Below are 144179 nucleotides of genomic sequence, written 5' to 3'. Positions count from 1 at the left end.
GAAAGCTAAGGCTAGATCACAACACATTGACCAGCACAACCTCCTAAACAGGAGAAGAAAATATAAACAGATTCTCAGACCTGGTGAAAATCTCAGATTTTCACTAATCTGGAATTTCAGCCACATGCCTACTTTGAGTGGGCACAACTTGCACACATGGATTCCAAAACATGAATTGAAACCAACATGTGGTAGAGGGGTTCACCCTCTACTACCACAACCAAGAAACAATCACAAAGACTCACCACAACTCATGGAACCAAGCTCTAAACATAGAAGAAAATGAAAATATGTCATCACCAGAAAATGTTCCAATGGCAAAACTAAGTTCACCAATGGATTCCTTGGGAGATTCTACCACAAGATCATATATAATATGTATGCACTTGCTTGGAACAAGTGATCACAAACTAGGAAGGAAAAACAACATAGATTCCTATATAGTGAATAGTGCAACATTTCATGTGCATTCACTAGATCAACTCCTACATGGATGCTTGTTCATGTGCACAACACCAATGGTTACATGAGGGTTTTGACCCCATGTATGTGTGTCATAACACATCAACATCACAAGCACCTCTACCAAGCTATCCACACAAGCAAAACACCATGCCCTCTCACATATGGTCATGTGAAGGTGTATAGTTTGCTTGCAAAGGTGGAATGCTTCTCACACACACATCTACTCCACAATGCACATAATTTGCAAGAACTACACACCCACACACACTAGCAAGATCACATGAGCCACTTATCACTTAAGCCACATACACACATATCATCACATCACTTGCACGATCACTAGTGTGCACACACACACACACAACCAAAGATCTTGCCTCTATGTATGCATAGCAGGAGAAGAAATCAAAATGGTCCACTTTTATGCCTATGAGTTAGGCACAAATATGGTACGATAAGCAAAAGAAATAGAAATAAAAGAAATTACAAAAATATAACACGGGCACGTGGGATTCGCGGTCCTTTCCAATTTAGGGAACGAGGCCCCAAAATGTAAAGAAGCGCATCTAAGCGTTTCGCAAGCACGGTAACATAGCACATACATAATAATAGAACGACAAATAGGGAAACATCTGTCATCTCATAGAATATATCAGAGTTTACATCACACATTTATTCCAACAAGGTAGTTCCGCTACGGACCACATAACATGAGAAAAGGCTATTCTACCCTGCATGCTTGCCACGATCACGACTACGCCTCACTCTTCTCGATAGTTCACGTACAAGGGGTCATTCTCCTCATCGTACTGCCACGCCAGCTGCGTGCCATCGGGATCACCTGTGTCGGGCGTACTTGTACCTGTTGGGGTGTTGAAGTAATCTGTGAGCCACGGGGACTCAACAATCTATGACCTCGGTGCCAGAACTAGTCAAGTTATTAGGTAAGGAAGGTTCTGTGTATAGGTTGCAGCATCCTGAGCATTTATGGTGGCTAACTTACGTAGAACAAGTTATTGGTGGTGGTCTATTCTAGCGGTCGATGATTAGCTGATCAGATCCCAGAACCCACTGTAATCACCACAGAGCCAGCTCCACCCTGCTACAACCAGTCGAACCCTGGATCCCCTGTATCAACAACACACAAGGCACAACTCTGCTACTGCCCATGAGCTCGACAGAGAAGAGATGGCTAATCATCTAACTGTTATGCTGCTGCAAGGATACAGTGCAACAATAAAAGCAAAAGGGGGTTGTTTTCGGTAGGAATCGAACCCTGGATCTCACCACACACTCAACCAAGCATCAACCACTGTGCTATGCCACGACTATTGACAAGGAAGGGAACAAAAACAATGTAACCTACAGCTAGTGCCTGCTCTGCTTTGCTCGACAGAGAGCATGGCGATAGGGAAGGTCACCGTGCTGCTCTGCTGATGTTGCTACACCATGAGGGAATCGCCCCTTCTGCTACTGCACATCTGCAACCCACGCTAGCCTACTGCTGCCCTGCTACTGCCAAGCACACTCCACATCCAACGCAACACACATAACCAGGCAGCTACCGCTACTGCTCGGGACAGGGAACCACGGCGAGCTATACCACGGCGATCCGGCCGATCTAAGGAGAAGAAGGAAGGGGGAACGGTTCCTCACCTTGGGGAAGGAAGGAGAGGACCCCATAGAGGAAGAGGCGGCGGAGAGGAAGCAGGCGGCGATGGAGAAGCTCCGTGATGCAGAACCGAACACGGTGAAGGGGGCTTCGGGTCCGCGGCGGAGACGACGTCCCTGCCGTCGGTGAGGAGGCACCTCGACCTCACCGAGGGCAAAAATGGAGCATGGGGGAGTCCCGCATGCTCCTGGACATGGCCGCGGCACCGGAGGGCGACGAGAGGACGGCGATCGACGGCGGAGGCTTCCGTGGACTAACTACAGAGCTTACCAGAGGGGGGAGGAAGAAGAAGAAAGAAGGGTGGCGGCACACTGGAGGAGGAGAGGGAAACCTAGGAGGGAGGAGGAGGTTCCTGTGGCTTTATAGCGCCTCGGGGGAGGAGCTTAACCACGGGATCAGGCTATGGAGGATCGGGAGGAGGAGCTTGCGTCGTACAGCTGACGTCGCTCGAGGAGGAAGGAGGGACGCGGGACTCGGCTTCCGCTGCGCTATAGAGGAGGAGTGATGGACCTCTCTGGTGGGAGGAAGCCCACCAGAGCGTTACTTAAAAGGAAAAGGCCATTGCTAGCCATTACCTATTAACTAAAACACAAGGAAAAGAAAAGGCCACAGAGAAAACCAAAGAAGATAAAAACAAAAGGAAAATGACTCTGGGCCTGATAAATAGTAAGCTAATTAAATAAAATACTAAAAGGATTTTTGGGGCATATAAAATAAATACAAAATAGCCCTATTAGTTGTTGTTTTGTGTTTATTGTGCACCTATAGGCAACAAGACAAAACACCAAACCTAGCACCCAATTATTTCCAAAACAATTCCTAAACCCTCAACATTTTAAATTCAGGTTAGGGACAAGTTGAAATTGCACTTGTGGAATAAAAAGAGAGAGAGGGTTTTGCAAATAACTAGAGGGGGTTTGAAAATAATGCCAAGCACCACACTCCACTACTTCACACCACATCATCACATGTGCATCAACACATGAAATCACAAGTTTCCACACTAAGACATGGCAAGGTATAGATGCAAGCACAATAAGGCATGGTAAGAATGGTATGACATGGATGCATGCATGCAAAAGAAGAAATACAAGGTGACACATGAATTCATACATGCATAGATAGCTCTCATGACAATGTCAAGGTGGTCCCACATGGAAGGTTACAAAAAGGGAGAACTTTACACTTGGGGCACTATAGTGAGGATAATATGGTGGCCTTAGTGGCATCTTGGAGAGCATTGTGCCTACACACCGCTCCAATGGAGACGTACTTCCCCTCCAAGGGAAGGAACTTCGGTAACACATCCTCGTCTCCAACGGTTCCACTTGTGGTTATTTCTAACCTTTATTTTGTGCGAAGTTATTTGTTGTTATTATTGTTGGTAGCATGATATAGGTTGCTCATCGAAGTGCATATCTAGTCAACCTATTTGTTGTTAATCCTTAGTATTTTTTTAGAAAATGTTAAAATTTAGGGGTTGCCTATTCACCCCCCCCCCCTCTAGTCAACCATATCGATCCTTTCAAGAATAACCAGAACTTGGTTCTTAGGGTGACTCGAATGGAACAAAACATTAAGGTATAAGGCTCAGCCTTCCACCCATCGTCTTGTGCACTACCATCTCATGAATCACTCCAACCTCGGTTTGCCTAAGATACTCATCATAGGCCAAAGACACGAATCGTCTCTTCATCTCATGCCCTTTCGGGGGAAAGGATATGGTAGTAGCTCGAAATCCAGCTCCACTTCACCGACACGGCTCTACTCTCAGGCGTAATGACACCACCCGGCCTCGACAACAATGTGTAGCCCTTCACTCTTATGTCCATCCTATGGCACATATGGGATGCCATGAATGCTACGGCATTCAAGAACATCTATACCCACCCATCTCCTTAAAGCTTATTTTAACATACTTACATTTATGTCACATTGCTTATCTAAGCCATGTGATAAGGGAGGCATCTTCTTGTGGATGTTGTTCTTTCCCTCATGTTGCGGCGTACCTATGTAATTGTGTGATGTACTCTTGGCTTTCCGCCTTTTGAGAAATATATTTAGGTGGGGAACTCCCCCTCCCTCCCCCACCCCGTGGTGATTCTCAAAAAAGCATGGCATAAGACGGACTCTGCACAACCCTGTGAATGACACTAAGCAAGTCTTAAGTAAGCGGTAACATAGTCATCACAAGGTTTGCTAGGAGGTGGAGGTCTTGGTTGTATATGGGCGACAAGTTAGGTTTAAATATTTGGATGGTAACGAGGCATACAATAGCATTGAGGATATTAACAAGAAAAACTAATAATAGTATCAAAGTAATGATCATTCTTGCATGATTCCTTGAAGTATAGCCGATTGTATCCACGTATTCCGCTTTGTTTCCATACTCTAGCGATAATAACCAAAACGGAAAGAAGCAATGATACGGTGAACAGACACTCATGGTTGTTGCACAAACATAAGCCACCATGACATGACATTGGCGGGAAACAATTAACTATAAGTTAAGTGTAGCTCGATATGCAACTACTTCACGTATAAACGGAACTCGACATTTAAAGAAAGGTTGCCATGTTTATACATGTGTATCTTGTCATAGTTTGTCATGCTTAGGGTTATGCTGAGTTATGACATGTCTACTTGATGTTACTTAGGGTATAACACATGCTAACCTTCCTTTGATACATTTATGTTGGTATGCTTAGAGAGAGTATCATATATAACAATCCCTTTGTTCCATAATATAGTGCATGTAGATTTTTTGAAATGCCAAACTTTGACCAAGTTTATAGAGAAAACTATTTATATGTACAATAATAATAAAATATGAAACTACTTCTTATAATGAATCTAATGATACATGCTTCACATTCTAGATGTACATGTTTTTCTCTAAAAACTTTGTCAAAGTTTGTGAGATTTGACTTTCCAAAAATGTTATATGCACTACATTACCGTATGAAGGGAGTGTGTAGTAAAGGCAATGGTCGAAGGCTATGCTTAGAGCATCGGTGATCTGTTCCACTCAAGACCCACTAGAACCCGACTTCTTGTTATCTTGATCCTAGATTGAGCACGCTAACCACTCACGGGTGGTTTAATGGGGTCGACCTCCAGAAGAATTCCATTCCAAGAAGTCAAATAACAAGAAAAAGAAACGAGGTCAAGATCCGTTGTTACCAGTACCGATGAAATGGAGAAAGTGTCCTCCGGGAACGCAATCTAAAACATTAGTTGGTGTAGCCAAAGAAGAGGATATCCCCTTTTTTGACCCATTGGTCTTCAGACCACACCCATAAGAGTTGGTGCACGTGAAAGAATAGCTTATGGGGCTAGAGTCAAAGGAGCTTTCATAGACATAGAGGCCGCCCGTAAGATATGTTTTCGGATACCGCCATACAATTACAACCTATCTTTGCTTAATGGATACAAAATATCCATGCTACTGCGCCTGGCGTAACAGCTCCTGGTGCAACAACAAGTACTAGCATAAGTGGGGAGGCGGCGAGTTAGTAGCAGTAGGTGGCAAAGTGGCGTTGTTACCTATTCCATTAGGAACCGCGGATTTTTTAGTCCATCATATTCATGCATTTACCATACCGTGTGGTTGAAGCAGAGTGCCATTTTGAAGTGGATAGGGCATTATCTCTATTCGTAGCACCATTGTGTATTGCTCTCACTAGGAAAGGGGTTAAATTTTAAACGCAATCCGGCAGAGAAAATAAACTTAAGTAACCACCAGTTGAAACTGAGCGAGGATGCCTCTCCTAATGGAAGTTACGGGCTCAAACAATACCTAATGGTAGGCAACTTTGCTACCCGAGCATCTCTTTCTTATTAAGAACAACACTACCACAGACCTATCCATGAGTCACTTAGTTTGGGCTTTCCATTTGGCATACACATCGTTGCATGAATCATATTGGTCAATGGTAAGAATGAGATGTTGTTATTCTTGTTTCACTTGGTAAGGTTATCACTCAAAGCTTCCATACACAAAGGAATTGTGGAGTATCCAAAGGTTATCCTACATGGCTCTACCCTGCCTGGACCATCTCGCAATGGTTGGGTCTGACTTGGAGCTATGAATGGACTATCGATTCAAGTACAACTCAATTGGGTGACTCCCTAGACTTGTTTGCAGCGTAAGGGAAGTTGTCGTGTTGATCAGTATACACTACTTGAAGTGTGCTATTTGCGGGCCTTTAAGAGACGATCGAGCATGAAAGCGTAACTTCGTGCACCCATGCCCTAAATCCATTTGAATAGTCACGTCTGCGGTTCTAGGTAACTTGATGATGGTTTACTTAATCATAGGACAACTTCAACTTATAATTAATAAAAATTGCTTACCACATAGGTACCTTGTGTATTCTTCTTCGTGGGTGATGTGTAGGGGTATGCAAGGTTGTATTTTGGTTGCGGTTAGGTTAGGTGGTGTCGGTGAATACTCACAACATATGCCATAGGTAGGCTAAAGTCGGTGAGAACCGAAGGGACAACGGTGGATGTTGGGAACGAGGTTGGTACACGCATGGGACGCAAATGTACCCAGGTTCAGGGCTCTCCGTGGAGATAATACCCCTAATCCTGCCGGAGTGTTTGATGTATACGAACAGAGTACAATGTTGCTCCTGGAGCTGTGTTGTGAGGAGGAAGAGGGGAGCAGCCGGCTCGTCTCTACCTCTTTCTCCGTGGTTGGTGAGTGTGTTGTGCTGTATGACTGGTGAATGATCGCCCCCCCCTCCATGGAGGGCGACCGGGGGGTTTTATAGACGAACCCGCCGGCCTACAATATGGATAAAGGGTACAACTGTGGGACCCGGCTGGTAGCCTCGCCGGCTGGCCAGGGGCCGACAAGACTCTTGTCTTGTCGCTTCGGGGGCCCGCCGGCTGCATGGTCTCGATTGTCCGTGGGACCCGCTGGTTGGCCAATGAGGCTCTCGCGTAAGGTTGACGCCGAGCACGCGTTGTACGTCAAGCGTCGCCCCGCGAGATTCGTCATGGGCAGGTAGTACGTCTGCCTCCACTGTTCCCCACGCCGAGTGCAGTAATGGAGTGGGAGTGTGACGGTCCGACACTATGCTAGGTGATGGATTAGAGCCGGGGAAGGTCAGCGGCGTGGCCGCCGACGCTCGTACCTGCCAGACACCCCGATCCAATACCTTTGCTGACGCGTAGCTACCTTTAATCGTGAGGTCTTATCCTGACCTACGATCTGATGTGACTTGTGCTCTTTGGCCGGCTAGCCTGCTTGGCTAGCCGACTTATGTGCAGCCGCCTCCTCCCTAGCCTAGCTGGCGGGGCCCGGCCGGCTCGAAAGAGGAGACCGCCTCGGCTCTAGCCGGCAGGGGTTGCCTTGCCGGCCAGAGGGATGGCCGCCTTGTCCTCTAGCCGGTAGGTGCTGCCTAGCCGGCCGGAAGACTTGGGCCTTGGGAATCTATATACGTTCATGTCCATTGGGCCGGAAATGAAGGAACAGGCTTGATGAGCCTACCCCGGGGTTATCCCCCCGAGAGTAGTCCCCGAAGCTGGCGAGGCCTGCCGCCTGCAGGTGGGCGGCCTCACCGGCTTGTCGATTGGTCTTGATATTTTGGCCGCTGCTCGCGATGAAGGACACCGGCTCCGAAACCGGTTGGCTTCGAAGTGACACTTCGGTCTCGTCGCAACTTGCTCGGAGAACGCCACGTGCCAGGCCCCGCCTGGCGTAATGATGGTGATTACTGGTGACGGGACCGGGACTGAGCCCTGGGTCCCGCCACAACGCCCCCTCGGCCTCTATGCGGGGGATCTTCTACGGATTTACCCCGCGACGGTTGGGCTTAGGGAAGCGTTACCGCCCGCAATACACGGGATTAATGGGGCCCGGCGCGCACCGGATCCCCTCCCCACGACGCTTCGTGGGGGTTTAAATGGGATGCGGGGGTTCCGAGGAGGCCATTTGCCCCCCTTCTTGCCCCGCATCCGCGCTCTCTTCCTCCCTGCGCTTAGAGAGAAGGAGCTCGCACCCTTCGTCTTCATCACCGCGAAATCGCCAACCCCTTCGGGTTCTCGTCACCCACACCCATGGTCGGCGGTTCTTCTTCGAAGAAGTCCTCGTCGCAGAAGGCGTCCTCGCAGGGAGCCTGGTTGGGCAGCGACGTCGACGAGGGGCACATCGAGGCGCTTCGTCACCACCGACTGCTGCCCCCGGCCTCCCAAGTGTTGGTGCGCCTCCCTGGCGCCGAGACCGCTCTCGCACCCGCCGCGGGAGAGGTCGTGGTCTTCGTTGAGCATTTCTACCGGGGCTTCGGGCTCCCGGCTAGCTCTTTCTTCTCCGAATGGCTCCACTTCTTTGGCCTGCAGCCGCATCACTTGGCGCCGAACGCCATTCTGCAGCTAGCGGCCTTCGTGGTCCTGTGCGAGGGCTTCGTGGGGATCGAGCCCCGCGTCGATCTGTGGTGCAGCCTGTTCTTTTTTAAACAGCAATCCATCGCCATGGAGAAATCCGAGGTGGAGAAGCTCACGGGGCCGCGCCCAATGACGACGTGCGGGGCCGCGTTGGTGCATCATCGCTCGAAGTCTGGCTTCCCCCAGATGCCTCTACAAGAATCCATCAAGCATTGGCATAAGGGTTTCTTCTACGTGAAGAGCGCCGACCCAACCCACGACGCCCTCAACATGCCCCCATTCGACATCACCCCACCGACGCGGCGGAACTGGGATGCGAAGACCCCCAAGCCGATTCCTGAGGTGGCACTTATCTGTGCCCACCTCGACATTTTGGAGAAGAGCGGCCTCCTCGGCCGTGACCTTCTCACCACCATGGCGGTCCGCCGGATCGTGCCCCTGTAGAGGCGGCCGCATCTGGTCTGCCAAATGAGCGGCCGGCATGATCCATGCCGGCTATCCACCATGAGGTTCACCCCCGGCGCTGTAGCGCGAAGGGTGAACCTGATCTCCATCGCATGCATGGATGAGAGCGGGGAATGGACGTGGGGGATGTCCCCGTTCAGCAGGGCTCATCCGCCTCCGATGGTAGGTGGCTTCTTTCTTCTTTGTTGTTTGCCTTGAAGCCGGTTGTGTTGCTGAGTCGTTGGTTGAATCCTTTTCCGTAGCTGTTCGAGAACCTGCATGGGTCCCTCCGTCCGCCCGCTCCCCATGTGGAGGTGTCCGATGCCTCCGAGATTGAGGACGAGGGCGTGATGGAATCCCGCTCGGACTCCTCCGCCGGCTCGGAGAATCCCCTCGAGTTGGAAGGGACAGAGCCGTCTGGTGAGTACACAAGGCCCACCGTTGCAGACTGGATGGACGACGACGAGATAGCCTCATTATGTTCTGGTGCAGCCTTCGAGGAAGACTCTGATGAGGTGGAGGAGGTCACCAGCCCGCCACTGACGCGCGGCAGGCGTCAAAGGGGCGGAGCGACCCTGACGAGGCAGCCGGGAAGAAGGGCAAGGGTGCCACAACTTCCCGGCCGGCTTCTAAGCGGCCGGCGCCGGGTCCTCCAGCCGGGCAGCGAGCAGGCGGCATTAAGAGACGCCGCGGTGCTGGCCAGAGGCAGGTCCCTGTGGTAGCGGGGTAAGATTTCCTCCTCTCTTTTTTCGTCCATCTTGTGATGAGCTTTGTTCCTTAGGAGTTTTTCTTGACAGGGAGGCGGAGGATGTGGATGAAGACACCGCCTCCGCAGCCGAGCGGGCTGGCTGGACAGCAGCCGATGCTGCCCAGAGGGAGCTTGAGACAGAGTCCAAGCGCCGGTGGGACACGGCTGCGGGGAAGGCCGTTGTGGGCCAACCTCGCCCCAGCCGGGTCGAGAAGCCGGTGGAGAAGCGTGCGAAGGCTAGACAGGACCCCTCCACACATGCTCGTGCGGAGGAGCCAGCTAGAGAGACCGCCTCCAGGCCGACCCCAAGGGCTGAGGGGGCCCAGCCATCAGGGCCGGAAGCCTCGGCGCGGGTGGACCTGGAAAAGGTCCCTGACTCTCCTAGGGCCGAGGCGGCACCCGAAGCGCCGGAGTTGGACCTGGTTGCGCCGGACACCGCCCCTGACGCCCAAGGGGCGACCATGGATACGCCGGACGCGGCCCATCTACCTCCCGCGGAGGAGGTAGCGTCAGCCGGGATGGCGCCCGAGCCGGCTGCTGAGCCGGCACCAGGAGCCGGTGCCATCGCCATCCCCCAGCATGGCCCTGTTGCGCCAGGAGCTGAGGACCGGGCTGGGGGCCGGCCCATGAGGTCATGGCGGGCGGCAAACCTGGCCCGCCTGCGACTGCCCGCTGGCACCGTGCTTTCCAGCGTACCGAAGCTGGTGACGTTGTTTGCCAGCAGCCGGTCCAAGGTGGAGAAGTCGGCCTGCGTGGTGTGCGGTGACATGGAGCGCCTCGAGGCCCGCACCCAGGTAGGTGTTTCCTTCTTGGCTTTTTGAACTTTTTTCTCTTCCTCTTGCGCTGGTGGGGGCGCGACAGCGCACCCACTGGGTGTAGCCCCCGAGAATTGGGTCGGTCGATTGTCGGCCGGTCTGAATCTCTTGGGGGCCCTTTTCCTTGTATGGTTTCTTCAGTGGGGGCGCGCTAGCGCACCCACTGGGTGTAGCCCCCGAGAATCGGGCTGGTTAACTCTTAACCAGGCCGAATCTTCATCCTGTTTCTTTTTTCTTTTTTCTTTTTGGCGGGAGCTTTATGACACTACCTCTGGCTAGAGCGTGGAGGAGATCGGGGTCGGCCTTCGGGCCCGCCTGCGCGCCCTGGGCGAGTCTGTGGCTCAGCTCCAGGTTGCAGGCTCGTCGATGGTGGCGGCCTTGTGGCCGGACGGCGTGGAGCCGGCGTCCATGAGTCGGCTCGCCCGCTGGCTTGCAGCAGGCGGAGAATGCCTGGATGCCTGGCGCGCCTCTGCTGCGCGGGCTGGGGCTTACATGGCCCTACGCTTGGCCAAGTCCTGGTATCGGAACCTGAACTTGGGCAAGCTTGCCGCCCAGCGTGATGGCTCGGAGGCGGAGCTGCAAGGCATGGAGGAGGCGCTTCATGTGAGGGCTAGCGCCGTCGCCGAGTACGCAGCCTGGGACGACTTCATTTTGGAGCGGGGTGAAGATGGCGGTGTGATCGCTGAAGATCTGCACGGCCTTCAGCCCTATGCCTCTGCCGGCAGCTCTGCCGAGGCGGCCCAGGCTATGGAATCTGCTGCCGCCTCCAGCGGTGCGGCGTATGCCGACTCCGGTGTGGACGGAGCCGGGAGCCCTCGCGAGGGAGACGACGCAACCGCCTCGGGAGCAGCCGGAGATGGTGATGCTACCACATCAGGAGCAGCGGTCGGGGAGACCGATGAGGCCGTAGCCCCGTAGCCGGTGTCCTCTTGTGTTTTGTTCTACCCCCGGAGGGATGTAATGAACGTGGGCCATGGGCCAATGCTTTTGTGAATGTATATATTCAGCATTATATTCGTATGGCCAAGTGTGTTGTCTTATGATCTTGTCTTTTGATTCCCGGTTGACTCCTTTTTCGAAGCCATCAAGACTTAAAGAACAAGACATAAGACAATCAGAGGCCGACTTGAATGAGATCGTATATATGATCGAGCCAGCCCGAGCCGGTGACCCTTTGTAGCCGAACTTTGCATGTATCCAACCTGACCTGGCGTCACCTCGCAAACCAGGCGGCCGGAGCCAGCCCGCAGGCTTGTACGAGGTGACCAGGGATCAGCCGGTTACACTATGTGTTCATTTACAATAGGGAAGGCGTCCGAGCGGCTAGCGAGCTCCTGAGCTTATTAAATCCAGCAAGCGGCGTAGCCTCCGAGCTTGATAAAGCCAGCAAGAGGTGTACGTTGTGTAGCCCCCGAGCTTATTGAAGCCAGTCAGAGGGCGTACAATGAGTGAAAACTCTCAATAAAAAGAAACATGAAGCATGCTCTTTTTATTGCATTTGTTGTTGTTCCCTAAAGAGGGAGAAAGATACATGTGCATGCTCTTTCCTTTGCTTGATTCTTGCCTTTTAGCAATAGAACGGGCGAAGCAACGCCACGTTCCATGGACGTTCCGTTTCTTGGCCGGAGTCGTCCCTCTTGCGCTTCCTTGGCTTTTGGGCGTCAATCAGGTAGTAAGCGTTGTTGTGCAATGTCCTACTGATGATGAAGGGTCCCTCTCATGGGGATGAGAGCTTGTGCTGGCCGGTAGTGCGCTGGATTCTTCTGAGAACCAAGTCTCCCTCCCTGAAAGAGAGAGGCTTGATCTTTTTGCTGTGATAGTATCTCAGCTTTTGTTGGTAGATGGCCGTCCAGCTCAAGGCCAAGTCCCTTGCTTCTTCGAGGAGATCCACACAGTCTTCTCTTGCCTCCTTCGCTTCTGTTTCTGTGTACAGGGTGACCCGAGGCGAGTCGAACTCGATATCCGTGGGAATAATAGCCTCGGACCCATATACCAGAAAGAATGGAGTGAAGCCGGTCGACCGGTTGGGCGTGGTGCGGAGGCTCCATAGCACAGCCGGTAGTTCTTCAATCCAGTAGCCGGCTGATCTGACCAGTGGTCCCACCAGCCTTGGCTTGATGCCGGCAAGAATCAGGCCGTTGGCCCTCTCTGCTTGGCCGTTAGACTGAGGTGTGCCACTGAAGCCAAGTCGAGCCGGATGCCTACCTTGGAACAGTAGAGTGCTAGAGCGCCCTTGGCGAAGTTGGTGCCATTGTCGGTGATGATGTTGTGGGGAACGCCATATCGAACAGAGATGTCTGTGATGAACCTGGCAGCGGTGGGGCCGTCAAGCTTTTTGATAGGTCTGACTTCGATCCACTTGGTGAACTTGTCGACGGCCACCAAAAGATGTGTCATCCCTCCGCGAGCCGTCTTGAAGGGCCCTACCATGTCCAGTCCCCAGACGGCGAACGACCATGATAGGGGAATGGTTTTGAGGGCCGAAGGCGGCATGTGCTCTGTGTGCTGAAGCGCTGGCAACCTTCGCACTTGTCAACCAGATCCACGGCCTCCTCGAGGGTCGTGGGCCAGTAGAATCCATGACGGAATGCTTTGGCCACCAGGGTTCTGGAGGCGGCGTGATGCCCACACTCCCCCTGGTGGATGTCTCTGAGGATCTCCTGCCCCTTTTCTGATTCGACACAGCGTTGGAACACGTCGGTCGCGCTGCGTCGTACCAGTTCGCGATTGATGATGGCGTAGGCGGCGGACCTGCGCTCTGTCTCACATCCGCCTCGTTCTGAGGAAGTTCGCCGCGAAGAAGGAAGGCCAGGATAGTTTGAGCCCATGATGGAGCTGACACAAAGGTTGCCTCCGCTACGTCTTGACTGTTGGGGGCTTCGGCAGCCCCCGAGCTTGATGGTGTCTCTGGTGCTTCCAGAGCAGCCGGCTCACCGTCTATTTCCATGACGTTCACCCACTGGCAGGATTCGAGTCCAGGCAGAGCCGAGGTTGTTGTCGTAGCCGGCGCCGCCATTGGAGTCGGTGGGACTAATAGAGCCGGCATAGGAACCGCAGCCAGCGTAGTTGGTGGAGCCGACGGTGCTTGCATCGTGGATTCAGTCGGTGCCGCTTTTGGAGTCGGCGCAGTCAGCGCAGTCGGCGTGGGGTCCGCAGCCGGTGTAACTGACGGGGTCGACGGCGCTTGCACCGTAGAGTCGGCCGGCACAAAGATCGATGCCAACTCGGGAGACGGCTTGATAGACGGCTTATGGAGTTGCTCGAGAGAGACGCCGGCTGGAATGGCCTGTCTCGTGGAGCCAATCTTCGCCAGTGTATCGGCCGCCTCATTTTCTTCCCTGGGAAAGTGATGAAACTCACAGCCCTCAAAAGGACAGCTGAGCTGTTGGATGAGGAAGCGGTAACTCACCATGTTGGCGTCCCTGGCGTCCCATTCGCCAAATACCTGCTGCAGCACTAAGTCCGAATAGCCGAAGCATATGAGCCGCCGGATGCCGATCTCCTTGGCAAGCCGGAGGCCATGAGCCAGTGCTTCGTATTCGGCGACGTTGTTGGAGGCGGCGAAATGGATCTGAAGAGTGTACTTGAGCTGGTCCCCTTTCGGGGACGTCAAGATGATGCCGGCTCCCAGTCCTGTCGGCATCTTCGAGCCGTCGAAGTGCATTCTCCAATGCGTGGAGTCTGGAGGCGGTGGCTCAAACTGGGTCTCGGCCCAGTCGACTAAGAAGTCGGCCACCACCTGAGATTTGATGGCGGTGCGAGGCTCGTACCGAATATCATGGTCCGCCATGGCGATGGACCATTTGGCAATCCTGCCCGTGGCATCACGGTTGCCCATGATCTCTGAAAGTGGAGCACTGCTCACCACAGTGATGGCATGCTCTTAGAAGTATTGCTTCAATTTCTTTGCAGCAAGGTAAACACCATAACACATTTTTTGATAATGTGGATAGTTCTGCTTAGAGGCGGACAAGACCTCGCTAAGGTAATAGACAGGGCGCTGCACTGGCAGGGCCTTGCCTTCCTCTTTACGCTAAACTACCAACACTACGCTAACCACGCGAGTGGTCACCGCGATGTATACGAGTATGGGTTCCCTTTCAGATGGTGTTGCCAAGATCGGCAGGCTCGAGATTACCCGCTTGAGGTCGCGGAAGGCTTCGTCCGCCTGGTCGTTCCACTCGAACTTCGTTGTCTTCTTCATGAGCTGGTAGAGTGGAAGAGCCTTCTCGCCAAGCCGGCTGACGAACCGGCTAAGGGACGCCAAGCAGCCGGCGAACTTCTGGACGTCGAGGATTCGAGTCGGCCGCACCATCCGCTCGATGGTGCCGATCTTCTCGGGGTTCGCCTCGATGCCGCGGGCGGACACGAAGAACCCCAAGAGATTACCGCCTGGAACCCCGAAGACGCACTTCTCAGGGTTGAGCCGGATCTTGTATTCACGCAGATTGGCGAACGTCTCCCGCGGGTCGTCGAGGAGGCTGAAGTGCTGCTTCGTCTTGACGACGATGTCATCCACATAGACGTGGATGTTTCTGCCAATCTGCGGCAATAGGCACTGCTGCATGTAGAGTTGGAATGTCGCACCTGCGTTCTTCAGACCGAACGTCATGGTGGTGTAGCAGTAGGCCCCGAAAGGCGTGATGAAGGAGGTCTTCAGGCGATCAGCTGGGTCCAGCTTGATTTGATGGTAGCCTGAATAAGCATCCAGAAACGACAGCAGTTCGCAGCCTGCAGTAGAGTCGATCACTTGATCTATCCTAGGCAACGCGAAAGGGTCTTTCGGACAGGCCTTATTCAGGCTAGTGTAGTCAATACATATTCGCCATGTGTTGTTCTTCTTCAGCACTAGGACTGGGTTAGCCAGCCAGTCCGGGTGGAAAACCTCCATGATGAAGCCGGCGGCAAGGAGCCGGGTGATTTCTTCTCCGATCGTGCGCCGCTTCCCCTCGGCAAAGCGGCCCAGGGGTTGTTTCACCGGCTTCGCATCCGGTCGCACGTGAAGTTTGTGCTCGGCGTACTTCCTCGGAACACCCGGCATGTCCTTGGGGGACCATGCAAAGATGTCCCGATTCTCATGGAGGAAGTCGACGAGCTCGCCTTCCTATTTGGGGCTGAGGCCAGCCCCGATGGTGACGCACTGCTTCGGGTTGGCAGGGTCGAGTGGGACCTGCCTGGTCTCCTTTGCCGGCTTGAAAGAGCCCTCGCCGGCCGATTGGGACGGAGGAGAAGGAATCGCCGGCTGCTCGGTAGCCTGGGCTACGATCTGGTCAATCTGCCGCTTCTCCTCAGCAATCACCAAGGCGTCGGCTATCTTGGGCACACTTGAGTGACTTCTTGTAGTCGCCAACAACAGTGATGATGCCTTTGGAACCCGACATCTTCATCTTCAGGTAGGCGTAATGCGGAATAGCCATAAACTTGGCCAGAGCCGGTCTTCCCAGCAGCGCGTGATACGGGCTACCGAGATCCACTACCTCGAACCATATGGACTCTCGGCGGAAGTGGGCTTTGTCGCCGAAGAGGACGTCCAGCTGAATCTTGCCGATGGGCGAGCAGGACTGCCCAGGCACGATGCCATGGAAGACAGTACTGGTCGGTAGGACATCCATCTCCTTGAGTCTGAGCTTGAGGAGAGTGTCGAGGTAGAGGATGTTGATGTTGCTGCCGCCGTCGACCAGCACCCGGGAGAATCGGCAGGTGAGCCTCATGGACACGAAGGTGGGGTCGAGGACGAGTGTGTATGATCCCGGGTTGGGCATCACCGCAGGATGGTCCACCCGGCCCCATGTGATTGGTTTGTCAGACCAATGCATGTACTAGGGAACCGGGGGGACAGTGGCGTTTACCTCGCGCCGCCTCTGGCGCAGGCTATGCTTGTCGTCGCCTTCGCTGGTGAAGACGATGAACGCTCCGTCTTGGTGAGGGTAGTCGTCCTGGTGGTGGCCGTCGTCGCGAGGCGGCGGCGGCGGAGCCGGAGCGTGGTTGGGAGCCGGTGCACGAGGGGCCGCCTGCGTACCCGGAGGAACCGGCAGGCCATCTCCTTGCGACAGCCGGCGCGCGAAGCTGCACTGTCGAAGGGTGTGGGACGACGGCTGCGCCCCAGAATGTATCTTGCAGGGGCGTCGAGCAGCTGCTCGAAGGACTGCTTGGGCAGCCAGTTGGTGTTACTCCTGTTGGGGCGCTTTCGTGGAGGGCCGGCTTGAGAAGCCGATGCTTTGCCCTCCACGCTGGCCACCAACTTGATGTTGGAGCGGGGATCCATCTGATCCGCCTTGCGCTTGTGGTTGTTCTGGCCGCCTCGATTGTCCCCAGCCGGCTTGGGAGTAGCCGGCGTAGGCACAACCTTGTCCGAGGCGGTCACCTTGACGCGCATCGCTGAGTCGGTCGTGGCGTATTTGTCCGCCTTGGCCATGAGCACCGCCAGAGAGGTGGGCTCGGTGCACATGAGCTTGTGCTTGAGAAGGGTGCCGTCTCGGCAACCGTCGATGAAGTACTGGATGGCTTGTACCTCATGCACCCCCTCGCAGGAATTATGGAGCTCAGTCCACCAGGTGACGTAGTCGCGAAGGGGTTCGTCGGCCTTCTGGATGCACATGGCCAGCTCGCGGGGCCGGCCAGGGCGCTTGTAAGTACCAGTGAAGTTGCGGACAAACGCCTCCTCGAAGTCCACCCAGGATTTGACACTGCCGGCCGGGAGGCTGTTAAGCCAAGTAGGGCCGAGCGGGTCAACATGAGTGGCACGTAGCGGACTGCTACGCGCTTGTTGCCCCTCGCAATGCCGACGGCCGTGGTATAGTCAATCATCCAGTCCTCTGGCTTGGCCGTGCCATTATATTTTGGCGTGTCCCGAGGTAGGGTGAAACCTCGGGGGAACGGCTCCCCTCGGATCCGGGGGCCGAAGCATGCCGGACCGACAGGTCCGTCTTTCTCTAGGAGGGCTGACTGGGCCAGGACGATGAGACGCCGGCGGGCGTCCCGCTCATCCTGGGTGGCGTGAGCGCCATCCCTGGTGGCGAGAGGGGAGGCGCCTCGTGAGCCAGAGACGTGAGTTCTTCGCGGGGGAAGAATCTCACACTCCGAATCGCCCTCGTCGCCTCCGCGACGCAAGCCCGAAGTGTGCTCGCTCTGGTGCTGAGAGCCCCGGTCTTGGCTTCCCTCGCCCCTCCGACCGGAAGGGCGATGCGAGGAAGATCCTTCTGCATGATGCTGACCGCTAGGGTTGCGGCGTGCCCCTAAGTTGGGTCCCGGGGACTCCGATTGAGCCTGACTGGGGTCAAGCCGAGCGTGTTGCTGGTTGGCGGCGTCAAGGAGGTCCTTGACCCGCTTCTCCTGGAAAGCGCGCTCCTCGCCTTCCAGGCATGCCATCTCCTCCATGGCTGCCTGCGTCGCTCGCATGTTGGCCGCAGGAGTCTCATAGGTGGGTAGATCGCCGCCTAGGACCTCGGCGATGAACCGGCCGCGGCTGCGGACCGATCCAAGCCGGCTAGGGGCCTCGGAAATCGGAGTAAGGCCGTATGTGGAGTTATACTCGCGCTGCGTAACCTTCAACCGACGTTTCGCCGAAGCTACAACGATGCCCTCCTCCAGGATACGCTTGCGAGCCTCCTCCAGCGAGGCCCGAGCGTCAGCAGGGTTTGCGGAAGCGGTGACGGGTGTCTTCAGGCCGGCGATAGCGTCCCAAAGAGTATCGGCGGCGGCAGCGGCGGGCTCGCCAGCGCCTGCTGAGGCCTTGCCGGGAGCCGTGCTGGTGCTGGCGCGGATAACCATCACTTCCACGGTGTTGGAGACGGCAGCAACGTGGTATGGGGTGAAGAACCCCACCGAAGGAGGAGGGCCATCGAAGATGAGGACGTTGCTGGGATATACGTCGTGGGCGGGCATCTCAGCAATAGAGAGCCTGCTGAAGCTGGCGCAGAGCGCCTCAACGTCGAAGTCCTCGCCGAAGTAGCGCGGGTCGTCGTTGAGACGAAGGTCGCTGAAGAGAACGTTGAGGTTCTCCATAGCAGCGACAACGACGCTAGGGAGCGCCTCGTCATCAGAATCTTCGTCCGAATCCGCATGGCGGACGGGGACGTCGGTCATCATGGGTGTTGCCTCGCCGAAAGCGGGCTCCACGGGCATGCAAACTGATCTGGACGCGATGCATCCGGTGGTGTAGGTGCGGGGCCCCGCCCAATGCGTAAAGCCGACCGATGCCGCGATCGGCCCCACGGTGGGCGCCAAATGTCGGTGAATACTCACAACATATGCCATAGGTAGGCTAAAGTCGATGAGAACCGAAGGGACAATGGTGGACACTAGGAACGAGGTTGGTACACACATGGGACGCACAATGTACCCAGGTTCAGGGCTCTCCATGGAGATAATACCCCTAATCCTGCCGGAGAGTTTGATGTATACGAACAGAGTACAATGTTGCTCCTGGAGCTGTGTTGGGAGGAGAAAGAGGGGAGCAACCGGCTCGTCTCTACCTCTCTCTGTGTGGTTGGTGAGTGTACTGTGCTGTATGACTGGTGAATGATCGCTCCCCCTGCATGGAGGGCGACCGGGGGGTTTTATAGACGAACCCGCCGGCCTACAATATGGATAAAGGGTACAAGTGTGGGACCCAGCTGGTAGCCTCGCCGGCTGGCCAGGGGCCCACAAGAGTCTTGTCTTGTCGCTTGGGGGCCCGCCGGCTGCATGGTCTCGATTGTCCGTGGGACCCGCTGGCTGGCCAATGAGGCTCTCGCGTAAGGTTGACGCCGAGCACGCGCTGTATGTCAAGCGTCGCCCCACGAGATTCGTCATGGGCAGGTAGTACGGCCGCCTCCACTATTCCTCACGCCGGGTGCAGTAATGGAGTGGGAGTGTGACGGTCCGACACTATGCTAGGTGATGGATCGGAGCCGAGGTAGGTCAGCGGCGTGGCCGCCGACGCTCGTACCTGCCGGACGCCCCGATCCAGTACCTTTGCTGACGCGTAGCTACCTTTAATCGAGAGGTCTTATCCTGACCTACGATCTGATGTGACTTGTGCTCTTCGGCCGGCTAGCCTGCTTGGCTAGCCGGCTTATGTGCAGCCGCCTCCTCCCTAGCCCGGCTGGCAAGGCCAGGCCGGCTCGGAAGAGGAGGCCGCCTCGGCTCTAGCCGGCAAGGGTTGCCTGGCCGGCCAGAGGGATGGCCGCCTTGTCCTCTATCCGGTAGGGGCTGCTTAGCCGGCCAGAAGACTTGGGCCTTGAGAATCTGTATACGTTCATGTCCATTGGGCCGGAAATGAAGGAACAGACTTGATAAGCCTACCCCGGGGTTATCCCCCCGACAGGTGGATAGATCACATGGCTCCTCATATGCTCTCTTAACATGTATGCGCACTATTTCCTTATCTCTGGTTGTTATCAAATTGGTAGAACCTAAAATTGATGAAAGACTTGATAGATGAAGACTAAAATTTGCTAAATCAACTGCTCCTCCAGAATGGCTCGTAATACCATTTAAGGGTGAATAGACCATCCACTTAGTATCGCTACCCACACGCAGCTGCATGGTGAGCACAAAGCACACTATTATTTCTTCCTCTCAAAGGAAGGAAAAGGCGATCCTAGTGTCAGTCATAGAAAGTTCCTCTGTCACGGTCCTTCGGTGGCTCCCCATCGTCGACAACCTCGGACGTTGGTGGTCAGGGGGTCGCCAGATCCACAAGTGTGGATAGTTTTAGGCCAAAGTAGCTTATTTTTAGGTTGTTCATCATCTTGACTTCGACGGAGACGATGGCGGCACTGAATAGAGTCTCTTCAAGTCCTACTCCAACAAGGCGATCGATCCTATGGTTGCAGATGGATTCTAAATCCAGTCTGTTCAAGCAAGAATGGAGCGGCGTCAGCATCCTTGTGTTGGACCTATGTCCTCGGGCTCCATCATTGCGATGGCGTTTGCTTCGACATCGGGGCGGAGCTTGGGACGTAGTCCGAGAGTGGATGCAGATTGTGGTCTGCATCAGCGGCATCTAGAACATGGTGGATCATGTGTTGGGTTCGTGATACGTGGCTGTCGGGTGTGGTTTCCTCCTCCGGTGACTTAGTCATGTGTGGATGCTAGATTTAGAGTTCGATGGCGCGTCCGAAGTATTGCACGTGTCTGATTTGTTCAATGGTTATAGTTTCACATTTGGTGAGCCACCATGAAGGTGCGTAAAGCTGCATATCAGCGATGGAGCCGCGTCAAGATCGAGTGTGGAGGTGATCCATTTTTTTTGTTTGTGATTGTTGTGATGGTGTCACGGGCAGGTGACGGACGTTTCTGTCAAGGTGAGAGGTTTCATCGTTGCAATTTTACTCCTTGGTTGTTGTTCCTTTTTACAAAGACAAGCATTCTGGTATTTTTTTTTAATTTTACTATGATTCATGTGATATAAATAAGACACTTATTACCATGAATGAAAATAGTGTCGCTGTCCACTTCTACTAAGGTTGAGCTTAATAGGAACGAGAGACTTGATGGCAACAGCCAGAATTATATATTATTTAATCATGAAAATGCCATGTTAAGTGCTCCTATCAGAATCGTGTGAGCCTGGAGTCCTCATTTTATAAATTGTGTAAGGAGATAATCTCAAAGTCAGTTTATGATAAACATCCAACAAAAAACAGTCTAAAAAAGGATTTCCCAAATATATTTTAGATAATTCTAGCAATTGCCAATAAATTGAGGCTTTTTATTAACTTGATGGTAAGAAATCCCGGGATCAAGAAATTGATTTCATATTGTTTCCTTTTCAGAATAATTTTTTTTCTCGGTGATTTACTTATTTGTCACTCTTTGGCTATGAAACCAACATCTTCAAATTCCTGCTCTGAGAGCTCATGAATTGGTGACAATTCTTTGAGCTCGTATGTCGCGTGGAAGCAGTTTGCAGTCTTGAGGAGTAAAACGGTGAAGGATACAAATATCTCCAAGAAATGTAATCGACGGTTATTGCAAAAAAGCAACACCACGATATGTTATCATAAGATCCGAATATTTTGAAATCAACACTTCTCTTTTGGACAAAGACTTCTATACAGACTTCTTTTGGATTACTTGTTAAATTTGACTCGTTGAAGTCCGTTGTATATTTGCCGGACTGCTGAGGAATTTTGTTGTGCTACCCAACCGATGCAGCCACAGTGTTATATGTTGTCATGTGTATGTTGTGTTTGATTTACATCCTTCCACAACAACAACTACTCCCTCCGTTTCAAAATATAAGACATTTTAGGAATTTCACTAAAAGACTGCATACGAAGCAAAATGAGTGAATCTATACTCTAAAATATGTCTATGTACATCCATATGTACTTTATAGTGCAATCTCTAAAATGTCTTATATTTAGGAACGGAGAGAGTATATGGGACTAAACTCAAAAAAAACTTCACGAGCAATCCCCCCCCAACACACACACACACTTTTTATTTTTGTAGATACCCTACATCAATCACTATGGGTCCACTGCATCATTCTGCGGCAAGGAGTCCCTCGGGACGCAGTCTGGTCGTCCGATTGGGCCAGCCCATTTTTCCTGTTTCTTTTTTTGTTTTCTCCGTATTTCCTTTCTTTTTCATTCTTGGGTTTGTTTTTCCTTTCTTTTTCCTTGTTTCATTTTTTTATGAAAAAGAACAAATGTTGAATTTCCCATCATTTTTTAAAACATGAACATCTTTTCAAAACAGAAAACAAATTCGAAAGAGCGAACAAATTTTCAAACCATGATTTTTTTTTTGAAATCTTGAGAACAACTTTTAAAACCAAGAAAAAATTGAAAAATTGTGAACAAATTCGGAAACGAGAACAATTTTTTAAAGCACGAACATTTTTTCAATCTTGACAACAGGATTTTGAGACCGAGAACAATTTTGAAAAATCCCGACTAAATTTGAAAGCGCTAACAATTTTTTTAAAGTACGGACATTTTTTGAATGTTGAGAACAAATTTTGAAACCGAGAACAGTTTTGAAAAATCCTGAACATATTAGAAAGCGAGAACAATTTTTTAAAGCACAAACATTTTTTGAATCTTGAGAACAAAATTTAAAAACGGAGAACAATTTTGGAAAACCCTGAAGAATTTTTTAAAGCACGGACATTTATTTGAATCTTGAAAACAAAATTTAGAAACAAAGAACAATTTTGAAAAACCCCGAACAAATTTGATAGTGTACAAATCTTTAAAGCACTAACATTTTTTGAATCTTAAAAACAAATTTTGAAACCGAGAACAATTTCGAAATATCCCAAACAAATTTGAAAGTGCGAACAAATTTTTAAATCTTGAGAACAATTTTGAAAAATCCTGAACAAATTTGGAAGCGCGATCAATTTTTTAAAGCACGAACATTTTTGGAATCTTCAAAACAAAATTTTGAAACGTAGAACAATTTTGAAAAACCCCAAACAAATTTGGAACCGAAAACAATTTTTTAAAGCACGACCATTTTTTGAATCTTAAGAACATATTTCAAAACTAAAAAACAAATTTAAATCTTAAGAACAAATTTTGAAACTGAGAAAAATTAATTGAAAATACAGAACATTTGATTAAATCCAGAACATTTTTTGAAAATACTGAACATTTTTTGGAAATCCAAAAACATTTTTTGAAAAAGAAATAAAAAAGAAAAAAGGGTTAGGGAACCTTCTAGAAGTTTTTCAAAAGCGGAAAAAACCAGCTGAAACCTTCCCAAAATCAGGGTGCTGCAACCCGCTAAATGGACTAGCCATTTAAAATTGCTCCTCCCCCAATAGAGCGGCGAACAAGATATTCTACAATTTATTTCCAGACAATTCAGCTCTTATACACTATTTATTAGGCAATCCCGGATCCACCTCGGCTCTTATACCACTATTAGGATTGAAGAGGATTGAGGTGGAATTTAACTTACAGGGGATTTAAGGCCTGTTTGGGACTGCTTTGCTCCATCAAAATCAGCTTCGCTTCATTAAATCCACTTTAGAGCAGTTTCATATAAGAGTTGCAACCATTTCAAGAGAATGTTTGGCTCTCATTTAGCTCCATCTTCACGAATGAAAAATTAGGTGAAAAAGGATCTATTTGATTAGATGAGAGGTAAGAAATGAAGGGGTATCCACTTACTGGTGGCAGTGGTGGGTAATTTTCTTCCAACTCCAACTTTTATAATTTTATGAAGCACCTCCTAGAGAGCTTCATAAAAAACAAGGAGTTGGACCCCAAATTCTAGTTTTTTTGCGGAGCGGTATATCGTGGAGCTATCCCGTTTGGCTTACGTTTTTTTAGAGCGGAGCTGAATTTTCTGAAACAAAGCAGTCCCAAACAGGCCCTTAATCCTCCCCAATCCACTCAAATCCCCTTCAAATCTGTTGCAACCGAACAAGGCCTTAGGCAATCCCGGATCCACCTCGGCTCTTATACCACTATTAGGTAATCCCGGATAAGTTATTCAGTATTTTCAACCCACATGCGCAATGGGCCCGCTGTAAGAGCATCTCGTCCCATCAACCCCGCTGTAAGAGCATCTCGTCCCATCAACTGGATGCGGGACGAAACTCAAGAAATTTCACCGACATGGGTTCAAAGTAAAATAACATTGCGCATAAGATATAGACTGCATTCATATTTACTCTTTCGTCCCTGGATTGAAATGGACGAATGGCCAGTGATCAAAAGAAGGATCCTTGTATTTGGCAACTAACCCCTCTTTGCATTGCTCTCTGGTGGAAAACGAACAAATAACACACTTTAAGCCGTGGAACCCGAGCCACATTTACAACATCACTAAACCTCAAGGAATAAGTGAATTATGTACATCTGTTTATACATTAAGTCAGCTCTTCTAAATCACTTTCCTTCCTGTGTTGAACTGAAGGTTTCGCGCTAGGAGCGTTGTGCTCTATATAGTCATCCAAAGCTTCCTCGTCATCGTCTGAAGATAGAAGCGATGACCCCATCCATGTTCTGAAACCATCGTTTACACGCCTCTGCGCCTCCGGGGCCACTTCAATTGTGGTCTCGATCATCTCAAGGCCCACAATATGGGTAGCATAATCGCCCTCCGCTGCCGCTTTCCTTCTCAAGAAGAAGGTTGTACCACCATAAAGGATAACTAAACCCCATGCTGCAATTTCGTAGCACCAGAAGAGAGGAATCGAACAACTACTTCCAAGTGCCAGAAGTGTTGAACCAAAGACTATTGCCATGAGACCAAATATGAGGGAGAAAACTGCATTCACTATAGCCAGGCAACGCATACCGCCTGCAGTTCAAAGTTGATATTAATTGCCTATCATAAGTATGGTTATGTGTGCGTAATACTCCCTCTGTTCCTAAATACAAGTCTTTTTAGAGATTTCCCTAGGGGACTATATACAGAGAAAAATGAATGAGTCTACACTTTAAAATATGTCTATATACATCCGTATGTAGTCTCCTAGTGAAACCTCTAAAAAGATTAATACTATTTAGGAGAGGAGAAAGTATGTCCTACACAAACTGATGAGAACTAATACTACCAAGCTACATTAGAAAAAGTGTAAAGCACAGCCAGTAATCCATCAGCTATATGAAATTATGTCAATTTATAACTGATGTGGTGATAAGTCGATATCTTAGAGCAGAACAAATCTGTAACATGATCATGGCCATCGAATGATACAAAAGATTCAAGAGACAGTCATCGAAAACATATGGCCATCAGATGATACAAAAGATTCAAGAGACAAGTCATCGAAAACAGTTGGCTCCCCATTTTATCACCCATTCTTACGACATGCCATTGCAATTGTTAGAGTTATAATACAAGTCATGTACCCTTTTGTATTTATCCCAATATATAAGGGGTTTTCCTAAATATAGCCCATCACCTGTACATGTATATATATCGGCCTATGGCCTCATGAGAATACAAGTTGCTTTCCTAACATGGTATTAGAGCTAGGTTAACTTTTGCACGCCGCAACTCGTGCTGTTGATCCGCTCCACGCCGCCGTTCTCCTGGCTCGTTCCCGTCAGGCAGCGGCTCCTCCTCGTCACCTCGTTCCACCGCCTGCCTCCTTCTCCCGACGTCTCCCACCGCTGCTGGTTCCCGTGGGATAGAAGCGCTGCAGGCCCTGCTCGTTTCCGTGAGACACCAGCGCTGCAGGCCCAGCTCCAGATCGGATCCCGTCGCTCAGCTTTTCCTGTTCCTGACCGTGAGCTGAGACACCAGCGCTGCAGGCCCAGCTCCAGATCGGATCCCGTCGCTCAGCTTTTCCTGTTCCTGCTCCTGTTCCTGACCGTGAGCTGCTCCTGTTCCTGCTCGCCTACCAGATCGGATCCCGTCGCCCAGCTCCAGATCGACTGCATCGCCGGCTTCCAGTGACGAGGCCGAACCAGGGTCCTGATTTCGTCGCCCCTGCTGCTGATTTCGCCAGATCCAGCGCTGCTCTCGTCCTCCCGTTGCAGCGCCCGCCAGCCGCCGCCCTGATCTCGTTTTGCTCTCGATTGGATCCGGCTCTCTGGTTCTAAAAAAAAAAATTAATAATAATGTCTGCTTCATCCGGATATGTTGTTGTTCCTCGTTGTCCGGTGATCTTTGATGGCACTAACTACACCAAGTTCATTGGCTTCATGCGCATTCACAAGCGTGGCATCCGCCTATGGGGTTTTCTTTCCGGCGAGGTCTGTTGTCCGCCATTTCCGGTTCCTCCCGTGGCTCCCACTCCGCCGATCCCACCGGCTCTTCCTGCGGATGCTTCTCAGGCCGCAAAGGATGCGACTCAGCTTGCTGATGAGGCCGCTGTGAGTGCTTATGATGAGAAGGTCTTGGCTTATGAGGAGGCTCTTCAGGTGTATCGTGATGCTCTGTCCGTTTACACCCAGTGGCTTGATGATGATGCTCGTGCTGCCGCTGTTCTCACTGCTAGTGTTCTGCCTCAGTTTGCTTCTGAGTTTCTGGGTCTTCCTACTGTATTTGAGATGTGGACCCGCCTTCGTCAGCGCTATGAGCCCTCTGGTGATGCCTTATACCTCTCTGTGGTCCGTCAGGAGCATGCTCTTCATCAGGGTGACTCTACTGTTGATGACTTCTATGCACAGAGTTCTGCTATCTGGCGCCAGCTTGATTCTCTCCACAGTGCTGGTTGTCGTACTTGCCCCTGTTGCCAGGCTGTTCAGGCCGACTTGGAGTTTCATCGCGTCTACGAGTTCCTGTCTCGGCTCCGTAAGGAGTTTGAGCCCCGGCGTGCTCAGTTGTTTGCTCGTGGCCGTATTTCTCTCATGGAGACGCTTTCTGAGATTCGTGCTGAGGAGACTCGCTTACGTGGTGCTGGTTTGCTGGAGGTTCCCTCGGTGCTCGCTGCTCGGACTTTTTCTACGCCATCTGCTGCATCGACCCCTTCTCGCTCGAGTGCTCCGCCGCTCCTGCCCACTCCTTCTGGCGGCTCAGGTCGCCCCCGTCCACATTGTAACTACTGCAACAATGATGGTCACATTGAGCCCCACTGCTACACGAAGAAGAAACACTTGCGCAAGGCGCGGTCATCATCTACAGCGACTTCGTCACCTACCTCGACAGCTTCAGCCATCGCTTTCACTGAGCAGGATATTCTGAGACTTAAGCGTCTGCTCGCTGCTTCAGGTTCTTCCTCAACGGGTACTGCTGGTTCTGTGACTGAGGCTTCCCGCACTGAGCAACCACCTTCTACACAGTCAGGTACATCCCCATGGGTTCTGGACTCTGGAGCTTCCTTTCATATGACTTCTAATTCTTCCACTCTGTCCTCTCTTCGTTCGCTTGATTCTCCTGTTCATGTCCTCACCGCTGATGGTACTCCCCTTCCTGTCGTTAGTAGAGGCACTCTTACCACTCCTTCTTATTCTGTTCCCGATGTTGCTCATGTTCCTCGACTTACCATGAATTTGTTTTCCGCTGGTCAACTTGCTGATTCTGGTTGTCGTGTCATCCTTGATCTTGACTCTTGTTCTGTCCAGGACCGTCGCACGCACACTCTGGTTGGGGCTGGTCCTCGCCGCCGTGATTCTGAGGGTCTTTGGGAGTTGGACTGGCTTCATGTTCCTTCCGCTGCCCATTCTATCGCCAGTTCTTCCGCTTTGGTCGCCTCGGCTACTGGTTCTTTCCAGCAGTGGCATCATCGACTTGGTCATCTGTGTGGTTCTCGTTTGTCGTCGTTAGTTCGTCGAGGTCTTCTGGGGTCTGTCTCAGGAGATGCCTCCTTAGAGTGTCAAGGTTGTCGTCTTGGCAAGCAGATTCAGTTACCATATCCACATAGTGAGTCAGTGTCTAAGCGTCCTTTTGATTTAGTCCATTCCAATGTATGGGGTCCGGCTCCCTTCGCTTCGAAAGGGGGTCATAAATACTATATTATTTTCATCGATGACTTCTCTCGTTACACATGGCTTTATTTCATGACTTCTCGTAGTGAGGTGTTGTCCATTTATAAGCGTTTTGCTGCCATGGTTCATACTCAGTTCTCTTCTCCCATTCGTGTGATTCGTGCTGACTCCGCTGGCGAGTATATCTCTAAGATGTTGCGTGGTGTTCTTGCTGAGCAAGGGACTCTCTCTCAATTCTCTTGTCCTGGTGCTCATGCTCAGAATGACGTGGCTGAGCGCAAGCATCGTCATCTTCTTGAGACGGCTCGTGCATTGATGATTGCTGCCTCTCTCCCGCCTCATTTTTGGGCTGAGGCCGTCTCCACCTCCACCTATCTCATCAATTTCCTGCCTTCCGCTGCTCTACAGGGTGGTGTTTCCTTCGAGCGTCTTTTTGATCGGTCTCCCGATTATTCGACGCTTCGCTTGTTTGGTTGTGTTTGCTATGTTCTTCTTGCCCCCCGCGAACGCACCAAACTGACCGCTCAGTCTGTTGAATCAAGCTCCTCATGATCTTGTGGAATCTCTGCCTTTACAAAGCAATGGAAGTGATGTTCACTGAGAGTGAACAATCTCTGAGACTTTCCATTGGCAGAGTAACTGTTGCAAACTAATTGCAAAATCCAGTAGGTGCAAATCCAGAGATATAGATTTTCTCCACATATAACTGTGTTAGTTAATAGCACTTTTAAGCAGAGAAGGATAACTATGTTAATGTAACTCACCTCCCGGCTGGAATGACACCGCAATTGTGATGATACCAAAGATAAACACCCAGAAAAGGTGACGCAATTCAGCCCGATAAGTCTATGCAATGATGTTTATAAAGTACTGTAATTTCTAAGATGGTGGGGGGCAGTTTGAAGCTAATCTTGCCGATCAGTCTGACACAGATCTGACACAGGTGATCACCCCCACACAGATAACATTCATGCCAGGGCAACCGATTATAGATAACGTCCTGGTGGCCTACAAGAGCTAGCACACCATTAAGAATAAGAGGGAAGGGAAAGGATTGTGTGCTTTGAAACTGCATAAGCACAAAGCCTATGATTGAGTTAAGTAAACATTCTTAAAGGAGATAATGCTGAAATTGGAATTCCATGAGAATTGGGTCAATCTTGTGATGCATTTCGTCTCAACAATGGAGTACTGTGATCGTTTCAATTATGAGGAGACCACGAGTTTTCAACCTACAGGGTACTGACGCAGGGAGATCCCTTGTCGTCCTACCCTCTTCCTGCTATGCACAGAGCAGGATGGATTTTGAATCCCTCTCCTGCGACCCGCCTGGCAACGCGGCCGCTCAGGCCGGTGCGTCTGCCCCGCAGGCGGCACTCTCCTCGCCGGCGCCCCTTCCGGCTGTTGTGCCTGCCCCGACGACGGCTGTCCTCGGCCCCCTCACCCCTCCACCATCGCCCTCGACGCCGTTGGCATTGCGGTGGGCGGGACGTGGCGGAGGACGATGACCGCGCCGCCGGGCACCCTGTGGTTCATCGGGAGCCGCCGGCCCGTGTGGCGATGACCTGCGTGGAGAGCGCCCCCATCCCCCCGGCGGAGCGGCTCTCTCACGGTCACGCCGGCACACCGCGGCCCCCTGCAAACCCGCGGCGCACAAAGACTCGGCTTTGGGCCCCCTGACCGCTCGCCGCCGCCACGCCTCGACGTGGGGCGTCGCTGGGTGGTCGGGCCGTGGTGTTGCGTGGGTCTCGTGGCGCTCGTCGGCCTCCGTCGGCGCCGGCGGTCGGCAGGTTCTCCCTCCCCCTGGCCGGATCCCCTCCCCGTCCCCTGCTCGCATCTCCGACGGCCGCTCCCCGTTCTGGCCGTTCATTGTGGCGTTTGGAACGTCTACGCTCTGCTACACTCCTCGGTTGCAGGCCCGCCCGCGCGCCCCTCCGCGCTCCCCCCCGCCGGCGCTTGCGCCTGACGCGGCAGGGGCCGGGGCTAGGGAGGAAACCCTCGTTGGGCCTCCCACGGCCTGCGGATTGGGCCGCAGCCCAACGGGCCGGCTGGGCGGCTTGGGCCCTAAGGCTGACGAAGCGCTGGCCGCCCTTCATGGGCCGGTTAGATTGCCCCTTTGTGGGCCGCCGCTTCGCCAGATATGGCCCCCTCCCGGGTTCCCTCAACCCCCACCGCTCCTTCCCCTCCCACAGACTGGTGCCCTAACTGCGTCTGCCCCTGCCGTCCCGCCGCTGCCGCCACACCTCGCCCCCCCTCCGACGGCCACTAGGCCCGCGATGCCCGCGAGAATGGGGTGATGATGGGGACCGCCAGAAGCGGCGGCTCGACGTCCGTCGGGACGCCCGCCCATCTCCTGATGTTGTCCGCCGCGAGGATGACCTATGCCGACAGCTCTCCTCCAGAAACCGCCGCTCGCCCCCCCCCCCCCGACCGCCGCTCCCCCTGCGGAGTCTTGGCACAGTTCCCACCGGTGGTCGCGCTCCCCAACCCAGCGGCGGGACCGGAGCCGCCGCTCGGCACGCTCTGGCCGGTCCCAGCCGCGCGCGCAGCTGCTGCAACAAGAAGCGCAGGCTCCCCCCCCCCCTCCCCGCCGCTACCAGCCACCGCGCAGTGAACCTAGTCCCCCCCCCCCCCCCCCCCGCCCACACACACGACAATGGGGAGGCTATGGGACGCCCGGGGGCAAAGAAGAAGAAGAAGCACGGGCAGGGTGGCAGCATCAGCCCAGCTCCCCCTCTGGCCTCGGCCAACCCACCGGCATCCTCCGCCACTGCGACTGCGGCCGATGTCGACGCCCATGTCCGGTGCTTCAACTGTGGCATCATCGGTCACTCGCAGATCGCCTGCAGCAACCCCCCGTGCTGCTATGCGTGCAAAGACCCAAGCCATCCTGCCATTCTTTGCCCAGACTGACTTGTGACCGAGCAGCTCATGATGTATGGTCATGGCATTGAGGGTTTGGGCTTCTTCCACATCGAGGTGCCCGACCTCCCGCCTCCCACCCCCTCGCTCCTCGCGGTGGTAACCGTATGTGAAGATGGGGTGGCCACTCCCTCGATGATGGAGGCTGAGCTCAACCACCTCTACCGCTGCCAGTGGGACTGACAGGTGACGCCAACCGCTGGCAACGTGTTCACGGTCCTCTTCCCCGACGCGGCAAGCTTGGGCTAGGTACTCGCAGTGGTGCCATCACGCTTGCGCTCAACAAGCTCGTGGTGGACATCTCTGAGCCGGTTCACGGCCCAATGCCGGTGGTTGTGCTGGACTCGGCATGGATCTTGATTGGCGGCCTTCCCGACATCGCCCGCTCTGAACGGGTGATCCAGAACATGTCCGAGATTCTCGTCAAGGTGGTGGTCGTGGACGAGCTCTCGCTCCGTAAGGAGGGGGAGGTTCGGGTCAAGGTGAAATCCCTCGACACCTCCAAGCTCCAGGCCCAGGTTCGCGTCTCCTTGCGGCCACCGGCACCGGTTGGGGACCTCTCGGGTCAACTCCCCCCAGCCCGGCCTCTCCGTCCTGCTCGGCGACGACCAGTGATACTTCAGCGTCGGCCTTCAGGTGCTTCCGCCGTTGTCGCCTCACTCTCCGGCCACGATCCTGCCTGCGGACTCCCCCACGCTTGGGGTTCCGGACTACGTCCCGCCACCACCACTCCCACCTACGGCGGGTGTGGAGCCTGATGTCGCCGCGCCGACATCTCCGCCTCCGCTCGCTGATGACGAAGAGCCACCCTCGATGGGACAGGCGCGGTCAGCCTCCCCTGCCACTCTTCCGACCTCGCTTGCGCGGGCGGCCGGGACTTCAGTGTTGGATCTCTTCGGCAGGGCAGCGACCTCACAATGCTGCACTGCCCTCCCGGCCTCGCTCGGGGCTTCGACGCCTACCTCCCGTGCGCCTGGGCCTGCGGTCAAGGCGGCGGTGCTTACCACCCCGGTGGCTTCCCACCCTCTGCCGCCGCGCACTGTGGCCTACTCCAGGAGGAGCCACGCGACCTCAACCCCGGTGACGTCTTCGCGCAGCAGTGCTCGGCTCGAGGCGGCACACCCCGACAGGAGCCCTGCTCTGCCCATCCTGGAGCGGGTCGAGCTTCGGGCAGCTGCACGCAACATGGAGTCAGGTACTCCTGTCATTTCCGCCTCTCCTGCTACATGCTTGTTCTCAGCTCTCGAATCGATTCCGCTCGGCCGCCTGGCTAAAATCGCAACTGATTCTGCGATAGTGTTCCTGGGTGAAGTCGCCCCGGCCCTTTTCCAAATCGAGGCGATCCGTGCCAGAGAAATTCTTGACGGCCGGCTAGCTGAAGCTCGTGCTCGCGTGCAGCCCCGGGTGGAGCGGACCACCAACTCTCCCCTTGCCGACGCGGTCTCTCGCAACCCGGACGCGCCGGTCGAGGCTCGGGGCCGCACCCGCTCCCGCATCGCTATCCTGTGCACCCAGAGCGCTTCTCGGGTCCTGGGGTCAAGCAGTCCCCCGATGGGTCTGTGATGCGAACGCTCTTTTGGAACATCCGTAGCTTCGGTCAGGACGGCCGCCGCCGCCAACTGATCGTCTACATGTGTGAAGAACAGATTGACATAGTTGCCATACAGGCGACAATGCGAACTGAGTTCTCGCTCTCGGAGCTCGAACCCCTGAGCTCCCATCTGTTTGCTTTGCACTGGCTCCCATCTAGTGGGACCACTGGCCACTCGGGCGGCATCCTTCTCGCTGTGAAGGATGCCACCTTTGAGATAGGTAGTATGAACCGCGGAGAGTTCTATGTTAGCATGGAACTCTTTGAGCGGGCTCGAAACTTCAAGTGGAAAGTGATCGTCGTCTACGGTCCGGCTGACCATCGCCGCTCGGCGGCCTTCCTCACAGAGTTAAAGAGGAAAGAGGATGCGACTCAGCTTCCGATGGTCGTTGGGGGCGACTTTAACCTCATTCGTTCGGAGGCAGATAAAAGCAATAACTTGGTCAACTTTCCGAGGATGCAGTTGTTCAACGACTGCATCGCGGACCTAGGCCTTTGAGAGCTGGATAGGGTGGGGGCCAGGTTTACCTGGACCAACCGCCAGGCCGATCCAACCCGCTCCGTCCTCGACCGGGTCCTCGTCTCCCTAGAGTGGGAGCTTCGCTGCCCCCTTGCTTCGCTTAAAGCGATTACTCGGATTGGGTCGTATCATGTCCCTCTCCTCCTCTCTTCCGATGACGATCGTCCGCCGCATCCACCCCGGTTCCAGTTCGAGATATTCTGGCTAAACCAGAATGGGTTTGCTGAGACGGTGGGCGATAAATGGAGGGAGGCTCGACTTACCCCCTTTCGCCACCCCTCCACCGTAGATGCCTGGCAGTTCTACGCCAAGCGTTCGCGCCAATTCATGAAGGGATGGGGTGCGAACCTTGGGCGGGATCTCCGATGCGGAAGCAGACTCTCCTCTCCTCCATCCAGCTTCTTGACCTTTGGGCTGATGCCTTGGGACTGTCTGCCGACGAATGGCTCTTGCGCTACGATCTTGAAGACCAGTTGTCCGTTATTTACTCGAACGAGGAGGCGTACTGGTGGATGCGAGGCACCCAAAAGTGGGTCCTCAAGGGTGACGCCAATACGGCCTACTTCCACGCCATCGCTAACGCCGGAACTCCATTCCTTGGCTTTGGGATGGGGACCCTGCTGCAGCAGCCGACGGACATCCACGCTCACGTAGATGGCTTTTATAAAGCCTTGTTTTCCCCTAGCTCTCGACATCTGGCCGGCCGATCGATGCGTTACTGCGAAGGAGAACCTGGCCCTGACGGCCCGTTCTCGGAGGAGGAGGTCTGGTTGCCATCAAGGGCATGAACCCGACATCCGCTCCGGGCCCCGATGGCCTGCCGATGAAGTTCTTCCAGTCCTTCTGGCACACCATTAAACCGGAGATCATGGCCATATTCGACGAGTTCTTTGTCGCATCGATCGACCTCGCGCGCCTCAACTTCGGGATTATCACGCTAATCCCTAAAGTTCCGGGTGTTGCTGAGATCAGCCAACTCCGACCGATCACAGTGATCAACATCATCTTCCGCATCCTCGCTAAGGGGTACGCCAATAGGGTGACCCTCCTCGCTGATAGGATCACTCACCCTGATCAATCGGCCTTCATCCGCGGCCGATTCATCCTAGATGGGGTGCTCGTCCTCCATGAGACCATTCACGAGGTCCGCTCCAGGAACATCAAGGCAGTCTTCCTAAAGCTGGACTTTCATAAGGCGTATGACACTGTGAGCTGGGACTTCCTTCGAGAAGTCCTTCGCAAGGGATTCGATGACCGATGGGTGACGAGGGTGATGCAAGTCGTACGGCAGTTAACATCAATGGCGAGATCAGCCCCTACTTCCCCACCCAGTGTGGAGTTCGTCAAGGTGATCCTTCTTCCCCATTCTTGTTCAACATGGTGGTCGGTGCGCTAGCCTCCATCCTCGACAAGGCCAAGGAGGCTGGCCACTTACGCGGCATCGTCCCACACTTAGTGGGTGATCTTGGCGTATCTCTTCTGCAGTATGCGGACAACACGATCGTCATGGTTGAGGGCTCGGACGACGACATCTCGAACCTGAAACTCCTACTCCTCCGGGGCTACCCTCCTGATGCGGCTCAAAGCATCGCCGACCGTCTTAACTGTCAGCTGGGATCCTTCCCCACGGCCTACCTGGGGATCCCCATTAGTGACTCCCGCCTCTCGGTGGCGGAGCTGTATCCTACGGTCGCCAAGCTGCAGTACTGTATTGAACCGTGGCAAGGTCAATGGCTCTCGAAGGCTGCCAGGACGGTCCTCATCAACTCCTCCCTATCCAGCTTGCTGCTCTTCCTGATGAGCTTTTACAGCTTGCCTGAGACCCTCCACCATGAGATCGCCACGGTCCAGGCGCGTTTCTTCTAGGCCGGTGACGGAGATAAGCAGAAGTACCACATGGTTCAGTGGTCGAAGATATGCAAACCGCGCGACCAGGGTGGCTTGGGGATCATGTCTTCCGAACGTATGAATATTGCCCTGCTCACTCGTTGGCTATGACGGATTGCAAGTGGCGAGGGGGGCCTTTGGCTCCGCATAATTGAGAATAAGTACCTGTGCGGCCAACCTCTGGCCTTTTGCCAGTGGTGCCAGCGGTCTGGGGGGTCCCAGTTCTGGCAGTCCCTCATCCAGCTGCTTCCGATGCTCCGTATTGGGACCTCTATCGAGGTTGGCTCTGGCGCATCCACCCTGTTCTGGTTCGACCGCTGGGCCGGCGAGTCTCCCTTTGTTGCCCGCTTCCCGACCCTATTCTCTATAGCGGTCGTGCCCCGGATCTCGGTGGAGGAGGCCCTCATCGACCTCGGGCGCCTCGCCGTTAGACGGCCTTTCGAGCCGATGGACACGCTCGCCTGGCAGGACCTCCAGGACTCCATCACCCTCCATGCCCCGGACTTGGATCGGCCCGACGATCGCATCTCCTGGCGATTAGAGCCATCGGGATGCTTCTCTACGAAATCCCTTTACCGGGCCATTGCGCCATCCCAGGGCATCGAGCCTTTCGTGGCCCTATGGGAGATTAGGCTTCCCTTGAAGATCCGGATATTCCTCTGGCAGTGGCTGCGTGGACGCCTTCCCTCTGGTGTTGAGGTCCTTAAACGGAACGGACCAGGGGATGGTATTTGTCCGCTTTGTGCGACGGAAGAGGACTCTAATCACATCTTCTTCTCTTGCGTGTCCGCGCAATTCATATGGAGTTGTTTCCGCGAAGTGGTCGATGGCACCTGGTGCCACACAAACTTTCCTGACCTGCTCGCCGAACTTCAGGCTACCCCCCTGCTGTCTGCCACATTAGGTGGTTGACGATGGGTGTCCTAGCCTGGACGTTGTGGACTGTCCGCAATAAGCTTGTTATTCAACGCGTTCCTCTTCGTCGTGCTACTGACGCAGTGTTCAGATTGTGTGGATATCTACAACTCTGGCGGCCGCTTAGCCGCTCGCGGGACCGAGACGCCATCAACTCCTTCATCTTCCGTCTTCGTGCGATGGCTCTCCGCTTGGCGTCGCCGCTCCCTCCGCCACCTCCGGAGCCGGATTAGAGGACCTCTGTTTTTTGCCGCGCCGCCATGTTGTTTCTATTTTATTTGGGCTTGTTGTGTTGTGCCCACAGCGTAACCTTGGTACCTTGTGTTGTAGTGCTACCTTCAGTGCGGCATGTGGGTGTGTGTTGTGTTGACTATTGTCGGATGATGTGGCTCGGTGCTTTGCTTTATCTATAAAGCAGGGCGAAAGCCTTTTTCAGTGTGCACAAAGCACAGAGGGATTGACTGTGTTATTATCCATGAAGAAGAAAATGGGAATTTGCATGATGTTAGGGTATGTCAGAATGCTCGGGCTATCAGAAATCTCTTGTTTGCGGATGATTCCACAATTCTTATGAAAGCGCATACCAGAATTCGGAGTGTTCAAAATCGGGTGAGCATTGAAAAATCCAGTGTGTTTATCTTCAGCCCCAATACTGAAGTGGTGTTAAGGGGCAGATTTGTAGAACCCTGAACATTACGACCGAGGCACTTAATGACAGATATTTGTGGTTGCCAGCTACAGTGGGCAAGGACAGAACTGACTGCCTTCAGTACCTAGTTGATCTGAGTGAATCAGAGAATTATCGAGTGGAATGAGAGATTTTTATGGGCTGGAGAGAAAGAAGCCCTTCTCAAGTCAGTTGCACAGGGTTCTCAAACAAAATCTTACGCTTCCAGCCCCATGTCGATGCCGATCCTCGCGCCTGCCGCCACCTCCCTCCACAAACTACCCTCTCCTCGTTCCACTCCACCCTCCCCAAGGCCCAGCTCTCTCTGCCCCCCCCCCCCCCCCGCAAGTCCTTTGACTTTGCCACAATGCTGCTTGGATCAGCAGACAAAGACTTGGTGCTTTCTAGCCCGGAGTCGGTTAACTCTAGCAGGCGTCGTACGGCCGAGGTGTATGACCCCAAAAGGAAGCAGGTCGTCGCAGATCAAGGTGCTCTATCTTTCAAGGCTACCGTCGATTGTGGTACACCAAATCCCATCCTCTCAAACAGCTCATCGAAAGAGGATGATGGATAGAAGGCAGGAATAGCGGGGTCGTCGCTCTTCCAAAGAGCCCCCCCCCCCCCCACACACACACACCAACCCACGACTTGATTATGGACCGACACACATGACGCGTGGGAAGGAGGCCAGCAGCGCACATCACTCAGACAAGCGGCAGCCGAACCAGCGGCACTCACACGAGCAACAGCCACACAGCCAGGCGTTGACCTGCAGGCAGAGCAGCGGACCGAGTGAGCATGAGCTGGCCGACCTGAAGGGTGGCCTGGTCCAGTGGGAGACCTCCAGCATGAGACCTGGACATGTGCAGCCGCTCCTAGCCTGGTCAAGCGGGAGCTGAAGCAGCACAAGGTTGTGGAGGAGCAACTCCACCTTGCTGCTACAATGTGTACAACACAAGTGTTAAAGGAACTACTTCAACGTGTTGCGCTAGATATCGCTCTAGAGGCGAGTGTAGGCCAATATGGCAGTAAGAGTTCAATCCAAAACTCCTAGAGCACAAGATCTATTCCAAGATCTTAGATAAGAACACGAAGTTTTATTATAGGTAGTGGGGGTACATAGTCTAGTCACAAACTAGGGGTGATGACCTCTATTTATAGGGCTTTGGGAAGCCTTCACATACTTCTACTTATGGCTAGAACACTATAGAAAACATTACTTAAGATTCACCATTCTACTCAGAGCTACTCACAACTAGAGGACTCTAGAAAACAGTAGGTACGGTAGAAGAGAAAAAAGGAATACTACACTAGTGTGGAAGCATCTAGAAGTAACCAAACAAATCTAACATATGATTATTATTATTTTCATCTAGTGTTCCTCATCATTCTCCCCTTGTTGTTTGGAACTCGCCCTCGAGTTATCTTCATAGAGTGCTTGTTTTGGATGGTAGAGAGTCAAGCCCGCAACATTGTAAGTGTTGAATATACCCATGTCGCTTGGAAGATCTATCACATAAGCATTATCATTTATCTTCCTCGCGAGATAGAAGGGCCCGTGCCTTCGCTGCCTAAGCTTCCCTTTAACACCTAAAGGCAGCCTCTCTTTTCGGAGATAGACCATCACCTTATCATCAACTTGGAATGATTTTGTCCTCCTTTTGCAGTCAGCAAGCTGTTTATACTTCTGATTTTGTACTTCCAAAACACCACGAATTTCTTCAAATAACTCGGTGTACTTATCAGCAAAGGACAATGCTGATTTTGAGTTTCCCCTTGATGGTAGCTTCACCAGGGCCACCACATGTGTTGGAACTTTAGTGTAGACAATTGAAAAAGGACTCCTTCCTGTGAATCTATGCTTGGAGTTATTGTAGAACTCTGCAAGAGATAAAGTCAAAACCCATTGTCCCTTTCTTTCTCCACAGATGCACCGGATCAGATTACCCAAAAAATTGTTCACCACTTCAGTTTGTCCATCTGTTTGTGCATGGGCAATGCTAGAAAATTTCAATTCGGTGTTGAATTGCTTCCACAAAATGCAGCAAGAAACTTGCTATCACGGTCTGAGACGATGGACCTTCGAACTCCATGAAGTCTGACCACTTCTCGAAAGAATAGGTCTGCCACATGATGAGCATCCATCGTCTTGCGGCATGGGATGAAATGAGCCATCTTAGAGAATCTATCCACGACCACAAACACGGCATCACTCCCTCGTCTTGTTCTTGGCAAACCCAAGACGAAGCCCATAGAGATGTCCTCCCATGGAGCAACAGGAACAGGCAAAGGCATGTATAACCCTGTGTTCTGCACTTGGCCTTTGCAGGTTTGACATATAGGGCATCGCTGAACAAACTTTCCAGCATCTCTCTTTAGTTGTGGCCAAAAGTAGCGAGCTTCCAGGTTAGCGATAGTCTTGCCTCGTCCAACATGGCCACTAAGATCACTTGAATGGAGTTCTCTAATTAGTTTGTCACCCAAGGAACACCTTGGGATGCACAAACAATCATTTTCTAAGAGATAGCCATCCTGCACCAAATAGTCATCACCTAATGGCTGGTCCTTGAGGTGTTTTACCCAAACATGGCCAAAGTCTTCATCATCCTCATACAACTCCCTTATTTGATCCATACCTGGAAGTTCAGCCTCAAAAGAAGTCAAGAGGCATGCACGACGACTCAAAGCATCGGCCACTCGGTTAGTTGTTCCAGATTTATGCACGATGAGATAGTTAAATCTCTCAAGATATGCTGCCCATCTTGCTAGCATGCAATCAATATGCTTTTGATTTCTAAAATGTTTCAAGGATTGATGGTCACTATAAACAATGAACTCTTTAGGCAGCAAATAGACTTCCGAGTCTTCAAGGCTCTGAAAACGGCATACAATTCTTGCTGATAGGTACTCTATTTCTATCTAGCTTCGCTTAACTTCTCACTAAAGAAAGCAATGGGCTTCCTTTCTTGAGATAGAACAGCTCCAATGCCTACTCTACTTGCATCACATTCCAACTCAAAAATCTTGTTGAAATCAGGTATAACCAAGACAGGAGCTTGCGAGAGCTTTTGCTTGATCTCATTGAAACTAGCTTCACAAATCACCTATAGAAAGTTGCAAGGCCATGAAAACTTCTTATCTCAGAAATGGTCTTTGAAGTTGGCCATTGACGGATTGCTTCAACCTTAGAATCATCAACACGAATACCGTCACATGTTATGATGAATCCTAGGAAAAGGAGTTCTGTTTGCACGAAAACACATTTCTTCAAGTTGACGTAGAGCTCATTTCCCCTTAGTACTTCTAGCACCTTCCGAATGTGGTCAAAGTGTTCATCCTCATCCTTGCTATAGACCAAGATGTCATCGAAATAGACCACAACAAAGTGGGATAAGAAGGGCCAAAGGACTTTATTCATTAAGTGCATGAAGGTACTTGGTGCATTTGACAGTCCAAATGGCATGACTAGCCATTCAAACAACCCTTCCTTTGTCTTGAAGGCTGTTTTCCATTCATCCCCGAGTCTAATACGGATTTGATGATATCTGCTTCTTAAAACTAGCTTTATGAACACTCTTGCTCCACTAAGCTGATCCAACATATCATCCAGACGAAGAATAGGCAATCTATACCTTACAGTGATCTTGTTAACGGCTCTACTGTCCGTACACATGCGTCAAGATCCATCTTTCTTTGGCGCCAGCAGGGCTGGTACAGCACAGGGGCAAATACTTTCTCGAATGTGCCCCTTTTGCAGCAATTCCTCCACTTTCTCCTTCAATATTTCATGCTCTTTTGGGCTCATTCGATAGTGTGGGAGATTAGGAAGACTTGCTCCCGGAATTAAGTCAATTCTATGTTGAATTCCTCTCATCGGTGGCAGGCCTTGTGGCTCTCCAAGTATGTTATGAAATTCTGCTAATAAGCCACATACCTTTGCTGAAATTTCAACAGCCGGGTGCTCTTCTCCTTTCACAATAAGTAAAACATAAATCTGACTCCTTCAAGTCTTCCATAAACTCATTAGAGGTGTGGGAAATAGTTAACATACTTTTCCCCTCCGCCTTAGAGATATTACCATCAGTTTTATTTGGTAGAATAATGATCTTTCTCTTGTTCCAAATGAAAGAGTAAGAATTTTCCTTGCCCTTGTGTGTAGTGTCCACATCAAATTGCCAAAGTCTCCCAATAAGAACATGGCTGACGTCCATATCAACTACATCACACAACACATTTGAGCGATAATGCTTGCCCAAAGAAAGTGGCAAGTTGCATTGTTTGGTGATCCTCATATTCACTCCTTTCTTGATCCATCCAATAGTGTAGGGATTTAAATGATCATGGGTTTCAAGTTTTAAATGGTTCACCAACTTCTGGGATAAAATTCTCACAACCGCAACTATCAATCACTAATTTGCACATCTTGCCATTCATCGTGCATTTTCTCTCGAGTATTTCCTTCCGTTGTGTGCCATCAGGTTGTGGTGTGGAACATAGGAGACGCTGAATCACACATACCACCTCTTCACCTTCTTCTTAACAAACCTCTTGTCCCTCTACATCTTCAGATTCGTATTCCTTCTCGTTGTCTTCACCATCATGGATAGTTGTGTTAACAAATTTCCTTAGTGGCCAACCGCTGGATATGTGCCCCTCTTCACCACATTTATAGCATTTTGGACCTTCATTGGACTTAGCCTTGCCTTTTGTTTGCTTCTGGATGGATCGTTTTGCCTTTGGAGGAGCGGTCTTTTCTTCCACTCTATTAGGCTGACTCCTAGACAAGCCTTCGGTATGGGGATATGGAGCCTTAGTTGTCTTTCTCGTCCTTACAAACCTCTCGGCCTTCAAGGCTAGAGCTTGTGCTTGATCAATGGACCAGATTTGTTGCATCATAAATCGATCTTGAATAGCATCATTGAGACCATTGATGTACCTTGCAATTTGTTGATCCACCTCACTTGTAGCCTTAGAAAGGCCTCAGTGTAATCCGAAACAGTCCTATTCCCTTGAGCACAATTTTGAAATTGGATAAACAAGATCTGGTTATAATCAGCGGGTAGAAATCTCCCTTTCAAAAGACTTTTCATTTGCCGCCAAGTTCTAACACGAGGTTCTCCTCTCAGCCTGCGTTCTTCTTGAACGTGATGCCACCATGCACCGGCTCCTCCTTTCAGCTTGTACGCGACCAAAGGAACTCTACGATCTTCCGGAACCTCCATGACCTCAAAGAAAATCTCCACTTCATATAACCAATCAAGATACCCTTCAATATCGACATTTCCATGAAAAGTTGGGATCTCAGCTTTCACCTTGTATGTATCCCTTGCATATGTAGAGTTGGGTACTCTCCGATATACATAGAGATCAGGTTCTTCAAGGGCATCATCATATTCTTCACCTTCAGAAGCTTCAATATAAATTGGCCTTCTTGAAGTACGTTGAACACCACGTTGTTGTGGCGGTCTTGTTCCAAGATTACCTCTCCTTCTTTCTTGAACATCTTCAGATGAATCTCCCTCATTGGCAGGAGGGGGGATACCCTTTCTTATCATCTCAACCAGCTGGTCAAACCTCCGATTAAGATCTTCACGCAGCTCTTTGATTTGTTCTTCTGCAGCATCCATCCTCTTCTCCAATTGCTCCATTGCTTACCGCAGCTTGCTCTCAAAGAGAACATCAAGAACTTGTATGGATCAACGGGGCTGTGGTACCACCTAAAGCAGCACAAGGCTGTGGAGGAGCAACTCCAGCTTGCTGCTACAATGTGTACAGCACAAGTGTTGAAGGAACTACTTCAACGTGTTGCGCTAGATATCGCTCTAGAGGCGAGTGTAGGCCAATATGGCAGCAAGAGTTCAATCCAGAACTCCTAGAGCACAAGATCTACTCCCAAGATCTTAGATAAGAACACTAAGTTCTATTATAGGTAGTGAGGGTACACAGTCTAGTCACAAACTAGAGGTGAGGACCTCTATTTATAGGGCTTTGGGAAGCCTTCACATACTTCTACTTATGGCTAGAACACTCTAGAAAACATTACTTAAGATTCACCATTCTACTCATAGCTACTCACAACTAAAGGACTAGAAAACAGTGGGTAAGGTAGAAAAGAAAAGGAAATACTACAATAGTGTGGAAGCATCTAGAAGCAACCAAACAAATCTGACATATGATTATTATTTTTTCATCTAGTGTTCCTCATCAGGAGCATTGACCAGTCGGGGCGACACAAACACATGGAGCCAGCACGACTGGATCTAGACGGGTGGAACACTGGGAGCAGCATTCAGTGGCAACGGGTAGTGGCCAGCGAGCAGGTTGTCAAGCTGGAGTAGAGGCGGCCGGATCAGGTCCTGGCAGCCTTTGGGCAGCTGAGGGCAGAATCGGGCAGCTGGGGCGAGGATCCAGCAAAGTGAGGCGACGCAGCCCGATCTACGAGCACGAGTGTCCTGGGGAGCGAATCAGGTTGGGAGCCTGGAGTGAAGCAGATTGAGGCGGGCAACCTGTCACTGCACTGGATCTAGATTGAGAGACTACTGGGTTGCGGATGTATGGGCATTGTCGTGGGGCAGCAACATCCATCACGTGTGTGGGTAGAAAGAGAAAAAGCAAAAGAACCATGGCTATGCAAGATGGGATTTCAACACGAGTTGTGTGTGCGAAAAAAGAAAAAAAACCTAGGGCTCTAATACCATGTTATGGAGTAATATTGCAAGGCCTAAAGGGCATATATATTACACAAGACTTCGGGTACAAGAAAAGTGAACATAGCCTAATACAACTCCTTAAACTAATACTAATACTCCTTGACAATTTTCACTTGCTATTTTAGCAACTGGACTCAACAAGCTCATGCTACCAGCTGGCCACTACTAAACAGATGTGCCATCAGCCTTGTGGGCATCCCAAATCACGCTTGGAACTAGGGAAATGCTGCAGAAATCTTATCGACATCATGCTGGACTGAATCCGTCACCAATGCTAACTTGGCTGCCTTCAAGGTTATAATCCATATGGTGTAACGAAATTCAAACATGACTGTATGGTGGAGCCAGAGGTAGATGATCTTGGACAAGTCTCGGATCCAGTGGTTCCGGCGATGTATGCCAGGAAGGTCATCGTTCACAGAGGATTGGTACATTGATGCCCAGGTCTAGTGAAAAATGAGCAAGGGTCTTCGCATTTGACTCTACGGGTGCGAAGGGTAAGGAAGCTAGTCGAATCTAGAAGGATCCGTGTAAGTAGCTGAAACGTAGGATCCCTAGCGTGTAAGTTACAGGAGTTAATGGATGCAGCAGTAAGGAGAGGTGTTGATATCCTATTCGTTCAAGAAACCAAATGGAAGGGACAAAAGGCAAAGGAAGTAGAGAATACCGGCTTCAAGTTGTGATACACGGGAACAACTTGAAACAGAAATGGAGTAGGCATCTTGATCAACAAGAGCCTCAAGTATGGAGTGGTAGACGTCAGTAGGCAAGGGAACCGGATTATCCTGGTCAAGCTGGGGACTTCGTTTTCAATGTTACCAGCCCATATGCCCCGCAAGTAGGCCACAATCAGAGCACTAAGAGGGATTTCTAGGATAGCCTGGAGGAAATGGTTAGGAGTGTACCTATTGGCGAGAAGCTCTTCATAAGAAGAGACCTCAATGGCCATGTGGGTACATCTAACACAGGTTTTGAAGGGACACATGGGGCCGTTGGACATGGCAGCATGAATCAAGGAGAGGATGTATTAAGCTTCGCTTTAGCTTATGACATGATCGTAGCTAACACCCTTTTTAGAAAGTGAGAATCCCATCTAATAACTTTTAGTAGTGGACAACGCTCTAACCAGATTGATTTCATCCTCTCAGAAGAGAAGACATGCGTGTTTGCCTAGATTGTAAGGTGGTAGTGGACAATGCTCTAACCAGATTGATTTCATCCTCTCTGAAGAGAAGACAGGCGTGCTTGCCTAGATTGTAAGGTGGTATCTGAAGAGAGTGGTGTCCCTCAACATAAGCTTGTGGTGGTTGACTTTTGTTTTCGAATTCATGTCCAACAGGGTAAGCACGCCAAAGTCACTAGAACGAAGTGGTGGAAGGTCCAGGGGGAGGCAGCTCAGGCTTTCAAGGAGAGGGTTATTAAGAAGGGCCCATGAGAGGAAGGAGGTGATGCAAACAATATGCCGATGAAGATAGCGACTTGCATTCGGAGGGCAGCTACATCGGAGCTTGGGTTGACCAGGGGTAGAAGAAGCGAAGCTAAATGTACCTGATGGTGGAACAATGATGTCGAGAAGGCTATTAAGGAGAAGAAAGAATGTTTCAAACGCCTACACCTGGATAGGAGTCAGACACCTACACCTTGATAGAAGTGCAGACAACATAGAGAAGTATAAGGTAGCAAAGAAGACTGCAAATCGAGTTGTAAGTGAAGCAATAGGTCAGGCGTATGAGGACCTCTACCAACGTTTAAACATGAAGGAAGACGAAAGGGGCATCTATAAGATGCCCAAGATCTAAGAGAGGAAGATGAGGGATGCCAACCAAATCAAATGCATCAAATCAACTTCTGGTGAAGGATGAGGAGATCAAGCATAGATGGCGAGGAGTATTTTGACAAGTTGTTCAATGGAGAGAATGAGAGCTCTACCATTAATTTGGACGACTCCTTCGACGATGCAAACAAACGTTTTGTGTGTCCAATCTAGGAGCCCAAGGTTAAGGAGGCAAGGCAATGGGCCCTGATTGTATACCCATTAAGGTGTGGAAAGGCCTTGGAGGCATAGCGATAGTACGTCAACTAAACTTTTCAACCTCATTTTTCGGTCAAAAACAAGATGCCCGAAGAATGGAAGCGGGGTATATTAGTACCAATCTTCAAGAGTAAGTGTTCAAAGTTCTACTAATTACTATGAAATTAAATTGATGAGACATACAATGAAGCTATGGAAGAGAGCCATTAAGCACCGCTTAAGAAGAATGACAAGTGTGACCAAAAATCTGTTTGGTTTCATGCCGACCATGTAAGCCATTTTCTTGGTATGACAACTTATGGAGAGATAAAGCAAGCAAAAGGACTTGCATATGGTATTCATTGACTTGGAGAAGGCCTACGATAAGATACCACAGAATGTCATGTGGTGGGCCTTGGAGAAACACGAAATGCCAACAAAGTACATTACCCTCATCAAGGACGTGTACGATAGTGTTGTGTCAAGTGTTCGAACTGATGGCAACATTGATGACTTCCCAATTAAAATTGGACTACACCAAGAGTTAGCTTTGTGCCCCTATCTTTTTGCTTTGGTGATGGATGAGGTCACCAGGGATATACGAGAAGATATCCCACGGAGTATGCTTTTTGCAGATGATGTGCTACTAGTCGACAATAGTCACACGAAGGTTAATAGAAAGTTTGGGCCATGGAGACAAACTTTAGAATCGAAAAGTTTTAGACTTAGTAGTACCAAAACTGACTACATGAGGTGCGGTTTAAGTACTACTAGGCTCGAGGAGAAGGAAGTTAACCTTGATGTCTGTGGTACCTCAAAACGACACCTTTCGATATTTGGGATCAATGCTGCAGAAGGATGGCGATATCGATGAAGATGTGAAACATCGAATCAAAGTTGGATGGATGAAGTGACGCCAAGCTTCTGACCTTCTTTGCAGTAAGAGAGTGCCACAAAAGCTATAACGCAGGTTCTATAGGACAGCCATTCAACCTACGATGTTGTATGGCGCTAAATGTTGGCCTCTCGACTTTGGATCTTAGAACCCAATCAATGTGTTTGTACTGAGGATGACGACCTGTATTTGGAGTTTCCCTGGATTGGTAAAGTGAAATGGGGGCCACCCTAGCACATTGAGTGCTCTACCTAGGGCCATCGACATCATACGCTCTACTAAAATAGAGTTTCAACTAAAAGGCGACATATCAAATAGTTGGGTGTAGCATAGATGCGCATGTTGAGATGGATATGCGCCACGCAAGAAAGGATCAGGTCCAGAATGATGATATATGTGAATGCGGTGAAACCGATTGAAGAGAAGCTTTTCCAACATCATCTGAGATGGTTTGGGGCTTTGGGCATATACAACACAGGCCTCCAAAAGTGCTAGTGCATAGCGGACGGTTAACATGTACTGATAATGTCAAGAAAGCAAATAGAGGTCAAGGTAAACCAAACTTGACACACGAGGAGTAAAAGATCTGAAGGACTGAAATATCATCAGATTTAGCCATGGACCGGGGTGCATGGAAGTTAGCAACCATGACTTGATTTCAATATCTATGGGTTTCAACTCTAGCCTACCTCAAACTTATTTGGGACTCAAAGGCTTAGTTGTTGTTATCATAGGGAAGCAAATTCCGTTGCACGTGAACTTGCACGCATTGCTAGGTGGTCACGTTGTAATTGTTAGGAAATATGCAACTTGTATTTCCAGGAGGCCATAGGCCAATATATATACATGTACAGGTGTGTACTATGCAAAAAAAAACTTATACAATAGGGTAAATACGAAAGGTTACATGGCTACATATATAGTACTCTAACACCCCCCCTCCTCAAACTCATGGTGGATTAACAACACTGAGTTTGGAGAGATAGAAGCCATGCTGTGCTCTAGTCTGGGCCTTCGTCAGAAAATCTGCCAACTGTAACTCGGAAGGCACATACTGAAGAGCAATAACCTGATCCTGCACACCAATGCGCACATAGAAAGCATCAACACCAATATGCTTGGTGAGCTCATGCTTCACAGGATCGCGCGCAATGCTAATAGCACATGTACTGTCAGATAAGAGCAGAGTAGGTGTAATGACAGAAACACCAAAATCCTGAAGTAACCACCGTAACCAAGTCACCTCTGTCGTCAAAACAGCCATAGCTTGCAACTCAGCCTCTGCACTCGAACGGGAAACTACAGTATGTTTCTTCGTCTTCCAGGCAATGAGAGAACCACCAAGAAAAACACAGTAAGCAGAAAGTGAACGGCGATCTGAAGGATCACTAGCCTAAGCAGAAAGTGAACGGCGATCTGAAGGATCACTAGCCTAAGCAAAAAGTGAACGGCGATCTGAAGGATCACTAGCCCACGTAGCATCCGAATAGGCCTGAAGCTGTAAAGAACTGGAGCGAGGAAAGAATAGACGGTGAGAGATCATGCCCCGAAGATATCAGAGAACATGAAGGAGGGGACTAGTGAACCGAGGTGAGAGCGGAGACAAAGTGACTTAGAATATGAATCAGATAAGAGATATCCGGGCGAGTGACAGCTAGATAGACAAGACTGCCAACAAGATGACGATAACACGTCGGATCAGGCAAGGGGTCACCATCAGTATCAAGGAGGTGAACATTGAGCTCCATGGGAGTCTCAACAATGCGTTCCTCAGTAAGAGCAGCATGAGCAAGAAGATCCTGGATATACTTTTCCTGGGATATAAAAAAGACGTCAGAGGTAGAAGAGACTTCAACCCCAAGAAAGTAGCGAAGAGGTCCAAGATCGGACATAAGAAACTGCTCACTAAGAAGGGCCTTTACAAAGGCAATATACTCGGGGTCGTCACCGGTGATGATCACGTCATCAACATAGATAGAAGAAGAGTCCAACCACGAGGAGAAAGGTGGACAAACAATACCGGATCATGAGCACTTACTGAAAAACCAACGGCAACGGCAGTCAACACAGAGGCAAAACGCTCAAACCAAGCACGGGGGGCTTGCTTAAGGCCATAGAGAGAGCGACGAAGACGACATACCATGACATCAGGAACAGAATACCCAGGTGGTGGATGCATGTACACCTCCTCACGCAGCTCACCATTAAGAAATGCATTCTTAACATCAAGCTGAGATACAGACCAGTGGCGTAAGTGTACGAATAGTGGTCATATGAGCCACAGGAGCAAAAGTCTCGTCGTAATCACGACCATGCTCCTGCTGAAAGCCACGAGCCACAAGACGAGCTTTGTAACGCTCAAGAGAACCATCGGAGCGAGTCTTAACCTTGTAGACCCACTTACAAGTGATGGGACGGACACCAGGAGGAAGAGAAACAAGATCCCATGTACCAGTGCGTTCAAGAGCAGCAATCTCCTCTGCCATTGCAAACTGCCATTCAGGATGAACAACAGCCTCACGATAAGAAGTCGGCTCAAGAATAGCAGCACCAGCGGTGGAAAATCCAAGGCGATCAACAGGCGAACGAGGACGCAAGCCATAGGTAGGCTGAGACGAGGAGGACGACACATCCGCAGAGGCATCCACATTACGTGAACGACGAGTGAACTGAGCAAGTGTACCCTGCTCAGCGAGAAATCCACGCAACATCTTGGAGATATACTCTCCAGCAAAGTCAGCGCGGAACACACGAATAGGCATAGAGAACAGAGTGTGAACCATGGCAGCAAAACGCTTATAGATAGATAAGACCTCATTACGATAAGACATGAAATAGATCCACGTGTGTCGAGAGAAATCTTCTATAAAGATAATATAGTAGCGATGGCCTCCCTTCGAGGCAAAGGGAGCTGGACCCCAAACATCAGAGTGAACAGGGTCAAAGGACGCTGTCTCGCTAGAGGATAAGGTAACTGAACCTGTTTACCAAGCCGACAACCCTGACAGTCTAAAGACACACCACCGGAGACGGATCCAAGAAGACCACGTCGAACTAAGGATGAGAGACGAGAGCCACGTAAATGACCCAGACGATGATGCCAGTGCTGAAAAGAGCTGGTAGACAAGGCAACAAAGGTGGAGAGACTGGCTGCGGTGACAGCGGATGGAAGGTGAAGCCAGTCAAGCTCCTAGAGACCCTCAGAGTCACAGCGCCGGGGGCCAGCACCAAGAAGAGCACAAGTGTGACGGTCCAGAACTGAACATGAGTCAAAGTCAAGAATGACCCGAAAACCAAAGTCAACAATCTGACCACCAGAAATGAGTTGCATGGTAAGCCGAGGAACATGAGCAACATCGGGAACATGAAAATATTAAGTGCTAAGAGTGCCTCGGCCAGTAACCGGGAGAGAAGTACCATCGGCAGTAAGAACATGAACAGGACAATTAAGAAGTCGAGTAGATGAAAGAGTTGATGAATCTCATGAGTCATATGAAAAGATGACCCATATCAAGAATCCACGGAGATGTACCTGCTTGTGTAGAAGGTGGTCTCACAATGCCAGAAGAGTCTGTAGCAGAACCAACAGAACCTGTCGATGAAGAACCAGAAGATCTAGCAGACATCGAAATCGCCCAATCTCCTGCTCAGTCAGGGGCGCAACTGAAGATGTCGATGTAGACGCATCCGACAATAGAGAGTCGGAGGCAATCGGCAGGGCGTGAAGTCGCGCAATCTCGTCCTCGGTGAAGTACACAGCTGAAGTAGGCGGAGTAGTGGCACGAGGAGAAAAACGACCACCACCACCTGTGGAAGCCGCTAAATATGGCGGTGTAGCATGACCAGTATCGTCGGCAAAGGCCGGTGGACAAGACGAGGCCGTGTGCAGACAAGCACCAAGCGCCAAGGGAAGACGCGTGGACGAAGCGCGGTCCATGGAATCATAGGCACCAGGACAACCGGTGAAAGTCATGAGAGGTGTCGGGGAAGAGCGACATGCACCGATGAAAGTCGCAAGAGGCGATGGAGCGACAATCACCATATGTGGAGCTCGCAGGAGCAACAGCGGAAGAGCTACCAGCACAACCGTCAGGAATCACCGGGAAGCAAGAGACCGCAACGTTGCGCGCTAGTGTAGTCATTTTTTCCTTTTTTCTCTTTTTTCCTTTTTTTAATTTATTTTTTACCAAAGAAACTCAGTCAACGAAAAACAGACCAAGACCAAGCATGCGATCTGGTAGAAGCACCTGCTCGTGCGGGCAGATCGGAACAGCAGAGGACGGAACCCACCCCGGGGTAGGCAGACGGCGGAGAGCGGTAACTGGCAGCAAGGGCCGGCGAGATCCGGCGAGGGGCGCAAGTCCGACGAGATCCAGAAGCTGGCAGAGGAGGCCAGAGGCTTCGAGTAGCTGCGGGATTTGGCGAGGGGTTGCGGGATCGGGCGGACGGTGGGATCCTGCAGGTGCTGCGGGAACGAAGACAGCGGCGGCAGAGGACGGCGAGATTCGACAAAGGACGGCAGAATCCGACGACTTCAGTCGAGGGGCTTCGATCTGGAGCTTCGAGTGAGACACAGGGACAGCGGCTTCGAGCAAGATCCAGGCACCCAGCGAGAGAGTCTTCGAGAGAGAGAGAGGGCCCAGCGGTTGCGCTCCTCGATCCAGACGAGGAGAAAAGCAGCGGCGACGAGAAGATCAATAGCACGAGTTGCAGCGTGCAAAAAATTGACCTAGCTCTAATACCATGTTAAGAAATATGCAACTTGTATTTCCAGGAGGCCATAGGCCAGTATATATACATGTACAGGTGTGTAATATGCAGAAAACCCTTATACAATATGGTAAATACGAAAGGTTACATGGCTACATACATAGTACTCTAACATTAATCAATGGTTAGATGATAATCCGAGTGAGCTCACCACTCTCCCGATCAATGATGTAACTGTTATCACAAGCTAATGTCAAAAAAACTCACCTCTTCTAGAAGCACAGAAGTTATTCTCGACAATGCAAATGAACGGATGCCTCCTTGGAGCAGCATATGCAACAGATATTCCTGGAAATATATATTTATAATATTAAAGAGCAAGAAAGCATACTTTGTACCAAAGTACAGAGAAAAATGGATACAGCACAAAGAAAGATATACTCCCTCCATACCGATGCATAAGTCATCTTACGAAAACCAAATAATCCCAAAACTCTTAGGCACGATGCATTAACTCCCACTTCGTTTCTTATTTATTGACATGAATAAAAGAATCAACCAATAAGAGACATGGGGCGTTTATGTTTTTAATGACTCGAGACTACCTAGGACGGCATGCAATGGTCAATTCATTGCATGTAATGGTATTAATTAGCAAATAAATTAAGTTCTCACGTTTTCCCCTCTGCCTTGATCGCGGTGCACAATGTAAGATGACTAATGCACCTGTACGGAGGGAGTACATAAATATTTTGTTTGCAGGAAAACTATAGTTACATATAAAAGGTGAACAAAAGAAGGAATTAACAGCATAAAATCGATGTGCATCATCTATAGATACTCGAAATATAGTACAACAGAAAATCTATTAATCTTTTATACGGTTGTTGGTTTATACGGTTTTATACATAGATATGGTTCGGTTTCGGTAATGACCATTTAATTTCGGTTCGATTTCGGTAATAACAAAAATAACCAAAGTTGACGCGAATTTTTGAACAACACATAACCTTTTATCGCATGATTCAATCTGTGCATATAGGTTAGTTTTTTCTTTTATGTATTGTGTACATAGATTAAATCCTTATATGCCATTGATGGCATATAGTATATCATACGGCATGCGCCAGATCCAAGCATATATATGACCGATTAGGCGTTGCACAAGATGTATGTACAACTAGAAAATTTGACAAAAAATAGGGAAAGAGCACCACGTGCGCTACACTCAAGGTTTTTTTACATGAAAAAAATATATGCCAGGAGACACCACAACGCTAGACTGTAGCCTCCAGGTGCAAGCCCTAACCTCCACGTCATGCACTACTAGCGCTAGGCAGCACAGGGCCCAGGCGGCCAGGCCCAAGCACCAGCCTCTAGCTCGTGTGCTAGCCACGCTGAGCATTTAGTCCACCTCGTGGAGCGAGCAACAACGAGATGGGTTGATGGGAACGAACAACTTTGTTTAACACACAACGAAGCAAACTTTGGTTATTTCGGTTTAACCGAAAACCGTTCGGTATCTTATCCGAAAAACTGAAAGTTGAACGGTTTCCATATTTGGGAACTGAAACTGAACCCGAAACCTGAAAAAAAAAATCGGTTCGGTTTGGGTTTTGTGGTTTGGTTTTCGGTTCGGTTTTGCACACCCTGACCATCGGTTTGTTAGGAAAGCAACTTATCTGTATTGAAGGCCCAAGGGGCATATATATATTACACATCACTTGAGGTGCAAGGAAAGTAAACATAGACTAATAAGGACTCCTAGACTAATACTAATAGACTAATAAGGACTCCTAGACTAATACTAATACTTCCTAACACCCCCCCTCAAATGCAAAGCGTATGCAATAGCATTGCATTTGAAGAAGTGTAATACTAAAAAAACAATGATAATCCAAATCCGCGTCTTGAGAGTGTCGTCGTAGCATGAAGAGTCTTCAAAACTTGTCGAGTCGCCGAAGGAGAGAACGAAGAGATGGCACATCAGAGGTAGACACCGCATCACTTGAAGATACAAGATAAGATAAGTATCAAGAGAAGATGGGTTGTCAAAAGAAGATTGCACATCAAGAGGAAGACACCGAAGAGATGGCACATCAGAGGAAGACACCGCATCACTTGAAGATACAACATAAGTACCAAGAGAAGATGGGTTGTCAAAAGAAGATGGCACATCAAGAGAATAAAGCATTGTGCAGAAAATCATAGTCCACGACAACCGTTGGCGAAAGAAGCTCGGCGGATAAGGCACGATGGACGTAGATCGACAATGCAAAAGAAGTCCAGAAAATCCTATAGAAAAACAACAAGGGCAAGTAGGCCACAAAAGTTGCATAGAGAGGATCAGGACCGGAGAAAGGCTGACGGACTAAGGTATGGTGGACTCGCATGGCATGAGAAAACACAAAATATCAACGGATTTGATGGACGCAGCGGAAAATATAGAAAACTAGAAAACACACACTAGATTAGGGATGATGGCAGCGGAAGAGAAAAAATAATATCATGGCAAAGAGAATAGCAGTAGCACGCAAGCTGGACGTGCGGGAGCAGAACATGCAATCGGGAGCTAGGCAGTACACGCCACGACAAGGTAGCATGCAGCAGCAAGCAGCACATGTGTAGCAGAGGCAACGGTGGCCAATAGCATCATGTAGCAGCATGAGCAGCACCACATAGCAGCAGTTTTTTTTTGTTTTTTGTTTTTTGTTTTTTTTTAAGAATCACGTCGGGACAGGAGAATCCGGCGAAAAGACGAGATCCAGCAGGGCGGCGGCTCGATCTGGCGGGATTAGGCGGCGGTAGCGACGGGGATGGGATCCAGCAGGGTGCCCGTGCCTTGATCTGGCGGGATCAGGTAGCGATGGGGACTGCAGCCAGCAGGGCGCCCACGCCTCAGGTAGCGATGGGGACGGGAGCCAGTGCCCGCGCCTCAGGTAGCAATGGGGACGGGAGCCGGCGCCCGCGCCTCGATCTGCGTGATCAGGTAGCGATCTGGCAGGATCAGCGCTGGCCAGCGCTTGGTGTGACGAGAGGCAGCGGCGAGATCCAGTACCCAGGAGCGACGCGGCAGGGGGTTGACGTTGACGCGATGGATCCAGTAGGTTGCCTCGATCTGGCAGGCAGCCAGGAGAGGCGGTAGAGAGATCCACGCAGCCAGGAGCAACGCGAGCGACTCAGACGCCAGATGGACGAGACGGATGGCGACTGCGGGGAGACGAGATTGGATCGAAGCACGAGTTGCGCGTGCGAGAAAAAAAACCTAAGGCTCTAATACCATGTTAGGAAAGCAACTTATCTGTATTGAAGGCCCAAGGGGCATATATATATTACACATCACTTGAGGTGCAAGGAAAGTAAACATAGACTAATAAGGACTCCTAGACTAATACTAATAGACTAATAAGGACTCCTAGACTAATACTAATACTTCCTAACACGGTTCACCAGAGGCCACGCTAGGCGATGTGGGCTGCCTATACCCCCCCCCCCCCCCCCCCCCCCCGCGCGCGCGCGCGCGAGGGTGCTCCATGCCGTTGCCACTACCAGGGTGGTCCTCTCCATCCTCTTTTGTATCCTCCACTACAACGTCGCCATCCTTTTGTTGTGACTCGTTGTCGTGCCGGCTCCTTCTCCTCTGCTGTTGCTTGGCTTGCCGATGCCCTTCCGAAGACAGTCACCACCGACCTTGACTAACACACCCTAGGCCAGGCCATGCTAAGGTCAAGGACGGCTGGCCACCACCAAACTTAGGCCCAATCTGCCTGTGCCACCAAACCAAGACGTGGTCAGGCCAAGGACCACGTTTCTCCGTCTTGCGCCTTCCTCAATGGTCTCCGGCGCCCGACTCAAGCCACATGGCTCGCTCCCCCTTTGCAGCGCGCTTCTGGCAAGGAACGCGTTCAAGCTACCATCATGCCTCCCACACTGCCAGCCAACCAACTCCCCCTCTCTCTTAAGTAGAGGTCGCACTTTTTGTCCGTTCTACCGCTTCTTGCCGCCCTTGGCGAGCTAGCAAGGTGCTTATTGGCTTCATGAAATGGGAATGTGTAGTCTGGTGGCGAAGTGTTTGTAGATTACGATTCCAAATTGCAAAGGATAATTCATTTTTAGTAGGCAAATTGATGCAATGTTGTGTGTAGGGTGGGATATGGTAATGTGCAATGACTGCATTTTGGTGCTCTACGGAATATTTGTCATGCATTCAAGGATGTGCCTTAGTTCAGTGCACAGTACAAAGGGGGTGCTTGATTCAAGCAATGCAACTTCAAACCAAAGGTCTTGCTTCTTAAGCACTTGGGTCTTCTTCTTTTTCCATTGTTTTGTCAAATTAATTTGAAACTGAATATTTGAACTCAATGAAACGAGTTCAATGGATTCCTTATATGTCGCGGAACTCATACAAAAAACTAGGAGATGATAGGTTAGAGTGTTCTTTTCCTAGCATTTATTACGGATCTGCAATGACCACATTCTGCTCATCTCCATGAGGCCCAAGGACAGAGTTATGTTAGACAAACTGGTTGCTAGATTATGAAGAGTTCTGATCATCTAGCTGTAATAAATTCTCTTCTTTACATAAATTTGACTTTTTATTTCAAATGTTCTGCATGACTCAACAAAAGATACCCTGCATCTTTGGTGGGAAAACTCCAAAAAGGCTGCAGTTGAGGAGAGGCTGGGAACAAAGGACGCATGGATGGTGATGTAGAGGCTTCTCACTATGTCCGTTGTGTTTTGTTTTTCCTTGCCATGATTGTATGTGTGTTGGGCAGCTAATTCAAGTGGACCGGTTTTAAATCTATCTATAATTTGGCCACAGTTATCAGTGACAATGCAATATGTTAAATCTGTCTATAATTTGGCCACGGTTATTCTGTCTTATAGGTAAAATAAAATCATTAGTTACAACATCATCTACCATCTACTATCCCTATAAAAGGAAGAGACTAGGCAGATCCAAACAATCAGGGACGTTCGTTAACATTATCTGAAGGTCAATATTTCTTGGATGTTTAACACAGCAAACCACGGTATTACAATCGCTGATCAACAGATCGCTAAACAAACCGTCCCGAGTCCCCGACGCACGTCCGCCCGCTCCTCTCAGCACGTCACCCGCCCAGAGCCTCGCCCCGCCACCCCTCGACACCCCCCCCCCCCCCGCCCACCTCGCCCCGCCACCGCCCCTCACCCCACCGTGCCCCGGCCACCTCACCCCGCCCCTCGCCTCGTCCCCGACCATACAGTGTCCCCAGTCAGGCAGCAACCATGAAAAGTCGTCAGGTAGCCCATTCATCTATTTCTCCTGTTATGTTTCTCCATCTGTCCTATCAGGTGCTTTCGATGGCTGTTGTAGGTTCTGTGTGAACCGGCTGATTGTGGGCATGGGTGCATAGGAAAGGGACGGATTCTCTTGGATCTAAGTAGATTAAACGTCAACAAGATCGAGGTATGCACTGCTATATTATTTGGTTTAACTCATTTTAGAAGTATCCACATACGTATGTATATATATGTCCCCGAACAAGAGAACCCCTTCCCATATCAAGATTATGCATGTCTTTCACACTACAAGTTTCTAATTGCCTCCGCTGGCCTAACCAGTCACCATTAGAAGCTCTGTCAGTTGTACTCATGCACAACATACTTAACTGAATTCTTTGTAGCTTTGTGAAATTTTGCTGAAATCAGTTGTTACTTGATCCTTGATAGTGATTTTATTTTCCTCCTAAGTTTGGCAGGCTATGAAATTTGGGAGATAAAAAGCATCATTACTGTCTGTTATAGATCTACAAATAAATCTACACCAAAATACATTTTTTCCTAGGTATCACTTGATCCAGGTAATGGTTTCCTCTGCTTGAAACTAAGAGGTCGGTATCCTTTTCTTCTTTAACTGTAGATTTTTCACCTACAATTAGTTACAAATTGTGTTGCTACGCATTGCCTCTATATGTATTCACTTCAAAGGATAAGACTATTTCATCGATAAATTTTGCACAAGTCAGTTCTATTAAGGAAAGAAACAAATGATCCACTAATTTAGTCATGTTTGGATAGTGCATCAGTGCAGTTAATCTTTTTGGTTTCATTATTGTCTATATAGTTGTTGCCTCGGATATTTTTATTTTATTTTATTATTTTTTAGAGAAAACGCAAATGACATTTGCGTTTTTTTCATTGAAAAGGCAGAGTTTGGGTTACAGATCCTCCTAGGAGGTTCAAATTACAAAGCAAAAAGAGAATAACTAGTGGACATCCCAGGTCTGTGGCAGCACTACTCGAAGGCCGCGAGCGCCAGCTTTGGCCCAAGCAATGGCCTCCTCCTTGATGTTGCTGATCAGCTGGAGCGATGAAGGCCGAGCACCCTCAAAGGCGCAAGCATTGCGGTGTTTCCAAATCATCCACGGCACGAGGAGGGCGGCGGACGCTAGGCCCTTGTGCAGCGGCTTTGGCGTGTTCTGCCTGGCCTGCAGCCACCAGTCCATGAGCGAGGCTTCATGGTCCGGCGGGGCGGCTGTCATCCTGAGCCAGGCGAGGACCTCGTGCCAAGTTTGGCGGGCGAAGGGACACTCAAGCATGAGGTGGCGCATCGTTTCCGGGGCTTGATCGCAGAGCAGGCCTCGGATATTTTATAATTCAGAATCAGAAATATGACTTGGTTAATAACACAAACACAATTTAAATTTCTTATTATATTGTTAAACTTCTTAGGGAAACAGGGAAGCCTCGTGTTGCCATATCATCGTAATAGTACTACAATTCCAAAACTACTTAATGTTAAATCACGCTAATAAAGGAGTTATTTTTTGTTGGTATCAAAGAAGTCTTGTATGCACTACTAATTTCACACATGGAAGACTTTGAATGTGAAATGCCCAGAGTTGAATGATCTGTGCAAATCTACACCCAGATATTATGTCCTTAACTATTTCGTCGGGTTGTCAAGTTGGTAGCTGCTTTTATGATTATAAACAATTAAATATTTTCCAGGTCGGCTGGTACTTCAGTGCCCAAATTTGAAGAATGTGCATGCACTTGGATGTCAATATATATTTATTGGTGCAATCAGAAGCAAGGTACTGTTTTGTTAACCCATTTCACACTCCCAAGTAATTTTTCATTTCAGCTCGAGCTTCCTTTTGTAACTCCTTCGTTCGTGCGTGCTGGCCAGTAGTTTCAAGGTCATTAGATGAACATAATTGAAGTGCTAAGCAGTAACCATTTGCTATCAACAATCATAAAGTGGAAAATATGTTATCTCACAATTACCTGCCTATTGTTTAAGAATGCCGTTGTCCAATGTTTTTGGCTCACCCAATGTATGTAACCTTGTGCAGAATTAGACTAAACCAAACAAACCAGAAATAAACTATTCTTTTTACTCTTATCTAAACTGCATTTCAGTTAGAGAAAATAGTGTTGTGTTCATATAATCCTATTTGGTGGCAAAAATAATTTAATTTGGCTCTTGGTTTTGGCTTGGGTTTTCCCTTCAAAAACTGATAAACAAAAAGGAATCTAAGGCTGTGTTTGGTTGAGCTGCAGATTCTAAAAAAGCTGCTGTGAAAAAACTGTTGTGGAAAAGATGAAAGCTAAAAAGTTGGGGTACCTCCAGCTTTGGAATTTACACTAGGAAGAAGCTACAGATTCTCAAAAGCTGCTTTGAACATTTACCCTTTTGGTTAGCTTTTAGCTATTCAAAGCAGAAGTTGGTAAAAAAAGCTGAACCAAACACAGCCTAATGAGCAATGTGTATCAACTGGAATCTAGCAAGGAGTAGGCCGAGTAAGCTTCTTTAGTCTAGGAATCATCATATCTATTTGAAATGGTGCATATCCATTATTACAGTATGCCTTGTGTAGTGTGTAACTAAGATGGAGTTTGATCTCGCGAATTAGAGGTACGATGGCTTAAGTGGAATGAACTTCTCTTCTAACATATCTTATAGAAAGAAGTCTAGACCACTCTAGGGTGTTCTATTAGTACTATACAGGCTAATGTAGTCTAGACCACTCTAGGGTGATCCTGCACAGCAGCGCGCACATAGAAAGCATCAACGCCAATATGCTTGGTGAGCTCATGCTTCACAGGGTCACGCGCAATGCTAATAGCACCTGTACTGTCAGATAATAGCAGAGTCGGTGTAGTGACAAAAACACCAAAATGCTGAAGTAACCACCATAACCAAGTCACCTCTGCCGTCAAAAGAGCCATCGCTCGCAACTCAGCCTCTGCACTCGAACGGGAAACTGCAATATGTTTCTTCGTCTTCCAGGCAATGAGAGAACCACCAAGAAAAACACAGTAAGCAGAAAGTGAACGACGATCTGAAGGATCACTAGCCCACGTAGCATCCGAATAGGCCTGAAGTTGTAAAGAACTGGAGCAAGGAAAGAATAGACGATGAGAGATCGTGCCCCGAAGATATCGAAGAACACGGAGGAGATGACTATAGTGAACCGATGTGGGAGCAGAGACAAACTGACTCAGAATATGAACCGGATAAGAGATATCCGGACGAGTGACGGCTAGGTAAACAAGACTGCCAACAAGATGACGATAACGTGTCGGGTAAGGCAGCGGATCACCATCAGTAGCACAAAGGTGAACATTGAGCTCCATAGGAGTCTCAACAATGCGCTCATCACTAAGAGCAGCACGAGCAAGAAGATCCTGGATATACTTTTCCTGGGATATAAAGAAGCCATCAGAGGTAGAAGAAACTTCAATCCCAAGAAAGTAGCGAAGAGGTCCAAGATCAGACATAAGGAACTGCTCACTAAGACGGGCCTTAACAAAGGCAATATACTCGGGGTATGAGGGTCCGTCCCTGACTGCACGCACGTCCGTCCTCCCTGACTGCACGCACGTCCGTGCTGCAGATCTGGCCATGAGGGTCATGGTAGTAGGCTCCGTGCACGCCATCGCGTCCTGCAGCATGCGCGCGTCCATGTCCGTGTGTGCTGCTTCGATGGTTGTTGTGCGCTGGTGCATGTCTGCGGTCATCTGCTTGGTGGTGGTGTGATGCGGTCTTCCTCGTTTCCGGCGGCGCAGAGGCCTGCTCTCGATGGACTTTGTCGTCGCTGCTCCGGTCCCGGTGGACTCTGACCTGCGTTTCCCAGTGTCCAAGAGCTCACCGGTGTCTCCCGTAGCGGCTCCAGCCCCCAATGCCCGAAAAGCTGCCCTCTTTCTTTAGGGATCTCCTTAATATTTCACACACGAACGGGTAGTAGTCTCACAGAGGAATTCAACCACAGTAGCTATTACAAGAATTTGGTACACGAATGAGAGGAAGGGGAGGAACAGGGAAGAAACTGGAGGTAGGGGAAAGAGAGAGGAGGAGCCGCCGTTCCGTCTCGTGATCCACTAGATCCCTCTCCCGTTGCTTCCTCCCGAGATACTTGTAGCTCGTAGCAGTCAGCGGTGCACCTCCAGGCCCAGCCCATATGACATCCCAGGGCCAGCCCAAGTACATATATGGGCTAGGGAAGGTTCCTGACATCCCTCCCTCCTTGAAATTCGGCTTGACCCCAAGCCGACGCCATCGAGAACCACCCGGATCCCACAGCGCTCGACGTTCCTTGATTTGGTCGAAGTCGCAATGGTAAACAAAGTTGAGGTAGATTTCAATGAGGTAGTAGTGGTTGACGAAGACTGCATCAAAAGAGTTGTTGATGTAGGGGTCATTGCCAGCGCCATCGTGGTCAAAGTTAAGTTTGTACTTGTGGTCGATGGAACCTTCCGCGTAGACGGCAGCGACAATGGTGACACCTCTCCCTCCTTGAAAATCTTGATCAGAGTATGTAAGTAACGACATACCACTAGTGGCCCGCACTTCCTGGACGAAAGGCATCACCATCAGAATCTTCGACAACTGAAGATTGATAACTAGCATGGTGACGCCCCCCGAATCCCATGACTTGTGCACATCAGTTGTAGCTTGATTGCATTCATGTGTGGATTCAGGGATGGTCTTCTTGTCGTCGGTCTTCTTCCTCCCGCAAAGGAGTACTACCACAAGGACAACATTCATAATCTCAAAACCATGAAGAATCCCATCAGGCAATGCATTGCTCAATGTGGAGGGCCTAATATTGATGCCGAGCTTGGTAGGTGCACCGTTGAAAGAGAGAACCACATCAACATCAATAGATGTGACGAATTTTAACTCACTGATTGCTTGGATAGATCAAGGTCATGCTGTGCAACATAGCCTCCCACATAAGCATTGAAGTAGAGTGGGTTCAGTGCCTTGCTGACTATATCACTGAATTGAAATCTTATGGGATTGCTGAACCGAGCAGACAGCTGGATTGTTCTTGTGTCTGTACTTTTTCCTCTTGCTGAGCAAACCCCTTTAATACTTATAGTCATGGGTCCAACAACAAACTCTCTCAGACAAATTGCAACCCTCAAGACAATCTCGAAATGACACTCTGTACTACACAGTTTCATGCCAACACAAGTAATAGCATACTGTATAAAGCAAGTCTCAAGAGGAGCAATGAAAGGCATCAACCAAGATGACCAGTAGCAAGAGAACTTCTTCATAGGATCAGATGTTTCCTCCATACAGCCGGCCACAACAATGTGGTCAATTGAAATGCGTACTAAATTGACGGCCAAGCAAGCTTGCAGCTTCAACGGATAATTCAGCTGATCATCAATCTCAGGAACATTTTCCACGATAAATACACGCACATAACCATTTGAAAACCATCGCCACTGTGAACTTGTGATTAGGACATGCCAAGAAATTTCCCAAGATTCGAATCTTGGTAAATCCTTTAGCTGAACCAGCAGTTTCACACACCAGTAAATTATCCCTGAATCTGAGATTCTCCACACAACAACTATCTCCAGGGGACAACTTAGGATAATTTAATTCAGTCGTTCTTAGAGAAAATGGCATGTCCACAAGACGAAAACTTCTAAGTGAAGGTCCAAAAGAGCCAAAGTTGCCAGCAACACTGAAAGCCCTTGTAGCATCAACACATTTCCTGAAGACAACTTGAATAGTATTTGTGTTCTTGTGCACTTCAGTCACGGTTTCTTCTAGTGGTCCATAGCGAATGAACATCCTAATAAAATCCATTTCTGAAAGAAGAGCAATTGATTTGCCATGGAACAAAGCAAGCGCATTGGGGTTGACGGCGTGGACCATCTTCTCGTCAACATGGATAATTGATATTTTTAGCTTTCTGTTAACATCCAACCATACATGAACCCTTGTGTTTGCAAAGCTTGTAAACTCCCAATCATGCACTACATCCTCGTTCCAAGAAGGCCATGGCTGCAAATACACAAAAATGATAAACAAAGTCCCCAACTGAGTGTGAACCATCCATCCTTGCAATTTCCTGCTCCTCCTTTGCTGATGGTCAGGTGGCCACCACACATAGCCAGACTTATTAGTGAAAGAGTTGCAAGTGATGCCACAGAACAGAACAATGTCTTCCTCTGCAATCTGCACTTGAACAGGAGGCGGCCATGGTTGCTGCTCGCTGCCCTGCCGCCATGCTGATAGGAGCAGATAGTGGCTCCTGCCCACGAGATGTACACCACACACTGCATGTGCAGTCGGTGGTAGGCATGGTAGGTGACCTGCAGGGGCGAGGTAGACAGCGTTGGGGGGCACCCAGGTCAGATGACAGTTGCCCAGCATGAGCATAGGCTGCACCGAGCAGTCGTCATGGAAGAGGCATTCTGTCGAACGCATGACGTGCATCGATGTGATGTCAGGACCCAACGAAGAGTAAGAAGCAGGAGTTCAAGTTTGAATTGTAGCGCCAAGCGATGACAGCCATCCATCGTCGATCGAACGCACCAAAGACTCCCGTACGCTTCGCTCTGGCCAGATGGCGCAGATGGCGTTGATCTCCAATCCGACGGCTCCCTTTCGCGTGCGCGTCGATGTAGACTTTCCGGCACCGGCTGGGAGCACCGGCCACCTTCTTACTGCCTTTTCTCTCGTTTTTACTCCACTTTGTAAGGCTATAAAGCCATGGATTCCAGATCGTTGTGGACTCATCTTGTTTTAGGGTTTCCCCCTGTTGCGCCGCCAGTGTTCCTGGCCGGCTTAGATGCCTCTGCTTGTAAGAACTACTCTCTAATTCATCCCTGAAATCAAAGCTAGTTCGAGCTGTTCGTGTGTTTTGTCCTTCAGTCAAACCCCACGGGTCTGACAAGTGGTAATCAGAGCCATTGTTCCTCGGCGGCATATTGGATCTGGAGGCCGAGAAGGAGTTGGAGGAGCCGTAAAATTCTCCTTTTCCCCTTCCGATCACGGCGGCTGTGTTACTCCGGTGGCGCAGGCGGCGGTGAAATTCGGTGCAGGTCCAGTCAGGAAAGTGGTTGCTAAAGCACCTTGCTTGAGCAGTAAAATCCCACCACCCTCCCGGATACCGTGTACTTCGGCGGCGTGGCGACGGCGACGGTGCAGGCGGCGGCAGGATCAACGGCAAAAGGGTCGGCTTGTAGCACAAGCTGTCGTAAAATTCCTTCCTCTTAGCATGTCGATCTCTCTGCACCGAGGTGGCTTGGCTCCCTGCCAACTCTAAACCCTCTGCATTCTTCCAACAACATGACTGGGCCCTCTGACTCTTCATCGACGGATCAGCTGGAGTTCCACTCTTTGCAGCTTGATGTGCAACTGTTGCAGAAAAACAGAGAGCGGGATCGACTGGAGTTTGATGAATCTTGGGAATATGTGCAGGAGAACTTTCAGTCAGTGCAGAAATCCTTGGGTGACTTACAAGGGTCACTGTCAAACTTTCTCTCTGGATTTCCCAAGCCAAGAGAAGTCCCACCCAACCCAATGGAGGTTCCTCAAGCTAGTGGTGACAATAACACCCCTAAAGGTCCTGCTTTAAACCCCCAAGAGGCTTACCACACCCCTGTTAGTGTTGACTCTGCCACCCTAGTGGACAAGCAGACTAGCAGAGAACTCAACCTAGATGGTAGCAACAAAGTCCCTTACAGGCACCCACACTTTGCAGCAACTAAACGAAACCCTACTGAAGCAAGACCCCTGACTGTCCCCCCTCCTGCAACTAATGGACAACAGAATCTGCCAACTGACCAAGCTCCTCAACAGGAAGGAAGAGTGGCAATTGGTGCTAGAGAGGCAGTGCTTGACAACAGAAGACCCCTTGCTCTAGTTAAGCCAGCAAAATATAATATTCCTGAATTTGAGGGTACTGGCACTGATTCCTGGATACAGACTATTGACCTCTACTTTGAAGCTGCAAGAACACCCTTGGAGCAGAAGACTGAAATTGCAGTTACTTACCTCAAGGGCCCTGCTACTGAATGGTGGAGAGGTACTGGAATTACTGCTAACACTCTACCATGGTACAGGTTTTGCAAACTGTTGGGAGACAGGTTTGCTGAAACTCCAGTTTGTGATAATGTCAGGCTATTCCATGCTCTCACACAAACAGGATCTGTCAATGATTATGTCCTCAAGTTTGAACAAGCCATGAATTTGCTAAGGAGAGACAACCCTGCTTTACCCCAAGACTATTATAAATCAAGTTTCATCTCTGGACTGCAGGATAATATACAGCACCATGATAATATACAGCACCATGTCCAGTGCCATGAATCAGCAGATTTGCAAAAGGCTATCTGGCTAGCAAGAAGAATTGAACAAGCTCAGCCACAAAGAAAATTTGTTTCCAATTTGTCCAACTACACACAGGTCAGAAAACAGTCGTAGTTTGACCCTGGAAAGCCAGGCCCCACCAACAATGCTGCTATTATCCAACAAGCAAGAGTAAAAGGAATTTGCTACAAGTGCAAGGAGCCCTGGTTCCCTGGCCATAAGGTGTGCAAACTAGCAAACCAAACTCAAATCCAAGCCTTACAGGAAGCCTACCCACAAGATGTTGAGCTGGTTTACTACACTGAAGTCACTGATGAAACTGATGCCCCTCCACCCCTTGAGGTTGATGATACCCCTTTCCAAATATCCGTGCATGCTCTGATGGGCATTAGAGCAACCAGAAAGCTCAGTTTCACAGTTACTGTTATGCTAGGCAACACTCCTGTTACTGCCTTAATTGATAGTGGAAGTACTGCAACCTTTATCACACCAAAGGTTGCTGCTTTGGCTAAATGTGCTTTATCCCCAACCAAAAGAAGACAAGTTATAGTAGCAAATGGAGAAACCCTTTGGTCTGAACTCATTGCCCTGCAAACTCTATTCTCCTTACAAGGGACCCACTTCTCCACTGACTTCAGAGTCCTGCAACTCCAAGGATATGATGTCATTTTGGGTGCTGATTGGATGGCTTCCTTCAGCCCAGTAGAGTTGGATTTTGATGAGATGCAAGTTAAGATCACCTTGAAAAATGGAGAGAACAAAATTCTCAAAGATGAAAGCCTTCCCTCTGCTGCTGTCCAAGAATTGGATACTAAGGAAAACTTCCCTGATGAACCTGTTTGTGGAGTTGTACTCTTACTTAACAGGATCTCTGTTACGGAACAAGTGGAGAATGTTGTGCCTGGACCTGTTCAACAGATCTTAAACAAGTTTTCACCTGTTTTCAGTACACCAACCACTCTCCCTCCAAAAAGATTCATTGACCATGGCATCACCTTCACCCCTCAAGCCAAAGTCATAAACCAAAGACCTTACAGACTACCACACCATCAAAAGGATGTTATGGAAGGCATCATCAAGGACATGACCAAAACCAAAGTGATAAGGGACAGCAATAGCCCTTATTCTTCTCCTGCCCTCTTGGTCAAGAAGACATGACTTGAAGATTAGTCAATGACTTCAGAAAGGTCAATGAGCAAACTGTTCAAGATAAATACCCTATTCTTGTCATAGAAGACTTGCTGGATGAACTGAAAGGAGCTACTGTATTCTCCAAGCTGGATTTAAGAAGTGGTTACCACCAAATCAAAATGCAAGAGGAAGATATTGGCAAAACTGCTTTCAGTACTCATTGTGGTCACTATGAATACTTGGTCATGCCATTTGGCTTGACTAATGCCCCTGCCACCTTCCAGCTGCTCATGAATACAGTCCTGGCACCATATCTCAGAAAATTTGTATTGGTCTTCTTTGATGACATTTTAATCTACAACAGAAACAAGAAACAACATCTGGAACACCTGCAACTAGTTCTACAAGCCCTACAGTTAAATCAACTATTTGCCAAGCTCAGTAAATGCTCTTTTGCACAACCTCAAGTAGAGTACTTGGGACATGTCATCAAAGGTGATGGTGTTGCCACTGATCCCACAAAAATTGAAGCAATTGTCCAGTGGCCAGCTCCTGAAAATGTCACCCAACTGAGAAGTTTTTTGGGCCTTACAGGGTACTACAGAAGGTTTATCCAAAACTATGGATATATCTGCAAACCACTTTATCTATCATTAAAGAAGGATAACTTCAAATGGGGCAGTGAACAAATGGAGGCTTTCAACACCCTGAAACACAAAATGACCCAAGCTCATGTCCTGGCTCTACCTGATTTTCCCTTACCCTTCATTTTGGAAACTGATGCTTGTGCTTATGAAATTGGGGTTGTACTTATGCAAGAAGGCAGACCACTGTCATTCTTCAGTAAAACAATTGGCCCGAAAGTTGTTGCCATGTCCACTTATAACAAAGAAGCCATGGCCATTATTGAGGCCCTGAAACATTGGAAGCACTACTTTGTTGCTTCCTCCTTGATCATAAGAACTGATCGGCAAAGTTTAAAATACATTCAGGATTAGAAGCTCACAGAAGGAATTCAACACAAGTTGTTGATCAAGCTGTTGGGCTACAACTTCAAAGTGGAATACAAGCAAGGAAAGAACAACAAAGTTGTTGATGCTCTATCCAGGGTAAAATACAGACTGCACTCACTGGTTGCTAGTCAAGCAAAACCAGCATGTATTTCTGAAGTCATCTCCAGCTATGCACAAGATCAGAGATGCAAGGACCTGCTCTCCCAACTGGCAACCTCTGGTACTGCTCTTCCCAACTATGTTCTTCAACAGGGTATCATCAGGTATAAGAACAGAATTGTCATTGGAAATGGCATAAATCTCAGAAACTAAGCTGGTAGCTGCCCTACACAACTCTGAATATATTTTTTTGAAAGAAAGGGGTTGCCCCCCTGCCCCATTTTATTGAAAATGAAGCAGACAACATGGCCACTCTGGACACAGGGCCACATATCAGAGACTCAAGCTTCTATTCCATTGGCCTGGAATGAAACAACTCACTGTGGATTACATCAAGCAATGCCCAACTTGTCAAATCAACAAACCTAAACACTGCAAATACCCAGGGTTATTGCAGCCTCTACATGTCCCTGATTTTGCCTGGTGCCACATGAGCATGGATTTTATTGAAGGGCTGCCAACTTCACAAAACAAGGATTTCTGGTTGTGGTTGATAGATTCACCAAATATGGGCATTTCATTGCAATGAAACATCCTATTACAGTCAGCACTGTAGCCACTGCCTTCACTGACCACATTTTCAAACTACATGGTCTTCCCTTTGTCATTGTTACTGACAGGGACAGGATCTTCACAAGCCACCTATGGCAAGAACTCTTCAAAAGATTGGGCATTAAACTTCAAATGAGTAGTACTTACCACCCTCAATCAGATGGTCAAACTGAAAGAGTCAATCAGTGCTTGGAGAACTACCTGAGATGCATGGCATTTTTACAACCCAAGAAATGGATGAATTGGCTTTCCTTGGCTGAATGGTGGTACAATACTAGCTACCACACCTCACTGAAAATCACCCCTTTTCAAGCATTATACAACAGATCACCCAGCATGTTGGCAAAAGCTGCATTGCACCCTCCTGATCAAGCCCAGGAATTCTCTTCTATCATCACTGCAGAGCAGATTGCTGCCCAGATCAAAGCTAACCTGCTAAAAGCTCAAGAAAGGATGAAGCACTATGCTGACAAGAAGAGATCTGAAAGATCACTAGAAGTTGGGGATATGGTCTACCTTAAACTGCAGCCTTACAGACACACTACAATCAGTATCCACAAATGCCTCAAGCTACACACCAAATACTATGGCCCATTTCGAATCATCCAGAAAATTGGCCTTGTGGCTTACAAGTTACTCCTACCAGACCACTGCAAACTTCACCCAACTTTTCATGTCAGCCAGTTGAAGAAGCATCTGGGCCCAAGAGCCATACCCAACCCCAACCTGCCTCTTCTTCATGAGGATGGCACAATCCTCCTGGAGCCAGAGAAAGTACTGGACAGAAAGCTCATTCCCAGAGTTCAAGGTGATATACAAATACCAGTCGTTCGATGGCTCATCTAGTGGACTAATCTGGATGATCAAGATGCCACTTGGGAAGACGCCACTTTCATCCAGAAGGTCTTCCCAGCCTTCAACCCTGAGGGCAGGTCTGTTGTTGAACGGGGGAGTTGTCAGGACCCAACGAAGAGTAAGAAGCAGGACTTCAAGTTTGAATTGTGGCGCCAAGTGATGACAGCCATCCATCGTCGATCCAACGCACCAAAGACTCCCGTACCGCTTCGCTCTGGCCAAATGGCGCGGATGGTGTCGATGGAGGCATGAGTTCCACGATGGCGTCATCGGAGGTGGCTCCCGACTCCTTGGCCGACTCTTCTACGTGCAACCGAGCGATTGTGGATCGTGGGCAAGTTATATTTGTTTTGCAAGTGTACTATCCCAGGATTGCACTTCTATTCATAGTTATAGCGCATCAATCAATCATGCAATTCAAAAAAATGGTTTACTAATGTCACCGGCAAAAGGTATTTAATAAACAAAAACAGTCTTCGGATGCCCATTTGTGCTAAAATGTACGACCCAGCATCATAAAGTGTTAGCCAAGCTTATAGCGCACTGAAGATAAAGACTCGGTCACTTTGTGCATCCAGAGTTCCAGAAATATATCGATTTACCATTAAAATTGTTAGCATGCAACAACACAATCTCCAATACGGGAGGTGCTTCATGATTTTTGCAATTCCCAAGGAGCGGTGAAGCAATGGGATCACTAATCGTCAAATACAGATAACTGCGTAAGAGAATTTACACTGTAACCTAGCTAAATCTGAGCATTAGGACAAACAGCACGAGCACTGACTCACCTGCTACGAGGTAGGCGGAGGATGCGGCGAAGAGGACGGCGGATGGCACCAAGACGACCATCCAGTAGAAGTCGGCGGCCTCGGCCGTGGTCATGTAGAACGCCCCGCCTCGGTACCGATACGCCTCAGGCTCCTCCTCCCGGCTGCTAGCAGCCGCCGGGAGCGCCTCCAGCATGCGGCGCTCCCGGCAGAAGGGCCGGTCTGCGGGCTCGGCGGGAAACACGATCCCGAGGCTGATCCCCACCGCGGCAACGGTAGCGAAGGCGACGCAGGCGGCAGCCGCCGCTGCTAGCGGCAGCGCGCGCTCCTCGTCCCGCAGCGCCTCGTACGCACCCCGCGGCATGATGGCCTGCCGCAGAGCGTCGCCGAGCAGCGCCGTCGCGGTGGTGCAACAAAGGTTCGGTGCTTCGGTGGGTGGAGGCTACGACCCTAGACGGGGAATTTGGATTATTTGCCACGCTTTAGCCGTTTACAATCTTTACCTAATAATAAAGAGGCTATCGCTTCCGTCGGAAAACCCACCGAAATGATTTTACAAAAAAGTCTTTACTGTTTATGACATTAAACTCGTAGTAGATATTAAATATTTTTTTAAATACTCATATCTTTTAAACCGTAACTCCAAATATAATATGGTGAGTCTATACAACGCACAAGAGCTGAGGTGGTCCGTCGTCGCACGGACGAGCATGGTACCGGGATCGAAGACATGGTGCAAGACTTTGATGATGCTCGGGATTCGGAAGATGAGATGGAGGAATCTGCAAAGGCTTTTTATGAAATGTTGGAGTCTTCAAAACGTCCTCTCCATGAGCACACTGAGCTCTGTCAGCTGGATGCAATTGCACAAGTAATGGCTCTGAAGGCTCAGTTCAACTTGGGAAGAGAATGCTACGACGTGATGATGACACTATTTGGACGTTTCCTATCCAAAGGTCATGTCATGCCTGCAAACCTGTACCAGTCGGACAAAATACTTCGTGTACTTAAGATGCCCTATGAGAAGATAGATGCATGTGAGAAAGGATGTGTCTTATTTAGGAAGGAGTATGCACACTTGGACTATTGTCCCAATTGCAAGTCTTGCAGGTATCTTGTGGTAGACAACGGTATAGGTGAGAAGAGGCAGACCAAAATCGCAGTTAGTGTTCTTCGGTATATGCCAATCATACCAAGACTTCAACGTCTTTTCATGGTCGAAGAGACAGCCAGACAGATGACATGGCACAAATTGGGCAAAAGAACCGAACTAGATGCGGATGGGAATAAGATGATGGTACACACATCGGATGGGGAAGCGTGGAAACATTTCGATGGATTGCATCAGGATAAAGCGGCAGATCCAAGGAATCCTCGAGTCTGCGCCGCCACGGATGGTTTTAATCCCTTCGGCATGACGACAACCCAATACAGTTGTTGGCCTGTATTTGTCATTCCACTCAATCTCCCGCGGGCAGATTATGCAAAGAAAGAACATATTTCTGACGTTGATAATTCCAGGGACCAATTATCCGGGGAAGAATATGATTGTGTACCTGCAACCGCTTAAGGATGAATTGGAAGAAGCTTGAGATAATGGGGTCAAGACATACGATGCCGCTAGAAAAGAAAACTTTAAAATGCATGTGTGGTACATGTACTCTATGCATGACTTGCCAGCGTATGCGCTATTCTCTGGATGGTGTGTGCATGGAAGGTTCCCGTGCCCCCAATGCAAGGCAGCTCTTCAGTTTCATTGGTTGCAGGAGGATCGAAAGTATTCTTGCTTTGACTTGCATAGACAGTTCTTGGATCCTGACCATCGGTTCAGAAAAGACAAGAAGAACTTTACGAAAGGTAAAGTTGTCAAAAACTTGGCACCACCTGCGTTCACAGGCCAACAGATCCTGGATCAGTTAAACGCCCTCGAGCCTGATCCAGAGCGTTCAGGGTATTTCAAGGGGTATAATTCAAAACACGTCTGGACTCACAAGCCATGTTTCTGGGATCTGCCTTACTTCAAAGACCTCCTTCTTCTACACAATATCGACATGATGCACACTGAAAAGAATATCGGAGAGGCTATTTTTGGTACATTGTTCGACATAGATGGGAAGACAAAGGATAATATTAAGGCTAGAGTCGATCAAGAGACACTATGTCAGAGACCGTTACAAAACATGCGAGAAGGCAAAGGAAAGCAGAAGTGGTCGAAGCCAAAGGCCTGGTTCAATCTTGAAGGCCAGCTATGAGGGAAATTATCTTGTGGGTCAAAATGCACTTGATGTTCCCCGATGGGTATGCAGCAAATCTAAAGAGGGGAGCGAGTCTTGAAAAAATAAAAATCTTTGGTCTCAAGAGTCATGATTGGCACATATGGCTAGAGCGGGTAATACCGGTGATGTTACGTGGCTTTATTCCTGAGGGTGAATGGCTAGTACTGGCGGAGCTGAGCTATTTCTTTCGTGTTCTTTGTGCGAAAGAATTGTCGCCTAGCGTGGTAGAAGACATGGAGGAGTTTGCACCGGAGTTGTTGTGCAAGTTAGAGAAGATCTTTCCACTGGGCTTCTTTAATCCAATGCAGCATTTGATTTTACATCTACCGACCGAGGCAAGATTGGGTGGGCCCGTGCAAGATCGTTGGTGCTATGCAACTGAGAGGATGCAGAAGACCCTTCGAGGTAAATGTAAAAATAAGCGTAGAATTGAAGCATCGATGGGCTGAGGCATTCATTACTAAGGAGGTGGCAAACTTTGTGACAGCACACTACGAAGCCAAAAATCATCATTTGCATAATCCGAAGCCTTGGCACAATGATGCAGACCCTAAAAAAGGTGGGTCCAACCTCAGCCTATTCAAAGGGAAGCTCGCACCAGCTGGTGCTTCGAAACCAATAACGTTGGATGTCGAAGAATGGCGGAACATTTCGTTGTATATCTTCAACAACCTAACAGAAGTGCGGCCGTACATCGAGTGAGTTCTCGGCACATTTTCCCGTAACTTCTAATTCATTTGAACTGCTCTTATTCCCGGATATTTCAAACAGCCGTTACATCGTCAAATTCTCGGATGGAGCAGTGGTCGAAAATGATTCCGTCGAAGAGTATGAGCTTCTGTCAAAGACAGGAGGCGGCTATCCCGGTTTCATCTCTTGGTTCAGACAAACGGTAATTATCAATAATGGACCATTTCATTCTTGGTCTAACTTGCGGCTAATGCAACAACCGTTTCGTATTAAACTTGTAGGCTAATTCAGAGTCTATGGACGCCGAATTGAGACAAGTCGCTAATGGTTTTGACTATAAGGTCCGTTCATTTGAGAAATACAACATCAGCGGGTATCTCTTTCGTACCTTTGGCAAAGAGCTATCTATGCCCGACCGGAAATCTACAAATTGTGGTGTCTCTGCTATCGGCGAAGGTGTTATTGAGTATTATGGAAGAGTTGAAGCAATTTATGAACTTCAATTCTATGGTGAAAACCCACCGAACGTCGTAGTCTTCAAATGTTATTGGTTCGAGCCGAAAAAGACTAGAAGGACTCATGAACATATAGGACTAGTCGAAATCAATCCAAACACCCATTTAGATGTTCCCGATGTCTATATTACGGCTCAACAGGCGACCCAAGTTTTCTATCTACCGTGGGCATGCCAAACAGATAAGAATCTGGAAGGTTGGTATGTTGTTTATGAAGTGCCGCCACATGTCAGACCACCTCTCCCAAATGAACATTATTATGAACTTCACATTAACCCAGACACATATGATGGAGAATTCTTCCAAGAAACACGTCTTTCCAAGAAACGTTTCAAGAACCGCCGTGCTTCACCCAAGAACATGGAAGTAGACAGCGACAATGAATCCGACTCCAGCCCTGAGACGGAACCAGAAGACCTGGAACTCGTAGAGGTTACTGATGCGGATGACCTGTCAATGCTTCAACGATTAAAGGAAGGCCTTTCACAACTTCACGCCGTTGAACCTGACGAGCACGTCATTCATGAAGACATGCGTGATAGTGATGATGATGATGCATTTATTGATGATGATGATTATTAGCTTGTAAGATTCACAACTTAAATTATATATATTTTAATCTTTATTATTCATGTACATATTATTATTCATGTCAGTTATTCAATTTTTTTATGTTGTACTAATTTCTTTTAATCTTTATCATGGAAGGTCACCAAGTGTGGAAAGATGGTGGGCGCTGGTCCAGATCGCTCGACGGGTTCTTCCCAGACGTCCCGCACGAGGGGTGGTACTTCCCTCCCACCCCTATCTCTCCGTAGAGCCTTGGCAGACAGTCTGTCGACACCACCCGTGGGTTCTTCTTCGTCGACGGCATTGCCCACTGGGAGAGGTGTTGGTCGGGTAGGGAAGAAGAGGAAGGGTACAGGGAGAGGTGGTGGCCACGAAGGATCCAGGAGGACTGTTGAGCCGTCCTCGCCACCACCACTAGCTCATTCACCCGAGCATAGGACTACTATGGTCGACCCGTTTGCGGAGAAGGCTACGGGGACTCCGTTCCAGGAGCCTGTTGTTGACGGGCATTCGTCCCATGAGACTCCGGTCCAGGAGTAGCCTCGGGTCGAGGTGCATTCGGCCTAGGAGCAGTCGGAGGAGACTACGGTTGCGAAGGCTTCACCCGACGTGGAGAGGCCCGGATGGGAGACCTGGCCAGATCATACCGAGTTGCCGGATTGGACCGAGGGTCCAGGTGGCTCAGGGGGCGGGGATGGCGGGGATGAGCTTATGGATAGTGAGGGCGATGTGCACGTGGACGGGGCCACCGTGTACAAGCGTGGTAGTACACGTCTCCCGGTCGCGCCGGCTACCCGCGAGCAGAGGCCGGTGATTAAACCCGAAGGAGATAGGTAAGTACATTTACTCTTTTTTTAACTTTTGCCTTCAAGTTTGTTCAAATATCTAATGCGTTGACCTTATCATACTACAGGGGATGGGTACACCCTCTTGGAGTCCGCAGGCCGAACTCCGTCCTTGGTGTGCTTTGCCGGACAAATTTCCCGGGGTTTGTCACGTTGCCTGGTGAGGGTCAGGTTCCTACACTAGGATTTTCCTGGGAGCACTACCAGGCTGCGCAGGCCCCGCCGGAGGAGATTATAGATGGTGTCTTGTGCCACACGAGGGCCGAGATGGTGATCAATAGCTTTTGGGTAAATTATCCTTTTACAGAATCTAAATTTAATAATATAGCTAATTATTGTACTAATCGATGTTTTCATGTTTAATTGCAGACCTTCTATAGGTGTGAGGATGGATATGAGGAGGAGGCGGCCAAGGTTCTCGAGGCCGAGTGTAGGCGGTTACTACAGAACTTGCGCCACGAGGCTCGGTCGCAGGCTATTCGAGATTACTACGCCACGCGTGGTATTAAGAAGCAGAAGAAGGATTGCCGCGGAAAGTTTCTGAAGAAGGAGCAATACATGAAGGTAATTACCTATTATTAAGTCCTTCTACGTAGTTTTCTTGATTTCATTCATAGGCGTAGCACTGAAAATTCTTTCTAATAACTTACAGGTGCCCCCGAGATGGTGTGCGGATAAGATGGATTGTTGGGAGGCGTTGGTTGATGAGTGGTGCACAGGCAGCTGGTGAGCCGTCCACGAGAATGCGAAGGATCGGCGTAGCCAAATGGTAGGTGTGCCACACCATCAAGGCAACACCAACTTACTTCAGTTTGGACGAAACTGGGTATGTGATTTGCTTCATGATTCATGCAATTCATTCTTGATGCTAATATTTTGTTCCTCTCTTTTAGGCGCATCACAATAAGACGGAGATGCCACACTTGTACGATCTTTATGGCATGGCCCATACTGCCTCGTACAAGAAGGCGAAGGCATTCTCTGAGTCGGACCTGGATGATCCCAATAACTTCACCAACATATCATCCCACCAGAAGCTCGTGACATACAGGGACGCGGGGAAGGCTACGAAAGGGGATGACTTTAACCCTAGCCAGGAACCTTTGGATCCAGAGCTGGTGATGATATCTGGTGGCGGGAGGCCCCATGGCTTGATAGCCATTGGAGATGGGATAATACGTTGTCCATTCACTCTTCCGGAGATCAAGGCGCGCCATTCGAGCAGCTGTCCTCAGATAACGCGTCATCCACGGCTAGTCGAACTTGCCATCGAGGTTAGTTGTGGACTAAGAACACTTTCATCCATTTCATTATGTGTGTCACCATAGATCATTACTGTGGTAACGAGGAATGGTGTTTCAGGCTGCTCTTCAGAAAGAGAGAGCGGCAAACCAGACTGCTCTTGAGAAAGAGAGATTGGCAAGCCAGGCTGCTCTTTAGGCTGCTCTTGATGAGAGGGACCAGACCACGACACAATTGATTAAGGAGGAGAGGGCCCGGAATGAGGCGGGTCAACGGGCCCTGTATGAGCTTTTTGTGGTATATTTTTTTTCACATTAGCCAAATCATGTGTGTAATGTCTGTTTCATTACTAACTAATACGACCCACTCTTCAGGGTCTGTGCGAGAAGAGCGGTCAAGTCCCTCCGCCGATGCCCGTCTTCTCTTCGATTGGCACAGTGAGTTTCATTATAAACTAGTATTAATAATTGAGTGTCATCATGCTAACTCAGACATTGCAAAATATCTTTTCTGCAGAATAACTCCTGAGCGGCATCGCACGACCCTTCTCCAAGGCAACCGTCTCCAAACGAAGCCGCCGCAAGCAACCGTGGTGTTTCTCCTCCTTGATGACCACTACGGTAAGTTTCTCTTCTCATCTTTCATATTATCCTTGCTTTAATTTACCCAAAAAGACATAATTAGCCCATTTAGCTCCAAAATGCCATAATAACCTCAAAATGGCATAAGAACCTTGGTTAGCTCATGAATATTATATACTTAGCTTGTTTTCCTCTAAAATGAGATAATTAGCCCATTTAGCTCCAAAAAGACATAATTAGGTAATTTAGCTCCAAGAAGAGGAGAAGAGGAGAAGAGGAGAAGAAATAGGAAAAATGAAAAGAAAGAAGAAGAAGAAGAAGAGAAGAAGGAGAAGGAGGAGGAGGAGGAGGAGGAGAAGGAGGAGAAGGCCAAGGACCTTCTAGTCCTTCTCCTCCTCCTCCTTCTCCTCCTTCTCCTCCTTCTTCCTGATTTCTTCTTCTTCTCCTCCTCCTCCTCTTTCTTCTCCTCTTTCATATTAGCCTTGCTTTAATTTCCCCAAAAATAAATAATTAGCCCATTTAGCTCCAAAATGCCATAATAACCTCAAAATGGCATAAGAACCCTGGATTGCTCATGAATATTATATACTTAGCTTGTTTTCCTCTAAAATGAGATAATTAGCCCATTTAGCTCCAAAAATACATAATTAGGTAATTTAGCTCCAAGAAGAGGAGAAGAAATAGGAAAAATGAAAAGAAAGAAGAAGAAGAAGAAGAGAAGAAGGAGAAGGAGGAGGAGGAGGAGGAGGAGAAGCACGAGAAGGCCAAGGACCTTCTAGTCCTTCTCTTCCTCCTCCTTCTCCTCCTTCTTCTTGATTTCTTCTTCTTCTCCTCCTCCTCCTCTTTCTTCTCCTCTTTCATATTATCCTTGCTTTAATTTCCCCAAAAAGACATAATTGGCCCATTTATCTCCAAAATGCCATAATAACCTCGAAATGGCATAAGAACCTTGGTTAGCTCATGAATATTATATACTTAGCTTGTTTTCCTCTAAAATGAGATAATTAGGCCATTTAGCTCCAAAAAGAAATAATTAGGTAATTTAGCTCCAAGAAGAGGAGAAGAGGAGAAGAAATAGGAAAAATGAAAAGAAAGAAGAAGAAGAAGCAGAGAAGAAGGAGAAGGAGGAGGAGGAGGAGGAGAAGGAGGAGAAGGCCAAGGACCTTCTAGTCCTTCTCCTCCTCCTCCTTCTCCTCCTTCTCCTCCTTCTTGATTTCTTATTCTTATCCTCCTCCTGCTCTTTCTTACCCTCTTTCATATTATCCTTACTTTAATTTCCCCAACAATGACATAATTAGCCCTTTTAGCTCCAAAATACCATAATAAGCTAAAAATGGCATAAGAACCTTGGTTAGCTCATGAATATTATATACTTAGCTTGTTTTCCTATAAAATGGGACAATTAGCCCATTTAGCTCCAAAAAGACATAATTAGGTAATTTAGCTCCAACAAGAGAAGAAGAGGAGAAGAAATAGGAAAAACGAAAAGAAAGAAGAAGAACAAGAAGAAGAAGAAGAAGAAGAGAAGAAGGAGAAGGAGGAGGAGGAGGAGAAGGCCATTGGCCTTCTCCTCCTCCTCCTCCTTCTCCTCCTTCTTCTTGATTTCTTATTCTTCTCCTCCTCCTCCTCTTTATTCTCCTCTTTCATATTATCCTTGCTTTAATTTCCCCAACAATGACATAATTAGCCCATTTAGCTCCAAAATACCCTATAACCTCAAAATGGCATAAGAACCTTGGTTAGCTCATGAATATTATATACTTAGCTTGTTTTCCTCTAAAATGGGATAATTAGCCCATTTAGCTCCAAAAAGACATAATTAGGTAATTTAGCTCCAACAAGAGGAGAAGAGGAGAAGAAATAGGAAAAATTAAAAGAAAGAAGAAGAAGAAGAAGAAGAAAAGAAGGAGAAGGAGGAGGAGGAGGAGGAGAAGGAGAAGGCCAAGGACCTTCTAGTCCTTCTCCTCCTCCTCCTTCTCCTCCTTCTCCTCCTTCTTCTTGATTTCTTCTTCTTCTCCTCCTCCTCCTCTTTCTTCTCCTCTTTCATATTATCCTTGATTTAATTTCCCAAACAATGACATAATTAGCCCATTTAGCTCCAAAATACCATAATAAGCTCAAAATGGCATAAGAACCTTGGTTAGCTCATGAATATTATATACTTAGCTTGTTTTCCTCTAAAATGGGATAATTAACCCATTTAGCTCCAAAAAGACATAATTAGGTAATTTAGCTCCAACAAGAGGAGAAGAGGAGAAGAAATATGAAAAATTAAAAGAAAGAAGAAGAAGAAGAAGAAGAAGAAGGAGAAGGAGGAGGAGGAGGAGGAGAAGGAGAAGGCCAAGGACCTTCTAGTCCTTCTCCTCCTCCTCCTTCTCCTCCTTCTTGATTTCTTCTTCTTCTCCTCCTCCTCTTCTTTCTTCTCCTCTTTCATATTATCCTTGCTTTAATTTCCCCAAAAATGACATAATTAGCCCATTTAGCTCCAAAATACCGTAATAAGATCAAAATGGCATAAGAACCTTGGTTAGCTCATGAATATTATATACTTAGCTTGTTTTCCTCTAAAATGGGATAATTAACCCATTTAGCTCCAAAAAGACATAATTAGGTGATTTAGCTCCAACAAGAGGAGAAGAGGAGAAGAAATAGGAAAAATGAAAAGAAAGAAGAAGAAGAAGAAGAAGAAGAAGAGAAGAAGGAGAAGGAGGAGGAGGAGGAGGAGAAGGAGAAGGCCAAGGACCTTCTAGTACTTCTCCTCCTCCTCCTTCTACTCCTTCTCCTCCTTCTTCTTGATTTCTTCTTCTTCTCCTCCCCCTCCTATTTCTTCTCCTCTTTCATATTATCCTTGCTTTAATTTCCCCAACAATGACATAATTAGCCCATTTAGCTCCAAAATACCATAATAAGCTCAAAATGGCATAAGAACCTTGGTTAGCTCATGAATATTATATACTTAGCTTGTTTTCCTCTAAAATGGGATAATTAACCCATTTAGCTCCAAAAAGACATAATTAGGTAATTTAGCTCCAACAAGAGGAGAAGAAATATGAAAAATGAAAATAAAGAAGAAGAAGAAGAAGCAGAAGAAGAGAAGAAGGAGAAGGAGGAGGAGGAGGAGGAGAAGGAGGAGAAGGCCAAGGACCTTCTAGTCCTTCTTCTCCTTCTCCTCCTTCTTCTTGATTTCTTCTTCTTCTTCTCCTCCTCCTCCTCTTTCTTCTCCTCTTTCATATTATCCTTGCTTTAATTAACCCATTTAGCTCCAAAATGCCATAATAAGCTAAAAATGGCATAAGAACCTTGGTTAGCTCATGAATATTATATTCTTAGCTTGTTTTTTTGCTAAAAATGACATAATTAGCTGAAAAACATCATATTTTGTTTTTCTTCTGACTTTCTTATTCACATTTTTGCAGATTGGATATACTACATGCATGGAATGTGGCATTCATGGAGTTGAACAATGTCGATGGATGAACTTTATATGTATATCATCTAGTTTTCATTTGGGTTGATGAACAATGTCGAACTATATGTATATGTATATATGGATAAACAGTGCAATACTTTGTATGTTGGTTCTTTCGATATATGGGGATGTACATTGATTTATATGTATATCATATATGTGTGGTGAATTATATATATGTGTTGGCAAGTATATGTGTGGTGAACTATATATCATATATGTGTGGTGAATTATATAAATGTGTTGTCAAATATATATATATATATATATATATATATATATATATATATATATATATATATATATATGCTGTGAAATAATATAAAACAAAAAAAACAGGTACTATATGGGCTCTTTGTCGTCTGCCAGCTGATGGCAAAGACCTGTGCCATCAGCTGGCAGATGGCAAAGGTGCCACATGGCACCCAACTGTGCATCCTGGGATGTCTATATAGGCTCTTTGCCGTCTGCCTCCAGGGTGGGCAGACGACAAAGAAGAGGGCACAAAGGAGGGGGGAGGAGGAGACAGACGACAAAGAGTGGAGGGGGGGGGAGGAGGAGGAGGTAGACGACAAAGAGTAAGGGGGAGCAGACGACAAAGAATAAGGGGGAGGCAGACGACAAAGAATAAGGGGGAGGCAGATGAAAAAGCCTCCGTTAACCCCTAACGGAGGCAACGCCTGTCGGCTGCCGTCTCGAGCACTTTGCTGACTGCTCCTAAGGAAAGCTAACGGCAAAGAGCTTTGTCGTCCGCTTTGGGGGGACAGACGGCAAAGAAGGTCCTATGCCGTCGTAGGCTGACGCAGAAATTTTGCCGGCCGTGAGATTCTTTGCCGTCTGTTGTTTTGTCTTTGTCGTCCGGGATTTAGTCTTTGCCGTCTGTGATGGCAGACGGCAAAGAAGCTGATTCCTGTAGTGTAGTATGCATCAAGCCAACGCAATCAAGAAAGGTGGTACACCTTGAGGAAGCCAAGATCATCGTCATCTAGCTCAAGAGGATGAGGTGCAAGGTATAGGTTTGCCCTTGATAGGTTTTCTGTTTTAGGATAGATTGTCATAGTGTCAAGGGGAGATTTCAAGTGAGTTGCTTGATCGTATCATTCGTTGAGAGCTCATACCATTTGCATCCTTGCATCATACTTCTTGGTTCTTGTTTGGTGTTTCTCTTTGTGAGTTTTAGATCTTATGGTCATCTTCATGACAAGCTCGAGTTCATAAAAAACGGAGTCCATATGCATCTTCTATGATGTTTTTGATGTTGGGAGTTTTTACCGGTCTTATTCGAGGAAGGGTTCTCACCATTTTATTATTGGCCTTTTATCATTTGCTTATTATTTATATTTCTATCAAGATTTTGTTATTCCATGTCATTAGCTTTCCAACAAACTTGGTTTCGTTGAATTCGGAGTCTGTATGCGAAAGTTAAGGCAGTTTCTGTGGCGAGCGGTAGTACCGCTTGTGCCGAGCGGTAGTACCGCTCCCACGAGAGGTAGTACCGCTCCGTCGGACTTTATTTGTGCATCATTTTTGCCTCGGCATGGCTGGTGAACCTACCGACCGGTGGTACCGCTCCCACGAGCGGTAATACTGCTCCGTCGGAATTTATTTGCGCATCCTTTTTGCCTCGGCGTGGCTCGTGAACCTATCGAGCGGTAGTACCGCTCCCATGAGCGGTAGTACTGCTCTATGTGGGCTGTGAAGCATAACGGTTGGTTTTTCCCCACCTATAAAAGGGGGTCTTCATCCCCATTGAACCTTATCTCTTTAGCTCGTGTTCTTCCCCCATTGTTGACCTTCTTCGAGCTTGCTAACTCTCAATCCCTCCAATGATTCTTGCTAGTTCTTGAGGGAAAAGAGAGAGGAGATCTAGATCCAAATTTCCACCAATCACTTTCTCCTCTAAGTGAGGGGAACCCCTTTGGTCTATATCTTGGAGTTCTTCGTGTTCTTCTTCGTTCTTCCTCTCATTTTCCTTCCTAGCATTAGTTGCTTTGGTGGGATTTGGGAGAGAATGACTTGGGCACTCCGTGTGCCATTGCCATTGCATTTGGTGCATCGGTTTGAGTTCTCCATGGTGATACGTGGAAGTGAGAAGTTGAGAAGCTTATTACCCTTGGGTACTTGGTACCCCTAGAAGCTTGGTGGTGCCTCGGAGCTCAATCATTGTGGTGTAAAGCTCCGGGCAAGCGTCGGGGTCTCCAATTAAGTTGTGGAGATTGCCCCGAGCATTTGTGGTCACCTCGAAGCCATATGCCATTGTGGTGAAGCTTCGTGGTGTTGTGGGGAGACTCCAATTAAGTTGTGGAGATTGCCCCAACCTTGTTTGTACGGGTTCGGTGACCGCCCTCAAGGGTCCCTTAGTGGAACCACGACATCTTGCATTCTGCGAGGGCGTGAGGAGATTACGGTGGCCTTAGTGGCATCTTGGGGAGCATTGTGCCTCCACACCGCTCCAACGGATATTAGCATCCGCACGGGTGTGAACTTCGGGATACATCATCGTCTCTGTGTGCCTCGGTTATCTCTTACCCAAACCCTTTACTTATGCACTTTACTTTGTGATAGCCATATTGTTTCTTGTCATATATCTTGCTATCATTTAGTTTTTTATGTTGCTTAGCATAAATTGTTGGTGCACATAGTTGAGCCTAGTTGTTTTAGGTTTTGTGCTTGAAAAATTAAACGTTAGTTTTATTCCGCATTTGTTCAAGCCTAAACTGTAATTATTTTAAATCGCCTATTCACCCCCCTCTAGGCGACATCCACATCCTTTCAAAGGGTCATGGTGATTAATAGCATCTTATTTCTCTGATCTATTGCTTGATTATCCAAGGCAAAGAAGATTAGATATGAAGAGTGCAAAACTAATATAGGGGCATAAAGGACATGACACATCCATTTCCTGAATTACAATAAGTAAGAATTCATTAAAACACGTAATAGGCAAATGGTTAAAAGGTTAAAGAAAAATGGGGCAAATGATCTAATCTGAAGTAAAGCGGGGCAAATTAGCAAATTTCCACATAAAGTGTGGCAAATCACCCAATCCTCCTAGACGTGGTCACACTGTGTTGCGAGTTCTTTCTTCTCTTTTTTTCTTTGAGAAACACACAGTGTTGGCTGGTTGGTGCTGAAACTTTGGGTTCGCGTTGTTCCGTGCTGAGAGCGTCTCCAACATAAGCGCGGGTGCACGGCATGTAAAAAAAGCCAAGCATCAAAATAGCGTTTTAGCATACTCGTGGTTAGCTTTTTCTCGCGCTGCAAAATTAAGCAAGCCGCAGTAGCGTTTTAACATGCACGATGAGAATACAGTGCACGCGCCCAAACATACACAAAATAAATCAAAAAATATTTCATCACCAAACATTAAAATTCAAATTCAAACTAACAAGAAAATTCAAATTCATAAAACATGCTAATAAAATAAAAATACACCTAGACTACTACTCCTTCTCCTCGATGGTGTAGTCCGACGAAGTAATAAGCGCATCCCCCCATCGAGGATCGTCCGAGTCCCACCTCGTGTGTGGGTTGTCTATTTGGGAAATCGCCAGTGCCTTGCGCTTAGCTTCTCCTGGCGATGCACAACTCTCTCTACCCATCCTACGCGCCCAGAACTCGTTCCCGGCAATGATGTCCTCCAGGAAGTGCACGCCCCTCTCTGCCATGGGGCCTCGTCCCTCGATGATCATGAGGCGGCTCTCCCAATTGCGGTGGATGTAGCGGCCCTCCTCGCTAACAAGACAAGGGGAAGGCACAACATCTTGCATATTGACGAAACTCCACACTTGTATTACTTAGTTCACTCTTGTTTAGGTACACGTCAATATTAAATATTGTTAGACATGGGAAAGAGGTGAAGCACAAATAAACTACAATATCTAGGCATTTTAAAGAGGTCGGAAACAACATATAGCATTTTCTAATGACCCCATATGTTAATTTTAAAATTGGTCTAGATCTGCCTAAACATGTTTTATATTTATCAAACAATAAAATAAAGTGGACCATGTGATTCTACACGTCACTCTAGTCGATTTACATATATGGATCATTGCAAACGGAGCTACGATCTAAAAGATAAGAACAACAAAATATGATATGCCACGAATGCAAAATATATGCAAATGACAACCAAAACATGTAAATAATGGATGCAACAAGATATAATGAAGCTACATGAAATTCTAGGCAAGTTTAAATGAGGTCGGAACAACGAATAACAATTCCAGAAAGTCCCCCCATGCAAATTAAGATTCGGTATTGTGCTGCCCATGCACAATTTATAGAGTTGTTAAACAGAAAAATAAATTTTGCCATGCTATTCTATACATTTTTCTAGCCAAGTTACATATGTGGATCATTTTAATTGAAGCTACGGTTAATTAGCTATGAGAGAAACCGTTTTAATATGACATTTATGCAAATTACATGAAAACATAAAGTTAAATATTTTTAGCATGGTTGAAAGTTGGATATTGGAAAACTACACAAAATTCTAAGCATCTTTCATGTATAAAGGTTTTAAATCCGACGCACAATTATTTTGCTATGCACTAAATCATTTTAATATGGCATCACACAAATCAATGCAAACAATACGTCAAACACCTTTAAACATGCATGAAAATTGGATATTATTAATATACGCAAAATTCTACACATTTCCATATCTAAAATATTTTCATCCAATGCGATTAAATATTTATTAACAATTTAAAATATGCATTTTTGTAATTGCAAAAACCTCGATAATTGGACAAATTCACATTGGGCCAAACTACTGCTATTGGCCGAAGTGACATGGGCGCTCATTAGCAAAACATCGCACAGCGGCGGCGTTTAGCGCGGAGCCGAGCTCACCTTGGCGGGCTTTGGCCCATGCGGGAGCTGAGGAGGCTGGGCGTTGGGCTGGCTTGGCGATGCAAGCATGTCGGGCAAAGCGGGCCCCGACGGGTGGCGGCCCATGACGCGTGCGACCCTGGGATGCGTTGGTCAATGGGGCGCTCGTACCCGACCTCCTTACCGAGGTAGGGAGGCAGAGGTGCGAGGCGCAAGGCGCGACAGATCCCGACGAGGCTGTGGGTGGGAGGCGACGATGAGTCACGGAAGCAACGGGGACGGTTCCCGGCGTCCGCATCTGGTCAGACACGGTGGCTGCGGCGAGATCGTGGCGGTGGCGGTCATCCACGGGGTCCAGTCTCCTGCATGGAAAATGAGGGAAAGAGATAGGATGAGCTTGAGGATAAGAAAGGAGAGGGTCGGGCGATGGGGCTCTATCCTGGTCGACGGTGCGCTTGGCCCAGCGGTGCTCCGGCGACCGACCGGTGTGGGGCGTGAGGCGACACCTTGGGCTAGCGGCCGAGGGAGCTCAGGGTTGCGGGGCTCGGGGATGGCGAGGACGCGGGAGCGGGGAGGTGCTCGGGCGCGTGCGAGTTCAGGCCCGAGCAGGCTGGTAGTGGGCCTAGCGGGTCGCGGTGGCTCGGAGCGGCGCGAGGGCGAGGTGGCGCTCCCTCGTTGGCTGAGGACATCGGCTGGGTGCAGCGCTGGCGGCTTGCTGCTCGCCAAGGGGCGGCGACGGGGCTGGGCTGCACGGAATTTGAGGTGGAGAGAGGGAGAGGCCAAAATGGCACGGGAGACCCTTCCTTTTTATAGTAGGGAGGTCTAGGGCTAGGGTTTTAGTCCATTTTCGGACTATTGGATCATGATCCAACGGCTCCAATCGGAGGGTTAGGTTAGGCGGGCTATGTTGGGTTGTGTAGAGGTGGTGGGGTCAGATGAGAGGGAAGCGTGAGGCCCGGTGCGGAGTTTATAAAACCGAAAAATGTCCGCGAATAAACCGATGATGGTGCTGCTACGATCGACTGTTCAGGTATCAAATGGACCCCGATTGCAATGAAATTTGGCAGGCGGACTACCTACACACTGTTAAGACCGCACGCCAAGTTTCAATCCAATCCGAGAAAGTTTTATACACACTTCTAAAAACAATATTTTAACAATGTCGCGGGCGCGTGGGTTTGTGGTTGGTCTCGAAATGGTCGACGACAAAAACGGAGAGAGCCGGCAACTAACAACAAATGCAAGTTTTTGAAAAATGACGGCAACGAAGTGTCTATGCAATGTAGATGATGCGAATGATGCGACGATGAATGCGACAACCAAGTAATTCACACGGCAATAATGGAATAAAAGGGAATCTTCTGGAGCATCGGTTCTGGGCTGTTACAACTCTCCTACACTAACAAGAGATCTCGCCCCGAGATCTAAGAATGAAAGGGGAAGAGAAAGAGCAGACTAATAGGTAAAACTTAGTCCCTTCTTTGACAAACGATTGAAACCAACGATCCTTGAATGTTGCAAAGAGTTGAAGAATGACATGAGGAACAAGCAAGAACTCAAACGAAATTTCATGAGCACTTCGGTAGGAAACAGAGACAAAATTTATAAGATGGAAAGAACTTTAAAACATTTCACAACACTCTGGTTGAATGAACAAACAAGGAAAGAACATGATCTTTATGAACCGAGATGAAGGGTTGAGGAGAGCAACATCACAAAGCCTGTGGAACCAAGGAATAGAAACTAGATCATTGTGAAGAAGAGAACTAAGAAGAAAAAAGACAACCTCCACCACAATTTAACTTGAAAATAATTCTTACAAAGGAGGATTGAACGGAGTTGTTGGAAAATCAACAATGAAAATAAGAAGCTTGTAGTGGACTTATGAAAACCATCCCAAAATTATGAGGTGATAACCGGCCACTAACGGAAACAAAGATTGCTTGGGAGCAACAAGATATGCAAAACTTCTTTCACCAAGAGGATACATTGAGAGCTTGGATCAAGAATAATCACCATAACTGCAACAACCCTTCGAAAAAGCTTTAGGTGAAATCCAATCCAAGATAACTCAATGGAAGAGAAGGTGGGTTGAAAATATCTCATGATCAAAGAGTTGGTGGGTTTAAATATCTCATTCTTGAAACAATTTCTCTTCGAGACTCCTTGTGAGTCAAGAATGCCATAACACCACCTCAAAGGATAATAGAGAAAGAATTGCACCAGGAAATGCAAGAGAATAACACTTGAGGTTCTCCGACAAGTATCTTGAAGAACACCTTGGGAATGAATTAAATCCTTGAAGAACCACCATGATGCACCTCCATATACAAAAGAATGATCAAAAGAAATGAAGGTTAAAATAAAATAAAATTATGACCTTGCAAGGATTTAGATGAAGCTTCGCGAAGAGATACTTGAGCATACACGAGACTTCGAAAAAGAAGAGATGAACAACTTAGAATCGAGAATTTGATATCATGAGCCACTTTGGAAGAAGAATTGAAGTCACCTTGATGAAACAAGAATAAGAATTATGTTATGATTATCCTTCATCAAGTTAAATTGAAGACAAGGAAAGGATTTAGCATATCACTTATTCTTCTTGAAAGGATTGGAAAGAGAGAGAGGTAGGGCATAAACTTGAAGAAGTCTTGAAGGAACCACTGATAAGAATTGAAATGAATGGGGATAATACAAATGAATTGGGCTACATGAGGACAAAGAGAGCATGATCCGATTAGAGAATGCTTGAACGAGCCACCGGTAAGAATTTCAAACGAATGTGGAAATTTAGCATAAATGGAAATACACGAGATGAAGAAAGCATGATCCACCTAAAGAATTTAGAACAGATGGGGATATTAGTAACGAATGGAATACATGAGAACGAAGAGCTCACAATCCTACTAGCAGCAAACTTGAATGAAGCACCGGAATAATTGAGATACGAACAAAGAGACAACAATTAAGAAGAATTTGAGAATGAAAGCTGAAAGCTAAGAACAAAGAAATCTTTTGAAATGACGGCCTCCGGAGGATCGAGAAATGAACACAACACTGAAATGCACCGGATAGATATGGAAGGAATTTCTCATAATCGGAAACAATTTAAGAGAATAGCACGAAGCTGAGAAATGAATCTTCATGAGAATGAGCAAAGATTTAAGAGAAACACTTCTTCGCTCTTCCATGCTACAAAAGATGACGAAAAACACCACCAAGAATTACTGAGACACTCCGGAATAATGAGAAGGAACAGTTGAGAAAACGATGAAAATTAATTTGAATGGATCCTGGAGAAGGAATATGACTGATGAAAATCATTCTTACGTCATATATGAGAAGAGCTTGAGATCTCCGGAAAAGATTAAAAGAGCCAGGTAAGATCCTGGGAAAACATGTGGGTTATGGGCCCACTCAAAAGAAAACACCGTTGAATCGATTGATAAGAAAGATTGATTGCGCCGGTATAAATGAAAACTTGATGAGGTGAACACCTCAAACTAATTGAAAGAATTGGGATGAAAACAAGAAACTTCTGAGATATCTTCAATACTACGGATATAATAGAGGGAGGAATAAAGAATAGAGTCTTGAATAAGAATTTCTAACAAGGGAAAGCATTTAACAAATGAAAAGGATATGATGAATATTGGGAGGCTGAATTGAGTCCACCAGCGAAGAACATGGAGACGAAGAAACGATGAACTCAAACTCCTGAGAATCTTCAGAATGAACTACTGGATACAACAAAGAAGAGAAGAAAGCAGAAGCAAAATTGAAAAGAAATGCATTTTGACGAGACTTTAATTTTTGAATAAAAAGGGCGGGAGGGTAGGGAAAACAAAGACAACTTGGGATAAATAAGACGAACTCTGGAAAGAAATGAGAGATTGATCTTGCAAATATTGGAGAGGATTGAATTAACTTGGCGAGAAACACTCTAGTTGGAAAAGAATTAAAATGATGACTCTAGTTTAAAAGAATTGATAAGACAACTTGATTGAGCAAAAGATTAGCATTAACATAAAAATATGAGAACACCACTTAGGAAAGATTTTAAATCACCACTTGACATCGAAGCAACTTGAATTACCATACTCCAACGAAACAAGGATGAGGCTTGCAAATTAAGCCAGAAACAAATTCATGACAGAGATTTCGCTCGATACTTTTGTGATAAGGTTCGCATGGGCTCAATCGTACATTGGATTGTCATATTGAAATGACGCCCCAATATGCTCCCTAGGCGTAGCGAACTAAAAGGCTTGACGGAGCATATGTGATGACATATGTCGAGACTGTCCTCTATAAGAAAGACCGTGAACAAACGAATCCACTAGATGTCGAACCCCAACCTCACATCATGCATCTGTTGGAAGATAATCCTAGGTAACTACTTCAATTCCCACCTAAGAACTCCCAAAATTTCCTGGTCAAGCAATCGGGTCCATGCATACAAGGAGTAAAATCCATCACTCAACTCCTAGCAATAACACTACCCGCCCAGTGTATCACATCCGTCAACACATAAACAGATATCACAGAAACTCATCTACCTCATACTCGTAATCACAATGATACCAAGTATGACAGTACATCTCGACGCTCTCCACGAGTACTGGGGATGCCAGACCCTCTCGCCACTACTAGCATTGAAGCATCTTTGAACATCCTCCATCCTGAGGTACTAAGGAAACTGAATGATAGCGAGTGTGACAAGAATCCCCTAGAGCTTAACTCCCTGGAAGAGATCAGGTCAAACAGGAGGAACCAAGTCAGAACTCCGTCACATCGGCATCATATAGATTCCAAAATACCCGCGTGGTCCTAAAAAATTGAACGGGAAGAGAGGTAGAATTAAAATTCCTAAGTCGTAATTCCTCCCCAGAGCATAGAAGAGGAGTAAAAAGAATCCTACTCTCCGATATAAATAAGACTCAAAACAATTTTTCACTAGACTCGACTCAGCCAAGTTTGATCAAACAAGGGGGCTCCTAGGTCGGTACTGCTCTAATACCAACTTGTAACGCCCAAGATGTGATCCTATCCTTATTTTGGCGTGAGGGCCTCGACAAGGATAGGAGCGCATCTCGTCGTTTCGCAAGAATGGATATTGTTACGAATACATGTACACAGGAGACAAGTATATGGAATTGGCTTACACTCACCATAGGCTACAACATGAACAACACAATACAACAATATATTCAATCACCATGTAGAAGAGCAGGGTCCGACTACAGATGAAATCAAACAACAAAAGAACGACGTCCATCCTTGCTATCCCTGGCTGACGGTCTCAGACCTATCCTATGATCGATGAAGAATAAGAAGAACAAACTCCAAATAGAACAACCATCGCGCTCACGTCAAACTATCATTTTACATATACCTGTAAATGTTGTGGTAGTAATTTGTGAGCCACAGGGGTTCAACAATCTCATTTCCAAAGGTATCAAGATTAGCAAAGCTTAATGGGTGAGGTATGGTTAAGTGGTGAGGCTGCATCAAGCAACTAAGCATTTATTTGAGTGGCTAAATTACGAGTACAAGAATAATAAGGGGGGTGATCTAAGCATAACGGTCATGATCTAATAATGATCTCAAAGTGATCCTAAACACCTACTTACGTTAGACATAACCCCACCGTGTCCTCTTCTGGATGCAGAACTCACGAGAAGAGACAGTCATGGTTATGCACACAGTTGTCATATTTTAATTAAGTTTACTTCAAGTTTTCTATGACCGGGTGTTAAACAAAGTTTCGAAGTTGACACATAACCGCGAGCATGACTCTTAGAAAGATTTAACCTTGTAGGGGTGCCCCAACTAGTCCATCACAAACTACCACACACTGCATCAGAAACCTTGACCACAGAAAACCCGTGATCTCCTCGGATTCCTGGTGGAAAACCTCAACCTCGAGATAGCCCAAAGTATCCTCGTAATCCCTCACACAAGAAGTTTGAGAAAGGCAAAACAAATCCAGCAAGGCCGCCCAACGTGTCAACGATCCTGATAGGAGCCGTGTATCTCGTTCTCAGGACACGACGGATAAGCTAGCGTACGGTAACTGACGTCCCGAGTTGGCCGAGGTAGCCCACATGGTGCTCTAGTTTGGACCAACACTCATGAGAAGCACTGGCCCGGGGGTTGATTAATTATCCACGGGGTCTGGAAAGTCCCTATGCAATTTCATTAGGTTATTAGGCAAATGTAGTACCAATGTTGGGCCTTGCCAGAAGAGTTTTATCCCCAAACGTAAATCTAGGGTCCCCATAACAACCCCAAGCATGTTAGGAGCGCTCAATTATGGAACATAACACCGATACACAAGTAGCTAGGGCGGCAAAGATGGAACAAAACACCAGGCTAGAAGGCCAAGCCTTCCACCTTTTACCAAGTATATAGGTGCATTAAATTAAATAGCATTAATATGGTGATATAACAAGGAACCCATGTTTTCACATGGAAGGAACTACACATGCAACTATCAACGCTATAAAAAAGGCTGAGCAAGCGGTAAAATAGCCAAACAAGGGTTTGCTGGGTTGTGGAAGGCTTAGAGGGTTTTCATGGCAATGTTGGGAGGCTGGCATTTAAGTGGTAGGCAACGAGACATATAGAAAGAAACGAGACAAGTAGCATGGCATTGATAGTAATGGTATCTAGGGAAATGTTCATTTTGCCTATGATCCCGCTTGGAAGAAGAATGAATACATGAAGTAGATGAGCCAACATTGTCGAACGAATCCTCACACTCTGGAATGTTTGCGAAACTCTACCGAGAGCAAGCAATACGGAAACAACAATCAACACACAATAACACCACCACATATTCATGACATGAAGCACAATCACATATGATGCATGTTCGTTTTTATTATGCAAGCCATGGAAATTCACAACAATCGAATACTACACATTAAGTGAAGCTCAATATACAATGAGTTGCATATTGACGAAACTCCACACTTGGATTACTTAGTTCACTCATGTTTAGGTACACGTGATGTCTACGCAAGCTTCTATTCTTGTAGACTATGTTGGGCCTCCAAGCGAGAGGTTTGTAGGACCGCAGCAATTTCCCTCAAGTGGATGACCTAAGGTTTATCGAACTCAGGAAAGTAGAGGTTGAAGATGGTCTCTCTCAAGCAACCCTCAATTAAGAAACAAGAAGTCTCTTGTGTCCCCAACACATCTGAAAGTGCGTTATATCGACTAGAGGGGGGGTGAGTAGGAGATTTTTAGAATTTCATTACTGAGGAAATTCCTTTTGAGGAAATTCCTCACTGATGACTAACTCACAGCAGAAACAGTAAAGGATCAGAAGTGCAAAGTTTCACAACAACAGTTTTTCAGAGTGAGGAATGTGAAAACAGATTGCACAGTGAGCAGGCACGCAGAATACAGATGAGGATTAACTAACGTGAAGAATTTGGGGTTGAGGAAGTTCAGAGAAAGTCTTCAACAAATTCTTCAAACAGTAGCAGTGAAAGTCATAAACACATAATACGAGGAAAGTAAGGAGTTGAGGAATTAGAACCCGTTTCTCAGTGAAGACAGTCGTTGATGACCCAGTTCCAACTGCTGTGACAGTCGTACATCTGGTTTGGAGTGGCTTGGTATTGAAACCAAAGGGCACACAGTCCCGGGACACACAGTCCCTACCGTGTTCTCCTTGGGCTAAGAACACACAGTCCTCGCCCAACACTCGTGGTAAGTCTTCAGGACAGACTTCCAAACCCTCACAAACTTGGTCACCCGGCGATCCACATTTGACTGCTGGAAAGCTCTAGACCATGACGCCTAACCATCTGGAGGATGCACAGTCCTCAAAGGTAAAAGGCTTCAGTCCCACACAGGAACAACTTCTTCAGTGATGCTCAATCACTAGGTTTGGTTTGTGGTTTTGGTCTATGGGGTATTTCCTCACTGATGAATTACTCTCGAAGACTCTGAGGAATTGGGTTGCTCTTATGACAAGTGTCAGATTCTAACGGAGTAGCCAACCAGCTAATGGTTGTGGGGGGTGGCTATTTATAGCCTGGGAGCATCCCGACATGATTTGACACTAATGCCCTTAAATAATATGACCGTTGGAGTGGATAAGACCAATGACTTGGCGTGGCTGTCGAAACGGTCGGAACCCTCAACTGTGAGAGTCCTCATGTCACTCGTATTCCTCACTTGAGGCTTTTGATAGGATTAGGCTTGGGTTGAGCATCATGAGGAAATTTATTCCAAAGTGTAACTTCGACCCCTTTAACAGTACAGTGTTCCTATTACTCAAATGCGAAGAAAATAAAACAGAAAGAGTAAGTCTTCATGCTTTAAATTCTTCAAAGTGATTTTCTTCAAGACACACCGAATTCCTCAATTTCAGTATATTCATGAGGAATATCAATTTCATCGCAGATTCCTCGCGATTCATTTCTTCAGCTTCAGGCCAATTTGTTCAACCAAAGATATATATTTTTAGGGGTCGATATTCTTCAAATATCTCAAACTCCTCAATGACTTATAGATCCTGTGTACACTCATAAACACATTAGATACTTAACCTATAAGTCTTCAAATCACCAAAATCACTAAGGGGCACTAGATGCACTTACAATCTCCCCTTTTTGGTGGTTGATGACAATTAGGTTAAGTCTTCAACAGGGATAAAAAATATGAAGTGTAAATACTCATTTGAGGAATTTGAAATCAAGATTCAGAGAGACTCCCCCTGAAGATGTGCATATCGTGAGGATTTTGCTTTTCACAGCAAATGCACATTGATGATTTATATCATGGAGATCTCCCCCTGAGTCTTGTAAATCATGCATACATGTAACATATCATATGAAGAAAATGAAAATGCATGATGACAAATGGTATCTGACGAATTCCAGCATGCGTGCATTAGAACTTGAGGAGTAAGCATGCGAAGAAAAACGTTCAAAAGCGTCAGAGTACCATCGGGCTTAAGTTACAACTCATTACATAAAAACTTCAGAAGAGCCAAGAGTTTGTAACTTAAATATTGTTCATAAGCCCCAAAAATATCCCGCTTGAAGACTAACTCTCAAGTTTCTCCCCCTTTGTCATCAAGTGACAAAAAGGGACAAACTGAGGACTAACTCCCGAGAAGACTTCACTTCTTGGCGGTTGAGGAAGAGCCGTGACGCTTCTTGGGAGTAGTCTTCTTCCTTGGACCGGTAGCAGTGTCGAGTTGTTCTTCATCAGTTTCAGCAATGCGAAATGAAGAAAAGGAGCTGTCTTCAAGGTCTGGAACTGGAATGGGCCTGAACTTCTTCTTGGGAGGCCACGACCAGTCAAAGTCTCGCTCAAAGTCCATTTCTTCAAGCTCAGTCTGAGTCTTCAGATGTGCAAGTGTAGCCTAGGTGCAATCAAAAACCTCATGCAGATAGTGATGGTTGAGCACAGAGTTCTGTGTTCCAGTGAGGGTTTTCACAATGGCGCCAAACTGGCGTTTGACCCACTTGTGGTTGCGATCCACCTTCTGGTGAAGACTGAGGAGGAGCTCTCTTGTATTCATCACTCGAGGAGGAATGGGGCTTGCCGGACGAGTCTCAGTATCATCCCATGAAGAATAAGCTTCTGGCTCTCTGAACTGGCCATCAAGGGGCTTACTGCTTTCTTCAATCACTGATTTGCCTTTTCCTTCAATGGGCTCGAAAGTCTTCTTGTTGACCCGGATAGGAGGCATATAACCAACATGGTTTTGGCACTCAGCAAGAAAGTTGATGCCTGTCCTTGTCCTGATGAATCTCATGATCCATGGGGCATATATCTTGTGATCAAAAGGACACATAGCATTGTCGGCCAAAGTCCTCAAGAAGAAATCATGGATGTTGATAGGAATACCATGGATGATGTTGAAGAGGATATTCTTCATGAGGCCTACGACATCTTCTTCATCATCATGACCTTTGATCGGCGCGAGCACACTGCAGAGGATTCTGTAGACAGACCTGGGTGTATACTTGAGCTCGTGGACGAGGAATGTCTTTCTCGGTGATTTTCCTTCAGCCAAAGGCTTCATGAGGACTTCCATCATCCCATTGGGCAGCTCACGCTCACCATAAAGCTTCACAGCCTCATCTGAGGGAATTGGTACAGGCAGTTCATGGAGAAGCTCAGTAGCATGAGCCTTGTAGTGAGTGTTTTGTGTCATCGAGTCAAACACCCAAGTGTTAATGTCTTTAGGGTTGCCAGAGATGTGAAGAGTGGCATAGAACTGAAGAATTAGCTCGCTGTTCCAGTCAGAGATGTCGGAGCACATTGGCAGTAAACCAACATCATGGAGTACATTAAGGACTGGCTCTAAGCATGGTATAGCTTCAAGTTCAACGTGAGGAATATGCCTATGCTGGAATATCTTGTTTCTTCCACACAACACGGAGCCATAGTAATTCATCTGCGTCCTAGTCCAAAACTTCAGATGCCTCATTTGAGGCTTGTCATAGGGGTTCTCTCCAATGAAGTACATGCGTTCTTCAAAGAAATTGTCCTTTTGAAACTTTGGATGCTTGGAGAATGGCTAATGCTGAACTGGCCGAAGATTTTGCTGAGGAACAGGAGGGGAGACAACAATTGCAGTCTCGGGGTTGAGCACGACGAATGCATTGTCTTGGTCAGGTGCATTTTCCTCAGGGTGAGGAATTTCAGCAGCTGGGACTTCAGGCTGAGGAGATGGTTCTGGCTGGGCGTCAGGCTGAGGGGGTTGCTCTAGCTGTGCATCAGGCTGAGGGGCTTGCTCTGGCTGTGCATCAGGTTGAGGAATAGTTTCATCTTGCTCAGCTGGAGGAGTTGGGTCAGCCTGTTCCTCATCGTGAAGATTTTGCTCAGAGCTTTGAATTTCATCAGCTTGAGGATTTTCAGTTTGTTCTTCCTCAGCTGGCTTGGTGGTAGAGGCAGTTTCTTCAGCTGGTGCAGCTGATCCTTGAGCAGTAACTTTCTGAGAAATGAAGGGCTGAGGACTGTCGTCAATACGAATTTCTTCGTCGGTGTGTTCCTCAGTGGCAGCATCCTTCATTTCCTCATCTGCCCCTTTTGCTTGATCATCAAGGATGACCATTTCATAAGAAGGAGCAACATTTAGGGGCACATGGTCCAGAGGAGCAGTTTCTTAAAGTGCTTTGAGGCGCTTGGCCTGTGTTTCTTCTTCTGCTGAGGAGGCCTTTCTCTTTTTGGCTTCCTTCTCAGCAGCCCTAGTTTTCTTCACGTCTGATGCAGACGGAGTCATCTTCTTCACCTTTGAAGCTTTTAGGGAAGGGGTTCTCTCGACAGATTCTTCAGCTGATTTTGAGGAACCAGCTGGAACCGAGTCATCAGCTTGCTTTGATGAAGTAGCTGGGTCAGGGGCAGTCTCATCAGCTGCAGTAGATTCATCAGCTGGAGCTTCCATGATGATTTCTTCAATAGCCGGTACATCTGCACGGCTTTCTTGGTGGATTTCCTCAGCTTGAGGAGTTTCCTCAGCTTGAGGAGATTCATCTGCTGGCTCCTCAATCAAGGGCTGAGAAGTTGGTGCTGGAGGTGCAACCTTCTTGTTGTAGTCATCAACAGCTTTAGTGGCCAGCTTGATGAAATTGCTCTTAAGACTCTTACAATCTGACAGCTTGGAGTACTTGTCAGTCAAATTCTTCAGCTCTGCCTATGTTGATACCAGTGCATCAGGCGTCAAGCTGAGGAGATTCTGCTTGAGGATTTTCTCCTTTTTAAGCTTTGCTACCTTGTCCTACTTGGCCTGCTGTTCTTTCCACTTGGCTTCATTGATGAAAGTGGCCACCATGTGGCTGATGCCAGGGGGAAGTTTCAAATCATCAAGCGGAGTGTTTGGGTCCTCATACCAGATGTTGATGTAGTCAAGGAGGACCTTGGGGTCCATGGCCAGAGGGATGGCACTGCCTGATGCTTGAGCTACTCTTTCCTGCTTGTTTCTCACGATGGCTTGCAGGGTTTGATCATCATATTCATCACTGCCCTCTGATGCAGACGGGACGGTGATGATTTTGCTGGGGCTCGGTAGAGTTGCTCGTTCAGCAGACACCTGAGTCTTCACAGGAGGTGGTGAAGACTTTGTCTCCGAGCTGGTTGCAGCTGGGAGTGAGGAGCTGGAGCTGGCGGTCATAGGCTTCATGACTTGCTTCTGTACTGGTGTCTCTTGAGGCTTTGGTGGTGGTGCTGAGGATTTTGGAGCTGAGGAGATTGGCGCTGAGGGTTTTGGCGCTGAGGGTTTTGTAACTGATGCCTGAGCAGACTTCTCTTGAGGCTTTGGAGCCCTTGGCTTTGACGGCACAGAGTGTGGTCGAGGAATTGCTGAACCAGAGGTCTCAGCAGCAGAGGAAGTAGCTGCAGCTGAGGTAGCAACTGAGGATTTATTGAATTTCCTCACTGCAGCTTCTGCCTGCTTCTTGAGCTTAGCCAGATGCTTTTCCTTCTCATCTGGATAGTCATCAAGGGTCTTGAGGCTTGAGGGATGTGCTACTTGATGAGCCTCAAGTGGGGCCCGTTTTCCAGGGTGCTTCAGAGCAAATTTCTTCGCATACTTGGCAGTCACAAAACTGTATTCTTTCCATTCCTTCGCCCATCGGCATTCTATCTTCTGCAGCCGGATCTTTCTCTTGGCCATTGTCTCATTTTCATCAGGTGTGCAATAGTCCAAGTAAATATCCTCAAGGATATCCACAGCTGTGTTTTGCTCAAGTTTCTTTCCTCCCTTCTGTTTTCTGTCATCCTCCATTTTCTTCAGCTGAGGATTTTGCTGATGAGATTGAACTCTTGAGGATTCTGATGAGACTTGAAGATTTTCTTCCAGAAACGCTGCAAATGAGTTAATGTGATGAGAACCGAGAGATTCATCAACTGACATGTGTGTACCTGTGAACATAGTATAGTTGCGAGGAATTTGGAGAGGTCATATGTGTTCTCAGATTTGAAGAAAATGAAAAAGTTTGACAGTTGAGGAATTTAACCAGTGGTTGAGGAATTTGCCTAAGCATACTGTTCTTGGGTTCCAGCGTTGTACAAATCCGAAAATTCGCACAATTGAGGAATCTCGTGAAAATCTTAGATGCTTAGTATAGTTCATCAATGATGTGGTGATAGGCAGTGTTTGAGGAATCAAGTGCTTATCGATTCTTGAGGAAAAACAGATGTCACATAGAAGATGTAAAATTGTAGATCTAACTTGCGGTAAAAATGGGATTTAATTTACCCTTGAAGGAGCACACGAAGAACACAGAGAAGTTGTGTAGAGAGGCTCTTCGGTCGCGTGTCCAATGCGCCCTAACCCGGCGACAGAGGACGTCTACGGCGGCGGCGGACGAAGATGGTCCGACTCCGGCGTGGTTCCGGCGACGGAGAAGTCGAGGCAGTGAAGCTCTTCCTCACCGGCGACGAGACTACCAGCGATGGCGCTAGGGTTCGGTGGTGTTTGCTGTAGCAGGAGAGCGATGGAGCGAAGAAGAGTTTGCCGAGGGGGATAGGGACATACTTATAGCCAGACAGTTATTGTTGGCGCCAAGATTTCGGACCAAACAACCCCTGCCTCTACGTCTCCGCAGGACACGTGTAGTTCCCGAACAAGGCGGTGGAGATAGTGGAGATCGTGGTTATCTGATCGTGAGAAGTGAGGTTCAGTTACTGTGCATTAAAGAAACATTTTTTTGAAGATTTGAGGATTTTCGTTACAAAATCATTAGCTGACAAGGACGCAGTGAGGATTTTGAACAAAGTTTCAAGTATAACGCATATGAAGAATTGAATGGACTGGATGAGTATATCATAGAGGGAAAGTAGGGTCCTATCACATTCACTTAGCAGAAATATCAACTTGAAGAAATAGCTATAAGTGAATGCCGTTGAGGACTTGAAATCACAGTCTATCTAGTCAAATGAAAGTCATCAAGTGTTTTTGAAGATTTTGTGATAAATCGTCACAATGAAGAACAACTGTTTTGAAGAAAAACACATTTTGAGGAAATGGAACTTTTGAAGAAAATCAACTTGAGGAATTTCACATTGGGCGGTGGCGTGACCCACCATATAAGAATGTTGATTACAGACGCCGCGTACAATTGTCGTAGGGCCCTGAGAATCAATTTCTTTGTTGATTTCTTCACATTCAGAGTGACATTCTTCATCAGTTGAAGAAAATCGATTCATCATGTGTTGCACATCTAAGTCATCAATTTTGCATGAGTGTTAGGATGTGTGCATGTTTTTACAAAACATTTGAAGATTCTAAGATATTTAGCTCACATCGCAACTTGCAAAACCTTTTCTCATCCAAGGGCTTAGTGAAGATATCTGCCAGTTGATCATCAGTCTTCACATGGTCGATGAGGATATTGCCCTTGAGGACATGGTCCCGAAGAAAATGATGACGAATCTGGATGTGCTTGGTCTTCGAGTGCTGTACTGGGTTGTATGCAATCTTGATTGCACTCTCATTGTCACAGTAGAGAGGCACATTCTTCATGTTGATGCCGTAGTCCTTGAGGGTTTGCTTCATCCATAGTAATTGAGCACAGCATGAACCAGCAGCAATGTACTCAGCTTCGGCAGTGGAGAGTGATATGCAGTTCTGCTTCTTTGAGGACCAGCAAACTAGTGATCTTCCGAGGAAATGGCATGTGCCAGAGGTTGACTTGCGATCCACACGGTCACCAGCATAGTCAGAATCAGAATACCCTACCAGATGAAGATTTGAGCCCTTGGGATACCATAATCCTAGTGTTGGTGTGTGAGCTAAGTATCGAAGAATATGCTTCACAGCCTTATGGTGTGATTCCTTCGGTTTTGCTTGAAAACGTGCACACATGCAAACACTAAGCATTATATCTGGCCTAGATGCACATAGATACAATAAAGAACCAATCATAGAACGATATACCTGCTGATCGAAATCTTTACCATTTTCATCAGTGCCGAGGTGGCCGTTGGTAGGCATTGGAGTCTTGGCACCTTTGCATTCATGCATGTCGAATTTCCTCAGAACATCTTTGAGGTATTTCTCCTGTGATATGAAGATTCCATTGCTTTGTTGACGAATATGAAGACCTAAGAAGAATTTCAGCTCCCCCATCATGGACATCTGATATTCTTCACTCATCATGTAAGCAAATTCATCACTGTATCGTTTGTCAGTACAGCCAAATATGATATCATCGACATATATTTGACACACAAATAGCTCATTACCATAGGGTTTGGTGAAAAGAGTTGGATCAAGTGAACCAGGTTTGAAGCCTTTCTTCATGAGGAATTCCTTCAATGTATCATACCATGCCCGAGGGGCTTGCTTGAGACCATAAAGAGCCTTTTTGAGTCTGAAGACTTTGTCTGGATTCTTTGGATCCTCAAAACCTGGGGGCTGAGCAACATATACTTCTTCCTCAAGCTTACCATTGAGGAATGCACTTTTCACATCCATTTGATATAAGATGATGTTATGATGATTAGCATAAGCAAGTAGTATTCGAATAGCTTCAAGTCTAGCAACAGGTGCAAAAGTTTCATCGAAATCTATTCCTTCAACCTGGGTGTAGCCTTGGGCTACAAGTCGTGCCTTGTTCCTCACCACTTGACCGTCCTCATCTTGCTTGTTTCGGAAAATCCACTTGGTGCCGATGATGTTGTGCTTGCGAGGATCTGGTCGTTTGACGAGCTCCCATACGTCATTCAGCTTGAATTGAAGAAGTTCGTCTTGCATAGCTTGGATCCACTCCGGTTCCAGAAAAGCCTCAGCAACTTTTGAGGGTTCTGTGATGGATACAAAGGAAAAATGCCCACAAAAGTTAACTAAGTATGAAGCTTTTGAGCGAGTGAGAGGACCTGGCGCGTTGATGTCGTTGAGGATTTTGTCAAGTTCTACTTCATTTGCAATCCTCGGATGAGCTGGTTGAGGATTTCGTCTGGGCTGAGGAAGTGGTTCAGGTGCAATTTCCTCAGGAGGATCTTCTTGATTTTCATCAGTGATGGGGATCGTTTCTTCACCAATTTCCTTAGTGGGGACAATGTCTTCAGTAGGTTTGAGCTTTATTGCTTCCTCAGGAGACAGCTTATCTGGATCAGAAGGCAATTGCTCTCTTTGCGAGCCATTAGTTTCATCGAACCGCACATCTACAGTCTCAACAACTTTGTTGTGCTAGTTGTTGAAGACTCTGTAAGTGTGCGAGTCCTTTCCATAACCGAGCATAAAACCTTTATGTGCCTTAGGTGCAAATTTTGAGCTATGGTGAGGATCTCTAATCCAGCATTTTGCACCGAAGACTTTTAAATAACTTACATTGGGTTTATTGTCAGTGAGGAGTTCATATGAGGTTTTCTTGAGGAATTTGTGAAGATATACCCTGTTGATGATATGGCATGCAGTGTTGATTGCTTCAGGCCAAAAGCAACGAGGAGTTTGATATTCTTCAAGCATAGTTCTCGCCATTTCAACCAGAGTCCTGTTCTTCCTTTCGACGACACCATTCTGCTGAGGAGTATAAGGAGCAGATAATTCGTGAGTAATACCAAGTTCATCAAGATAATCATCAAGACCAGTGTTTTTGAACTCGGTTCCATTATCACTCCTGATATGTTTGATCTTGATGCCAAAGTTCGTCAAGGCCCTTGAAGAAAATCGTTTGAAGATTTCCTGCACTTCAGTTTTATACACTATGATATGCACCCAAGTATATCTGGAATAATCATCAACTATGACGAAGCCATATAAAGATGCTGCATTGGTTAGTGTGGCATAGTGATTAGGTCCAAATAGATCCATATGAAGCAATTCGAATGGACGTGTAGTGGTCATGATAGTCTTTGAGGGATGCTTGGATCTGGTCATTTTCCCAGATTCACAAGCACCGCAGAGATGATCCTTGAGGAATTTTACTGATTCGATGCCGATGACATACTTCTTCTTCGCGAGCGTGTGCAAATTCCTCATGCCTGCATGACATAGTCTTCGGTGCCACAACCATCCTTCTGAGGTTTTTGCTAGTAAGCAAGTGGCTGGTTGAGGACTTGTAGAGAAATCAACAATGTACAAATCCCCTCTTCTTACACCTTCGAAGACTTTGGATCTGTCAGATTCCATGATGACTACACATCTATATCTACCAAAGATAACAATCATATCAAGATCACAAAGCATCGAGACAGACATGAGGTTAAAACCAAGGGATTCAACAAGCATCACTTTGTCCATATGCCTATCCTTGGAAATAGCCACTTTGCCAAGTCCCAATACCTTGCTTTTACCTTTGTCAACATATGTGATTTGCTTCAGAGGTGATGGAGTTAGTGGCATATTCATCAGTAATGTTTTATCACGAGTCATGTGATGTGTGCAACCACTATCAAGAACCCACTCAGTATTCTTGGGTTTGTCATCCTGCAGATGAATTAGTACAGCTTACCATCTCATATGCTTCAGATTTGAAGAATATGATATTGATTTCATCAGATAAGAATTTCATCATAACAAAAATATAAGGACGTGTGAAATATTTCTATTTCATCAATCATTAGCTTGCATCCTATCAAGCATTTCCTCAGGTCTCCAGCAAATTCTTCAGATGATGATTTTCATCTGGAGACCTGACCTGTAGAAGTGATTAGTTCGATTTCTTCACTACCCACATCTAAAGGGGTGGCAAAGCATTCATCATCCTGCGAGCACCATATGAGAAAGGTGGCATTGAAGCCAATGCACTTCTCTTAACAGTAGGGGGGGTTAAAGTACTCATATGAATATGCAGAGAACTGGTTTGAGGATTTATGAACATAATGATTTGAGGAGTAACGCTCATATTCATATTCCTTGTAGTTTCCCTGCATGTTAGACGCATTAGCACGGGTACGAGCATAGTTTTGACCAGTTGAGGATTTTGATCCTCTTGAAGACTTTGGTCCTCCTGAGGAATTTGATCTGGGGTTTTAGATTCTTCAATGGTGGTGTCATGAGGACATTCACCTGAAGATTTTCAAGACAGCTTTTGGGAACCCAGATTTTCCTGCAGTTAGTTCCAACATATCGAGCAAATACTTCACCAGATTGATTTTTGAACAGTTTATAGTTGGAGTCAAATGACTCATCTGAGGAATAGGATAATTCACATGAAAAGCCAGTTAGATTAGATGGATCAAAAGGAGGCCCAGTAGCAGCAACCCATGAGGTTTTGGGATACTGCTCAGGTTACCAATAAGATCCATCAGCATTTAATTTCCTCTCAAAGGCAATTCCTTCTTTCCTCGGGTTCCTGTTCAAGATCTGCTTTTTGAGCACATCACAAAGGGTTTGATGTCCTTTGAAGCTTTTGTATATGCCTGTCATGTACAATTCCTTCAACCCTGCATTTTCATGAGTAACATTTGTGTTTTCCTCAAGTGAGGAAATAGACACAACAGGTGCAGTTGAAGAATTTGTAGCAATAGTAGCATTTGATGATTGTGGTGAGGAATTAGCAGTTTCGCGTTCAATGCATTTAAGACATGGAGGAATGAATTCAACTTGACCAGCGCTGATCTGTTGAGCTAGTAATGAATCATTTTCCATACGAAGATCATCATGAGACATCCTCAGCTTCTCAAGATCAAGCTTCCTTTGAAGAAATTCATAGGAAATCTTCTCATGATCAGTGAGGAGTGTATCATAATGATCCCGAAGATTATCAAATCTAGACTGAAGACTTTTCACATCTTCGGTGAGGATTTGGGTAAGGTTCATTTCATCATTCAACAGATCATCACTTTTATCTAGCAGTTTCTGAAGCTTTTCCACGGCAGTTTGTTGTTTAGTGGCAATGATAGCAAGTTTACTGTAACTGGGTTTCTTATAATCATCAGGTTCATAGTCACTTGAATCAGAGGAGGAGGCATTATTTGGTACCTTTGAACCTTTTGCCATGAAGCAATAGGTTGGAGTGAAGTCATCAGTGTGGATGGTGCAATCATTTTCTTCGAGATTGAAGATTGACTTGCTGACGAAAGTGGTTGCGAGTGCAAGACTAGCCTGTCCGGATTCTGAATCTTCATCAGAACCCTCTTCTTCATCACCTTCCTCTGATTCTGCCTCTGAGTCCATTTCCTTGCCAATGAGTGCCCGAGCCTTTCTGAAACTAGTCTTCTTGTGCGATGAGGGCTTTGAAGATGAGGATTTTGAAGATTTCTTCTTCTTCTTCGAGTCATCAGAACTGTCATCCTTGTATTTCTTCTTCTTTGATTCCTTTCCCTTACGGGGACAATCAGCAATGTAATGACCTGACTTCTTGCACGTGTGGCAGGTTCGTTTCTTGTAGTCCTCAGATGAAGATTCTAATTTCCTCATGTCTCTTCTTGAAGATTTACCAAACTGTCCACGTCGTGTAAATCTCTGGAATTTCCTCACGAGCATTGCAAGCTCCTGTCCAAATTCTTAAGGGTCACCAATGCTGTCATCTGTGTCTTCTTCTTTAGATGAGGAAATTGCTCTAGCCTTCAGTGCACGTGGTCTGGAATAGCTTGGTCCATATAGATCTTTCTTTTCTTCTAGCTGGAATTCATGAGTATTTAGCCTTTCGAGTATATCAGCTGGATCAAGCATCTTGTAGTCTGGTCTTTCTTGAATCATCAGAACTAAAGTATCAAATGAAGAATCCAAAGATCTCAGCAGTTTCTTCACAACTTCGTGATCAGTGATGTCTCGAGCTCCGAGTGCTTGCAGTTCATTTGATATGTCAGTGAGGCGATCAAAGGTATCTTGGCAGCTTTCATTGTCATGTCTCTTGAAGCGATTGAAGAGATTGTGAAGAATATCAACACGAGAGTCATGCTGGGTTGATACTCCTTTATTTACTTTGCACAGTCTCTCCCAGATCAGTGTTGCAGAGCCCAAAGCACTTACTCTTCCAAACTGGCCTGGGCTCAGATGGCCACAGATGATATTCTTCGCTTGAGAATCGAGTTGCTTGAATTTCTTCACATCAGCAGCAGAGACACTAGGAGAGATGATGGGGACGCCATGTTCCACAATATACGACAGATCATTATCAATAGCTTGTAGATGCATTTGCATTTTGTTCTTCTAGAAGGGAAAGTTCTTTCCTTCAAAGGTAGGACATGCTGCGTTCACCTTAAACATGCCTTCAGTCGACATAACTAAAACTCCAGGTGGTTAAACCAAAATCACACAGAACAAGGGAGTACCTTGCTCTGATACCAATTGAAAGTGCGTTATATCGACTAGAGGGGGGTGAATAGGAGATTTTTAGAATTCCATCACTGAGGAAATTCCTTTTGAGGAAATTCCTCACTGATGACTAACTCACAGCGGAAACAGTAAAGGATCAGAAGTGCAAAGTTTCACAACAGCAGTTTTTCAGAGTGAGGAATGTGAAAACAGATTGCACAGTGAGCAGGCACGCAGAATACAGATGAGGATTAACTGACGTGAAGAATTTGGGGTTGAGGAAATTCAGAGAAAGTCTTCAGCAAATTCTTCAAACAGTAGCAGTGAAAGTCATCAACACATAATACGAGGAAAGTAAGGAGTTGAGGAATTAGAACCCTTTTCTCAGTGAAGACAGTCGTTGATGACCCAGTTCCAACTGCTGTGACAGTCGTACATCTGGTTTGGAGCGGCTTGGTATTGAAATCAAAGGACACACAGTCCCGGGACACACAGTCCCTACCGTGTTCTCCTTGGGCTAAGAACACATAGTCCTCGCCCAACACTCGTGGTAAGTCTTCAAGGTAGACTTTCAAACCATCACAAACTTGGTCACCCGACGATCCACAATTGACTGCTGGAAAGCTCTAGACCATGACGCCTAACCGTCTGGAGGATGCACAGTCCTCAAAGGTAAAAGGCTTCAGTCCCACACAGGAACAACTTCTTCAGTGATGCTCAATCACTAGGTTTAGTTTGTGGTTTCGGTGTATGGGGTATTTCCTCACTGATGAATTACTCTCGAAGACTCTAAGGAATTGGGTTGCTCTTATGACAAGTGTCATATTCTAACGGAGCAGCTAACCAGCTAAATGTTGTGGTGGGGGGGTGGCTATTTATAGCCTGGGAGCATCCCGACATGATTTGACACTAATGCCCTTAAATAGTATGACCGTTGGAGTGGATAAGACCAATGACTTGGCGTGGCTGTCGAAACGGTCGGAACCCTCAATTGTGAGAGTCCTCATGTCACTCGTATTCCTCACTTGAGGCTTTTGATAGGATTAGGCTTGGGTTGAGCATCATGAGGAAATTCATTCCAAAGTGTAACTTCGACCCCCTTTAACAGTACGGTGTTCCTATTACTCAAATGCGAAGAAAATAAAACAGAAAGAGTAAGTCTTCATGCTTCAAATTCTTCAAAGTGATTTTGTTCAGGACACACCGAATTCCTCAATTTCAGTATCTTCATGAGGAATATCAATTGCATCGCAGATTCCTCGCGATTCATTTCTTCAGCCTCAGGCCAATTTCTTCAACCAAAGATATATATTTTTAGGGGTTGATATTCTTCAAATATCTCAAACTCCTCAATGACTTATAGATCCTGTGTACACTCATAAACACATTAGATACTTAACCTATAAGTCTTCAAACCACCAAAATCACTAAGGGCACTAGATGCACTTACAATATCTAATACAATGGTAAATTGTGTAGGTGCACTAGTTCGGCGAAGAGATGGTGAAATATGGATGATAGGTGTCGCAAAGCAAGGTAATATAAATCTGTAATAAAAATGGCAGCAAGGTAGCAAGTGACAAAAGTGAGCATAAACGGTGTAACAATGGTGAGAAACAAGGTCGAGGCATCATACTTTCACTAGTGGCAACTCCCAACAACATTAACATAGTCTAATCACATGATATTTCCACTAAAACATGCAACAATGACGTATGATGTCTACTACGCAACCTTCTCCTTGTAGACGTTGTTGGGCCTCCAAGTGCAGAGGTTTGTAGGACAGTAGCAATTTTCACTCAAGTGGGTGACCTAAGGTTTACCAATCCGCGGGAGGCGTAGGATGAAGATGGTATCTCTCAAGCAACCCTACAACCAAATAACAAAGAGTCTCTTGTGTCCCCAACACACCCAATACAATGGTAAGCTGTATAGGTGCACTAGTTCGGCGAAGAGATGGTGATACAAGTGCAATATGGATGATAGATATAGGTTTTTGTAATCTGAAATTACAAAAACAGCAAGGTAACAAATGGTAAAAGTGAGCACGAACGGGATTGCAATGCGTGGAAACAAGGCCTAGGGTTCATACTTTCACTAGTGAAGTTCATCTATACCATGGACTCGCATTAGTCATGAAGAACTCATATACTTATTGCGAAAGTTTTTATTAGTAATCGAAACAAAGTGCTAAACGCATACTCCTAGGGGAAGGGTTGGTAGGTGTTAACCATCGCGCAATCTCGACCGCCACACAATGGATGACAATCAATAAATCAATTATGCTCCGACTTCCAACATAATGGTTCACCATACGTGCATGCTACGGGAATCACTAAGTTCAACACAAGTATTTCTAGATTCACAACACCCTACTAGCATAACTCTAATATTACCAAATCCATGTCTCAAAACTAATTGAGAGGAATCAAGACTTCTCTTTCTACTAAATGCACATGAAGATGGAGGTTCTTGTGTCCTCTTTGGGTACCTATCATCTTTGGGACTACTTTCATAGCATAAGCCAACTACCAAGTCACGCACCGCCGTGCTCTAAAAGATCTAAGTGAAGCACATAGAGCAAAAGACAAACTACTCCAGAAGATATAAGTGAAGCTCAATGAGTAGCTAAACAACTATTTGGCTATGTGGAGACTCTACCATATAATAATTGCAGATCCTAAGTACCTTATTCAAACAAAACAAAATGACGCTCCAAGCAAAACACATATCATGTGGTGAATAAAAATATAGCCCCAAGTAAAGTTACCGATGGATTGAAGACGAAAGAGGGGATGCCTTCCCGGGGCATCCCCAAGCTTAGGCTTTTTGGTATCCTTGAATTTGTCTTGGGATGCCTTGGGCATCCCCAAGCTTAGGCTCTTGCCACTCCTTGTTCCATAGTCCATCAAAACTCTACCCAAAACTTGAAAACTTCACAACACAAAACTTAACGGAACTTCGTGAGATGGATTAGTATGATAACGAGCAAATCAATTACTTGAGTACTGTCAAAACAAGACTCATAAATATTTTCACACAATGCCTACTGTATCTTACTATTTCCACAATTTATATTACTCAAAATAATCTTTGGAAACACCAAAACAAGCGAACTATGTATTGAAAACATAATGTGTCAAAAAGACAACAGTCTGTAATGATCTGAATGAGAACCATACTTCGGCACCTCCAAAAATTCTGAACAATTATGAAAATTAGGGAAATTTGCATATCAATCAGCAGCAAAAATAATCAACTCAAAATCTCTCTCTGGATAGAAATGAAAAATAATTTCGTGAGCAGAAAGTTTCTATCTTTTTCAGCATGATTAAACAGCTATCACCCAAAGTAATCATAAAGGCTTTACTTGGCACAAACACTAATTAAAACACAAAAAACACAATCATAACAGAATTATGATGGTGTGTACAAAACAAAACGTAAAGCAAAAAGCAAAAATAAATTCATTGGGTTGCCTCCCAACAAGCGCTATTGTTTAACACCCTTAGCCAGTCATTGATTTCAATGATGCTCACATAAAAGGTAAGGATTGAAACACAACGAGAGCATCATGGAGCATATGGCTAGCACATTTAAGTCTAACCCACTTCCTATGCATAAGGATTTTGTGAACAAACAACTTGTTGGAGCAAGAATCAACTAGCATAGGAAGGCAAAACAAGCATAGCTTCAAAAATTTCAACACATGGAGAGGAAGCTTGATACTATTGCAATAAGTAGAAGCATATGATCCTCTCTCATAGTAATTTTCAGTAGCATCATGAATGAATTCAACAATATAACCAGAAGCTAAGGCTTTCTTTTCATGATCTACAAGCATAGGAATTTTACTACTCTCCACATAAGGAAATCTATTCTCAAGAATAGTAGTGGGAGTATCGTAAAAGACTTGAGCACTACAAATTGTGTCCACAATGAAAAAGCAAGGTTTAGCAAAGGGGTTCTCGAGAGTATGAAAAGTTTTATCATCCCTCTTATTTATAGCATAAGTATCCTCACAATAATCATCATAGATAGGGGGCATGCTTTCATCAAAATGATTTTGATCATTCAAAGTGTAAGAACTAAAAAGATCATCTTCATCAAATATAGCATCCCCAAGCTTGTGGCTTTGCATATCATTAGCATCATGGGTATTCAAAGAATTCATGCTAACAACATTTCAATCATGCTCATCATTCACATATTTTATGCCAAGCATTATATGTAATTCTTCTTTCAACACTGGAGCACAATTTTCCTTCCCATCGCGCTCACGAAAGACATTGAAAAGATGGAGCACATGAGGCATCCTGAATTCCATTTTTTTGTAGTTTTCTAGCGAAAGAACATGAAACAAAAAGATTCGATTGCAAGATCTAAAGATATACCTTCAAGCGCTAACCTCTCCGGCAACGGCGCCAGAAAAGAGCTTCGTTGATGGGATGTTAGTGCCGCTTACCTAGCCTCCCCGGCAACGGCACCAGAAAAGAGCTTGATGCCTACTATGCAACCTTCTCCTTGTAGACGTTGTTGGGCCTCCAAGTGCAGAGGTTTGTAGGACAGTAGCAATTTTCCCTCAAGTGGGTGACCTAAGGTTTATCAATCCGCGGGAGGCGTAGGATGAAGATGGTATCTCTCAAGCAACCCTACAACCAAATAACAAAGAGTCTCTTGTGTCCCCAACACACCCAATACAATGGTAAGTTGTATAGGTGCACTAGTTCGGCGAAGAGATGGTGATACAAGTGCACTATGGATGGTAGATATAGGTTTTTGTAATATGAAATTACAAAAACAGCAAGGTAACAAATGGTAAAAGTGAGCACGAACGGTATTGCAATGCGTGGAAACAAGGCCTAGGGTTCAAATTTTCACTAGTGAAGTTCTCTCAATAATGATAACATAATTGGATCATATAACTAGCCCTCAACATGCAACAAAGAGTCACTCCAAAGTTACTAATAGCGGAGAACAAACTAAGAGATTATTGTCGGGTACGAAACCACCACAAAGTTATTCTTTCTGATCGATCTATTCAAGAGTACGTAGAAAAATAGAACGAAGCTATTCTTTCCGTTCAATCTTTCATAGAGTTCGTACTAGAATAACATCTTAAAGTACATATCAACCAAGACCCCAATGTCACCTAGATACTCCATTGACACCTCAAGTATCCGTGGGCATGATTATACGATATGCATCACATAATCTCAGAATCATCTATTCAACCAATACATAGAACTTCAAAGAGTGCCCCAAAGTTTCTACCGGAGAGTCAAAACGTGTGCCAACCCCTATGCATAGGTTCCCAATGTCACGAACCCACAAGTTGATCACCAAAACATACATCGAGTAATCACATGAATCAAACGTGTGCCAACCCATATGCATAGGTTCCCAATGTCACAAACCCGCAAGTTGATCACCGCAGATAGACACGTGCAAGACATACATAAAGTGTTCTCAAAGAATCAATCCGATAAGATAACTTCAAAGGGGAAACTCAATTCATTACAAGAAGGGAGAGGGGGAAGAACATCATAAGATCCAACTATAGTAGCAAAGCCCGCGGTACATCGAGATCAAGACATCTCAAGAACACGAGAGAGAGAGAGAGATCAAACACATAGCTACTGGTACATACCCTCAGCCCCGAGGGAGAACTACTCCCTCCTCGTCATGGAGATCGCCGGGATGATGAAGATGGCCACCGGAGATGGATTCCCCCTCCGATAGGGTGCCGGAACAGGCTTCAGATTGGTTTTTGGTGGCTATGGAGGCTTGCGGCGGCGGAACTCCCGATCTAGGTTTCTTTTTGGGGGTTTATGTATTTATAGGAATTTATGGCGGTGGAATTACGTCGGTTGGGCCCACGAGGAGGTCACAAGCCTGCTAGGCCCCGCCTAGGGCGGTGGTCGGGCCTCACGGGCGTGTGACTCCCTCGTGGCTCTTCTGGCCTTCTTCCAAAGCTTCGGGTGTCTCTTTTGGTCCAAAAAAATCATCGTAAAGTTTTATTCCGTTTGGACTCCCTCTGAAAAAGGGTCAAAAACACGGAAACAACAGAAACTTGCACTTGGCACTGAGTTAATAGGTTAGTCCCAAAAAAGATATAAAATAGCATATTCATGCATATAAAACATCCAAAGATGACAAGATAATAGCATGGAACCATAAAAAATTATAGATACGTTGGAGGCGTATCAACGTACTCGGAGGTCATTCCTTTGTGATCAAGAGAGGACGAGAATTATGTAGGGCTAAAAAAGCACACTCAGAGTTCGTAGTTCGCTCTATGGATTTCCCAATGTCACCGCGACCATCCAAAGAGAGTGCCACAATCACCACAACATATCTCAAGGATAGTAAAAGACAAGCACCAATAGACTCTCAATCTTTAATCAATTCACAAAAGAGGAAATCACTCATGAAAATATTCTTCTAATCCATGTACAATAGACCGTTGTCACCATGGTCTCGGGGATTATACTAGATAAGATTAACTGACTACATCAATCCAATACATAGAAGAAGCGGAAACATCATGGGATCACCCTAGATTAACATCGCCTATGATCACAATCAAGATCACATCATGGGAGAGAGAATTAACCACATAGCTACTGTAGAAGACCTCAACCCCGAGGAGGAACTACTCCCGCTTCACAGAGACAGGAAGCAACGTCGATGGAGATGAATCTGGGGGCACTTCCCCGTCCCGACAGGGTGCCGACACAGGAATTCTGGTCCCCCAAAACTTGTCGGCGATGGTGGCGGAGATCGGAATTGCTTTTGGACAAAAGGGTTCAGGAATCAGGGTTTCCTCCACGGGGGGTAAATATAGGCCAAAGGAGGGCGTTAGAGGAGGTGGGGTCCACCCAGGCGGCCCTGGCGAGGCCACACCAGGAGGTCGCCTGGGCAGCCCCTGGCTCCCCTCTGGCCCATGTTCGGTGATTTGGAAGCTTCCGTCACACTGATTTTTATATATTTTTTTCGGGATTTTTGGGGCTGTGGAAATTTGGGTAAAAGCCCCTGCAAAAAAGACATCAACAGACAGAAACTAGCACTGGGTGCACTGAGTTAGTAGGTTAGTCCAAATATGTGTAAAAAGATATGAAAGTGTAGCAAAACATATAACAATGTCACCCAAAAGATCATGGAACAAGCAGAAATTATAGATACGTTTGGGACGTATCAACACGTCAATATTAAATGTTGTTAGCCATGACAAAGAGGTGAAGCACAAATAAACTACAATAGCTAGGCATTTTATATGAGGTCGGAAACAACATATAGCATTTCTGAATGACCCCATATGTTAATTTCGAAATTGGTCCAGATCTGCCTAAACATGTTTTATATTTATTAAACAGGAAAATAAAGTGGACCATGTGATTCTACACGACATTCTAGTCAATTTACATATATGGATCATTGCAAACGGAGCTACGGTCTAAAAGATATGAGCAACACAAGATGATATGCCACGAATACAAAATATATGCAAATGACAGCCACAATCATGTTAATCATGGATGCAACAAGATATAATGAAGCTACATGAAATTCTAGGCAAGTTTAAATGAGGCCGGAACAACAAATAACAATTCTGAAAATTCCCCACATGCAAATTAAGATTCGGTGTCGTTCCGCCTTTGCACAAATTTTAGAGTTGTTAAACAGCAAAATAAATGCTACCGTGCTATTCTACACATTTTTCTAGTCAAGTTACATATGTGGATCATTTTAATCGGAGCTACAGTTAAATAGTTATGATAGAAACCGTTTTAATATGACATTTATGCAAATTACATGAAAACAAAAAGTTAAATATTTTTAGCATGGTTGAAAGTTGGATATTGCGAAACTACACAAAATTCTAAGCATCTTTCATGTATAAAGTTTTTAAATCCGATGCACGGTTATTTTGCGATGAACTAAATCATTTTAATATGGCATCCCGCAAATCAATGCAAACAACATGTTAAACGTCTTTAAATATGCATGAAAATTGGATATTATAAATCTATGCAAAATTATACACATTTTACATATCTAAAATATTTTCATCCGATGCATGGTTAAAAATTTATTAACAATTTAAAAATATGCATTTTTCTGTAATTGCAAACACGTGGATAATTGGACAAATTCGCATTGGGACGAAACTACTCTTATTGGCCCAACTGACACGCGCGTTGATTAGCAAAACATCACACAATGAAAACATTTAGCTCGGGACCGAGCTCACCTTAGCAGGCTTTGGCCCATGCGGGAGCTGAGGAGGCCGGGGCGCTCGGCTGGCTTGGTGATGCAGGCACGTCACGCGAAGCAACCCCTGTCGGCTGGTGGCCCATGACGCGGGCGACCTTGGGACGCGCTTGTCAACAGGGCGCTTGTCCCTGACCTCCTGCCCGAGGTAGGGAGGTGATGATGAGTTGATGGATATACTTCTCGCCCCTCGTTGGTTACCTCAAGTGGAAGGTGGAGATGTAGTTAGCGGCAGATTTCCCTTACACGGGGACTGTAATGTTTATCGAACCAGGAGGACTCCGAGGATCAACAAGTAGGTATCCGCTGCTCTGGCGCTAGCAGAATACGTGGACCTGCACACACAACAAATAACTTTGCTCCCGACAAGTTCAGAGAGGTTGTCAATCTCTCTGGCCTTGTAGTTTGCAAAGGATCAAAACACAAGCGGGAATAGTGATAGTGGTTGCAACGAAAAAGTAAATAAAAGCGGTAAATGGTGGAGGTGTAAACAATGGTGGTAATATGGACCAGAGTCCCATGATGTTCACTAGTGATGTGTCTCTCCTAAAAGACAATAGACAACTATGCTGGGTGAATGAATTACAACTGGGCAATTGACAGAATTATAAACACACCACAATGCTAATCATGCTACAAGAAAGTTAGAGGCTAAAAAGTAATGGGCAGTACACTAAGACAAGTAGGCCTTTTATCCATCATCATCTCCTCTCTAATCATCCACCTTGAGATATCTATCGAGAACATCTCGTTGGTATTAAGTTGCGAGCCCCACGTGTAACGACCAAGATGCGGTCCTTTCCGATCTAGGGGTCGAGGCCCCTGAATAGGAAAGAAGCGCATCTAAGCGTTTCGCAAGCAAGTAACATAGCACAAATATTAATAAAAGTAGACAATTCGGGATTCAACTGTCTTCTTATTAATAACTCAGAGTACAACACAGATACAATCAAGGTAGTTCCGCTATGGACTACAAAACATGGAAAATGCTATGCTACCCTGCTGCAGGCCCATGATCACGACCACGCCTCAGTCCTCTGGATAGTTCACGTAGAGGCGGTCTGTCTCCTTGTCGTACTGCCACGCCAGCTGGGTGACGTCGGGATCATCTGTCTCTGGGGTACCTGTACCTGCTGGGAGTTTCGGAGGAATCCGTGAGCCACGGGGACTCAACAATCTAAGACCTTGGTGCCAGAACTAGTCATGTTATTAGGTAGGGTAAGGATGAAGTGTATCTGGCTGCAGCAACCTATGCTTGATTAAGTGGCTAACTTACGCAAAGTAGAAGTAAAGGTGGTCTATACTAGCGGTCGGATTTAATTGATCAGTAAGTGATCCTGAACACCTACCTACGGCATTCATAACCCCACCGTGGTCCCGATCGAAGAGAGATCTTCGAAGGGACAGTCACGGTTACGCACACAGTTGGCAGTTCTTATTTGTTTATGTTTAAGTTCTCTAATACCGGATGTTAACAAAATATTTCAAGTTGCCACATAACCGCGGGCACGGCTTTCCGAAAGATTAAACCCTGCAGGGGTGCTCCAACTAGTCCATCACAAACGAACATAGGCCGCAAAGGCATCCTCTATCACGAAACTCGTGATTTCGTCGGATTCCTTAGAGGAAAACCTCAACTCTGGGGGAAACCAAAGCTTCACTGGGATTCCTATATGCAAGATATACCTCTAAGGTAAGGCAAGGCTAGTAGGACCTCCCGAAGTGTCGACGACCCTGATAAGAGCCGCGTATCTCAGTATCAGGACACGACAGATGAGCGACGCGTACAGTGGCCTGATAGAAATCTCTCAAGTTGCCCTGAGTTGGCCCCGCACAGTGCTCTAATTTGGACCAACACTCATGAGGAGCACTGGCCCGGGTTGTTGATTAAAATCCTCGGGGTAGCTATTCCCTATGCAGATTATTATTAAGTTATTAGCAAATTAACACCAATGTTGGGTCCTGCCGGACAAGCCTTAGCACTACACGATTTATCAAGGGGGTCCCCATAACAACCCCGAACGTGTTGGGAGCGATCATTATGGAATCAAACACCGGTAACCGGTAACTAAGGCGGCAATAACGGGACAAAGCACCCGGCAAAAGGCTAGGCCTCCCGTCATTTACCAAGTATATATAGGTGCATTAATTAAATAACAGAATTTAGAATAATGATATCAAGGCTCATGTTATTACATGAGTCAAAGCACCTGCATCTAGCAACGCTAACATTAGTAGCTGAGCAAGCCTACTTAGCCATGCAAGTTTGCTAGGAAGGAGAACGGTGTTGGGGCTCATGGCATATGAAGAGGCAATTTAATTTCAGTGGTAGGCAGCGAGCAATAAGACATGGAAACGAAAACTAGCATAACAAGTCTAGAGATGGAATCGAGGTCATATCATCTTGCTTGTGATATCCTCAGCTTGGAATGGTTCTGGATCGTCCTGCACGTACTCTCCTGACTCCACGTATTCGTTCTCCGATCCCGGTGCTACCCAACATAAGAATAACAGCCAATGAACAGAAGCACCACAAGATGCAACAATCACATGATGCATGAGATGAAAATTGAGCATGCACCACTATTTCTATCACTAGCACAAGCAAAATAAACTACTGCAAGTTTCTGGACAGAACTGTACACTAAGCTACTTTTACATGCATGAGAATGACATGAACAGATGCGGCTCGTGAAAACGGTGCAAAACCATATAAAGAACATTGCAAACGGAGCTACGGATCAACGGGAATCAACGGAACAAGATATGAAGCTTTACGTGGAAGATTCAACACCACACTCACAATTGGCACAAATCTGGTATTCCTAGGTTGCCAAGACATGTAACAACCGAACATGATTGGATTGGAGCAAGAAAGACACTACCACAACAATTAAGCACACACTTTGATCAAAATGACAAAACTACATAATCTGCCATAAACTGCATCTTAGCTATTTGGGAGCTGCATGCAACATAGCTACAGGTCTTTATACATGACAATTTATATATGTGCGTGTTGCCAACCAAGAACACTACAAGCACCAGCAAGAATCACAGGAAAAGGAATTAAACTCTAGAAGATACAAGGCCACAAACTTTCCCAAAACCATCAGATCTCAGGGACTTAGTGAAAATTCCTGCACCTGAGTTTCTGGCTCTGTTCTGAAGCTTTTTGACAGCAATCAAAACACAATCTACTGGACTCCAAATGATTTGAAATTTGACAGGGAGCTACACAAACATACCAGGTTCAAAATCCTTGCCCTGAACTAAGGCTAGTTCTCAACAGAATGACCAACACATCCTCATCTATAGGAGAAGAAAATGTTTCCAGCATCCCAGACTTAGTGAAATTTCAGAGTTCGCTAATCTGTAATTTTTCAGCCACATGCCCACTTTGTCTAGGCATAGTTTGCACACACATTACACCAAGTGATAATTGACACCACTATAGTGTAGAGCAAAACCCCTACTACTATCACACAAAAACTCATGCCCTTGGGCTCCACCTATTCCATGGAGTCAAAGATCAAACTTGCTACAAATCTGAATATGCAACTCCATAAAGTACCCTTCTAAGACGACAACTACAAAGGTAGGGTTCATGTGCACAATGACAAAGTGACATGGGGGTTTGAAACCCATGTTTGTGTCATGCACATCAACAACACCAACACACCTACCAAACTATCCCCACACACAAACACCATGCCCTCTCACATGTAGACATGTGAAGGTGCATCATTTTGCAAAGGTGGGGAAGTTCCACACACACACACACATACTCCACATCATTCACCACAACATCAACTTCTAAAACCAAGAACAACATGAGGGGGTTAACTACTAAGCAAGTAACTTGGAAGCATCACCTCTCAAGCATCTTTAGTAGGAACCACAAGTGGTGTGCACTCACAACAAACACATATCCATGCCTACACTATCAACTTCACTTAAAACCCCTATGCACCCATGCCTATTTGAAATCACACCATCAACATAAACTAACAAGACCACATGCACACATATATCACTTAAGCCACCAACACCAACTATCACTATTCTAGTGTGTGCAAACACACACACAATACACTCTGCACCCACCTACACTAGCAGGGAAAAAATACATAGGACACCTTGCTGTCTATGCATAAGAAAGAGGAAGAACAAAATAAATAAATAAAAGGACAGCAAAAAAAAGAAATATGCATCAGGGCTCCTGGGAATCGAACCCAATACCCTCTGGTGCAACAACCTACCCTTACCACTCTGCTACTGCCATATAGTCGACAGAACAGAGGGAAACAGGTGAGTTAAGGCTGCCTGCTGGAGCCACCACTATCAATTCAATGGGAAAAACTGCAAAAGGGGGGTGGTACGCCGACTGGGACTCGAACCTTGCACCTGCCGGCAAACAAACACAGACAACACCACTGCGCTACGAGACAGCTACTGGCAGAAGGGGGGGGGGTATTCTAGGAATACCTCCACATCCTCTCGATTCCTGCTCTGCACCTGCGCGCCAGGGACGCGCCGGCGACAGAGAAGGGCACCAGCTTCTCTACTGCTGTTGCGCGACGAGAAGATCCAGAAGCTAAGCTGCTGCACCACGAGGAGGGCGACTTCCTACTGCTACTGCTACTGCATGCACCACTATCGTCCTACACGTACACTTGCTGCAACCGCACGACACGGCTTCCTGCAACCGGCTCGTCGGAACCAACGAGGGAGAAGGAAGAGAGGGCCGGCTCACCTCGGGGGAAGAAGGAGGTGCCGTTCGGTGGAGGAGGCCGGCCGGAGAGAAGGGAGGTGCGCGGGAGAAGGCCCTGCTGCCCGCTGATGTAGACGGAGGTAGACGGGGTAGATCACCGGAGCCGGCTTCTTGACGTGCTCCTGGCCGACGTGTTAGACGACCCTCGACCTCACCGAGGGCGAAAATGGGGCGCGGGCACCGTCCCCGTGCCCCTGGACATGGCCGCCGGCGCCGCTCAACGGAGTAGACGGGGTAGACGCGGCGGCCGAACTCTCTCTCTCTCTCTGCTCCTACCCTACAGTGAGCTTACCAGGGAGAGGGAAGAGGAAAGGAGGGAGGTGGCGGCGCTGGGGAGAAGGAGAGGGAACCCTAGGGGAGGAGGAGGGTTCCCTCCACCTTATATCACCTCGGGGGAGACGCTGGAGCCATAGGATCAAGGGGAGGCGATCCGGAGGTGGAGCTGCGTTCGTACAGAGGTGACATCGCCAGGAGGAAGACGACGTCTCCTGGGCTGCTGCTGCTGCTCGAAGGGGTATGGGCCTAGGAGGAGATACTCGGCCTCTCTGGGTGGGAGGGAGCCCACCAGAGAAGGAAAAAAAGAAAACAGCCCTGGAGATTATTTCTAATTAGGTAAAAAAACAGAGAAAGAAAAGAAACCCTGAGGACTACTGCTGATTATAAAATCAAAACAAAAATGTCCCTGGGCCTAAAAATACATAAGCTTTTAAAATAAAATGCAAAAGGAATTTTATGGGGCATTAAATAAATACAAAACAACAATTAATTATACTGTTTATTGATTTATATAAACCCTCAAGACCAAAATAAAACTCCACATCATCACATCATCATCCCCACAATAACCTCTAAATACAAGACATTTTAAAACAGCTCTTGTGAAGATGGAATTTTGAACATGAGATAATAGGAGAGGAAAAGGGTTTGAAATTGCAATGAGCTTTGAAAATCCCAAGCAACCACTCCTACACTCCACACACCATCATCACATGACATCACACATGAAATCACAAGGTAGCTAACCACAAGATCACCACCTACATTTATTACTAACACCACAAGAAATCATAGTGCAACAACTCAAGGTAAGGGCATGCAATGATATGCTATGCATGCATGCATGAGAAGGAAATAGAAGGAACACACATGAAATCATGGTATCAACTTAAACATCATAATCTCTGACAAGGTGGTCCCACATGAAGTAGGTCCAAAAAGGGTAGGTTCTACACTTGGGGCATTACACCACCCAAAGTGTAAAGTCAAAGCAACGGACAAGTGCATTAACGAACTTTGCGTAAGGTAAACAATCCTTGCAACCGTGGTCACAAGCACCGTTGATTTCTCCCTGGTGGCAACAACAGATCCCCTAGTCTCATGTTTCTGGTACTCAAGCTAGGCATTAGGGGGCATGAACCCACAATCATGCATAACGCTCCCTCTTGGAGTTACAATCTACTACTCGGCCAAAGCAATAAAAAGCAACGGAGAACATGCATGAATTACTCAAGAACATAATATAAAAGGAGAACCAAATATATAACTCATCACAATCTGAACATAATCTCATAATCCATCGGATCCCAGCAAACCAAGCATAGCAATAGCAAGAAAATTACATAGATGCCTTGATCATGTAGGGCATCTCACAAGGGCCAAGCATGGAAGCACACGATTGGAGAGAAGACATCACATAGCTACTAGTCATGGACTCATGGTCCAAGGGGGACTACTCACGGCACGTCCGAGAAGCATCCATGGTGGTGGAGAAGCTCCCGGAGGTCAATCCTCCCTCCGGCAGGGTGCCGGGAAGAGGTCTTCTGACGCTCCCGATCTTGAAAGCGCTGCGATGGCTCAACGATGGAGAAATTCGCGATTCTGGATCTGTTGATAGGGGTTTCTCTCGAAGAGGTAAATATAGGCCGAAGGAGGGCACCAGAGGAGGTGGGCCCCACCCAGGCGACCTAGTGGTGCGACCGGTGGTGGGCCGTGTAGGGAGGCCGCCTGGGTGAGCCCTGACTCCCCTCTGGCCCACCTTTGGTGCTCGTGAAGCTTTCGTCATGCTGATTTTTTATATATTTTTCTCGGGATTTTTGGGGCTTTGTAAATTGGGGTAAAAGTCCCTGCAAAAAAACATCAGTAGGGAGAAACTGGCACTGGGTGCACTGAGTTAGTAGGTTAGTCCAAATATGTGTAAAAAGGTATGAAAGTGTACCAAACATATAACAATGTCACCCAAAAGAGCATGGAACGAACATAAATTATGGATATGGTTGGGACGTATCAGGAGGCGTCGGCGCGAGGCACGGAAGATCCTGTCGAGTCCGGGGATGGGAGGCGATGACGAGGCAGGTAACCAGCAGGGACGGTTGCAGGTGTCCGGATCTGGTCACACCCGATGGATGCGGCGATGTGGTGGTGGCGGTGATCATCCATGGGGTCTGAGCTCCTGCAGGAAAAACGAGGGAGAGGGAGAGTGGATGAGCTCGGGGAGAAGAAACGAGAGAGTAGGGTGATGGGGCTCTCGCATGGTAGACGACGCGCTTGGCCCGTCGGTGCTCCGGCGTTAGGCCGACGTGGGCCGTGAGGCAGCGCCTCGGGCCAGCGAAGGAGGGAGCTCGGGGTTGCGGGGCTCGGGACGGGCAAGGATGCGAGAGTGGGGAGGTGCTCGGGCGCGGGAAGATTCAGGCCCGAGCAGGCTGGCCGTGGGCCTGGCGGGCCGCAATGGCTCGGGGCGACGTGAGGGCGAGGTGATGCTCTGTGGTTGGCTGAGGACACCGACTGGCAGTGGTGCTGGCGGCTTGCTGCTCGCCATGTGGCGGGGGAGGGGCTCGACTACACGGAATTTGACGTGGAGAGAGGGAGAGGCTAAAATGGCACGGGAGACCCTTCCTTTTATAGTAGGAAGGTCTAGGGCTAGGGTTTTATCCATTTTTGGACCGTTAGATCGCGGTTCGATGGCTTTGATTGGAGGGTTAGGTTAGGTGGCCTATGTGGGGTTGTGTAGAGGTGGTGGGCTGAGATGATAGGAAGTTTGAGCCCCAGTGCGGAGTTTATAAAATTGAAAAACGTCCGATGAATAAACACGATGACGGTGCCACTGTCATCGACCGTTCGGGTATCAAATGGACCCCGATTGCAATGAAATTTTGCAGGCGCACACATTATTAAGGTCGCATGCCAAGTTTCAACCCAATCCGAGAAAGTTTTATACATAATTTTAAAAACAATATTCTAATGATGCCACGGGCGCATGTGTGTGGCTGGTCTCGAAATGGTCGACGACAAAAACGGAGAGAATCGACAACTAAAAACGGACGCAAGTTTTTGAAAAATGACGGCAAGGGAGTGTCGATGCAATGCGGATGATGCGAATGATGCGATGATGAATGTGGCAATCAAATAATTCACACGGCAGCAAAGGAGTAAAAGGGAATCTTCTAGAGCGTCGGTTTCGGGCTGTTACACCATTCAACCACACATGGGATATCTATGTGCAACAAAGATTTTAGCAGTACAACAAGTAATAGTAGTAACAATAACGGTTATAGCAGCAATTTTGTAGCAGGAGTAAGAGTAGTAATTTTGTAGCAGTTGTTACAGTAGCATTAGTAGTAGTAACTTAGCAAGATTCACAATATGTAAAGCATAGGCACATGGATCAATGATGGATAGATATGGATGGCATTCATCACGTAACAATTACACACTAGAGCGACACAAAATTAGCTCAAATTCATCAATATAATGTAGGCATGTATTCCGTACATAGTCATACATGCTTGCAATAAGAACTTGCATGACATCTTTTGTCATACCCTCCCATGGCAGCGGGGTCCTAATGGAAACTAAAGGATAATGAGGCCTTCTTTTAATAGAGAACCAGAACAAAGCATTAACACTTACTAAATACATGAACTCCTCATACTACGACAAACACTGGAAATAATCCCAATTATTTTCACCTTGGGGGATGCGGATCATAAAATGTAATAGGTGCATACAACATGCAAGATGGAATCTAAACATTTTCATATTCCGAGAGAACATAATAAGTTTAGGTCTAAAATTGTGCACCTTAGGTCCTGGTGACAAGTATTAATCATAGCAAAGTCACAACAACATCAATCTGATAACATAATGGATACTAGGGATCAAGCCCTATCAACTTAACTCGATTACATCATCAATATCATCCAAACCCCATCACCATCGAGTGAGCCTACAAAGGAATTACTCACTCCTGGTGGTGAGCCTCACGGAATTGTTGATGGAGAAGGGTTGGTGATGACGACGGTGACGGATCCCCCTCTCTGGCGCGCAAAACAGACTCCAGATCAGCCCTCCGGAGGAAGAACAAGAGGTGGTTGATATGTCTCCGTCGTATCTATAATTTTTGATTGTTTCATGCCAATATTCCACAACTTTCATATACTTTTGGCAAGTTTTTATACTATTTTGGGACTAACATATTGATCCAGTGCCGAGTGCCAGTTCCTCTTTGTTGCATGTTTTTTGTTTCGCAGAATATCTATACCAAACGAAGTCCAAATGCAATAAAAATTTACAGGGATTTTTTTGGATTATTTATGATTTTTGGGAAGAAGAATCAACGCGAGACGGTGCACGGAGTGCCCACAAGCCCAACAGCCGTGACCAGGGGGTGGTCCCACGGCTGGCAGGCTTGTAGCCACTATTTAAGGCGGTTGGTGCCCTTCTTTCCCCGCAATAAAGATAATATCCGGAAGAAAATCGTGTTAAAATTTCAGCCCAATCGGAGTTACGGATCTCAGAGAATTTAAGAAACGGTGAAACGCAGAATTTGGGAGCGCAGAAACAGAAGGACACAGAGAGAGAGATCCAATCTCGGAGGGGTTCTCGCCCCTCCGCCGCCATGGAGACCATGGACCAGAGGGGAAACCCTTCTCCCATCTAGGGAGGAGGTCAAGGAAGAAGAAGAAGGAGGGGGGCTCTCTCCCCCTCTCTCCCGGCGGTGCCGGAACGCCGCCCGGGACATCATCGTGTGACAGCGATCTACATCAACACCTCCGTCATCTTCACCAACATCTCCATCATCTTCCCCATGTATATTTAGCGGTTCACTTTGCTGCAACCCACTGTACCCTCTACTTGAACATGGTGCTTTATGCTACATATTATTATCCAATGATGTGTTGCTATCCTATGATGTCTGAGTAGATTATCGTTGTCCTATCGGTGATTGATGAATTACTATGATTGGTTTAATTTGCTTGTGGTTATGTTGCTGTCCTTTGGTTCCCATCATGTGATCGCGCGCGTGGATCACACCATAGGGTTAGTTGTATGTTGATAGGACTATGTATTGGCAGGCTAGAGTGACAGAAGCTTCAAACCTAGCATAGAAATTGATGCATATGGGATTGAAGGGGACCAATATATCTTATTGCTATGGTTGGGTTTTACCTTAATGAACGTTAGTAGTTGCGGACGCTTGCTAATAGTTCCAATCATAAGTGCATAGAATTCCAAGTAAGGGATGACATGCTAGCAGAGGCCTCTCCCACATGATACTTGCTATCGATCTAGTAACGTAGTCAATTGCTTAGGGACAATTCCGCAACTCCTACCACCACTTTTCCACACTCGTTAGACACTCGTAGTTGTTTCTTTATCTAACCAGCCCCTAGTTTTATTTACGTGTTCTTTACTTTCTTGCAAGCCTATCCTATCACTCCTACAAAGTACTTCTAGTTTCATACTTGTTCTAGGTAAAGCGAACGTAAAGTGTGCGTAGAGTTGTATCGGTGGTCGATAGAACTTGAGGGAATATTTGTCCTACCTTTAGCTCCTCGTTGGGTTCGACACTCTTACTTATCGAGAAAGGCTACAATTGATCCCCTATACTTGTGGGTTATCAAGACCTTTTTCTGGCGCCGTTGCCGGGGAGCAATAGCGTGGGGTGAATATCCTTGTGTGTGCTTGTTTGCTTTATCACTAAGTAGATTTATTTGCTGTTCTAAGTTGTTCTCTATCTTTAGTTATGGATATGGAACACGAAATAGCAAAAAAATAGGTGTACTTGCTACTCATGGAGATGGGGAACCTCCTAAAACCCTCGAGGCTCGTTATGTGGAAAATATTATGCACTTCTTTAATAATCCTGAGAAAGCCCCATTCAATTATATAATGGGATACACGTTGGATCAACGTGAATACTTTAGGGATTATCGCTTGACTCAAAAAGGGAAACTTTTATGGGATCAAATCCATTTGTTGAAATGGTATGCTTGGGAACTATGCAAGAGATATGGTGTTACTTGTTGCTCTAGGATGAAAGCTCCACACCTTCCCTTTTCTTGTGAATTTAATGATCATAGAACCTTGGCTTCTTACGCTAATGGTATATATGATTACTATGATGTGGAGCAAATAGAAGAGTTTGTTGCTTTTATGGGTGCTTATGAAATTGAGGCTGTATTTAAAGGGTGTGATGATAATGATGATGCTCCTTACTGATTTGAAAATTTGGCTATGCTTCGTTATTGTTATACTAATTATGAATATAATGCCCATATTGAATGATTTAAGGAGAAATTCTATGCTGCCCAAGAAGAGACTATTATTTTGCAGGAAACTATGGAAGAAGAAAATGCTGAAATTGTGAGCTCATTAGATGAAAAAGATGAAGAGGAGAGCGAAGAACAAAAGGAGGATGAGCGGACTAGCTACCCGTGTCCACCTTCTAATGAGAGTAACTCTTCTACTCATACATTATTTAATTTCCCTTCATTCTTACCGAAATATGAATGCTATGATCCCTTGGATTCGTTTGAAATATCCCTTTTTGATGAACTTGATGCATGCTATGCTTGTGGCCATGTTGACAATATGAATGATGCTTATGAAGATGAGCTAGCTATAGTCCCTTATGTTAAACATGATGATTTTGATGAATATAATATGCATGTGCTTGCTGCTCCTACTTGCAGTTATTATGAGAGAGGAACTACATCTCCACCTCTCTATGTTTCCAATACAATAAAATTGCAAGAAACTGCTTATGCTATGTATTGGCCTTTACTTGGTGTGCATGAATTGTTCTTTTATGACATGCCAATGCATAGGAAGAGAGTTAGACTTCGTCATTGCTTGATATATGTTATCTTGTGCTCACTACTAAATTTCAAATCATTGCTAATTAAAATTGGCTTTGATATACCTTGGGATCCGGGTGGATCCATTACTTGAGCACTTTATGCCTAGCTTAATGGCTTTAAAGAAAGCGCTGCCTGGAAGACAACCCGGAAGTTTTAGAGAGTCATTTATTTCTGTTGAGTGCTTTTATTTAGTTTAGAAACAAAAAAAAATATAGAGGGGAACTTAAAACTTTTTCAAAAGGAGAAGCTATTGAAAGTTGATGCATTGCGGAAGTGAGGGTCGACCTTGAACACTTGTGTTCATGCTCATGGAAACAATGTAGTTTGGGTGATAGTTGTTTGATTACGCTGAGAAAACACATAAACTTTCTACTCACGAAATTAATTTTCATTTTTATTCTGGAATAGATTTTGAGTTGATTTTTTTTGCTACTGATTTATATGCAAAGTTTCCAGACGTTCGTAATTTTCAATTTTTTGAGATATCAGAAGTATACAGAATATATAGATTGCTACATACTGTTCTGTTTTGACAGATTCTGTTTTCTATGCATTGTTCTCTTATTTTGATGAATCTATGGGTAGTATCGGGGGGTATGAACCATGGTGAAGTTGGATTACAGTAGATATAATGCTAATATGAATTTAGAATGAGTTCACAACAGTACTTGAAGTGGTGATTTATTTTATTATACTAACGGATCTCACGAAGTTTTGTTGAGTTTTGTGTGATTGAAGTTTTCAAGTTTTGTGTGAGAGCACGATGGATGAATGAATAAGGAGAGGCAAGAGCCTAAGCTTGGGGATGCCCGAGGCACCCCAAGGTAATATTCAAGGAAGACTCGAGCGTCTAAGTTTGGGGATGCCCCGGAAGGCATCCCCTCTTTCGTCTACAATCTATCGGTAATTTTACTCGGAGCTATATTTTAATTCGCACATGATATGTGCAAATGCTTGGAGCGTCTTTTGTGTTTATTTTTCCTTTTTCTTTTATGCATCATGCTGGTATGAGATAGTTCTTGGTTGGCTTTATAGAATGCTTCTTGTGCTTCACTTATATCTTTTGAAGTTTGGATTGCCTGTTTCCCTACACATAGAAAACCGCCATTTCTAGAATGCTCTTTTGCTTAACTTATATTTGTTAGAGCGGGGCATATATTTTGTAGAAAGAATTAAACTCTCATGCTTCACTTATACATATTTAGAGAGTTAACAGGAGTTGGTCATTCACATGGTTAGTCATAAAATCCTACATAAAACTTGCAGATCACTGAATATGATATGTTTGATTCCTTGCAACAGTTTTACGACATGAATATGTGATATTAGAGTCATGCTAGTGAGTAATTGTGTATTTTTAGAAATACTTGTGTTAAGGTTTGTGATTCCCGTAGCATGCATGTATGGTGAACTGTTATGTGATGAAGTCGGAGCATGATTTATTTATTGATTGTCATCCTTTGTGTGGAGGTCGGGATCACGAGATGGTTAACTCCTACCAACCTTCCCCTAGGAGCATGCGTGTAGTACCTTGTTTCGATGACTAATAGACTTTTGCAATAAGTATGTGAGTTCTTTATGACTAATGTTGAGTCCATGGATTATACGCACTCTCACCCTTCCACCATTGCTAGCCTCTCTAGTACCGTGCAACTTTCGCCGGTTCATTACACCCACCATATAGCCTCCCTCAAAACAGCCACCATACCTACCTATTATGGCATTTTCATAGCCATTCCGAGTATATTGCCATGCAACTACCACCGTTCCGTCTCATGACATGTGCTACCACTTCCATATTGCCATTGCATGATTGTAAGATAGCTAGCATGATGTTTCCATGGCTTGTCCGTTTTTTGATGTGATTGCTATGCTAGATCATTGTCACGGTACACTACCGAAGGCATTTCATATAGAGTCATCATTGCTCTAAGTATTGAGTTGTAAGTGTGATGATCATTATTAATAGAGCATTGTCCCATGTGAGGAAATAAAAGAGGCCAGCGAAGCCCATTTACAAAAAAGAGGCCAAAGATGCCCACCAAAAAAAAGAAAAAAAGAGAGGCCAAAGAGCCCACAAAAAAATGAGAGAAAAGACAGAAGGGACAATTGCTACTATCCTATTTCCACACTTGTGCTTCAAATAGCACTATGATCTTCATGACAGAGAGTCTTCTATGTTGTCACTTCCATATACTAGTGGGAAATTTTCATTATATAGCTTGGCTTGTATATTCCAATGATGGGCTTCCTCAAAATTGTCCTAGGTCTTCGTGAGCAAGCAAGTTGGGTGCACACCCACTAGTTTCTTTTGTGAGCTTTCATACACTTATAAGCTTTAGTGCATCCGTTGCATGGCAATCCCTACTCACTCACATTGATATCTATTGATGGACATCTCCATAGCCCGTTGATACGCCTAGTTGATGTGAGACTATCTCCTCCTTTTTTTTGTCTTCTCCACGACCACCATATTCTGTTCCACCTATAGTGCTATGTCCATGGCGCACGCTCATGTATTGCGTGAAAGTTGAAAAGGTTTGAGAACACTAAAGTATGAAACAATTGCTTGGCTAAAACCGGGGTTGTGCATGATTTAAATACGTTGTGTGGGGAAGATGGAGCATAGTCAGACTATATGATTTTGCAGGGATAACTTTCTTTGGCCATGATATTTTGAGAAGACATGATTGCTTTGTTAGTATGCTTGAAATATTATTGTCTTTATGTCAAATGATAGACTATTGCTTCGAATCACTCATGTTTTAGTATTCATGCCACGATTAGATTATATGATCAAGATTATGCTAGGTAGCATTCCACATCAAAAATTATCTTTTTTTATCATTTACCTACTCAAGGACGAGCAGGAATTAAGCTTGGGGATGCTGATACGTCTCCGTCGTATCTATATTTTTTGATTTTTTCATGCCAATATTCTACAACTTTCATATACTTTTGGCAACTTTTTTATACTATTTTTGGGACTAACATATTGATCCAATGCCCAATGCGAGTTCCTATTTGTTGCATGTTTTTTGTTTCACAGAATATCCATACCAAACGAATTCCAAACGCAATAAAAATTTATGGTTTTTTTGGAATATTTATGATTTTTGGGAAGAAGAATCAACGCGAGACGGTGCACGGAATGCCCACAAGCCCACCAGCCGTGACCAGGGGGTGGGCCTGCGGCTGGCAGGCTTGTGGCCACTCGTTAAGGCGGTTGGTGCCCTTCTTTCTCCGCAAGAAAGATAATATCCGAAAGAAAATCGTGTTAAAATTTCAGCCCAATCCGAGTTACGGATCTCCGGGAATTTAAGAAACGGTGAAACGCAGAATCTGGAAGCGCAGAAACAGAAGGACACAAAGAGAGAGATCCAATCTCGGAGGGGCTCTCGCCCCTCCGCCGCCTTGGAGACCATGGACCAGAGGGGAAACCCTTCTCCCATATAGGGAGGAGGTTGATTGCAATATCTGGCGATGGCTAGACGAATGCTGATGACAACAAACCTTCCCCTGCAACAGCACCAGAAGAATGCTGCTAGCACTCCCCGGCAACGAAACTAGAAGAATGTTGTTGATGACCCACCAGCGCATGGGTTTGCAGCAGTTTTCGAGGGTAGAGTATTCGACCCAAATTTGTTGGTACGCCAGACAGGAGGTGAGAGAATACTCTCGAGTATTAGCAGCTGAATTTTTCAGATTCAACCACACCTGAAAGATTAGTATCTTCAAGCAAAGTATCAGTAGCAAAGTAGTATGATAACAACAGTGTCAGAAACGATGTGTTGACGACAGACTATTCCTAACGATTGTATCAATGGCGCCAAGTTGCCTCGTTGACGGAAGTTGTCAGTTCCCGTCAACGACTAGCGAATCAAGATTGTAGCAGGTAGCAGTAGTGTAACGAGCAATAGCAGCGGCAAGGAAAAGCAGTAGTGACAGCAGTAGCAAGTAGCAACAGTAGCAAGCGATAATAGTAGCAACAGTAGCAGCAGAGCAAGACAAGTAACGGCAGTAGCAACAGTAGTAGTAGCAGCAGAGCAAAACAAGTAACAACAGTAGGACAAACTCGTAGGCAATGGGTCGGTGATTTGTTTGGATGATATTCATGATGCAACATCTATAACACGGAGAGATATGTGGCTAGCTCCCGTTCGTTAATGTGATGTAGGCATGCATTCCGTGTGTCGTCATACGTGCTTAGGGAAAAGAACTTGCATGACATCTATTGTCCATCCCTCCCGTGGCAGCGGGGTCCAAAAGGAAACTACGGGATATTAAGGTTCTCCTTTTAATAAAGAACTGGACCAACGCATTAGCACTTGGTGAACACATGAACTCCTCAAACTATGGTCATCACCGCGAGTGGTTCCGGTTATTGTCACTCCGGGGTTGCCGGATCGTAACACATAGTAGGTAACTACAACTTGCAAGATCGGATCTAAAACACACATATATTGGTGACAACATAATAATTTCAGATCTGAAATCATGGCACTCGGGCCTTAGTGACAAGCATTTAGCATGGCAAAGTAGTAGCAACATCAATCTCATAACATAGTGGATACTAGGGATCAATCCCCATCAAAACTAACTCGATTACATGATAGATCTCATCCTACTCATCACCACCCAGCGAGCCTACGAATAGATTACTCACGAACGACGAAGAGCTTCATGGAATTGGAGAGGGAAGAAGGTTGATGATGACGATGGCGACGATTTCCCCTCTCCGGAGCCCAACACAGACTCCAGATCTGCCCTCCAGATGAAGAACAGGTGGTGGCGGCGCCTCCGTATCGAAAACGCGACGAAGAGTTCTTTTTATTTTTATTTTTTCTGGGACAAAAGGGATCTTATAGAGCTGGAATTGCGGGTGGCACAGCCGTGTGGGCCCCACAAGCCTGCCCACCGCCACCAGGGGGTGGTGGCGGAGCCAGGGCTTGTGGCCCACTCGCCCACCCCCTGAGGTGGAACTTGGCGCAGATATTTTTTATTTTCCAAAACTGCTCCCCGTAAATTTTCAGGACGTTTGGAGAACTTTGATTTCTGCACAAAAATAACACCAAGGCAATTCTACTGAAGACAGCGTCAGTCCAGGTTAGTTCCATTCAAATCATTCAAATTAGAGTCCAAAACAAGGGCAAAAGAGTTTGGAAAAGTAGATACGATGGAGACGTATCAACTCCCCGAAGCTTAAAACCTTGCTTGTCCTAGAGCAACTCAGTTGACAAACTGAGAGAGAAAGAAAAACTTTGACAAACTCTGTTTGATCTTGTTGTTGCAACTATGTCTAACTCATAACCAGAATTTCAGCAAGATCACAAGTTAACCACATAAGCAAATGACACAAAGGTCTCATGGTAAACTAATATCAATGGAATAATCAGCTAACGAGCAAATAATAATGAGTTTCAAATACCAACACTTCAATCAAAACAAGCATGAATCAATATTAATAGGTGGTATCTCGCTAGTTCTTTCTGGGACCGAAAACATAAATGCAGAGCACTTTCAAAGATCAAGGGCTGACTAAACATTGTAATTCATAGCAACGAAGATCCAGTCATAGTCATACTCAATATAAATCAAAAGCAAAGCATAAAAATGACAGAGGTGATCTCTAATTGGTGCTTATATAAGAGGAGGATGACTCGACAGGAAAATAAATAGACAGGCCCTTCGCAGAGGGAAGCATTGATTTGCGGAGGTGCCAGAGCTCAAGCTTTGAAAACAAAGATAATAATTTTGGGTGGCATGCTTTCATTGTCAACGCAATGACCAAGAGTTCTCAATATCTTCCATGCTACTCATGCTATAGGCGGTTCCCAAACAGAAAAGTAAAGTTTTAACTCCCCCACCACCAATCAATCACACTCCACGGCTAGCCGAATCCTCGGGTACCGTCCATACTAACATCAATCCGAGGGGAGTCTTGTTTTACAGTTATGTTTTGGATTTAAGCGTGGAACTGGGCATTACAATTACCGGCCCCTTTCTCGTGAATGACTGTGAATAAACACATGTCGAGGATAACACTCCTAGCATGGAAGATACCAATAGCCCCCTGTCACCACATGAGCGGTTCGGGCATGCAAAACATATTATTTCTTGAAGGTTTAGAGAATGGCACATGCAAATTTACTTGGAACGGCAGGTAGATACCGCAAATAGGTAGGTATGGTGGACTCTCATGGAAAAACTTTTGAGTTTATGGAAGTGGATGCACAAGCAGTATTCCGCTTAGTACAAGTGAAGTCTAGCAAAAGACTGGGAAGCGACCAACTAGAGAGCAAGAACAGTCATCAAGATGCAATGAATTTGACTAACATTGAATGCAAGCATGAATAGGATATAAATCACCATGAACACAAACATCATAGAGGCTATGTTGATTTTGTTTCAACTACATGCATGAACATGCGCCAAGTCAAGCCACTTGAAACATTCAAAGGAGAATACCATCCTATCATACTACATCATAGTCATCTCAAAATCTATGTTGGCATTCAAGACAAACCATTATAAGCTCTCAGCTAAATAAGCATGGCATCAGAAACTATGATCTCTAAGTTGTCATTGCAAACATGGTTCTCTTACAACAAAGCTAAATATGGGTCGACAAGCTAGTCATATTTACAAAAACAAAATAGATAGAGTATACCAGAGTCTCAGTCACTTCATCATATATCATCATTGTTGCCTTTCATTTGCACGATCGAATGATGTGAACAATAATAAGAGAGCTCGTGCATTGGACTAAGCTGAATCTGCAGGCGAACACAAAGGAGAAGACAAAGTAATATGGCTCTTTGAAAACTAAACAGGTAAGCATGTAAGAACCAATAAACATTGTAACCAATATCTTCTACCTTGACACAAAGAAAAAGAAAACTATTTACACGGGAAAGCTCCCAACAAGAAAAAGAAGAAAGAAAAATATTTTTTGGTTTTCTCAAAAGGACACAAAACAAGAAAACAAGAAAAAAAACATAAACTAGCATGGATAATACAGTGGCAAAGTGTAAACACCGGCTAACAAAGTGAAAGCATAAGCATGAATGTAAAGTCGGTGAGAACACGTACTCCCCCAAGCTTAGGCTTTTGGCCTAGCTTGGTCTACTCCCAAGGTGGGAAATAACCAGCTCTAGGATACTCTGGAGCAGACTGTGGATGCCAGTGCTGTGTGAGCTCCTCTGGCTCCCACTGATAAACTCGTGTCTGGTACTCGACTGGCGGCTCGGGCACGAGCGCCTGTGGTTGGGCCAAGCCCCAATATGCGTAGATGTCCGCGGGCATAATAGTGTACCTGCCTGCATGAAGATCGAACAAAGAAGGAGCAGGCAAAGTAATAGTCTCTCGAGTACCCTGACTAAACACCAGGTTATAAATCATCCGTCTACTAGCTTCTCTATCCAGAAAATCATGGCGAACCATGGTGTCATAATCCAGATATTTCTCAGGGAGAAGCATCTCTCCTTTCTCTCCTAGTCTAATGGGTATCTCAAAGTGTCTGGCAAGACTGGTGGCATAGATACCTCCATAGACGACACCTTTAGAACGGTTAAGGTTCAACCGTTGAGCTACTATAGCGCCCAAGCTACAAGTCTTATCGTTATAAAGGCATTCTCGCAAAACCGCAAGGTCTAGAGAACTAAGTGATCCAGACTCTCCACGGCCAATCAAACATTTTCCCACAAATAGTGAGAAGTACTGAAGCATAGGAAAATGTATGCTAGCAATTCTAGCGCGAGACACTCCTCTCTCCTCTCCAACAGCAATAGAACCAATGAAATCCTCCAAGCCCGTGGACGAGGGTCACGGATATCCCCAACATAAGGTAGCTTGCATACATTGCAAAAATCCTGCAGCGTCATGCACTAGGGGACATCGTATATCATGAACTCAACCATGGGAGGATTCTTCCTCAGATAAAAATTGAAGCTTTGAACAAAAATATTGGTGAGGAGGAGGTATTGTGGGCACTTATCTTCAACAAACGCAGTAAGACCTGCGTTCTCCACCAAGTAATAGAAGTCTTCATAAAGTCCGGCGGTGCGCAAAAATTCATCACTTGGCCACTCGCACGCTCGAACTTCTGTGACTCGAGGGACTACGTACTTGGGGTGGTTCTTCTCGTCCTCCTTGGGGTTATGGCTTGAAGAGCCTCTCAAGAACCTCCTCATCTTTTCCCTTTTCTAGCTCTGAAAAATTCTGAAATTTTTAGAGACTTCGAAAGAAAAGTGAATAAGGATTAACCCAACTTGTAGCAACTACTCCTACTAGTGCGTAGGGACCGTATCACGCGCTAAAACTACTTGGGACCAACTAAAATCAACTTTTCAAGCTCAAGAACATGGTCACCAAGGTAGCAAGAATACGCGAAGGATAAAGCACTAGAGCAAAAACTAATTGGACCAATGGAGGAGTCACTTACCAAGGAGTAATTTCCCCAAAACGGTTCGGAGAATGGTGCTTTGAGCAAGGAGATCGAAAATCACAGCCAAATGAGCAAGAACACGGGTTTGAGCTGCGAAACAATTTTTTCTGGAGGTGGAAGAAGAGGCTGGGAGCTGGAATAAGTGGAGGGGGTTCCTGTGGGCCCCACAAGCTTGCACCCCGCCACCAGGGGGGTAGGTGGCAGTGGTAGGGCTTGTGGCCCACTGGTCAGGGCCCCAGGCCAGCTCTCAGGCCCAGAAATTTTCAAAAATTCCAGAAAAAATCATACTAAATTTTCAGGACCATCGGAGAACTTTTATTTTTGAGGTATTTTTCTCCGGGACGCTAAAACAGAAAACAGGAAAAACTAAACTAATCCTATCATTTTTCTTCTAAGCAACAGAAAATGAAAGCTCAAAACAGAGGTATGTGACTCTTTGATTCATCCGTTTCATGGTCATCGAAAGAAATCCGTCAATGGGATTGATCAAGTCCTTATGACAAAACCTTCCTGAATCGCAAGAGAGAACGGAGAATTTTCGAATAGCCACTAAGTCACCTCAATGGGGATATGTATTTCCCCAACAAGCAAATCATACTTCATCTTGACACGAGGAATAGGGCATTCAAAGCTCCCAATAAGAATCGATGAAGTCTTGTCGATAGCACTGATGCAATGTACTTGATATCGTTTCTTCGGAAAGTGCACTGTGTGCTCATTACCATTGACATGGAAAGTGACATTGCCTTTGTTGCAATCTATAACAGCCCCTGCAATGTTTAAAAAGGGTCTTCCGAGGATGACAGCCATGGCATCGTCCTCGGGAATATCCAAGATAACAAAGTCTGTTAAGATAGTGGTATTAGCAACCACAATAGGCACATCCTCGCAAATGCCGATAGGGAAAGCAGTTGATTTGTCGTCCATTTGCAGAGAAATTTCAGTGGGTGTCAACTTATCCAATTCAAGTCTACGATAAAGAGAAAGCGGCATAACACTAATACCGGCTCCAAGGTCACATAAGGCAGTTCTTATATAGTTTCCTTTAATTGAGCAAGGTATAGTGGGTACTCCGGGATCACCAAGTTTCTTAGGAGTTCCACCTTTAAAAGTGTAGTTGGCAAGCATGGTGGAGATCTCAAGATCTGGTATCTTCCGTTTATTAGTCACGATATCTTTCATGTACTTGGCATACGGAGAGATCTTGAGCATATAAGTTAACCGCATATGCAGAAAGACGGGTCTTATCATCTCAACGAAGCGCTCAAAATCCTCATCATCCTTTTTCTTGGATGGCTTAGGAGGGAAGGGCATAGGTCTCTGAACCCATGGCTCCCTTTCTTTACCATGCTTCCTAGCAGTAAAGTCATTCTTGTCGTATTTCTTAGGTTGTGGATTATCAGGATTAACCGAAGGTTCAATCTCCACATCCTCATCATTGCTAGGTTGAGCATTATTATGAACATCACTGTCCATATTGTCACCAGGTTCATGTTCATCACCTGATTGTGTTTCTGCATCAGACGCAGAAATATCATTAGGTTCTTTAGGGGTGACAGTATTTGGTGAACTGGTGTGTAGGCTTCTATCATCCTTCTTCTTCTTCTCCTTAGGACGACTAGGTGTATCAGCATTGATTCCTTGAGAATCTTGACCAATTCTCTTAGGATGACCTTGAGGATACAAAGGTTCCCGAGTCATTTTGCCTCCTCTAGTAATGACTCTGACAGAGTTGTCATTTAATTCATTGAGCAGGTCATTCTGAGCTTTAATTACTTGTTCTACCTGAGTAGTAATCATAGAGGCATGTTTACTCAGAAGCTTCAGATCATTGACATCTCTGTCTACACAAGCACTTAAATGGCTAAGCATACGAGTACTTTCTTCCAGATGTCTGCTAACATAATTATTGAAACTATGTTGTTTGGCAACAAAGTTGTCAAATTCATCAAAGCATAGGCTAGCAGGTTTATCAAAAGGAATATCACTCTCATCAAACCTACGCAGAGAATTCACTTTTACTACCTGTATCGGGTTATCGAGACCATGGATCTCTTCGATAGGTGGTATATTTTTGACATCTTCAGATCTAATGCCTTTCTCTTGCATGGATTTCTTGGCTTCTTGCATAACTTCAGGACTGAGGAATAGAATACCTCTTTTCTTCGGAGTCGGCTTAGGAGGTGGTTCGGGAATAGTCCAAGCATTATCGTTGATCAAGATGTTATTGAGTAGAGTCTCATCTTGTTCTACAGTTCGTTCCCTAAAAACATAACCGACACAACTATCTAGGTGGTCTCTAGAGGCATCGGTAAGTCCGTTATAGAGGATATCAAGTATCTAGTTCTTCTTAAGAGGGTGATCAGGCAAAGCATTTTGTAGCTGGACGAGCCTCCCCCAAGCTTGTGGAAGACTCTCTTCTTGGAGTTGAGCAAAGTTGTATATTTCCTGCAAGGCAGCTTGCTTCTTATGGGCAGGGAAATATTTCTCACAGAAGTAATAGACCATCTCCTGGGGACTACGCACACATCCAGGAGCAAGAGAGGTGAACCAGGCTTTAGCATCATCCTTTAGAGAGAAAGGAAACAACTTAAGGATATAGTAGTGGCGGATCTTCTCCAAATTGGTGAAAAGGTTGGCTATTTCGGATAGTTTGGCAAGATGGGCTATGACCGTCTCAGACTCATAACCGTGAAAAGGATCAGATTCGACTAGAGAGATTATCTCAGGGACGACAAAAAATTCATAATCCTTATCGGTGACAAAGATAGGCGAAGTGGCAAACTTCGGGTCATTTTTCATCCTACCTTCCCGAGATTTTTCCTTCCATTTGAGAAGTAATTTCTCAGCGTCATAGGCATCCTTACACGCAAGAAAATCCTCAGCTATCTCTCCCTCCATAACGTAACCCTCAGGTATATTAGGCAATTCATATCTAGGAGAGCTAGATCTAACAGGAGCAAAAGCAGGTTCTATCTCAATAGTATCGGCAGTATCAGAAGCATCACGAGCATTGGCAGTAACTCTAGCAGTATGAGCATCCAGGAACACCCCTAGTGGAACATGATGCAAAGGAGTATCTCTAGCAGTATCAAGCATAGCATCATCAGGCAAAATAGCATCTCTAGCAGTATCAGGCATAGTATCAAGCATAGTATCATCAGGCATAGTATCAAGCATAGCATCTCTAGCAGTATCACAAGCATCATCAAGCACAAGCGACATATCAAGATTTCTAGCAGGAGGTGATGTCGCAAAGTTACTCATAACTGAAGGTGAATCAAGTGCAGAGCTAGGTTGCAATTCCTTACCTCCCCTCATAGTTGAGGGCAAGACTTTGGTCTTCAGATCCTTCAGATTCTTCATAGTGATCAGCAGATATAAATCCCAAGTAACTCAGAGAATATAGCAATACCTCCCCGGCAACGGCACCAGAAAAATGCTGATTGCAATCTCTGGCGATGGCTAGACGAATGCTGATGACAACAAACCTTTCCCTGCAACGACACCAGAAGAATGGTGCTAGCACTCCCCGGCAACGAAACCAGAAGAATGTTGTTGATGGCCCACCAGCGCGTGGGTTCGCAGAAGTTTTCGAGGGTAGAGTATTTGACCCAAATTTGTTGGTACGCCAGACAGGAGGTGAGAGAATACTCTCGAGTATTAGCAGCTGAATCTGTCAGATTCAACCACACCTAAAAGATTAGTATCTTCAAGCAAAGTATCAGTAGCAAAGTAGTATGATAACAACGGTGTCAGAAACGATCTGTTGACGACAGACTATTCCTAACGATTGTATCAATGGCGCCAAGTTGCCTCGTTGACGGAAGTTGTCAGTTCCCGTCAACGACTAGCGAATCAAGATTGTAGCAGGTAGCAGCAATAAAACGAGCAATAGCAGCGGTAAGGAAAAGCAGTAGTGATAGCAGTAGCAAGTAGCAACAATAGCAAGCGACAGTAGTAGCAACAGTAGCAGCAGAGCAAGACAAGTAACAACAGTAGCAACAGTAGTAGCAGCAGCAGAGCAAAACAAGTAACAACAGTAGGACAAACTCATAGGCAATGGGTCGGTGATTTATTTGGATGATGTTCATCATGCAACAGCTATAACATGGAGAGATATGTGGTTAGCTCCCGTTCGTCAATGTGATGTAGGCATGCATTCCGTGTGTCGTCATACGTGCTTAGGGAAAAGAACTTGCATGACATCTATTGTCCATCCCTCCCGTGGCAACGGGGTCCAAAAGGAAACTACGGGATATTAAGGTTCTGCTTTTAATAAAGTACCGGACCAACGCATTAGCACTTGGTGAACACATGAAGTCCTCAAACTATGGTCATCACCGCGAGTGGTTCCGGTTATTGTCACTCCGAGGTTGCCGGATCATAACACATAGTAGGTAACTACAACTTGCAAGATCGGATCTAAAACACACATATATTGGTGACAACATAATAATTTCAGATCTGAAATCATGGCACTCGAGCCCTGGTGACAAGCATTAAGCATGGAAAAGTAGTAGCAACATCAATCTCAGAACATAGTGGATACTAGGGATCAATCCCCATCAAAACTAACTCGATTACATGATAGATCTCATCCTACTCATCACCGCCCAGCGAGCCTACGAATAGATTACTCACGAACGACGAAGAGCTTCATGGAATTGGAGAGGGAAGAAGGTTAATGATGACGATGGCGACGATTTCCCCTCTCCGGAGCCCAAGACGGACTCCAGATCTGCCCTCGAGATGAAGAACACGTGGTGGCGGCGCCACCGTAACGAAAACGCGACGAAAACTTCTCTTTTTTTATTTTTTCTGGGACGAAAGGGATCTTATAGAGCTGGAATTGGGGGCAGCAGAGCCGTGTGGGCCCCACAAGCCTGCCCACCGCCACCAGGGGTGGTGGTGGCGGAGCCAGGGCTTGTGGCCCACTGGCCCACCCCCTGAGGTGGAACTTGGCGCAGATATTTTTCTTATTTTCCAAAACCGCTCCCCGTAAATCTTCAGGACGTTTGGAGAACTTTGATTTCTGCACAAAAATAACACCAAGGCAATTCTGCTGAAAACAACGTCAGTCCAGGTTAGTTCCATTCAAATCATGCAAATTAGAGTCCAAAACAAGGGCAAAAGAGTTTGGAAAAGTAGATACGATGGAGACGTATCAGAGGTCAAGGAAGAAGAAGAAGGAGGGGGCTCTCTCCCCCTCTCTCCCGGCGGCGCCGGAGCGCCGCCCGGGACATCATCGTGTGACGACGATCTACACCAACACCTCCGTCATCTTCACCAACATCTCCATCATCTTCCCCCATCTATATTCAACGGTTCACTCTCCCGCAACCCGCTGTACCCTCTACTTGAACATGGTGTTTTATGCTACATATTATTATCCAATGATGTGTTGCTATCCTATGATGTCTGAGTAGATTATCGTTGTCCTATCGGTGATTGATGAATTGCTATGATTGGTTTAATTTGCTTGTGGTTATGTTGCTGTCCTTTGGTGCCCATCATATGATCGCGCGCGTGGATCACACCATAGGGTTAGTTGTATGTTGATAGGACTATGTATTGGCTGGCTAGAGTGACGGAAGCTTCAAACCTAGCATAGAAATTGATGCATATGGGATTGAAGGGGGACCAATATATCTTATTCTATGGTTGGGTTTTACCTTAATGAACGTTAGTAGTTGCGGACGCTTGCTAATAGTTCCAATCATAAGTGCATAGAATTCCAAGTAAGGGATGACATGCTAGCACAGGCCTCTCCCACATGATACTTGCTATCGATCTAGTAACGTAGTCAATTGCTTAGGGACAAGTCCGCAACTCCTACCACCACTTTTCCACACTCGCTAGACACTCGTAGTTGTTTCTTTATCTAACCAGCCCCTAGTTTTATTTACGTGTTCTTTACTTTCTTGCAAGCCTATCCTATCACTCCTACAAAGTACTTCTAGTTTCATACTTCTTCTAGGTAAAGCGAACGTAAAGTGTGCGTAGAGTTGTATCGGTGGTCGATAGAACTTGAGGGAATATTTGTCCTACCTTTAGCTCCTCGTTGGGTTCGACACTCTTACTTATCGATAAAAGGCTACAATTGATCCCCTATACTTGTGGGTTATCACTGGTGGTGACTCCGTCTCTTAAAACGTGATGAAATCTTCTCTCTGTTTTCTCTTTCCGAAGATGTGAATTTATAGGACTCGAATTAGGGTCGAAGGAGCCTCGTGAGCCCCACCACTTAACAGGGCGCACCCACGGGGTGGGCGCGCCCTGATGTGTGTTGGCCCACAGGCAGCCCTCCTCTGGTACTTCTTCGCTCCATAATTACTCATATATTATCGAAATAATTCAGAAAAAGTGTCATCCGATTCCAAGAACTTTTATTTCTGCACAAAAATAACACAACGGTAGTTCTGCTAAAAGCAACGTCAGTCTCGGTTAGTTCCATTCAAATCATGCAATTTAGAGGGCAAAACTAGAGCAGAAGTGTTTGGAAAAGTAGATACGTTTGAGACGTATCAAGTTCGCCAAGCTTAACTCATTGCTTGTCCTCAAGCAATTGAGTTGATAAAGTGGAAGTGATAAAAGAATTTTTTTACAAACTCTTTTGTTATCGTTGTTATACACATGCTTAGCTAGTGTTGAGGTTGTCAACATAAATCATAAATAACCATATCCATGATAATAATCAAACATTATATTTACTCATGGTAATGCCTAACCAACTAGCAAGCAATAATAAAGTATCTCCCATGCCAATAGTTTGTCAAAACAATCATTATATAATATAATGGCATGGTATTTTGCTAGCCCTTTTTGAGACCGCAAAAAATAAATGTAGAGCACCTCTAAGTTTTAAACATTGACTAAACATTATAATTCAGGGTAGAAGAGATCCAGTCATGCTCGCCTCCAACATTAACTAGAGTCAAGTCAATGCATAAGAATGGCAATAATGCCCTTAGATTTGGTGATTTAGTAAGAAGGTGATGACTCAAAAATAACAATTAAAGTAAATAGACAGGGCCTTCGTAGAGGGAAGCATTGATTTGTAGAGGTGCGAGAGCTAAAAGTTTTTAAAATAGAGATGAAATCTAATTTTGAGTGGTGTGTTTTTCCTGTCAATGTTACAATAGAGTTTTCGATATCTTCCATGCTAACGCATTATTGGCGGTTCCCAAGCGAAAATATAAAGTTTACTCCTTTTCCACCGTCCAAACATAAACCATGGCTAGCCGAATTCATGGTTGCCTTCCAACATATTGCTACTTCTCAAACAACAGCGCCAGAAATTGACACGTTGACGGAAACTTGCTTGCATTGGTTTTTCCCTTGAAGAGGAAAGGGTGATGCAGCACAGGAGCACTAAGTATTTCCCTCAGTTTGTGAACCAAGGTTCAAGTCCAGAGTACCTGCGCAAACACAAACGAGCTTGCACCCAATGCTATAAAGGGGTTGTCAATCCCTTCAAGATTGATTGCAAAGTGATATCTGAAGGTGGAAAGTGCAACGAAGAAAAAGAGTAAGGCTTAAAATATGGTGTGAAGTAGACCCGGGGGCCATAGTGTTCACTAGAGGCTTCTCTCAAAATAGCAAGTATTACGGTGGGTGAACAAATTACTGTCGAGCAATTGATAGAACCGCGCAAAGTCATGACGATATCTAAGGCAATGATCATACATATATGCATGACGTCCGAGACAAGTAGACCGATACTTTCTGCATCTACTACTATTACTCCACACATCGACCGGTATCCAGCATGCATCTAGTGTATTGAGTTCATGACGAACAGAGTAACGCCTTAAGCAAGATGACATGATGTAGAGGGATAATCTCAAACCAATGATGAAAACCCCATCTTTTTACCCTTGATGGCAACAACACGATGCGTGCCTCGCTACCCCTTCTGTCACTGGGTGAGGTCACCGCACGATATGAACCCAAAACCAAGCACTTCTCCCATTGCAAGAATCATAGATCAAGCTGGCCAAACAAAACCCACAACTCGAAGAGAATTACAAGGATATGAAATCATGCATATAAGAGATCAGAAGAAACCCAAATAAGATTCATAGATAATCTTATCATAAATCCACAATTCATCGGATCTCGACAAACACACCACAAAAGAAGATTACATCGGCTAGATCTCCATGAAGATCATGGAGAATTTTGTATTGAAGATCCAAGAGAGAGAAGAAGCCATCTAGCTACTAGCTATGGACCCGTAGGTCTATGGTGAACTACTCACGCATGATCAGAGAGGTCATGGTGTTGACGAAGAAGCCCTCCGTATCCGAATCCCCCCTCCGGAAGGGCACCAGAACGTGCCCCAGATGGGATTGCATAGACAGAAGCTTGCGGCGGCAGAAAAGTACTTTCGATGATCTCCTGATTTTTTTTGGGATTTTAGGGAATATATAGGCGGAAAAACTAGGGCAGAGGAGGCCCAAGGAGCCCACAAGTCTGGGAGGCACGACCCCCCTGGCCACGGCTAGGGGGCTTGTGGGGTCCCTGGTGCCCCCCTGCCTTGGTTCTCAAGCTTCCCGATCTTCTTCTATTTCGGAAAAAATCTTTTTGGAAGTTTTGTTCCGTTTGGACTCCGTTTAAAATCCTCCTCTGAAAGGGGTCAAAAACACGGAAAAACAGGAACCGGCACTTGGCACTGAGTTAATAAGTTAGTCCCAAAAAAAGATATAAAAGGCATACAAAACATCCAAAGTTTGACAAGAGAATAGCATGAAACCATCAAAAATTATAGATACGTTGGAGACGTATCAAGCATCCCCAAGCTTAACTCCTGCTCGTCCTCGAGTAGGGAAGTGATAAAGACTGAATTTTTGATGTGGAATGCTACCTAACATAGTTGTCATTTGTAAATTCTTTCATGTGACATGAATGTTCAGATCCGTAATATTCAAAACAATAGTTTTCTATTGACCTGAAAACAATAATACTTCAAGCAAACTAGCAAGGTAATCATGAACTTTCAAAATAACAAGGCCAAGGAAAGTTATCCCTACAAAATCATATAGTCTGGCTATGCTCCATCATCCTCACACAACTAATTTAAATCATGCACAACCCCGGTATTGGCCAAATAATTGTTTTCGACTCTTACTTTGTCATACTTTTTATAACTATCATGCAATACATGAGCGTGAGCCATGGATATAACACTATAGGTGGAATAGAGTATGGTGGTGGTTGTGAGACAAAAAGGGAGGAGATGGTCACATTGACTCAGCGTATCAAAGGGCTATGGAGATGCCCATTAATAGATATCAATGTGAATGAGTAGGGATTGCCATACAAAGGATGCACTAGAGCTATAAGTATGTGAAATCTCGAAAGGAGAACTGGTGGGTGTGCATCCAACTTGCTTGCTCACGAAGACCTAGGGCAATTTTGAGGAAGCCCATCATTGGAATATACAAGCCAAGTTATATAATAAAGATTCCCACTAGTATATGGTGGTGACAAAACGAGAGGCTCTCAATTATGAAGAACATGGTGCTATTATGAAGTACAAGTGTGGAAAAAGATAGTAGCATTGTCCCTTCTCTCTTTTTCTCTCCTCTTTTTTTATTTGGGCTCTTGGGCCTTTTTTTTCTCTTCTCCCTTTTTTTGGGGCTCTTTGGCCTCCTTTTTTTAATTTCCTCACATGGGAAAATGCTCTAATAATGATGTTCGTCACACTTTTATTTACTCACAGCTCAAAGCTCAGAACGATGATGACTCTATAGGAAATGCCTTCGGCAGTGTACCGGGATGTGCAACGATCTAGCTTAGCGTATGACGTTGAAACATCTCGCTAGCTATCTTACGATCATGCAATGGCAATATGAGAGTGACGACACAAGTCATGAGACGGAACGGTGGGAGTTGCATGGCAATATATCTCGGAATAGCTATGAAAATGCCATAGTAGGTAGGTATGGTGGCTGTTTTGAGGAAGGCATATGGTTGGTTTGTGTACCCGCAAAAGTTGCGTGGCACTAGAGAGGCTAGAAATGATGGAAGGTGAAAGTGCTTCTATACCATGGACTCACATTAGTCATGAAGAACTCACATACTTGTTGCGAATTTTTTTATTAGTAATCGAAACAAAGTGCTAAGCGCATACTCCTAGGGGAAGGGTTGGTAGGAGTTAACCATCGCGCGATCCCGACCTCAACACAAAGGATGACAATCAATAGATCAATTGTGCTCCGACTTACTAACATAGCGGTTCACCATACGTGCATGCTACGGGAATCACTAACTTCAACACAAGTATTTCTAGGTTCACCACACCCTACTAACATAACTCTTAATATTACCAAACCCATGTCTCAAAACTAATTGAGAGGAATCAAAACTTCTCTTTCTACTCAATACACATGAAGATGGAGGTTTTTGTATCCTCTTTGGGTATCTATCACCTTTGGGACTACTTTCATAGCATAAGCCAACTACCAAGTCATGCACCACCGTGCTTTAAAAGATCTAAGTGAAGCACATAGAGCAAAATTATCTAGCTCAAAAAGATATAAGTGAAGCACGATGAGCATTCTAGCAAAATCACGATGAGTGCATGTCTCTCTCAAAAGGTGTGCAGCAAGGACGATTGTGACACAACAAAAAAGAAAAGACTCCTACGATACAAGATGCTCCAAGCAAAACACATATCATGCCGTGAATAAAAATATAGCTCCAAGTAATGTTACCGATGGATTGAAGACGAAAGAGGGGATGCCTTCCCGGGGCATACCCAAGCTTAGGCTTTTTGGTGTCCTTGAATTTGGTTTGGGATGCCTTGGACATCCCCAAGCTTGAGCTCTTTCCACTCCTTATCTCTTTGTCCATGAGAACATCACCCAAAACTTGAAAACTTCACAACACAAAACTTAAACAGAAACTCGTGATATCATTAGCACAAGAAAACAAACTACCACCTCTTTAGGTACTGTCGCAATCTTGATTTCTATTTATATTGGTGTTAGATTACTGTATTCTCACTTTTCCATGGCTAGTACCCCCCGATACTATCCATAGTTTCATCAAAACAAGCAACCAACTCAACAAAAACAGAATCTGTCAAAAACAGACCAGTCTGTAGCAATCTGTATACTTCGTATGCTCCTGGTACCTCAAAAATTCTTAAAACTTACGTCTGCCTGGGAAAAAGGCATACCGAACAGTAGCAAAACGAATCAACTCAAAAGATCTTTCTGAATAAAAATGAAAAATAATCTCGTGAGCGAAAAGTTTCTGTCTTTTTCCAGCAGGATCAAACAACCATCACCAAGACTAGTCATAAAGGGTTTGCTTGGCTCAAACACAGAAAGAAACACAAAAGACACTATCATAACAGAATTATGATGGTGTTGACGCAACAAAACAGAAAGGAAAAGGCAAAGATAAATTCATTGGGTTGCCTCCCAACAAGCGCTATTGTTTAACGCCCTTAGCTAGGCATTGATAAATCAATGATGCTCACACAAAAGACAAGAATTGAAGGACAACGAGAGCATCATAAAGCATGTGAAAATC

General features: G+C 46.3%; 1 protein-coding gene across 1 annotated transcript; it reads right to left on the bottom strand.

Moving 5' to 3' along the window:
* Positions 1 to 24128: 24128 nt before the first annotated feature.
* On the bottom strand, positions 24129 to 83943 carry LOC123405436. The gene is made up of 4 exons (XM_045099119.1): positions 83839 to 83943; positions 68809 to 69229; positions 50960 to 51040; positions 24129 to 24787 (listed from the first exon to the last, which is right to left on the bottom strand). The coding sequence occupies exons 1-4, from the start codon at positions 83941 to 83943 to the stop codon at positions 24354 to 24356; spliced, it is 1041 nt and encodes a 346-aa protein (XP_044955054.1). The 3' UTR covers positions 24129 to 24353.
* Positions 83944 to 144179: the final 60236 nt, after the last annotated feature.

This window comes from Hordeum vulgare, chromosome 6H (genome assembly GCF_904849725.1).
Source record: "Hordeum vulgare subsp. vulgare chromosome 6H, MorexV3_pseudomolecules_assembly, whole genome shotgun sequence".
Taxonomy (NCBI): domain Eukaryota; kingdom Viridiplantae; phylum Streptophyta; class Magnoliopsida; order Poales; family Poaceae; genus Hordeum; species Hordeum vulgare.
Note: the sequence above shows the minus strand (reverse complement) of the source record. Positions and strands in the feature narration are given on the sequence as shown.

Excerpts from the sequence above, each read along its gene's own strand:
- LOC123405436 (XM_045099119.1), bottom strand. The coding sequence starts at position 83,943 with ATGGGCCGCCACCCGTCGGGGCCCGCTTTGCCCGACATGCTTGCATCG. Across the intron at positions 69,230-83,838 it reads ATGGGCCAAAGCCCGCCAAG|CCTCCACCCACCGAAGCACC; the intron begins GTGAGCTCGGCT and ends CTAGGGTCGTAG. Across the intron at positions 51,041-68,808 it reads CTCCGCCTACCTCGTAGCAG|GAATATCTGTTGCATATGCT; the intron begins GTGAGTCAGTGC and ends ATATATTTCCAG.